The 138,114-nt window shown below is 32.5% G+C and overlaps 21 protein-coding genes and 1 pseudogene across 27 annotated transcripts in view; 8 read left to right on the top strand and 14 right to left on the bottom strand.

Annotated features, from left to right (window-relative positions):
* Positions 1–5,386, top strand: part of LOC124834951 (AT-rich interactive domain-containing protein 5) — an 8,330-nt gene extending 2,944 nt beyond the window's left edge. For 3 of the 4 annotated variants that reach the window (XM_088107450.1, XM_088107447.1, XM_088107448.1), the window contains 9 exons: positions 2,007–2,052; positions 2,246–2,338; positions 2,915–3,037; positions 3,155–3,206; positions 3,279–3,354; positions 3,942–4,008; positions 4,125–4,175; positions 4,701–4,793; positions 4,923–5,386. In XM_088107450.1, the coding sequence (XP_087963576.1) occupies positions 2,007–2,052; positions 2,246–2,338; positions 2,915–3,037; positions 3,155–3,206; positions 3,279–3,354; positions 3,942–4,008; positions 4,125–4,175; positions 4,701–4,793; positions 4,923–5,027 (706 nt within the window). In that variant the 3' untranslated portion in view covers positions 5,028–5,386. The remainder of the gene's footprint in view (positions 1–2,006; positions 2,053–2,245; positions 2,339–2,914; positions 3,038–3,154; positions 3,207–3,278; positions 3,355–3,941; positions 4,009–4,124; positions 4,176–4,700; positions 4,794–4,922) is intronic. The other variant, XM_088107449.1, reaches the window with a different exon arrangement.
* A 2,248-nt stretch (positions 5,387–7,634) lies between these two features.
* LOC148204284 (AT-hook motif nuclear-localized protein 29 pseudogene) lies at positions 7,635–8,961 on the bottom strand (annotated as a pseudogene).
* Positions 8,962–13,446: 4,485 nt separating this feature from the next.
* Positions 13,447–16,185, bottom strand: LOC124834957 (uncharacterized). 3 transcript variants are annotated; one of them, XM_088107446.1, is made up of 5 exons: positions 15,904–16,185; positions 15,745–15,822; positions 15,591–15,653; positions 15,255–15,291; positions 13,447–13,857 (listed from the first exon to the last, which is right to left on the bottom strand). In XM_088107446.1, exons 1-3 carry the CDS (start codon positions 16,066–16,068, stop codon positions 15,594–15,596), a joined length of 303 nt encoding a protein of 100 aa, XP_087963572.1. In that variant the 5' UTR covers positions 16,069–16,185; the 3' UTR covers positions 13,447–13,857; positions 15,255–15,291; positions 15,591–15,593. The 3 variants fall into 3 exon arrangements, with proteins under 3 accessions (XP_087963572.1, XP_047165751.1, XP_047165750.1); XM_047309795.2 differs by lacking the exon at positions 13,447–13,857 and having other exon boundaries at positions 15,096–15,291; XM_047309794.2 differs by lacking the exons at positions 13,447–13,857; positions 15,255–15,291 and having other exon boundaries at positions 15,328–15,653; positions 15,904–16,183.
* Positions 16,186–23,530: 7,345 nt separating this feature from the next.
* Positions 23,531–28,473, top strand: LOC148204283 (uncharacterized). The gene is made up of 8 exons (XM_088107445.1): positions 23,531–24,558; positions 24,773–24,896; positions 25,399–25,528; positions 25,970–26,006; positions 26,096–26,333; positions 26,901–27,011; positions 27,094–27,192; positions 27,935–28,473. The coding sequence occupies exons 1-6, from the start codon at positions 24,328–24,330 to the stop codon at positions 26,996–26,998; spliced, it is 858 nt and encodes a 285-aa protein (XP_087963571.1). The 5' UTR covers positions 23,531–24,327; the 3' UTR covers positions 26,999–27,011; positions 27,094–27,192; positions 27,935–28,473.
* Positions 28,474–29,880: 1,407 nt separating this feature from the next.
* On the top strand, positions 29,881–33,129 carry LOC124834949 (SWI/SNF complex subunit SWI3B-like). The gene is made up of 5 exons (XM_088107444.1): positions 29,881–30,599; positions 31,021–31,446; positions 32,130–32,265; positions 32,606–32,736; positions 32,826–33,129. The coding sequence occupies exons 1-5, from the start codon at positions 29,979–29,981 to the stop codon at positions 33,015–33,017; spliced, it is 1,506 nt and encodes a 501-aa protein (XP_087963570.1). The 5' UTR covers positions 29,881–29,978; the 3' UTR covers positions 33,018–33,129.
* Positions 33,130–34,168: 1,039 nt separating this feature from the next.
* On the bottom strand, positions 34,169–36,402 carry LOC124834958 (psbP domain-containing protein 3, chloroplastic). The gene is made up of 10 exons (XM_047309797.2): positions 36,248–36,402; positions 36,114–36,165; positions 35,919–36,022; positions 35,598–35,663; positions 35,408–35,488; positions 35,214–35,296; positions 35,028–35,103; positions 34,633–34,751; positions 34,516–34,560; positions 34,169–34,351 (listed from the first exon to the last, which is right to left on the bottom strand). The coding sequence occupies exons 1-10, from the start codon at positions 36,324–36,326 to the stop codon at positions 34,325–34,327; spliced, it is 732 nt and encodes a 243-aa protein (XP_047165753.1). The 5' UTR covers positions 36,327–36,402; the 3' UTR covers positions 34,169–34,324.
* A 6,629-nt stretch (positions 36,403–43,031) lies between these two features.
* LOC124834954 (AT-hook motif nuclear-localized protein 10) lies at positions 43,032–47,123 on the top strand. The gene is made up of 6 exons (XM_047309788.2): positions 43,032–43,167; positions 43,730–44,264; positions 44,788–44,837; positions 45,736–45,867; positions 46,160–46,321; positions 46,483–47,123. The coding sequence occupies exons 2-6, from the start codon at positions 43,766–43,768 to the stop codon at positions 46,738–46,740; spliced, it is 1,101 nt and encodes a 366-aa protein (XP_047165744.1). The 5' UTR covers positions 43,032–43,167; positions 43,730–43,765; the 3' UTR covers positions 46,741–47,123.
* A 559-nt stretch (positions 47,124–47,682) lies between these two features.
* Positions 47,683–49,309, bottom strand: LOC124834950 (cysteine protease XCP2-like). The gene is made up of 4 exons (XM_088108065.1): positions 48,821–49,309; positions 48,392–48,627; positions 48,169–48,309; positions 47,683–48,059 (listed from the first exon to the last, which is right to left on the bottom strand). Exons 1-4 carry the CDS (start codon positions 49,275–49,277, stop codon positions 47,844–47,846), a joined length of 1,050 nt encoding a protein of 349 aa, XP_087964191.1. The 5' UTR covers positions 49,278–49,309; the 3' UTR covers positions 47,683–47,843.
* Positions 49,310–50,783: 1,474 nt separating this feature from the next.
* Positions 50,784–52,432, bottom strand: LOC148204282 (cysteine protease XCP2-like). Its single transcript, XM_088107443.1, has 4 exons — positions 51,941–52,432; positions 51,468–51,703; positions 51,233–51,373; positions 50,784–51,131 (listed from the first exon to the last, which is right to left on the bottom strand). Exons 1-4 carry the CDS (start codon positions 52,389–52,391, stop codon positions 50,916–50,918), a joined length of 1,044 nt encoding a protein of 347 aa, XP_087963569.1. The 5' UTR covers positions 52,392–52,432; the 3' UTR covers positions 50,784–50,915.
* Positions 52,433–56,804: 4,372 nt separating this feature from the next.
* On the top strand, positions 56,805–59,129 carry LOC124834948 (protein CUP-SHAPED COTYLEDON 3). Its single transcript, XM_047309784.2, has 3 exons — positions 56,805–57,292; positions 57,793–58,082; positions 58,475–59,129. Exons 1-3 carry the CDS (start codon positions 57,088–57,090, stop codon positions 59,075–59,077), a joined length of 1,098 nt encoding a protein of 365 aa, XP_047165740.1. The 5' UTR covers positions 56,805–57,087; the 3' UTR covers positions 59,078–59,129.
* Positions 59,130–73,033: 13,904 nt separating this feature from the next.
* On the top strand, positions 73,034–77,930 carry LOC124822413 (monosaccharide-sensing protein 2-like). The gene is made up of 6 exons (XM_088107442.1): positions 73,034–73,393; positions 73,527–73,638; positions 73,927–74,487; positions 75,072–76,009; positions 76,587–76,774; positions 77,316–77,930. Exons 2-6 carry the CDS (start codon positions 73,560–73,562, stop codon positions 77,758–77,760), a joined length of 2,211 nt encoding a protein of 736 aa, XP_087963568.1. The 5' UTR covers positions 73,034–73,393; positions 73,527–73,559; the 3' UTR covers positions 77,761–77,930.
* A 1,615-nt stretch (positions 77,931–79,545) lies between these two features.
* Positions 79,546–82,394, bottom strand: LOC148204281 (protein MULTIPLE CHLOROPLAST DIVISION SITE 1-like). The gene is made up of 6 exons (XM_088107441.1): positions 82,245–82,394; positions 81,975–82,157; positions 81,720–81,877; positions 81,086–81,473; positions 80,086–80,199; positions 79,546–79,975 (listed from the first exon to the last, which is right to left on the bottom strand). Exons 1-6 carry the CDS (start codon positions 82,287–82,289, stop codon positions 79,778–79,780), a joined length of 1,086 nt encoding a protein of 361 aa, XP_087963567.1. The 5' UTR covers positions 82,290–82,394; the 3' UTR covers positions 79,546–79,777.
* A 7,184-nt stretch (positions 82,395–89,578) lies between these two features.
* Positions 89,579–90,521, bottom strand: LOC148204280 (RING-H2 finger protein ATL80-like). Its single transcript, XM_088108064.1, has one exon. The coding sequence runs from the start codon at positions 90,388–90,390 to the stop codon at positions 89,836–89,838; it is 555 nt and encodes a 184-aa protein (XP_087964190.1). The 5' UTR covers positions 90,391–90,521; the 3' UTR covers positions 89,579–89,835.
* Positions 90,522–91,405: 884 nt separating this feature from the next.
* LOC124832882 (outer envelope pore protein 21, chloroplastic-like) lies at positions 91,406–93,758 on the bottom strand. The gene is made up of 5 exons (XM_047307205.2): positions 93,597–93,758; positions 93,453–93,530; positions 93,176–93,376; positions 93,001–93,099; positions 91,406–91,679 (listed from the first exon to the last, which is right to left on the bottom strand). The coding sequence occupies exons 1-5, from the start codon at positions 93,687–93,689 to the stop codon at positions 91,596–91,598; spliced, it is 555 nt and encodes a 184-aa protein (XP_047163161.1). The 5' UTR covers positions 93,690–93,758; the 3' UTR covers positions 91,406–91,595.
* Positions 93,759–95,091: 1,333 nt separating this feature from the next.
* LOC124832872 (dolichyl-diphosphooligosaccharide--protein glycosyltransferase subunit 1A) lies at positions 95,092–99,337 on the bottom strand. The gene is given in 11 exon segments (XM_047307190.2): positions 95,092–95,533; positions 95,613–95,837; positions 95,922–96,080; positions 96,395–96,484; positions 96,575–96,643; positions 97,077–97,253; positions 97,342–97,489; positions 97,570–97,694; positions 97,696–98,208; positions 98,609–98,653; positions 99,115–99,337. Coding segments are annotated over 11 exon segments (1,857 nt in total). The 5' UTR covers positions 99,229–99,337; the 3' UTR covers positions 95,092–95,341.
* Positions 99,338–101,185: 1,848 nt separating this feature from the next.
* Positions 101,186–102,871, bottom strand: LOC124832878 (peptidyl-prolyl cis-trans isomerase FKBP18, chloroplastic). Its single transcript, XM_088107440.1, has 6 exons — positions 102,559–102,871; positions 102,341–102,411; positions 102,166–102,252; positions 101,902–102,051; positions 101,729–101,788; positions 101,186–101,430 (listed from the first exon to the last, which is right to left on the bottom strand). Exons 1-6 carry the CDS (start codon positions 102,815–102,817, stop codon positions 101,377–101,379), a joined length of 681 nt encoding a protein of 226 aa, XP_087963566.1. The 5' UTR covers positions 102,818–102,871; the 3' UTR covers positions 101,186–101,376.
* Positions 102,872–103,018: 147 nt separating this feature from the next.
* Positions 103,019–107,170, bottom strand: LOC124832870 (MLO-like protein 9). 2 transcript variants are annotated; one of them, XM_088107439.1, is made up of 15 exons: positions 106,472–107,170; positions 106,328–106,385; positions 105,827–106,227; positions 105,604–105,720; positions 105,426–105,483; positions 105,248–105,336; positions 104,944–105,018; positions 104,759–104,847; positions 104,604–104,653; positions 104,473–104,513; positions 104,214–104,387; positions 104,029–104,064; positions 103,865–103,932; positions 103,651–103,711; positions 103,019–103,467 (listed from the first exon to the last, which is right to left on the bottom strand). In XM_088107439.1, the coding sequence occupies exons 1-15, from the start codon at positions 106,598–106,600 to the stop codon at positions 103,198–103,200; spliced, it is 1,716 nt and encodes a 571-aa protein (XP_087963565.1). In that variant the 5' UTR covers positions 106,601–107,170; the 3' UTR covers positions 103,019–103,197. The 2 variants fall into 2 exon arrangements, with proteins under 2 accessions (XP_087963565.1, XP_087963564.1); XM_088107438.1 differs by having other exon boundaries at positions 106,328–107,170.
* Positions 107,171–107,303: 133 nt separating this feature from the next.
* On the bottom strand, positions 107,304–113,659 carry LOC124832873 (protein S-acyltransferase 21). The gene is made up of 10 exons (XM_047307191.2): positions 113,337–113,659; positions 112,328–112,441; positions 112,084–112,204; positions 111,182–111,369; positions 110,595–110,663; positions 110,058–110,129; positions 109,810–109,938; positions 109,168–109,248; positions 108,899–109,105; positions 107,304–108,499 (listed from the first exon to the last, which is right to left on the bottom strand). Exons 1-10 carry the CDS (start codon positions 113,379–113,381, stop codon positions 107,582–107,584), a joined length of 1,944 nt encoding a protein of 647 aa, XP_047163147.2. The 5' UTR covers positions 113,382–113,659; the 3' UTR covers positions 107,304–107,581.
* A 1,972-nt stretch (positions 113,660–115,631) lies between these two features.
* On the bottom strand, positions 115,632–118,611 carry LOC124832877 (MLO protein homolog 1-like). Its single transcript, XM_047307200.2, has 12 exons — positions 118,378–118,611; positions 118,171–118,287; positions 117,988–118,048; positions 117,687–117,772; positions 117,534–117,608; positions 117,357–117,445; positions 117,213–117,262; positions 117,065–117,105; positions 116,798–116,971; positions 116,569–116,604; positions 116,353–116,481; positions 115,632–116,236 (listed from the first exon to the last, which is right to left on the bottom strand). Exons 1-12 carry the CDS (start codon positions 118,606–118,608, stop codon positions 115,862–115,864), a joined length of 1,464 nt encoding a protein of 487 aa, XP_047163156.2. The 5' UTR covers positions 118,609–118,611; the 3' UTR covers positions 115,632–115,861.
* A 3,412-nt stretch (positions 118,612–122,023) lies between these two features.
* LOC124832879 (inner membrane localized protein) lies at positions 122,024–124,900 on the top strand. The gene is made up of 5 exons (XM_047307202.2): positions 122,024–122,229; positions 122,821–122,926; positions 123,812–123,908; positions 124,219–124,305; positions 124,622–124,900. The coding sequence occupies exons 1-5, from the start codon at positions 122,187–122,189 to the stop codon at positions 124,754–124,756; spliced, it is 468 nt and encodes a 155-aa protein (XP_047163158.1). The 5' UTR covers positions 122,024–122,186; the 3' UTR covers positions 124,757–124,900.
* Positions 124,901–126,677: 1,777 nt separating this feature from the next.
* GAPB (glyceraldehyde-3-phosphate dehydrogenase B subunit) lies at positions 126,678–129,337 on the top strand. The gene is made up of 9 exons (XM_047307192.2): positions 126,678–126,863; positions 126,940–127,053; positions 127,416–127,577; positions 127,664–127,831; positions 127,902–128,062; positions 128,161–128,222; positions 128,310–128,359; positions 128,485–128,891; positions 129,009–129,337. Exons 1-9 carry the CDS (start codon positions 126,765–126,767, stop codon positions 129,139–129,141), a joined length of 1,356 nt encoding a protein of 451 aa, XP_047163148.2. The 5' UTR covers positions 126,678–126,764; the 3' UTR covers positions 129,142–129,337.
* Positions 129,338–130,256: 919 nt separating this feature from the next.
* Positions 130,257–134,841, bottom strand: GLR3.3 (glutamate receptor 3.3). Its single transcript, XM_088107435.1, has 7 exons — positions 134,687–134,841; positions 133,863–134,387; positions 132,304–133,649; positions 131,934–132,211; positions 131,607–131,638; positions 131,113–131,522; positions 130,257–130,948 (listed from the first exon to the last, which is right to left on the bottom strand). The coding sequence occupies exons 2-7, from the start codon at positions 134,119–134,121 to the stop codon at positions 130,499–130,501; spliced, it is 2,775 nt and encodes a 924-aa protein (XP_087963561.1). The 5' UTR covers positions 134,122–134,387; positions 134,687–134,841; the 3' UTR covers positions 130,257–130,498.
* Between the last annotated feature and the right edge of the window lie 3,273 nt (positions 134,842–138,114).

The following is a 138,114-nucleotide window of genomic DNA, read 5'->3' as shown; positions in this document are numbered from 1 at the left end:
CTTGAGAGTTGAATGAGCGGAAAAAAATCAAGTGGGTGATTCTCAGATTCAATGACATATGTCAACTGGTGGTGACGAAAAATTATCTGAACCTTTCTCTCTAATTTACACTGCAAGGTTGTTGACAGAAGATGTGAAATATCTACCCTGTTCCCCTTTGGTTCTTGCACCTTGCCCATCATCTAGTAGTAGGTTTTCTATTATAGCAAAACTCATCACATAACGGGTTCATGTAGACAGCAAAACCCATTACCTAAGTCCATACAGTTTGCTGGTAATAAGACTGGAAATTTGAATGACTATACAGTATGGAGTTTATGCAGGTAGAATTTCCTTTAACATCATTATCAGATTCTGAAACTATATTATGCAAAATTTGCTTGGATGTAGAATTGGATATTTGTTATTTTATAGCTCCAAGGACAGATTTGTGGTGGTAGTTGACTATAAATGCTAACCATACAAGTGTGTATAATACAAAAATGAAAGTAAACACCAACCATACAGGGTCAACATGGTGCAGTTCAATCCCAGATTTGACTAAACCATGAATCTCTCTCTCTCTCTCTCTCTCTCTCTCTCTCTCTCTCTCTCTCTCTCTCTCTCTCATTCTACATATATACATCAGTACCACATGGCAGAGTTTGTGAGCATGTATTAGTACAAAATTAACCATATACCATTGATCATATAACGAATCAAATCAGAACCAAATTAGTGTGAATTAACCATTCTGAATCAAATATCAGTTAACCATATCAAATACCATGTTAACCAGGTTTTATTATGAACCGTATCATTGGGCCAATATAAAGTAACTTAAGCAAAACCAAATAGAAGATAGCCGTAGCAGATACCATAAATTAATCCATTACAGTTCAGAATACCCAAAGAAACCCTTGAAAATAAGATTGAAATTGATTTTTAATCGCTTAAGCGGTCAACTCTTTGTAGTAAATTTTAATTATCAATTTGCATTCAAAATGACTTGATTAAAGGAATTAAATCTAGTCATTACCATCTGAAATTTTTACTAATTACTGATTAAACAGACTATTATATAGATGCAAGGAAACAAATATTATTTACATAGGTAAAATATGGAAATAGAGAATATTTCTACAACCAATACATTCAAAAGTTGCTCTTAACAGACTACTTATCCTTAGTAAGCTAGTCACGAGCCACAATCTGAAAAACAAAATACCACGGTCAATCCAAAAAGCTATTTTAATTACAAAAACTGGTCCTCAGTCCATAAATAGTCCACCTGAAAAGACAAACCTCTTTTCAGATTGGCTCATGTTGCTATAAGATTCTTGATTGGGAACAACTTTGCTGGCTTTCTTCCTTGCTACAAATAGTTGATCGAGGTCATTGACTGCAGAAACTTGGTCTGTACTAAATATTCAGTACTGTTTTTGCTTCCTCTTAGAGGTGCAAACACTTGTCCACCAAGAATGGTCCCCTTTGTCGAGTGCCTTTTTTCACTATTTGGAGAAATATCCTATGCCTAATCTCATGGGAAAACCCTAGGAAATTGGGTCTTTGGTTTCTGTTCTCAATGTTAGCAGACACCAAGAAGGTTGGTATATGGATATCCTTTTTAGTTTCATGTCATGAGGTATTATTTGATCTTAAGTTCCTTTAATTTTTTCTAATCTTATAAATTATTTTATCTTTGTTCCTTTCATTTTATTTAATATAATTTTTTTAATCTTAAGTTCCTTTTTCACTATATGTAGTGTCTAATAATCAAATGGAATTCTAATATGGAATTCCATTGCCATGTCTGTTAAGTATTTTATCTTAACTTAACAGATGGCACATTTGCTTAATTTTAAAAGGGTACTTGATTGACTTGAAAAATATTAGGGGGACAAAAACCACATCTGTACCACAAACTAAGGTTTCCAGATTGCAAAGGCCAAAAAATTTTTTTTTCTCAACAATTCATTTTAAAAAAGTATTACTTTGCTCAGTTATATTGAATTTTTTTCTTGCAGGACATGCACTACAGTCTCATGGACATTTAGAATCTTTTATGAGAAGGTAATTGGTGGAGTGAACTTATCTCTAATTATTAGAAATACTTCATCTTTTTTATTGTAAAAATTGATAAATTAGAGTGGACTTAAGTTTTGGTGATTGGAATTGGAAAATGTTTTTTTTTTCTGAAATAACCAACGAGCATCAGTTGTATGATCTTCTAGTTTCCTTTTTCCTGAACTGAACATTTGGACAGGCACTTTTAGAGTATGAAAAGCATAAGAGAGAGACTGGGGAGCTACAGCTCCCTGTTGGAGCATTTCATCAATCTCCAAATGTGGAAAAAGAGGTTTGTATAATTTTCCCTTGTGTTCATTGATTTCATATGCTCACAAGAAGATTACTTTATTATATAAGATCATATGTTGTTTTCAGTTGTCATGTGAACTTGAATAAAGCTCCTTCTTTTGTTAGTTATGCTCCTATTTTGCCTGATACACAAAGGTTGAGGAGTGAACTGTGTACAAATTTGAAAAAATGGCTGCTGGAATGAAAACATTAGGCTTTTACGGTTGTGTATGAAACAAAAGACTTAGTCTAAAGTCCTGGGTTTTTTGTTGCTAACCAATCATGCTAATTAATGTAAGATAATGAAAAGGAGAAACCAAAATAGTTGCTAACAATGCCGAAAATTGCAACCATTGTTGGTGATGCTGACTTCAGAGCCTCTAAAAAGTCCTCAATCTGTGACGTCTAGTCTAGGGATCATCAGAGGTGGTCGGTTGCTGTGGATTCTCTACAGAAAATGATAGGGAAGGAGAAATTTTACAGAAAAGAGCATTTGAAACATGACTTGGAAGCATGTAACAACATTTCAACCTCTACCATCTGTTTGTATATATCAAATAATGAGTTTCTTTTTTAGACTACTGTTTACCAGGCTCCAGGATCAGGTAGAGCACGAAGGGATGCAGCAGCCCGTGCAATGCAAGGTTGGCATGCTCAGCGCCTTCTTGGATATGGTGAGGTTGCTGAGCCAGCTACTAAGGTCTGTTGAGACCTTTAAAATTTACATTCTTATCCTTTTTATCATTTTATTGTTCAGTGTAACTCTGTCTTATAGCAATGTATTTACTACTGGGGTGTTTTGTCTTTTCTTGCACAGGACAAGAACTTCAGTTCCACACCAAAGCGTGAAAAGAACCTAAAAAGCATTGGTATGCTCAGTACTAACATCACCGACTTTCTCTGAATTGATTATCTTATTTATTTATGCGTCAATGAATTAGGTATGATTAATAAACAGAGGACGCCAGCTGGTTTGGAGCATGCTGAGAAAGCTGCAAATATTGAAGGAGATAGACAGTAAGTTACTGGTCTTTTCTGTTAATTGACCTGTAGTCCTGTGCATAGATTCATGATCTCTGTTCACTGTTGGCTTCTCCATCCACCATCTTTTTAACTCACGGTATTGCCCACCCACCACTTGATCTTGAAGTAACAATTAGTACTATGGAGTAAATTCTTTTTGCTGTTACACAATCAATAAATGCTGTTTTTTCTGTTAGACTCGTCGGTTTTCAGCAAAATAAAATAAGGAATTAACCAGGACAAGTTGGGGGCATTTTAATGATACTTCACTATACATATCTTATTCGAGTCCTAGGAAACATCTGAATCCTTATTTTTCCTTAAGGAGGTTTCTGTATCTATGTCTTTCCTAGCGAAGGTTTTCTGAGCCAAAACACAGACAAACTGACACAGTGAATATACCCTGGGAGATCCTTTTTTCATTTTCTGTCAGTGAGGATTCCTTTCATATTTACTGATTCCCCAATCAAATCAACTACTTAAAATCCCTACTTTCAATCTGGAAAATATGCTCACTGATATTTGTTCCAAGTTCAAGCCTGCTTATTAAATCAAGGCTAATCGAGTTTTTCATTTGTTAGATTGGTCACAGCAGTGGTGGACATTGGACCCCCAGCCGACTGGGTGAAGATCAACGTACGAGAAACTGTAAGTCAGTTTGATTTTATTATTTATCTAACTTTTTCACGTATCACAATGCTAAATTTTCTATCCTGTTAATATAATTTAATAAAAATTTTACCGTTTTCTGTATTTGTGTCCAGAAAGATTGTTTTGAGGTGTATGCCCTAGTTCCCGGGCTCCTTCGTGAGGAGGTAAGAACCGTGGTTACTTGTCTTCATCCATAATTATTTTTATCTGGGAAAACTGGCATGATATTTGGGTACTTTATTCTGTTCGGTGAAACATATTAAAGTTTAACTGTCAAAGTCGTACTCCTTAGTTATCTAACAGTGACACTTGATAAAAATAATTATCAAATCCTTAAATTTATTAAATTGTAGCCTAGATTGTTTCATAAGCGTAACTGTATAAAATGGGATGTACAATTTGAAATTTCTACTGTTGTTTTTTGATGCTTTATTGTGACGAGGTAAATTCTGCCAGCATAGCTTTATGAATGTTTGGGATAATGCGACTTCATTTGTCCTGTAAGGAATCCTGTTTATGAAAAGCACCGATATTGTAGTCTATCAAGGAATCCTACTTCTAAAGACTGGATACAACCTTGTTTGCTCATTTTGGAAACAAACTCACTTTAAATGAGTGTTTTGCTGTGTCATCGATTATGGCTTCTTTGGGTTCAACTTTTATTATTGACCTTGTTATAACAAATCCAGGTGCGAGTCCAATCGGATCCAGTTGGACGTCTGGTTATAACTGGTCTGCCAGAACACATTGATAATCCATGGGGAATTACCCCCTTCAAAAAGGTAAAGTACCTTTTCTTAACAGAGATCTTGATATATTTCTGTTTTCAGGAGGATATTATGACATTGAGAGTAAGTTAGGACGTAGCATCTTAATTGAAAGGTATCGACTGAAATTTGCTGTTTTTTCAGGTTGTGAACTTACCTGCTAGAATTGATCCGCTTCAGACATCCGCTGTTGTTAGTTTGCATGGTCGACTATTTGTACGGGTTCCCTTTGAGCAGGGAGCTGTATGAATGTTCCTCCCTTGAATGCTTGATTTGTCAAATCTCCTCTTAAGGGGTTAAAATTAAACAATCAGGGCGAGTTTATGCTTGCAAATACTGAAGCCCTGTTGGGTTAGTCGAAACTACCAACTACATTACCATTTTTTCTGGTAAAAATACCCAATTTCTCTAATACAGTATGCTAGAGTTCTCCCATCAAATGCCTTATTATCCATATACGAAAAATTGGACATTCTACCTCTTTTTAGTTATGTGTTGCCGCATTTGTAACATTAACTAGAGCATTTGTTCAGAAGCTCGTCTCATAGGAAAAAACTAAACTATTGATATTTTAGTCTGAAAAAAGTACACAGCATACTTATGTCTTCCATTTGCGTGTGGATACGGACAGAATATGCATTTACGATTACGCACCCATATAAATCCAAATCTAATACACCTTAACTCAGGTCAAGCTTTTAATCGTCTCTTAAGATTTTGGTTCGTTTTCCAGCGTGTCTTTTTGTCTTAGACACTCAGTACAAAACTATTTTACTATAACCTTTACCTCTTCAGAAATAATTTAGATACGAGGACTTTTGATAATACATCACTCTCTGTTACTCATTCCCCTGCATTGTTATTTCTTGAAACTTATTGAAAGGTAAATAATTATAAGAGATTCATTAAAAAAACCACAAAAAAGTTGTCATTTTAATAAGTTTTAATTCGTAAAGAATGTGTTAGAAATTTTGTTAAGAATAATAATAAATAATTAATTTAGTGAAATATTTATCCTTTTCAACTTCTATAAATAATTTATGCAATTTTATGAATATTCACCAAATATTGATTGCAATTTTTTTACATATATATAAATAATGATGTAAATTAATTTTCATAAATAGGAACTAAGAACATCTAAACTAATTTCACTGTCTAATATAATTTTTAAATTACAGTTCTGTTCCATTTTTATTTTTGATTTCAAATTTGCCAATCTTTAAGTCCCTGGACCTCATTTATAATGAACCTGTTTTTTAATATAGACATAATTATAAACAATGTAAAAGCTCGCTGTCTAATCAATTGTAAGTATTAGTCAATTTAATCTATAACATTAAAAAGGCTTAACTACACATTTAATTTAACTTTTCATAATATTACGTCTAAGATGACTCATGTTAACAAGTAATTAACTTTAAGTCATAGTGTACATGTGATTTGTTAGGTGGATATTGCTCAACTCATTGTACATTTATCTATACACTATCTCTTGTCAGCTCATTAACATGTAGATGTAGATGTTTGTCTGGCAGTAGCTAAAACTATATATCCAACAAATCTTGTTAGATTTAATATCAGTGAATTTAAGTCCAATTCTTTTTTCGATAATCCACTTATAATAAGGTGAAGTTTATCTAATGTACCGTAACCATAAATTAGTTTTACGACTAATCAAAATACTGAAATTTCTAATGCTTTAGAAAGTAGTAAAGACATTGTAAGTGAGTTGTTCCCTTCCTTTCTCTTTAAATTCATTGTTTTATGTAATTAACACATAAAACATATATTATTTTGCATTATTAATTGTATTTTTAATTTCTTAAGTGTATGATTAAATTTACATAAAAGTATTTAAAGTTAACATTATCATTTTTAAATAAAATTACAAATAGTTAATAATTCAAAAAGAGATTTTTAGTTCAATGCACGATGCTAAAGCTGTACAATCCCATTTAGTTACATAAGATTTGGAATGAAATGTTTCAGACAATATGTAATAGATACAACATTACAAATAAGTTACAAATAAATTTAAAATGTTAATATTAAATATAAAAAATAAAAAGCTGAACTTAATTAGCCCAAGCCAAATTCACAATATAAAATAAAAGCAAGACATATTGGATAATTTGTGAAAGAAGAGATTGTGATGCTTTTAAAAACCAATAGTAGCATTATGAGAAAAACTCCTCAATATGTATAGGTTACATATCACTTTTAGTTTTATTTTCTTCTTCTTCTTCCTTCTGTAGTAGTTGAATACAGTATATAATAAGTCTCTCGTAACTTTATGTCTTCATTAAGAAGTGATCGGAATAACCGAATAAGTTCATAGGGATAACTGTGACACTAAAATATGCAGACATGAACGTTGGGATCTGCAAATTGGCTCAAACTTTATAAGAAAGCTGGTCAAGTCATTCGGACATAAAAAAAACCATTTAAAAGAATATTATACATGTTATGGTTGATGTTGAATCCTACCCATGTAACATTACCCTAACTTTTATAATATCAAGTTTGTATCTTCTGGTAATAGCTTGACACTTGTTTCCAAGTTCTGTGTATCTCAGAAGTACACATCAAAATCGGAAATTATGATGTTAAACTATCATTCACGATGATTTGGACCTTGCAAAAGAGCGTTATTCTTAAAGTATGGTGAGAAAACTTTGGGTTGGGAGAAGAAAAAGGGCTGAAGTTCAACCTTCCCAATGTTGAGATAGAAATAGCAGGAACTAGGGTTACGTTATGGGACAACAAAGGCTTTTTGTCTGTGTTTCTCCCACGTGTTTTAATTAAAAAGCATAAAAAACCACGAAAACAAAAAAGAATGATAGAAATCAGTTCTAATATTTATTGATATGCAGCCTGAATCTTTCTTTCGTTACATGCATTAATAAAATTATATGGTAAAAGCAGATAGGACATAAGATTTATTGATTAACATTAGAAAGAGAAAAGATGATAAGATTGTTGACATGATGAGTGTTGATAGTTGCAGCACATAAAATATTATAGATGAATACTAGAAAGGAGAAGTTTTTGGTGCTGCATGAGATGATACACTTCCACTTCCACCCGGTTCAAATAGCTCACTCTGCAACCACCAGCAGAAGGGGTTGTTCGTTCCATCTCCCACCAGTCCATTTCCGGTGACGGCTGCTGGATCTTCATCGTGATCATGGTGGTGATTCAAGGACAAGGGCAACCTTTCCAACATGGCGTTAGCGAAGGAAGCAGCCACCAACACCAAGTCACTCGAAGCTATCAGAGGGGCCACCACGATGCCCCCAACCACCTGTCCCTGCGGCCCAGACAAATAAACCGACAACCCGTCCGAACCAGGGAGTGCCGGTGGAGGAAGGACCGTCCCAGTTATGGAAACTATTTGGAACAGTCCGGGGAACATGAGCACGCTTCCCGCCGGTTGACGGAGTGCAACATTGGCCACCGTGCCAGTGCCACTGAGCACACAAACTCCTCTCCCTCGGCGGCACGCATATGTGGAGAGACTCTCCATCACCTCGGCACCGAGTGAGACCTCCAGCACGTGCGAGTGTAGGGCATTCGTACTGTCGCACGTGACTATGATGGGTGGTGGCTTGGGCTTGTTCTTGGATCCTGGAGGCCGTCCACGTGGGCGCCGGGCGGTGTTGGAGGCCCCATCTCCGTCGTTCTCGGTGTGTTGGGTCGGGTTCTGAGCCTGGAGGTGTAGGGCTGGTCCGATCAAAGCCCGCGGAGCAACAAAACCAGCTAACTGTAGTTCTTCACTTCCCTCAATGTTGTTGTAATCAGCCATGTTCTGATGCTAATGAACATAAAAGAAACATGTTTGATATAGTTTGGAAACACCTTGGAATTGATGATGGGTTCACTAAGATTACAGGGCCACCGACAAGAAGGGGAAGAACATGTGAAATAGTGATTTGTGTGAGTTGTCTGGTCCAGTTGGTGGAATCCGAGGAGAAAGGCGCGTGAATGGATGGTTAGGGTTTGTTAAAGTGTGAAGCGTAAAGGCCAAAGAGACTAAGGTCTTGAAGGATGAAATGGTGGGAAAGCTGCTTTCTCCACGCTCATGCCACACGCGTTTATTCACTGTCACCGAATTTTGCTTTTCGCTTGCGTATGAGAATTATTTTCTTTTGCCTTAACATTATTTCTCATAAAATTTTAAATTAAATCTTACATTATTTAATTTAAATTTATATATATAATTAAATTTCGTTTCTTTTCTTGAAATAAATTAAAATAAATTTCTGTTATTAATTTTTATTATTAATATTTTGTGTGAATACTATGCTAAAGAACATGTATTGTTTTCTATTCTTTATTATTACATGACATATTAACAGTTAACAAGAATTACTTAGTTCTGGAAATTAAATACGCAATTAATTTTTTATGAGAATAAGAAAAAATTTAAGTCTTTTGTATAAACATGTATGATTAGGTGGTCTATTCCAGTTTACAAGTACTAAAAGGTATGTCTGCACCCTCTTAATGATCCTCTTAATGATCTCTTATAGACTTACACATATAAGAAGTGTTATGTTTAATTCATTTAAATATGACAAAAATTCATTTACCTTAATATTAGTTAATGTTTACTCTCGTTTCAGTTGTTTCCATCAAAACAATAGATTTATTAAAAGGTTGACGAAAGAAACAGATAATTTTTTAAAGTTTGAGTTGAGAAGAGTATATCCATAAATATTAGGTTGTTGACGAAGAAAAAGGAGTAAATCTTAGGGATTTTGCATTGATGAGCACAAGTAATTAGGCTACTTTTAGCTGAAAAGAAAGACATTATATGGATAAAATATGAACAAAGGTCTCCAAAAGTTATTTTTTTAAAAAAAGAGGAAAGGGAAATCCAACCTCCATCATTCAACTTCCTCTAATTAATCTGCAAAATTCTCTCCCTATTTTATAGACACTTGGGTGAGACCTTGAATCATTGATGGGATTACCGTAATAAAATCAACCACTCTTTATTCCACAAATTCATGATGATGCCATAAAAGGAAGGTAGAACCAATTATTTATTATTCTCTTTCATTTGTATATTGCGGAATAATTCTATATGTTTGTTTTTTCTATTTATTGGTAAAAAGAAATTTCACCACAATATAATTGTCTCAATCTGAAATGAGACGCAGTGAACACACCTAAGAAACGAAACAAAACAATGTAAGATCTTTGTGTTTTGTTTGACATCAATAATGCAAAAGCCTATCATTTAACCAATTTAAAGACTTGACTTCAACTAATTTATTTATTAAAAGAGGTTAGATATAGGCTTTTTAAAAAGTCGTTTTGTTTGAGTGGACTAGACTGTGGACTTTTAAAAAAGCCTACTAGACCTAACAATCCACCTCACTGATAAATAATACTATTTAATAAATATATTAACATTGAATATGTAATATTCTATGGTTAACAACTGAAATTTATGTTGAATTAAAACTATGTAATACCTATTGATTTATTTGAGGATAGATAACTGGTTTGTAAAGATAGATTAATATAGCTGTATTTAAAAATTCAATGCATAACAAGTATTTCAAAAGGTTTAGAAACTTATTTACGATCCACTTACTGAACACAATATGATATAAAAAAAATTCATTCTATTGTAATTTAGTATCAACATGATATAAGAATTTTATCTTTACACTTATTTTATTGTCACTCTAATATGTCTTATTCTTAGGAACATTAAGTTAGACTCAATAGCATAGGGTAAATTTTCTTTGTATGTATAATCTTAACATATAATTAAATTGTAACGGTGAACTAAATATTAATTTTTTTTTATTCAAACACTTTTGAAGAAAATATTTTAATCATATATAAATTTCACAAAAACATTTGCAATTTTATGACAAACCTTGCTGATATTAATTTATATCATAACATATATCACTACTTTTTTTATTCAACAATATTATATATAATTATAGTTGTAATTATTGTGACACAAATTGAAATTATATTATTTATTAAAATATTCAAGATAGTATTTCAATATTTTAAAAATATTAATTATAATTTTAAAATCTTGTATAAAAGTTTTGTAATATAAAAGCTTACATAAAAAATATAATATTGGATAATTTAGTTAAAATTGTATTTTTATAATTTTCATAATTTAAAAATAAAATAAAATTCAACCTTTAGAATACTATATATAGTTTTAATGAAAAGTCATCTAAACATCATTAATATTATAACCTACCTTTATTTAGTTTGAAATTTTATATGCATAAAACAATGGATAGGATTATTTTTATCTTGTTTTTATTATTATACCATATCTTATTATATTCTATTTTCTTATCCTACCTAATCATATTCACCAAATGAGTAATAAAAGTCAAATAAAATCTAAAAAAGGTAATAATAAAATTAACTTAACTCAAGATTATACAACAGGTCAATAAATAAACAAAACAGATGACAACACTATAAACAAGTGCGATTTTGTGAATGCCGGCTGAGAATGCACACTTTGGTGCAATGCATGCACACTTATTTTAAAGGACAAAAAGTAAAAATCCAACATTCATTTTCTGTTTCATCAGTTATATGTAACCAAGCATCTTAACTATATTTTGATAGTGAATGATCTTTAAACTATATTTTTTAATTATATTTTGGTAGTGAATATATGACATACAGTAATCTATCTCAGTTCAATCTCATGCGTCAGAAAATCACAATCCTGCTACTACACTCAGAAAGAGCAAGTAGAAAGTCAAATTTATTTCAAATTTATTCCGACATAATTTCTATAGCTTTAGTGTCTATTCAGTCATACAGAAGTAGTGTCAACTACTAAGTGCAAACAGTGTACACCAGTGACCAGAGTACAATAAATAAAGATTAGAGCAGAGCCAATAAACTGAAGCAACAAAACAAGATAGTCTCTAAGCCGGCAAACATCACGAAGTAAGGAGAAAAAGTTTAAACATGGAAAACCCCAACAGTACTAAATAGCTTCATGGATGACAAAATTGTTAGTGTTCACAAGACCCTGCTCAGATTACCCCCAGTTGACATTTTCAAATAAATACATCCTTTCTTACTGACGTAACTAAGTTTTTGTGATGCATATCCGGCTCTAAATAGCAAATACTTTTTTACTCATTGCTAATCATCCAAAAGGGGCAACATAGAGGAGAGCAACATAGAGGAACTGTTGCAGGATTTCACCTCCAATTAATTTTTACCAAGGGGATCAAATGTTGGTAGATTTCCAATTTATAGTTGAACTGTTGAAGAACAGGGTGAAAACATAGAAAAACAAATATTGGCACCCAAACAGCTTATTTTGCAATTTGTAGATTGATATCACAATATTATATCAAAAGGTTTTCTAAAAGTGATAGGTGACAAGTTTCAACGCTGCAAGCTGAGAAGCATATGACACCAAACACAATGGATCAAGAAACTACATTGGCATGTATAATCTACATAACAAAAATCTAAATGAGATTCAAGACACGTGTATTCAACTTCTAAAACAATAAACATACGCTTTGGTAACCACCACGATGGTGGAGAGTTACCCTCAACTACAGAAGACAAAGGCACATCTGGCAACAGTTGACACTAACACAAACACACATGTTGAAAACTACAACAATGGAACAAAGCACTGATTAACATCCAAGACAAAAACAAAGTTTTGTGCACAAAGATGTTTGTTCTCAATGGAAGAAGGGTAATATGCTTCACCGTTCATAATATTTTAAATAATTTCAAATTTGTAATAAGTTTAATATTAATAATGTAAGTTTATTTTAGAAAAATTATGATTGAGGTATCTGGAAAGTGTATAGCCAAAAGTAGATATCAGCTCACTTACATTGCCAATGTCTAAGAGATTTTGAAAAAAGTGTTTTTTAATTGAGGTGGTGTGATGAGATCCCAGCAAGTGAATGAAGGATTAGATCTAGACACTTGTAGCTTCACAAGTCTAAGACACAAAGATGAGAAAGAACGAAAAACAATCCCCTAGTTTGTGTGTTTTCTTGGGTAGTTCTTGGATTGAGTAGGTTGTAGTTTGTATGTCTGTGGAAGGGTAAGGATAAGGGTAAGGATGACTGAAAAGTTATGTAAGGTTTAGGTCAGAACATGGAAGAGTCATTGATGATTCTTAGAGCCAAGAATTGGTGAGAAAAATTTGTGCAAGCTACGATCAATGTAGGTTGGAAATTGGATTCTTTGATGACTCTTTGGTAGGGTTCATGGTAGGGTTTTTCTGAACGTGCGAGGAAAAGAATGGTGTAGGTTCTTCAATTACAGTGGTGATTTGGTGGGGAAATGCCAAATGGTCTTCTTGCTTGGCCTCTTTGAGGATTTAGTTTGGTTTCTTGGTTCTTGGTCAAATCTTGGTCTGCACTTGAACCAGGCTACTCTAAATTGTTCTCCAAGAAAAAAAATAAAAAGGAAAGAACAAGAATGGAAACAAAAAAAGAAATTAAATCTCACCATAACATGTGGCTTCCTCTTGAAGTTAAAGAAAGGAGATGAACTTGATCTCCTCAAGGCCTTCCACCTTGGATAAGCTAAAGAACACAGCTAAAAGAATTGTCACTTGACACTAACAAAGGATTAGAAACTCTCTAGAGAGAGAGAAAAACTCACTCACGTATTTTCTTCAAATCAAGTTGTGTTATAAAGCTTACTTGAGTTCCTTTATATAGGCCTTTTGACCGTGAGCTAACCAAGGCAAAGTGGGATGTGGGACTTCTTCTGTAAAGAAACCTAGGAGTGTTCGAATGTCACGCCTTCCTTATTCTACCCAAGAATTAGCAAAACCTTTATCCAAACAAGTTGGATATACAATTAGCTATCCTATGCCAATATTTACAAGATATTTATTACATTATTTTCTCCAATATTTTCGCAGCATTATTCTTCATCTTCTCTTCTAGTTACATCTCTTCCAAGTTTTCCGTGATGTGAAGACTCCATTTTCAGGACCATATAATGGTAGGTAAGTTGTGTGAAGAGCATGTCCAAGAACTGTTGTTGGCTGAACATTTCCGAGAACTGCTGGTGCCTGAGCATGTCTGAACTTGTCAACATGTTATTATGTAGCGATGGTCACGAGCACGAAATTCAGAAAGCAAAGTATAGGAATGGTTGTGATTAAGTCCGTTGTGTGGATTTCAAAGAGTATAATTACTTCTTACACTTAGTTTTTGGGAGCAATTATCCACTATTTCTCATGGTTTAGATCACAGAATCTATCAAATTACACATAAAATGATAAAAAGAATTGTGTATTAATGGTTGATGAATGTTTAAATTTTTGTATTAAAGAAGAGTTGAGGAACTAAGTTACATAAGTGAAAAGCTAGCAAAATCAGATGAAGAGAGCAAAAAAATGGTGCGTAAGTCAGAATTCACCACACCTTAAGATAGAAATCCATAAGCAAGAAATTATCTTGCTGAAGCAAAACAAATTGACGTGACAAAAAGTGTAGTTATAAAGCCAACCACATGGACGAGTTGGTTAGTTGATTCATTTTTCCATCAAAGAAAAATTTGAATCTGACTATTATCTCCTCACATTTAGTCCAAATTCTTCATCAATTTTGTAGCAGGAGTTGAATCATGTAATCCTTGTATATAGGTGACCTAATTTCTATAGAGTGCAATTATTTCTACTTCTATGCTTTCAATTCTATTTGGCTTGATCAACCAAACATCTATGAAGATAAAAGTGTTGCAAATCATGTTTACAGTTTAGATATGAAGTACAACTTGTTGAATACTAATTTTCAGGACTTAAATCCTCTATTCTAGGGCTGATTTCTATAATTGGGTTTTCCAAGGGATTAGACATCTGAAATTAGGAATCAAACTCATTAATTAAGTTTTGAGAAAACTGAGATGATTGAATTTGCAAAATGATAGAAATAAGGACGAGAGATTCTTCTTTACATGAGTCAGGTTCCTACAAATGTTTAACTCCAACAACGTTCTTCCATAAAATATTTTTTTATTCCAACTGTTTGATAAAATTCCCCAAAGAGTTCTATTTGCACTAATCTGTTTATAGATACATGTTTCTATTAATGCACTTAGTTTGATTAGTGAATTTGTCGCAGTTATTGTTTGATACATAAATCTCTAGGGATACGATACTCTACTTATCAAAGTACCAAAACGTGATTGGTGCGCTTCCAGATATTGAACACACAAACTCACAAGATTCATTGCGCAACATAACGACTACAGCAACTTTCTAATTTGTTTCACAAAACTGATGTAATGCAATTGATAGAATAACAGTAAGCATGAAACTATCCTCAACATTGCTTCATGGGTAATGTCAGGACTTATTCATTACAATTTTATAGCATCCCTCCAGTCTCGTGAAGCATGGAAGGTTATTAGAAACGTTGATTCTCGACACTAAAAAAATAATAACACACCAAAGAAAAAGCTTACCGAAAGAGCACTGCTGCTAAATGTATAACCTAATTTACTGCATCACCATGTAGTATGTTGTCAGAAACAGCAATACAAAAAAAAGTACCAGTATATATAATTTATCTGAGATGAAATTGAGCATGCATCAAAACACAAGATATGCCTTATTGATATTGATTTCATTTTTGACCCCTGCGCAGAGCATTACAAGTGCAGCAATAAATCAAGACGAAGCCATGCCCCCTGACACACTTACATGTAGAGGAAAGACAGGGATCTATCTATGTATCTAGCTTCATTGACTATGCGGAATGTAGTGACTGTATAGCAGTATATGATAGGCAACAAACTCACATGCTAATCCTCTGATTTGCTTTCTCTGTCCTCGTTTCTTTTTCCGTATATCAAACCCGTTACCTGGAATTGTTGAAATTGAAACCCAATTCATTACAAAAGCGGAAGAAGAGTACATGAAATTGGAAAAGAGAGACTGGTGCAAAACTGAAACCTGAGGATCGGGGACGGGTTTTCGAGTCTCAACGTATCGATAAGGATCGGCTTCGGAGGCGGCAAGTGCGGCTTTTTCCTGTGGGGTCCACTGCTACAGTGAGTGCGCTGTTTGCAAATTGAAGTTTGGAGAGACAATAGAGTAAAGAGAGAAAAGAACCTGCTGTTGGCGTTTGAGGTCTTGTGAGGGTTTGATCCAGAGGTAGTAGGCTAGGGTTCCGGCGACCACCCACGAAGCAAGGTTGCTTCCGCCCCTCAGACCACCCATCGAATTGCTCACGAAGGACCTCGCGTTGCCCAACGTTCTTCTCCAGCTGCTCGCCATTCAAACCCACCAACAGATTACAGATTATAGGGATTTTTTCTATGGTTTCAGCGAAATTGGTACCGTCTTAAGAATCAAGAGCGGACTCGTATTAGCTAATTACACAACAACCCATTTTTTTTTTCTACGATTAATTTTTTTTATACAGTAAAGTGAAATTTATAGAATAAATTTAAAAACTAAAATAAAAATGAATAATTAAATTAGAACCCGAATCTGTTATTAATTTCAAAAATAAAAATAACTGTAAATATTTAGGTTGATAAACTAAAATAATAGTAATCTATACATGAAAAGTGCACACAAATATTAATTTTAGCAACAACAAAATTCAAACTAACAAAATTAAAATGACAAACATAAAATTACATTTTCATTTTTTTTTTAATTTAGGGAGGATCTTGAAACAGCAAGGTGCAACTGCACGTGTTCAAACACAATCATCAACCAAAATTGCTAACAGTGACACTACATGACCAACAAAGACCCGCAAATACCATTATTCCAACATTTGGATAAACTGCCATTTCTTTTATATTACTATCTAATACAAATTATCTTAAGTATAAATTTAGAATAATTACTAAGAAAGTATTTCTTTGGTATACCAAAATTAATAGTTAAATAGTTTTGTGGAACACTTTTATTAATATTTTTTTTCATTTACCATTTGTGATTAGGCCATGAAAAATTTCCTATTCATTCAAACTTTGAAATATCTCATTGGATAAGAGACATTTAAATTAACAAATTAATTTTTGACAAAATTATGTCTTTTTTTTTTAAAAAAAAAAGTTAACTTAAAATGTGATATTTCAATTCACTTCTATCTTCTATATTACTAGTATTAAATATTATAATAGAATAAGAGTGAAGAAAAAGTGTTAAATTATTAGTATTTTTATAAATTTTTTAAAATACCTTAAAATTTACAAGTTTACGGGTATATAGGGTTGATAAGTTCCTGATACAAGTTCTTTTGTCTCATTTTCTTTATGTTTTTCAATGTTCATATTTGTGTTTGTTTCAACATGGATAGAAAGATACTTTAATACTAAAATAAGTTTGAAATCAAATATAAAAATAATTAATGTGTATTAAATACCTTATAATTTTTTAATAGAATTTCTATACGAATTAACCTAATTATAATTCAAATTTATTTAATCCTGATTATTAGCTCAATCAGAGTTATTTACTTACCTTGTGTCAAAAGTTTAACCGTCTGATTTTCTTTTCTACGGTGTAACTGACCATTCGACTGATCATTAATAAGGTCTTTGACTCCAAAAAGTAAAATAAGTATTTTAAAAAATTTAAACGAAAATCAATTAAAAAACAAGAAACAAATACATAATTTATATAATTAAATATTACCATATATCAAATCAGCACAGCAATTCCCATCAAAATCGGTTTTACATTGTTAAATATTTTTCTATTAGATCACAGCTTTTTCCAAACCTATTGTTACAATGACATTTCATTTCATACTTTATTTCACATAAATTATATATGTAAAATATAATATAGATTTCAAACTATCAAATGTAAGGGCCTAGAAAATTATAAGGCCATTGGGCCCAGTTGGAGGCAGCCAGGCCCAAACTAAGGGAACATGACCTTAGCAAGGGTCTTTTTCCAAACTGTCAGATTCTTCTTTCTGTTTTCCTTTCTCACTCTAAAAAGAAACTCTTGCCCTAAAAGTTTTCTCTGCCTATTCTCTGATACCCAGAACCTTGAACCATAGAAAGTTGATTCTGGTGCTACCTAAGCGTCTGCGGAGTAGAGGGTTTCATTTCTACCGAACGTTCTCTTCATTCTGAACGGTAAGTTTTATTTTTCCTTTCTCTTTCCCTGTTCTAGAACCTAGAGCATGCAACTTTACTAGGTTCACGTGCCTTGTACGTTATTCCTTCCATTCTCTGTCTATTCGAGCTCTAAGAGCTATGTTCTATCACCGATTTGGTGATCTGTAGGTTCTGTCAAGTTTCGCTCTGTGTGGAGAGTAATGTTAGGGCACTCCAGTAGGATATACTGCTCAACTTCAAGGTAAGGGGAGCTAGTTATATTTTAAGAACTGTATGATGTGCCTGTTTGATTTATTTTGATTGTTTTAATGTTATACTATATTTTGGTGGTGAGCATGTTTAAATTGTAATTGTTAAAAATGTGACATTGTGTGATCCTGCTATGCTGATTATCATTGGACTCGTATGAATTTATTTTATACAAAAATAGGTAGGCTGAATGTTGAAATTAATATGTTTTGGTTGAAATTGTTCTGGTTGGAGGGTTTGGAGTAAGTGCTCTGTGATAGCATGTATATGGGGAGGTACTGTTTAAGGTTACTGTGAGGGGTGAGTGATATATATAATTGGGTATTTGATGTCTAGAACATTGTAGGACAGTTTTAATAACTTAGATAGTTAAATCATAACTTGTTAAAAGCCTTTCTTTGTTGGTAGGATAGAGGGGACTTAAAAACCTGAGTTGGCACATCCCTGATCATAGAGCAGCCCTGGCCTGGTCCAGTACGTTGTGACTAGTCATATGTGCTAGCGCCGAAGGTGAGTCTGATGCTCCGGTGACCAATTTGGGGGAAAGTAAGATCTCTACTATGATAAAAATTAGACAAGTAGTTTACCAAATAAGAACTCTGGGAAATAGATAGAATGGATAATGAGTGGATACACGTATTGTTTCAGGTTACGGTGAGGTAAGGGGAGCTGGATATGTTCCTATAGATTGTAGAAATATTAATCTGTGGTTGGGATATGTGATATTCTGTTCTCTGATGAAAATTTGGGAAAAAGGGGAATGAAACAGGGGCTCTGGTTGTGATTCTGCAAAATTCTGCAGAATTCGAAAGTGACGTTCGTCCAAATAGAAATTTAAATATGCAAACGTTCGTCCCAAATGGTAATTTAAATAGGTCAACGTTCGCCCAAACAGTTTTCCACCTGATAGGTTCAGTCTGTAAACGTTCGTCCAAACAGTATGTGATCCATTATGATTGTCGGTTTTAGCGTTCGGCCAATTGGGTTCAAACTAATATGGTGTTCGGTTATGAGCGTTCAGTCTGGTGTTCTGCGAGCTTTAGCCTTCGTCCTTGGGCATGTGTTAGGGATCAATTAGCGTTCGGCCTTATTATGTGCTAATGATCGTTAGCGTTCGACCTGTATCATGTATTCTAAGGTTTAGCTTGTAAGCGTTCGGTCTTGTGTATTAGTGATCGTCCATAGTGAACGTTCGGTCTTGATGAGGCTTATTCCCAGTTAGCGATCGTTCTCAATGATGTTCGTCCTCATGTAGTACTTGTCATAGGTAGCGTTTGGTCATGATGAGGCTTGATATTTGAGCGTTCGTCCAAACAGTGTGCGATCCATTATTATGTTCGGTTTTAACGTTCGGCCAATTGTGTTCAATCTAATATGGTGCTCGGTTTATAGCGTTCGTCCTAATATTGTTTGATCTCACAGCGTTCGCTCAAATATTGTTCGACCTCACAGTGCACGGTTGATAGCGTTCGGTCTCTTTGTGTTCGTCCAAAATAGCATTCGACCTAATAGTGCAGTAAATGGTTTTCGGCCAATTGATGTTCCTCTAATAGCGTTCGGCCAAATAGTGTCCGGCCAAATTGTGCTCGGCAAATAGTGTTCGATTCTAAGTTTCATTTGCTCTTGTACTGGGTTGGATTAAGTGTGCAAAATGTTTGGAATGCGTACTGTAATGTGATTTATGGGAAAGTATGTAAATGTATGTGATATGTTAAATGACTGTGATGATATGACTGCAAATTTAAAGGATGAATTTGAGTATGAATTGGACATCTCAGGGTGAGATGGATGAAAGTGATGCGTGGGTGATGATGTTGTTCTGTATAACTGTATGGAGCTTTGAACTGGTATGTCTATCCCTATACTCGAAGCACTGTTCATACTCAGATAGAGGAGAGCAGTGTAAGTGGTGAGAGTAGAGGGAGGTCCTCGTCTATAGTCTTAGAGTTTAGACATAGACAGATTTGGGGGATTTACCTTGCTTAGTGTTGGGGAGTGCCAGCTGAACTACGCAAGTGCAAAGACGACCAATAGTTCGACAGTTATACTAATCCGGATGAGTCGCGTGAGTGTTGAGTCATGGTTTAAAGTGTTATGTACTAACTGTTTTATATGTACTAAGCATGATGATTATTAATTGATTGAACAATATGATTATTGCCTGTTTATCTAGCTCACCCTTGCTTCTTTGTTGTGTGTTGCTTTTGTATGTTTTTTCTTTGCAATGATCATCCACTTGGATGAGAGCAGATGTTGGTGAGGAAATACCTCTAGAGCAAGAGCTGGAGGAGAATGATGCTGCTGCACAATCTACTTAGAATTTAGATATTTTAAACATTTGGATATTAAATACTCTAAACTGTCTAAGTTTGAAAACTCTGTATTTTGCTTTGGATGACTGTAATTTCGTATTTAATTGTAAGTCATACTCTAACTGATCTCTTTATTGGGAATGTCGACTCCTAACTTATATGATGTGATTAATATATTTTGGGATGTCACATCAAATATATATATATATAAATTAATCAAATATATATATATATATATATATATATATATATATATATATATAAATTAACCTGACATATAAATTTTAAAATATAATAAGATATGGTAATTTGAACATGTTTTTTAATTTTAATATTTTGTTTATAAAAAAAATATCAGGACATAAAATTTAATTTAATAATTTCATCAAAAGATTTATTTATTTTTTAAATTACTAATGATATACCATTTAATAGAAAATATACTATACAATGTAATTTATTTGTATACTAAAATAGAAAATAAAAATTAATTTACATATTTTATATACTTGAGATCAGAATTAAAAAAAGAAAAAAAAAGAGTAATTTCTTCCTCGCCCAAATAATGAAACGAGCTCTGTTGCTCTGAGAAAGCGTCGCTGACAAGTCACCAACAGTTGCACCGGAGATGCACAGTATCCATCAATCCGTGTCACAGCCGCGTGGGCTCTTTACATGCAAATTCCAAAACAAATACTAACACCTCATCCATCCCAATTTTAACAAAATTTAATATCATGTATATTTCATTAAAGCCAACCTATATTTGTTTTTCTTTTAATTTTGATATTCAATCGATCCCGATAAATTGGAATCCAACTCAATATTAAAAAATATTGAAGTTAATCAATCATAAAGATTTCCTAAATAATTTTGCCTTTTGATTTTTCAAAATGTAAAAATTAAATGTCTTCTTACAAAACTGTTTCTTTGAAATATTTTATGAAGTATATGTTGTGTTATTTAATATAAAAATATTTATAGTATGAATATTTTGTTTGTTTAACTAATTTTAAATTTTAATAAGAAACATTTTATATTTTGCTTCATATATTTAAAAAAATTAATTTACAAAAAATTAATTTATCGTAAGATGTGAGAACCTAAAATTTGGGTTTGAAAAGAGTTGATTAGTGCATTAAACTATAGATTTAGTATTTTAATATAAATATGAATTTTTGAACAGGTTCATTAGTCTATTTTCATTCTTTCTCTAAGAACTCAGTTCTTTAAGTTCTTTGTTTTCTCTCTATCACATCTCTGCCTTCTTTCTTCCAGTCCTTTTCACTGAGTCACTGGATTTCTGTTTAAGTAGCGCTCAAACGTCCGCGACGTAGAGGGCTTCACAATCGTCCGATTCGTTTTGGGTTATAAGCTGGTAAGTCCCTGCATGCAACCTCTTCTCTGTTCTTAAACCTAACACATGCAATCTTTGTTGGTTGCATGCGTCTCGTGTTTTCCCTTTTTCTGTTCTATGCTAAATTTTGAGCTCTAAGAGTTGTTTCCATCACCATTTCGGTGGTTGTAGGGTATTGTTAGGTTCTTCACCGAGTAGGGTACTGTGGAAGCAGTGTTGTGAGCTGGACTGTTCAACTCTAAGGTAAAGGGAGCTATAATACTTTCTTATAAGTTGTTATATGTTAGGTGTATGGACCGATTTATGCATCATTGTGCTGTTTGGGTTGCGTTTTTAAGTTTTGAGTGTATGGAATTATATGTGCTGAAATGCTCATATGTGAATTTGTGAACTAATGCTTGTGCACTGCTTTAAACGTGTTGTGTGACTGCAAATGAGGATGTTTGATGAGTAAAATCTAAGGTAACAGCTGTATGTTGAAAGTTAAGAGGATTGGTAGTGTTTTGGGTCACTTGAAAAGAAGTGAGGTAGTGATTTTGGGAACTGGAGGTCTTGTGTGTTCTTGTGCTGTTTGGGTAGCTTATATAGGTCAATTTTGACTTGTTAGGAACCTTAAACTGGTCTAAAACAAGTTACAAGTAGTAGAATTGGATTTGGGTCCCTAAGTTGTTGATTTTGGTGTTCTAGAGTAGAATTTGAGTTTAAATCACTTTAGAATTGTAGTAGGAATTTGGTGTACTTCATCGAGAAGGTCACCCATCCATAAATTACTCCAGGCTAAGCACGCCTAACCATGGAGTTCTTATGGGTTAGACTACCGAAAAGCAAATGCATTTTGGTGATATGAGTAGCCAAATCAATTCCTTTAAGCTATCATTTAGCTGTATACTCACATACCTATACAGTCTCTAGATCACTCTCATTCCGGTGTATGTTCGATTCTTCCATGTGTCTCTCCCACTGGAAATTTGCCAGGAATCGCTTTTTGATTGTGCCTCTTTACCGACGATCATTCCCCACCCTAATCAGTGTCCGGGTGCCCAGTGTCACATTCTTACTTATATAAATATTTTTATAGTGATATTTTTTTAGCAAACTTAAATATTTTACTATATCTTATTATAATAAATTTAAATATTTTTCAAATGATATCTAAATTAAAACATGTGAAATAAAGTAAATAACTTAAATATTAATTATTTGATATAATAATATAAACCACTCAAATATTAGGTATTAGTTTTTAAAGGAAAATTTACAACTAAAATATATCAAAGATATAAACCGAACTATAACTTTACGCTAGAATTATATTAAACTTTTTTTATTTAACATTTAAACTTAAAGGTTTATTTTTTTATTCTTTTAATAAATTTCCAAATAAAAAAGCAACAAAATCGTGTCCTATAATTACTTCGTATAAATTAGTAAAAAGAAATTGAAAACAGATAATATAAAAGAAGTTTAAGAACTATTTAAAAACATGTAAACTTGGGTCTAAAAATAATATTTATAATGATAAAAACATTGAATTGCAGAAAACATTGTGATAGAATTGTTTTGCAAAAAGAAAGTGAAAAGAAAGGAAGGAAGTGTGTGGGTCCCGGGTGACCACAATCGCAGGCTGTCCAGTTGGGTTTGGAAAACTGAAGTGTCGAAAACTGAAACCCTGGTTCTACTTTTCCTTTTTATTTATTAATTTAATTTTGTTTTCCTATTGATATTGATTCACTCATTCATTCCTTTGATCCAAGTCTCTCTCTTTGTGGCCGTTGCTTCTTCCTCTTGCCTTTCAATTTCCTTCATTCTTTGAGCCACAATGAATGACTTTCACTTTTCTCCCACTCTTCCTCCTATTCCTCCATCTCTCCACCCTGTCAACAAACATCATCGTCACCAACAACAACTGCAACAACCATAATTCATAATTCACAATTCATTACCCTAAAAACCAAAACCCTTTTCTCTTGTCGATTCTCTTCTCTTCTCTTCTACCAAAAACCCAGATTCTTTTTCACTCTCACCATCACCTTTTTCACCTTCTTACTCCAATCACTCTTCTATCCCACCACCCTTCTTTTTTCAATTTTCTTTCCCCTTCTTCCCCACCACAATTCTAGGGTTTTTCCATTCTTCCTTTTTTTTTAATTTTAAATATATAAAGAATATAATTTCCAAATCCCCTTTTTCTCTCCACTTTTAATTCCCTAGGTTACCCTCTCAAAACTGTGCCTTTCGATCTCCCCTTCCTCTCTCTCTCTCTCTCTCTGTATATATACTTCCTTTGATTCTCAGTATATCTCTTCTAAATCTTCACTCTCTTCTCCTTTCCTTTTGGTTTTCTCCGCACACCACACCCACACGCAATTCTTCTTCCTTCTCTTTTCCTTACCATGTCTTAGCAGCCCAACCCAAATCTCAATTTATCTCTATTCATTGCGTGATTCATTGATTTTGCCTCTCCTCTCCGTTGCTGCTGCCGCTGCTGTTGTTGTTGTGTGCCTGTGGCGGAGCATAGTGATCGTTGTTAATGGCGTACCAAGCGATCCAGGGTCCGAGTTCGGGATCGAGTTCGAGTTCGGGGTTTCAGCTACTCAATTCTCCTTTCGGAGACACCACTTACACCAAAGTCTTCGTCGGAGGGTTGGCCTGGGAGACTCAGAGCGAAACCATGCGCCGCTACTTCGAGCAGTTCGGCGAGATTCTCGAGGCCGTCGTCATCACCGATAAGAACACAGGGCGATCCAAGGGCTATGGTTTCGTGAGTATCTCTTTTATTCCATTTTTGGATTTTATTCGTTATTACTGCTGTTGTGCTGTCACTACCAACACTACACAACACGCCGTTTGAGAAGTTTGTTGCTTTGTGTGATTCGGACTGTGTCTTATCCGAAGATTCATATTCCATTATATGATTTACATTTACTGTAGAATGACTTGGTTTTATCTCGTGTGCATGGAATTGGAGGGTATAGGTGACTTTCCGGGATCCCGAGGCTGCAAGGAGAGCCTGTGCTGATCCAACTCCTGTTATTGATGGTAGAAGGGCGAACTGTAATCTAGCTTCACTTGGTCGACCACGACCCCCTTTGCCTTATGGTATCGTGTCTGATTCATCTTCCTCGCTCTCAATGAATTTAGCTATGTAACGTGCTGAACTTACATTGCAAATCTGCGTTATAAAATTTAATTGTCATGTTGGCTTCGTCAGTGACGTCATCATCATTGTCGTTTACTGTTGTTGATATTATTATCATTATCGGACTTCCACATTGGCGTGCCTCTGATTTCGTGATAAAGTTATAAGTAGTGATGGAAAGAGATCGAATGCTTCCACCCCTTAGTGTTTAGTACTGTCATTTCCCTAAACTTATCTTCTGACTCGTATGGACCACCGTTTTTAAAAAATTTACTTACACGTGATGCTGTCTGTCTGATCTAGTAACATATTGCTTGCAATTTCTGATTAATCAACGTGTTTATTTTGCTTCAACAACTTTCTTCAGATGTGTAATGGTCTGCATCAACATAATCGTTCTAGTTTATTCTTCCTACTCAGATCGCTTTTATTTTTGTGGTTGCTTCTTCTTAACTTTTACAGGACGGGTAAGACCTGCCTCCCCTTATGTTGGAAGTGTGCAAACACCTCGCGGTGGCTATGTTGGAGGCTTTGGGTACCAGCAACCGCTTTCTTACAGCTATCAACAAGGATTAGTTTACCCTCCATATGGGTGAGTGTGGTTTGCAAAACAAATTTGAAAGATTTCTTTTCACTGCTAAAAATCATTATTTTGTTCGTTCCTTGTACTTGGTTATATATCTACACACAATTTTTCTGTACGTTTATTACTTTACTCGTTATCAACTCACATTTCACTTTTGTTGGGTGTTAAGTGACGGTGATGGCCTCTAAGGTCAATTTTCTTCGCGATGCAGTAGTGGTTAATCAGGAGAGCATAATCCTGAGAGATTTGGTTTTTAGTTTTTTTTGTTTTGTTGTGTTTGCAAAGCCTATTTGAATTGGATATAACGAACTAGTAACTGTTTGTTTATCTCAGTGTGTGCAAGGCGTTCCTAACTACATTTAAATTGTTCATCAGGATGTATTACACCAGAATCATGCTATAAAGGTGATCTTTTCAACATTATATGTGGTTGTTTTATCTTTGCAGGTATACGGCATATGGACCAGAGTACATCTACCCACAGGTTGAATTACCTTTCTTAATTGTCTTAGGAGAATTGATCTTGTTGTCTGTTCACTGCTGACCTTTTTCAACTTCCATCTTGTCTAATAGAGTCTGTATAACCCATATATGGGGCAACAGTACCTTCAGTTATATGGAGTGCCTGGAACAGTGAATACAACTATTTACCCCTATGGACAATTGGGTCAGGCTGTACCTAGTGGTCATGGTTATTCGGCAATGCAGGGTTATACAGTACCAGGTCATCAGATTGTGCCCTATGGGGGATCTAATGTTAATGCCATAACAACTTCACCTATGCCTGCCATTCAAGCCTCATTTCCCAGTGGTATTGTTGTCAACCCTAAAGAATTTTCATCTATGACTCAGGATGTGCCCTTTTGTTGCTATGTTAATTTGTACTTTTCACATGCCCAAATTTCGTGTGATTGCAAGAGTGCTGCAATACATATATTTTTCTTCATTTTTCTTTTCAGCAGCCATAGGAATTAACATTAACTTGAAAATACGTAAGCATGGAACCATTTACTTTTCAGCAAGTACTGATAAGCCAATAATGCAATGAAATTTAAGTTACTGGCATATTGTCCTGCAAATATTTATTAAATAGGTGATTTTAGTTATTGTGCTCATATTTATGTTGGAATTTGGAGCATGGTATTGTCTGAGACGAAGCAGTTTTGATTAAATATAGCTAAAAATGGTGTTTTGATTGGTGGTGCATAACAAATATGTGAAGAGTGTTTGATATTTTTTATATGTAGTTTGGAGAGGTACTGTCTATGTGTTTGTACTTGTAGAATGAGGCATTGAAGCATCCATGCGGGATCTCTTGACTTCTTTAGTCTCTGTGTAAAAGGATGAGAAATGATTTGCTAGTGTGTTGATTTTTCAGGAATTGCTGCACCGGTTCCTGGCCAACCGCAATTTATTGTTCCTGCTCCTTCTCCTCAGTTCATGCAAGGTGGTGGTCCTGACCAAACAGCTGGGTGAGGGGGCGAATAAGGTGGGCTATTTTTTTTTTGTATCTTACAGTGAGGCTCTTTATTTCCAATGTCAACTTATCTTTTGAAAGTATCATCTTACAGGTATCCTTAGTTTGCAGCAGGACTAAGAGCAGTGGAACTGCTACTTGAGTGGCGGGATTCCAATCTAGCCTTGGAAGTTAATTATTTTGCATTCTAGAGGTATGTTGCTTTGTTTTACATTGCCTTGATGAGGATGGTGAAAATGGGTTAAACTTGCAATTGATAACTTACTTTCTATCTTAATAAGCTGAGAATAGTAAATAGACATCTTACATTTCTTAAAATTATTATGGAATTGGGATCCTTCTTGAGATTATTTTGTCTAATTCTAAGCTGTAACTTGCAATCCTATTTAGTTTAACACAATTGAGTTCATAAGGCTGGGTCAATTAGCTCCAGGTAACATCTGCTTGTTAATTTGCCTCACATTGAATATTAGTGAGCCATGTCTGAATTAAAAACTCAGTTCTCTTGGCTCATTTCCTGCTGTAATAATTGGTAAGAATAGCTCCTATTATAATCTTAAGTAAAAAAGGGGAGAGAAAATTAGTGACTGCAAGATTTGTTAAAGTTCATATTTCATTATGTTTATTTCGTGAGGGTATTAATTCGCCATGTTATTGATGTACAATTCTTAATTTGTCCGTCTCTCTAAGTAAATAGAGGTTTGCAATATAATAGTATTAACTTTTTTTTTATACAAGTATGTCATTATGTCTGCTATATTTTATTTTGGCATCTTATTGATATTTGGGTCTCATTTACTCATGGCATGAAGGTTTTATTGCTCTAGGGGATCTGATTCCTATATTCGTTGTTTTCTATTGATCTGAAATTGAAAAGTTGGCACTGCAAATTATATTCTTTAGCTGGGCTATCTAACAAATGTTATGATATGCAGGTCATATAGTCATGCTCACCAAGTTGTGTCTGAGTCGCTCCAGATGGCGAAGGAAACTGGAATGTGCGGGCTGCTTTTCCATTTGGACATTTACACTAGTGTATTTATACCTAATACTACCTGTACTCGAGAAGAGTGGCAGTAGTATTGAATCAATGGGTGCTGGAATAGGTTTCCAGCTGCCACGTAGGGAATAAACTTCTGTAAAAAGGAAAATCACGTCTGAATCAAAATATGATTCTTTGTAGTCTTGTCCAGCATTGAGTTTGTAGATAGTTGTCAATGTTGGTGCATTGTGTGACGATGGATGGTCCATCACATTGAATGTGATTTTTGTGCATAGTAGTTGTCAGGGATTCTACTAGAAGACACGGGTGTAATTTTATGATTTTAAGATCCTGCAATTATGCAGGGTAGAACCATCAGTATATTCCATTAGAGAGGATTGCAGTGGTCCTTTAGTGTTATTATTTCACCGTCATTCAGCACGGAGTCAAATGTTCCACATTTTCTTGAATTAATTTTCAACCTTTTCGTCATGGTTCACTCTAATTGCTACTGTTCACACTTTCTTTTCTGATTTTTGTACATGTCAACTTCTTTGTAATCAATGGTGGAATCGCAATAATTGCAAATCGTGGTCTTTTCGGTTTGACATTGGGTTGGATTGTAATCACAATGATGCATTAGGTTTATGTAATACGTAGTAGTTTACGTAATACGTACGCATAGATTGGTGACGACTAATAATGCAGGTATGTGTATCAATGCAGGCTTGATCCAGAAGAAAACTTAAAGAAGAAACTTTGTATCGTGCAGCACCAAAATTCCTTCACGAGAACTGAAGGGAGTTGATTGATTGAGAAATTCCCTGATATGGATTTATTTCTTATATATAAAAAAATGAAGTTTTAAATTATGTCACATTAGGTTAGTTCTCTATATTAAAAAAAGTGTGAAGAGCTAAAATTTATTTGTATTAATACTAATTTTAATGTTAATTTAAACATAAATAAGTCATTTATAAATACTTTTATAAAATGATTCATGGTCAGATTTTCTTAATAATTTTTTAATCATTTTATCCCCTGAATTTTAATGATAACTTATAATGATTAAATGAAGAGTTCTGGATTTAAGAAATAAAACGTGAAATTAAGATTTCTTAATGAAAAGTTCGTGAAAATTAAAGATTTTGAATGATAATGAAGTATTTTACTAATAAAAGACTGGCAAATAATAATTATAATAATAATACTAATAATAATTCAAATATTGAATAAAAATGAAAATTTAAACAGAGAGAACAAATGTATCAAGACAAGATTGACTTAAGTTTTTTTTTTTCACTTTTGAGGGGCAATATATTTTTTTAAAATGAATGTTTGTTTTCTAAAATAAATAAATAAGGGCAAGTAGTGCTTTAAATATGACTTATGTGTTTTAAATATATATTTAGTTATTTTAATAGTACTAAAATCACATATTTTGAAATCATATTTTATAAATAAACTTCTAAATTATTAAAAGTTAAGCAGTGTTTTAAAATAGGGCTTTTTTGTATTAGAAATTGTATTTTAGAACAAGACATTTTAGGTAGAAGTATTTAAAACAAATCCTTCCCACGTTTGTATTTCTTTCTTTAAAAGATGATCGATTTTAATAATTTTTTTATTGATTTCTATAATTTATTTATTTTATTATTTTTTGTGACATCTAACATACGAGACATTCTAAATATTTTTAAGTTTTAAAGATTGAAATTTATTCAAAGAAGCTATAAAAATACAAATCTTACAAGAATATTATAAACAAAGATTACAAAAAAAAAAGGCATAAAAAGACATTTTGATTGAAGAAGAACTTACAACATCCATGAAGTATAAAAAGATATTTGGATTTCAATTTCATAACACATTATTTGAGCTGACGTGTTTATTTATTTCTAAAGATCCGTTGCAATTTCTGAATGAACTCTTAATTAGTTACTTCAAAATCACATAGATACGTAATTCGAATCTTGTAATAAGGGCGGCCCAGTGACATGGCCACCACCGCCACCTCTGCCCCCTCCGCCCCCTCCTCTGCTGCCGAACCTTCACCTTCTTCTGCGGAAACCCCCCCGGCCCCAATTCCCCCGAAGCAACCACCGCCTCCCCCGCAGCCTGCGTTGGCAGCGGTGAAGCCGGAGGCGCCATTGTCCGACCCGAAATCTTCCGCGGACGCGAACGTAATCGTGGTCCCGAGCTACTCTCGATGGTTCTCGTGGGACTCGATTCACGAAAGCGAGGTGCGTCACCTACCCGAGTTCTTCGAATCGGCTTCCAAAAGCCCTAGGGTTTACAAGTACTACAGGAATTCTATCGTCAAGTTCTTCAGGTACAATCCCACCCGAAAAATCACCTTCACGGATGTCCGCAAAACTCTCGTCGGAGACGTCGGTTCGATCCGCAGAGTCTTCGATTTTCTTGAAGCTTGGGGCCTTATCAATTACCACCCGTCTTCGTCGCTGGCCAAACCCTTGAAGTGGGACGACAAAGAGACCAAAACCGATTCTGCGTCCAACCACACCGAATCTTCTTCCGCTCCCGCTAAACAAAACACGAAGAGACTCTGCAGTGGCTGCAAAGCCGTTTGTACCATTGCTTGTTTTGCTTGTGACAAGGTTACTTTTTATCTATTATTTTTTGTCTTGACACAACTTAGAAACAATTTAGTATATCTGGTGTTATTAGCCTATGATACTTGTAGTTCTATCTCGATAATTTAGAGTATAGATGTTTACATTGAAGGACACTATAAGTTACCTAGTGAAATTTTAACACTAATTGGAAAATAATACACGAGGAATTGTTGTATGATCAGAGACCATCATGTCTCCATATATGTGATTAATTTACATATATGCATTATTTTTTTAATTTATGACAAATAATTAGTGGAACTTGATTATGAGTCACGTGATGGTTATGATTTATGGCCATGATGGTGGTCTGGACCATACCACAGTTTCCCCAGATCTACCTAAACTACAACATCTAAGTTTTCTTTAGCATTTGATAGAGAAAAAGCTGAAGTGTGTGCAGTATGATTTGACTCTTTGTGCGAGGTGTTATGTTCGTGGCAATTATCGAGTTGGTGTGAGCTCTGCGGAGTTTAGGCGAGTGGAGATAAGCGAGGAGACAAAGACGGATTGGAGCGAAAAGGAGACAACAAATCTTCTGGAAGCTATTACGCATTATGGTGATGATTGGAAGAGGGTATCTCAGCATGTTGCTGGCAGAACTGAGAAGGAGTGTGTTGCTCATTTTTTGAAGCTTCCTTTTTCTGATCGATTCCAGAGTTATGAACAACAACCTGCTGTCAATGGCACTGATGACAGTTCTAATCAGTTAAAGAGGGTAACTAATGCTGATACTGAATCTGATTTGGATAATGTTGCCTCAGCTGAATCTAGTAAGAGAATGCGTCTCACGCCTATTGCAGATGCAAGCAATCCTATTATGGCTCAGGTTCTTTCTTGCTCTCTTTATAAATGGCTCAGGTTCTTTCTTGCTCTCTTTATATAGAAAGACGAAAAAACGAACTGCACTAACCGCGCTATATCTTAATAATTAGATGGTTACCAGTGTTGTCAATAGCAGATCATGGAAAATTAGAATCCATTATATCATATACCAGATGTCATTGTGGGAAGATGGAGGAAGTTGCATGGTGGTTGAAATAGATGATATACATCAATTAAGTTCTATGCAAATTAAACTAAAATGCATAAAAACTAGCATAATATTAACTCAAAAGTTCAATTGGTTGGAGAATTGTGGACATGATAGGAGGTTGAAGTAGGAGGTGACAGAGGCTGATAGAGGAATCCTCCCTAGATCCTTACGTGAAGGTGAACCGAGGTTTCTGTATTCTGTATGGGGGAAGTTTAACAGATTTTGTGTGGTTGGTAGGAGTGCAATAGCCGTTTGTGCGAGGCAATGTCTTCGAGATTGCAGATCCGAGGGACTCCGCCACACAATAGCTCCATAGTGGCTAATTAACTTAAATGACAGCTAATTACTATGGTCTTGGATAGATTTTTTAACACAGTTATTGATAGCTGAACTGACTAATGGAGAAAGATCTCTTTGGAAGTCTTTGTGTGTCATAAATATAATATATTAACTCTTTCTTATACAATGTTTTGCAGGCTGCTTTCCTGTCTGCTTTGGCCGGGTCAGAGGTTGCACAGGCTGCTGCTCAAGCTGCATTGACAACTCTGTCTGAGGTTTACAAAGCAACTAGAATAAATTATCGGTCATTTTCAAGGAGTACATTGCTGCAAGGTGATTACAGACTTATATGAATGAGTTGATATGTCATCGGTATTAAAGTAATTTATCTGGGAATGGATGGACCGATCTGCATTGTGTTCTTGAATTGTTTGATTGGAATAATTTCTGAATGTAGGTTTGCACTGATATTTGCATCTACATTAGTGCACTAAATTTATCATTTCCTCTTTTCAGTGGTTAACTTTTGTACACTTCCGTAGAAAACTCATTTTTTTTCTCTTTTTTTTATGTAGTTTTTACATGATCTATGTGATTCTGTGAATTGAAAATGGAGACATTAATTTTTAAACTCAATTTCCTTAGCAGAATGGTGGCTTTATGTTTTATGCAGATGCCAGTGTCCCATTTAATGGTAGCAATACTTCAGATTCATTCCAAGGATCTCGATTGCATGCACATATACAGCTTGAGAAGGAAGAGTTAGATGTGGAAAAAGGAATTTCTGCAATTATAGAAGTTCAGGTTAATTTGGTCAAAGTTTATCTTGATGGTGTTTGTATTTACTAAGTTCTATTTTATTTTTGCTAAATACTGGATATTCTGTTCTGCAGATGAAAAGTATCCAAGACAAGCTTGTCCATTTTGAAGATTTAGACCTGCTGATGGAAAAAGAAAGGCAGCAGCTGGAGCAAATGAAAAATATGTTTTTCCTTGATCAACTCACTCTTTTATTTAATAAACCATCTGCTCCAAAAGCCGGAGAATGCCAAGAAGGAAATAGTGTAAAGACGAACCATGTTTAAGAAGTCTCAATTAGGCATTGATAACTCTCAATTTAGCTATTGATCTTAGGTTTAGCGAATGTATTCAATTTTTCTCTGATGGGGTCTTACGAGACTGTTCAATTTCCTGCAACTCTTTCTTCATGTAGAGGGTCGTTTAAATTTTTCAACCAATTGTACATGTAATATGGTAATGCATTGCTTGGATATGCAGCGGATGCATACGAGCCTTTTTCTTGAATCAACAAAGTAATTTAAATAAATGAATTTAAAGTATGAAACAAATACAGAAACATTCATTCTCCCAATAATGTTGTATTATAACTGGACCAATATTATAATTTTAAGCAACTCTTCAATAATCAACCTTCTTATAGTAAACATGACAACCCATTTTATTTTTTGTGATAACAAAAAGTAATAAAATTATAATTATAAAAATAAATATAAATAATTTTTATAATTTTATCAAGACAGTCTTTGTATATTTATTTTGTAGACAATTTTATTTATTTAGTAGATGATTTTTTATTTATTTAATTTAGAAAAATAGTTAACCAAAAAGAGAATCTCTTATATGTATAGGTATAGATTTTCTGTTTGCAGTCATGATATGTTTCTTTAAACATTGTACTGTGTAGTAAAATTATTTGAATGTTACTTCCTCTCTTATTCTTTTATAAAAATTAAAAAATATTATAAATGACAATAAGAAATTAATATCATCTAAAACTTTAAATATAACAGTTAAATAAAAATAAAACATATTTCAAAACTCTTTTTGAATTTTTTGTTTTTATTTAATTATAACTTTTAAGTATTAAGAAAACATTAATTACATAATTTATATTTTCATGTGATAAATACTTTATTGAAATTAAGAAAACTTATTGATTTTCATAATTTTTTGTCAAGAAAAAATCTTAAACCAGACTTAAAAAACATGGAAGTAGTAACACTGAATGGAGGCAGGAAGTAATAAGTTATTGGTGGATATTATTCATGTAACAAGTTTAACCTCTTATTCAAAGGTTTTTTCTCCAGAAATTTGTGAATCGGACAGATATGACACAGAATCCTTTGTTCATAACCATATTCTATCAAGGCTATGACCACTAATTTCTTTTCTGGCTGCTTCAGTTAAGGCAAAGTTTTATCAGAGGCACTCACAATCACTGTAAAATATCTTATCAATCATCTCAAATTGTATCTTACTGACACTAACCTTATATTACTTTCATTCAACAATTTTGAAGAAAATCCAAATTGGAATAGAAAAACAAAATGAAGGGTTGTGAAAAGGTTTCTTCCTCGGCATAACCATTTCTTCATATGAACCTAAAAGATGCCACTACCTGCAGAAACCAAGTGGAAGCTGAATTTCAATAAACAACTTAGAAGCCACTTCAATGACCAACGCTACTTCATCTTATCCACTACATGTCTTGGATCATCGTAACTTCGTAACCTTTGTTCTATTATTAAATAAAGGATTACTTAAAAAAGAAAACAAGTTCACCTTCTGAACTTCTGAAGCATATTTGTCTGTTTCTTCTTCCACAAACTGCATGCATAAACAGAATTAGACTGAACAGATATTGCAGTGTATGTTGTGAGTTGTGATGAGGCCACAAACCTGTCCTGTCACCGTATACAGTCTGTTATACCAACCATTTGATGCCATCCCAATAGCTGAATATAAATATCTGCGACTCTCACCAGGATTTTGCAGCCAATACTCGATGTAATAAATGCCTGATCCATTATTGGAATTGAATTAAAAACTGAAACTTTGGGTTTTCCCCACGTTTTCAGAACTTGGGAAAGTTTTTCTATGGTTCATTAAGCTCATGTCAGCATATGAATAGGGATCTAAAAACTAAAACATGTATTCCTTAAGAATGGTTTTCGCAAATTTGTCACATTTTACTTAAAAAGAGAAGGACAAAATTTACAACATCCTTAATTTTTTTCCTTATAATCTCATAACACATACCATAACGAACCAATTTCAAAAGTAAAAGTACACACCATTAGATGATCTGCAATCTATTAGTTTAGCAGCTACACCCGGGGGTCTTTGCCAGCTTCTGTCTAGTCCACTAACCTGTTGAATTCATTTTAACGAAAAAGGGAGAAATTTTAGCATTGGGTGGAATAATGAGAAAGAAAACTCTAAACCAAGTAATAATTTTAAATCTGATCATGAAATCACACCAGAGTCTGTGCAAACTCATCAACTTTGCCAAAGGATTCCATCCTAGTGAAATCCGGTCCCAGCCCAGTGATGGCAACGCTCACTGAAGCCACAACAGTAAGCAGATGATTTTACACAAGAAGAAATTATGATGGCTGAAGAGACAAAAAATCAGAAACTCAAATTGCGAAGAAATAAACGCTGAGAATAACACCATTGGAATTGGCTGTTTCTGTTGGGTAAAAGGCAGTTATTGATTTAAATCCATTAGACTCTCCATTTCCCACTTGCCACCCTGATTCAGCCATAAGAACACAAGGAGTATATAATTCAAGAAACTGAAGTTGAGTTGAGTCTATGGTTTTAACTTTCTCTTCAAAGCTTGCAATTCAATTCAAATTCACCTTGGGGAATCTCAATCTTGAACTTGTTCTCATCATCAGTGTACACACGAACATCCTCAGACACGTCTGAGACTCGCAAAAATTAACATTATACGATGCATATAGCTAATTAATCAACAAAACATACACACAGTTCCATAAATGTTTTTGAAAGTGTTTTCAATCAGAATTGAAGATTGGTTTTTATAATTAATAAGACATAGATTATGCAGATGAAACTTCAATTCAGAATTGAAAAATAGCACTAAAAATATCTATGAAACCGGATCCAAGACACATAATTTATTTTTAAACTAATTAAAAAGAAAATGAGAAAATCACCAGTGAGTGCCAATGCATTGGGGACTGCAAATGCAGGTACTGCTACTGCGGTGTGAAGAAGAAGTTGCCTTCTATTAACCCCACGTCCTTCTTCGATGGAAGAACTGAAAGAACAAACACAGATATGAAGACCATGTTGTGTGTGCATAAAACATTGGGAATTGAGAAGCAAAAAGGTAATACTTGAATTCTTACAGTGAGCATGACTTAGTCTTATGATGTTCCAAGGATGCGAGAAGCGATGGACCTGAACAAAAAAAACCTGAGCGAAATGATGACTGATATTGAAGAACATGAAAATGGAGTTAATGGGTAGGGAAATGTTGGACCTTTATCTGCCTGAGAGGGTGTGAAGTTGCAGAGTGTGGGTCGCACGTGCACACAACAGAACCAGGAAATGGAAGCCATTCCTTTCGGATGAGCTTCTTCTCTTCTCTGCCTTCATTTCTGATTTTGATATTTTTTCGATTTTTAAACCAATAGTATTTCTAGTTCTCCTAAATATCTAAGATTCTGATGGTTTTGTTATAAATGGTTAGCATTTATCCCCTAACCATTATTCGCAAAGGAATGATGAAAACTTATCATGATACACTTTTTAAATTTATGAAAACTTGAGTTTCAAATACAAAATTCACAAAATTAAGAAAAACAAGTTTAATTAAAACATTTAAACGATGTTTAAATGTTCTTAAACCATCCAAGATGAGTTACAATCATCAAGGAGAAATTAATTATGATCATATTCCTAATATTTTTAGAAATTAACCAAATGATACCATATGATGAACATTTAATAAAAAATTAGGGAAAGATCTTTTTTCGACAATTTTTACCGTATTTGCAATTAAAAAAAATAAGAATACAAAGTTTTACCAAAGATTCTAACACAAACTTCAATTTATAAAATGATTTTTAATCTTTTGATAAAAGTAACATAATAGAGTATTTATATTATGAACCAAGATTAATTGGCTCATCACTAATTAGGTAATCCAATAAACCATATAACTCAGAAAAATAGTGTCCATGAAAAAACTAATTACAATGTATAATTACAAAGGTCCAATGCAAAAAATTATGCAATTTTAATATTAATTGTCCTTCTTAATCTTCAATTCATTCACTCGTTGGAAGGTTTCTTACTTCATCTTTATCAATGAAGGTAATGTAGCGTAAAAGAATAGTTATACAAGGTTGAGGTTAATCTCACAATTACAAAAATACAAACACATAAGGTTTTGTTAATCTTACAACTAAATATTTAGAAGAAGAAATGGTTAAAATTAAATATTTACAAAAAAAAAAATTACTAAAATTATCGCAAACTCTACTCATAAATATTTTGGACTAAATAAATAAATATTATCTCATATCTACAAAATGAAATTTATATTAGAGTGTTGATTAAAATCTCATTGTGAAAATATAATTAACTCGACTTATTTTATTTTAATTCATCTTAAATGTAAAAAAGAAAATATTAAAAATTTTGACACTAGAAGTGGTGAAAAAAATTACACTATCATATCGTGAAATTACGTTATATTTAGAAAATAATTAATTTATTTGAAGAATTTGAAATTTATTAAAGTAAAATGACTGGTTTAGAGAAAAATTTAAAAAAATTATTTCAAATAACTGAAACTATAGACACTGAAAAAAAGTTGAAATTCCACGAGTTTTCAAATTCTTCCTTAATCATGATTAAAAAAGTACATAGATATAAAAAAGTCAACTCATATTCAATTTAATCCCAACATTTAGCTTAGGTCAACTCATCTTGATTATGAGTCTACTTGACTTAAACTTCGGCGAGTCAACTCATTTCTATCTATAGCAATGCTTCAAGATTCCAGTCGATTTAGTTCAATCTTTTGTTTGAGTCGACTCAGCTTAACTCTTTGATTCAGTCAGGCTAAACTAGACCTCCATTTTTGGTGATCTGACTCTACTTTCAGCCTATACCTACTCAGCTCAACCTTCGCTTTAGGTCTACTTGAATAGACATCCTTCACCTTAGGCCTACTCGAATTAACCTTCAGCCTAATGCCAAATTGTCTTAGACTTCAACCAATGTTGACTTATATCGACTTAGTTTGACTTTCAATTAACGTTGACTTGTCTCAATCTCTGATACAGGCCAACTGGTCTCGACCTTCAATTAGACTAACTCAGCTTAGTCTTTTGCCCGAGTTGGCTTAGTTCAACCCTTTGGCTCCAACCGATTGGGCTCAGTCTTAAGGTGGGGCCTACTTAGCTTGACCTTTAGTATGGGCTTACTCAACTTAGTGCTGTCAAAATGGATCACTTAGCCTAGCCTACAATGATTTTTTTTGTCTCGCTCACTAATATGGCTCACCATGGGTTAGTAGGTTAAATGGGTTGACTTATTGACTTAATTATAATTCTTTTTTCATTTAAAAAAAGTTACAAATTTTTTTAATTCAAATCTAAGTAAATTTAAATCCGAAATGTTGTTAAATTCCAAAACCAATTCAAAATAAAAAAAATACAATACAAATCCAAAATCTTCTTAAACTCCAAAATATAATCCAAAAGCAAGCTCAAAAAGTAAAATTAGACAGGTTCTACCCGAGTGAGCAGAGTTTTTAGTAAGTCGAGCTTGCTTAAAATTGGTCCTTTATCGAAATTTTAATATTTTTTCTATCCAACCCGGCTCAAGGCCAAATTACTATAGGTTCTAACCATTTTGAAAACATTAACTTAACTCGAGCTTCGACACGCCTCGAACTTCGATGAAGGTCGACTTGTCTTGAATTTTGACCAAAATTAATTATCTCAACCTTCGACTAGGGTTGATCCATCTTGATATTCTATTCAGGTTAACTAAAATTGCCCCTTCGACTTGGACCAATTGTACTCGATCTTTGATACAGACCAACATGGCTTAATCGAGTGACTCGGATCCGCTCACCTCGACTCTTAAGCCTAATCAACTCACCCTTTGACTTTTGCCTAATCAATTTGGTAGTTCTAAACTTCAATTAGTATAAATATTAATTATTTATACTAATAATTATTTCAAAAGTATAAAATATTAGTTATTTAAATTTCATCGGTAAAATATTAAATAATTAATCTTATTTATACAGTAAAATATTTAATGACATCTTTAATACAAAGTTCTCTAAAAAAATGTTATTAGCATTAATATAGTATATTATTACCTATAATTAACTACAATTCTTTATGTTAACATTACTATACTATATATTTCAATTAAAATTATATTACTATAATTCATTTATATTACATTTAACTTAGTAAAAATATTATTTTGTAATGTATTATAACATGTAGATTAATTACTCTATATATAACATTTAAAAAAGATTAATCACATTCATTTTATTTTCAATATTAAAATATAAAATGCAGGCAGACTCCACATATACATTAATAGATATAAATTTTATTATTTATTATTGGAATTATAGACATTTTGTTACAGAAGTTATATACTATTTTATTGAATACATTATAATTTAATATTTATATTAATTTTAATTATATATTTAAAAGTAATATGTGTGTGTGTAAAACATAATGTGTAAATATTTCTTTATTATTATTTAATGATTTTTTATTTAATATTTTTTACATTAGTAATTACTCTTCAATGAGTTTTATAAACTAGTAAGAGTATTAAAGTTAATTGTAGAAAATATTTCGTTCTTTTACATTTTACTATATTTCATATGTCAATAAAATATATATAATTGAATATCTTTTTAATTCTTCAATTTTTATTAAAAATTATAATTAGTTTATTTTCAAAATTTTGTTAAATTTATTTGATGTTCAGTTAACATTAAAATAAAAATATGTCAAATTGAATATCTAAATGGTATTATAAAATATGTTTGAAAAGTGAAATAAATCTTATAAAATTTAACTAAAATAACTAAATTTACACATTTTTTAAGTTGTCGAGTAAATTAAACTAAATTTTAAAAAATAATATTTACAATTTTTAATAAAAGTTAAAGAATAAAAACATATTTAATATTTCTTCAAATTATGAATTTATGATTTTAAAATATAATAAGACAAAATATAAAATTAATTTTTCTAAGAAAACAGTTGGAAAAATAATTATGTATTAATATAAATTGTTTTTACCTATCCCCTTTAAATTGATTTTCATAATTATTCATAAAGAACTTTAAATGTGGGCAGTTTTAATATTTAACTTATGCATATGTAATAATTATGTAATTTGTATCTTTCAAATAAATTTTAAATATTTATAAGTTACCACATTTTAAAATATGTCAGCATTAAAAATTTATAAATAACATTAAAATACAAGATTTATTAATATAACTGTTGAAGTAAATAGTTTTAGCATTTATTAATATCATAATATGCCATTATTATTTTATACTAAGATTTATTTCATAAGAATGTTATAATTTAAAAAAAAATGTGATTATTTTTATAATTTTTGTGCATCTGAATTTAAAATAATAATCTTTTTCAATATCTCTAAGATGCTTTGGTTACAACCATTTGTTTTGATAGTTAAAAAGTTATCCTAAGAATATTGGTTTTACTAGTATTTCACATTCTGTGATTCTATGTAAAATTTTATATATGAATTGAAATATATATTAACATTAAAATTGTATTCTTCCCTTAATAAAACTTTAAGTTCACTTACATATGACTATAGAGATATATTATTTGAAAATTACTTAAATGATTTCAGTAATATAATTTATTAACTATTAAATCGGCATTATATTTCTTATGCAAATAAATATTAATATCATTGTTATTTTAAAATTATTTTATAATATAATATATCAATACTTATGGACCATTAAATACTAAATTTATTTTATAAAAAAAATTCTAATAAGTTATATCTAGTATTATTTATACAATAATTTTTTAAATATATAAATGGATCTTTTTTCATTTTAATTTTTTAATTTTATATTTAAATATTTTTTAAAATAAAATAATTATTTTATCAATTTTATCATTTATCGATTCTTTAAATTTTATCTGTTTTATTATGATTTGATCATATTTTAATTAAAAATTATTTATAAAATAAATAAAAAAATGTATAATAATATTATAAAATTATTTATATTTAATTTTATAGTTGTAATAATAATTTTTTATCATAAAATTGAAGTAAATACATGTGAGTATATATATATATATATGGGTTTGCTAACGTGCGTATGCTTGTTTTTCAGTTGGTACATTTTAGCAATAGATACCGGATTTTAGTAGACAAAAATATCTTTATATATCGTGGATTCTAAGTTTTAAGGTTAAGGGTATTTTCAAACCCCCTAAACCCTTACTCACCTTTGTCATTCCTCTCAATTCTTTCTCTTTCATCTCTCTCACTCCAATTCTCTGTCATACCTACTGTAGCTCCAATTCAAAAAATCAGAAACACTTGCCTTTAAACAATTTGCCTTTGTAAATAGTTGAGTCATTGACATATTCACCTTCAGGCAAAGGTTCATTCAAGATCTCTTCAATTTCACCATCTTCACTAACCTCTCTAATTTCATCATTTGCATACGTTGAATCAACATCTCTAAAAAAAACTCTCCCGGCCAATTACCAATTCTTTTGGATGTCATTATGCTTGTGAAAATTAGATAAAATTATATACAACAAAAATTATAAAATGAAAACTCATTATAAAGTCATTTTTTTGTAAGAAATTGTTTAAAAACGAGTGTTTCTGATTTTTTCCAAGCCAATTAGCAATTCCTTTGATGTCATTATGCTTGTGAAAATTAGATAAAGACAAAAATTATAAAATAAAAACTCATTATAAAATTATTTTTTGTAAGAAATTGTTTAACAGCGAGTATTTCTGATTTTTTCCAGGTCAATTACCAATTCCTTTATGCTTGTGAAAATTGGATAAAATTAGATAAGACAAATTATAAGATGAAAACTCATTATAAAATCATTTTTTTTAAGATTGTTTAACGGCAAGTGTTTTTATTTTTTCAATTGGGGCTACACTAGGATGACAGAGAAAAGAAAGATTGGAGTGAGAAAGATGAAAGAGAAAGGGTTGAGAGGAACCAGAGAGGTGAGTAAGGGTTTGAGTTTTTTATGATATATAAGGATATTTTTGTCTATTAAAATCCGATACACATTGGTAAAATATACCAACTGAAAAACAGACGTACGCGTGTTAGCAAACCCCATATATATATATATATATATATATATATATATATATATAGTATAATAAATATTATATTTACTACTTTTTTTGGACTATAGTGTATTTACTACTTTCAAAACATTAATGATATGACACATAATTATTAATCACCCATCAATATTAATTTATTGCACATTAAATAAAATAGTAATAATATCATTTATAAATGATATTATTAACACAGTTAAATTTTTAAAATTTTCTATGTACTATTGGCTTTTGCTATTAAAAAAATATTATGTGTAAAAAATTTATATTAGGTATTATAATAATTTAATTATTTTCATTTTTAAATATATTTTTAATTTATTTATAACATACTATATTTTTCAGAAGTATTAACTTCCAGTCTTTCTGAACAGACTTTGCAAATTCCACTTATAGTCTTGATTTTGAAAGAAATACATAGAATTCATTATAGGTATTTAATATTTATTTAAGTATAGTTATTAAAGAAGAATTATAAAACTATAATAAATATATACCAATAACTTTGTGAATTTTATTAACATGTTTAGACAAACTCTTTTCCTAAGTGCTTCTAAGAAAAAAAGTTCTATCAAAATTAATTTATAATTTTTTTTATGTATTTCTAATTTAATTTATGTCAAAACTTAGTTTTTTTTTAAGAGCTTAAATATAAAGTTGAGAGTGAAAATAATAATAATAAAAAAAGAACGGACAGATGTCAGGAAGGGCAGTGCATGAACGGGATAAGCTTATCAAAACTGAATCCCATTCTTTTTTGAAACCAAACCAAACCCAATTTTAGCATATTTGTTTTACCTCCTTTTTCAAAATACTAATTAATTAATGTTATAGCACTAGGGGCATACCAGGAAAAACATGTTTTCAGACCTATATTTAAGAATAAACTAAAAAAATATATAATAGAAAAGAAATCAAATCTATTGCGAGAAGGGAGCGCCATCGCGTTTCTATCCTAAATCTCACCATTTTCCCTGCCATAATTCTCACTCTCAGCAATTTTATTTTCCATCAAACTCATTGGTAAGTTGCACATATTTTTTTATTTTTTCCTATGTCAGCAATATTCCTCTCCAATATTTTTCTGCTTTTATTTTTTAACCCGATTGTCTCTGCAAATTAAAAAACAATTCTTTCCATCCAAAATTCAATATTTAATATAAACCACAATCTTAACCAAAATTCTCCTCCTGTAAACTCTGCAATTTCATCCAATTTCTGAAGATTTTTTTACTGTTTTGCTGGATTGTAAAATTAGGGTTTGGATTTTGTGCCTTGTTTTCCCTCTTTCCTTTGGGGTTTTGGGAGGAAGGTAAAAAATTTGCAATCCACTGCAAAATTTAAAGAGGAAAGTAAAACAATGTGTGGGTTTCATTTATGAGCAATACTTAGTTGATTTTGAAATTTGAATTTGAATTGTGTAGTTGTACTATGTAAGTAGAAAAAGGAAAGATGCCGATTGTATTGTATTGAGGGTGTAGAGAGAGGGAGGATTTATGAAGTTACCACTTATGATAAGACATACCATAATAGGATCACCCTAGGGGTTATATTAACCTGAGTTCTCACAATGTTCAAATTGCAGTTGTTGTTGTTCTTGAATCTGCACTGAGACCTAAACATGAGCATGTCGGGATCTGACATGGTGGTAACCAGGGACCAATTCTCGGTTGGGATGCACAACCCTCAATCCCAACCTCAACAACAACAACCTCAACTTCATCAAAACATGCGTATGGACTATGCTGCTGCTGATGGGGCCGCGGTTTTCGGCGCCCCTACCATCAACATCAACAACATCAACGGCGGTGAATCCTCTCCAGTGAGTGTGCCTCCGGGCTTGGGCCTGGGCCATACCCATCCCCAGGGCATGGTGGATAACTCTACTGAGACACTCAAGAGAAAGAGGGGAAGGCCCAGGAAATACGGGCCTGATGGTGGCATGGCTTTGAGCTTGAACACTACCTCTCCTCCTGGTGGGGCCTCGGTACCTGTTGGCCATTCCGGTGGGGCATTTCCGGCGGCTCCTCTCTCTGATTCTGCCTCTGCCGGAACCGGGAAGCGTAGGGGCAGACCTCGTGGTTCTGTTAACAAGAATAAGAAAACCTCAAAGTTTTCTGGTAACTGCTTTTTCCTTTGTCTTCAATTTTCCTTTCACTTTTCTTCTTGTCTGTTGTTTTATAGGATAAGCTTTACTGTTTTTTTTTCTTTAAAAACTGTATATACCTTCCGACAGCAGCATGTTTTTTTTTTGTGCTTAGTTTTATTTTTCTTCCCCCACCTTCGGAGTGTGTGTCTATGGAAGGGTATTTGCTATTATATATTTTTTATTATTTATTTATCTATATATAATCTGGGATCTATTATTCTATGATTTCCAAAATTACTCTTTTGCCCGTGTGTCATGTGCTGTTGCTGTTGTTCCCATTTGTTCGGTGCATTTTATTTTTGTTTTCCCTGAATGTGCGATTTCTCATTTTCTGGTGTACAATGCTATATTGGATATATAATTTCTATTTTAGATTGCTACTTTCTAATTTATATTTACTATTATTTTGAAGAAATTTGCTTTGTTTTGTCCAAGAAATTATGGATTAAATTTCAGTACTTGGGATGGTATTCTCTGATTGAATCTTTGTGCAGGGCCAGGAGGTTTCTTTACTCCGCATGTCATTACCGTGAAAGCTGGAGAGGTATTATCTGCTTAATCTTGGTTGAGAATTACTGCTGTGGTCTTTTATTTTTCCAGATAATTTTATTTTTTTTGTTTGTGCATTCCTGTTCAATAATTTCTGTTCCATGCCTCTTATCAGTACATTTATATTTTAATTAAAGCTTTAATCTGATGTTTGATGAATGTGGATGGCGATAGGGGTATTGATCATACGTTCCTTCTCTTGCGAACTTTATTGCCAAGTAGGAACTAACTTAGATTAGCTATTTTTGTAACTTTGTATGGATCACATAAATGGAAGATTTATATAGAAAGTGTTATTAATTGTAGTGGCAATTTGATCTTTCAAAGGAAGAAATGAATTATGTATATGATGCAAGTTGGTGAAGCACTGAAGTTAAATAAATTTTTAAGAATTTATCTTCTACGCAGTTAACTTACTATGAAATTCTTCTTTTCGAATGAACTCGGATAAACTCTAAATTTAGAGTAAACTTATATAAACTCTTGGGTCAAGTTTGAAATCAAATATAATTTTGGTCCCACTATATTTTCATATTAAGAACTTGTGTTGATGTGAATTTATATATGATTTAGACATCTATGTAGTTTTATTTTATTTAGCACTGGTGTACTATTGTATTTTATTATTGTGATTTGCTCCTTTTATTTTTTATTTTGATGCCGACATATTGAATTATTTTTGTGTTAAGAGGGTTATGTTATGTGTATATGTCATTAATAATAAAATTTAGTATTATCTTTTACATTGGGTACAAAATTCCACAAATTTAAAATAAATTCTCGAATTCGAAAACCTTGATCTGATGTATAAATGTAATTCTGTTATGACTTTTCTGGTTGTATTCTGCTGGAACTTAATATTGTGTTTTTTTAATGTATATTTTGATATTCAGGATTTGTCAGCAAGAATTATGTCAATTTCCCAGAGTGGTTCAAGAAACGTTTGCATCTTAAGTGCAAATGGATCCATATCTAATGTGACACTTCGACAGCCTGCATCGTCTGGTGGAACTGTGACTTATGAGGTTCGTCTTCAAGTCAAAATTATATATTTATAAATTATTTTGTTGCTCTAAATGCGGAGATTCTTTTGATAAATTTAGTGTGTTTCCAGTTTCGACATCCTTATTAATTGTATATGTTTTTGTGTATATCTATCAATTATTTTGATGCTCTAAATGCAGAGATTCTTTTGACAAATTTAGTGTGTTTCCAGTTTCGACATTCTTATTAGTTGTATTTGAGCTAGTTGCATGCTCATAGTGGACAAGTAGATCTGTTCTTAGTCTTTTGTATATATTTGTTATTTGTTTTCAGGGGCGATTTGAGATCTTATCACTTGGTGGTTCTTTGTTTCTTACTGAAAATGGTTCTCATGGCGGAAGGACTGGAGGCCTGAGTGTGTCCTTGTCAGGGCCAGACGGCCGCGTTTTGGGGGGTGGAGTCGCAGGCCTTTTGGTGGCTGCCTCCCCTGTTCAGGTGCGTTTTCTTTATTCATCTGTTTATGTTTTATTCATACATTGTTTAAAGAAGAAAAAATGTTCACAAGTTTATAAAAAGCTCATAATCCTTCATCTTTAAGTGCATGTTATGTGTTTGTCAGTTTGTTTGGCCTCTAAACGTGGTGTCTGCTTTTGTAGATTGTTTTGGCTAGTTTTGTTTCCGATGGCAAGCAATCCAAGTCTGCAAAGCGGATGAGGAATGTATCTGCAGCAGAAAAGGTTGCCACAGCTGGTGGCCAAAGCAGCTCACCATCAAGGGGCACTCTGAGTGAATCTTCAGGTGGGGTCGGGAGTGGGAGCCCACTAAACCAAAGCACAGGAGACTGCATCAACAATATCAACAATATCAACAGCACCACCCCAACGCCAGGCTTTTCAGGCATGCCCTGGAAGTAAACTTGACTCTTCACTCATCACTGTTTTCTGTAGTGTCACATCAGGTTCTACTCACTTGTCATGGTATTACTCATTGAAGACACCTGTTACATTAGCTTTGTGTAATGTTAGTTGGAGGATGAACATTTGAGGGATAATACATATGATCTTGTAGCTTAATTTGGTTAGATATTGCGACACATATTAGTGTATGTGCTCTTGGGTGATTCTCGAGATTCTGGCAGAATGTAGTTGTGTTCTAGGACCATCGTGTAGGATCATGATTAGATAGCGGAGACTTTCTCATCTGTTTTATTGGAATTTGTTGTCGGTCCATGTGTCCAAACTTTCTCCTGTTGCCCAGTTGTTTGGTGGTAATAATACTTAATCTAGTTAGTCTCTCACCCTATCTATCTATCTATCTCCGTAATTTTATGATCATTATTATTAGGCTGTTATATTGTTTTTATACTATTTCCTATTCTGTTTACATCAGTCATGATCGACAAACATTTTCCTGCATAACATCATTAAAACTAAGGCCGTTTGTTTAACCTTTTAAAATGGGCAATTTCAAGTTGTGTAAAAGTATTTTTTTAGAGATTTTATAGAAAATATAAAAGAATTTTCGTTTGGAAAATTAAAAAATATATATATTTTATTTTGAAAGCATTGATTTTTTTTCACTATTCACAAAATTTGTTCGAAATAATCTGAAATATGATTTTTTTTTTCAAGTATAAGATTTTGTAATGTAATAAATGTCAGAACAAAGGGGTCTTCATTGTTTAGATCGATATTGCATTTGTAGTAGTATGATCTATTATGACATGACAAAGGTGTAAACTTCATTTACACCTTTATAAAACTTCAGACATTTGTAGCAACTTTTCATCCAAAAAAGGAATAACGAAAAGCTATATTAATGGATGACATGGAAAAGGCTACATTCGCTCAAGGAAATAATGTAAAGATTAAATCATTTTATTATCACATAGAAATCGTTACACTGTTTGATTGTTTCTATGGACAAGCTGAAATAAGCAGACACTGAGAATGGATTAGTAGATGGAAACAAATTGAGACACGAGTGGAGTAAGCTATTAAGGAAATGTTCTTTTATGTTATTTCTTCTTGGTAGGATAAGAAGCCATCTTATAGATTCCGCAGATTCCTTCAGGTTTTCCGATGTTTCTCTTCATTCTTATGTACCCTTTTTCTCCCCACTTAGATCCCCATGAATTTTTCACGATGATATAATCCACTCCTTTTGAAGTTCCGTATCCAACAGCTGCCACTCCGTGATCTAAGTCACTTCCGCAATGTCCATCAAAAACACCCTGAATACAGCAATCAATTAAACTCAGTTTATTAAAACTAGTTTCTTCTATAAGAAAAAAGTAGTCATATTTGCCATCATAGTAACACTTGGTTTATAATTTAACGTACCCCACTGTAAAACTGGAAATCTCTGCTTGAAGCCTCTATGGCCACACTGAGGGGTTGGTTCGCAAGAGCCTTCAATAGGCTCTGTTCATTGTTTTGTGGGACGTCATGGTACCCGCTAATTGTGACAACTTCAGTTTCTTCCTGGTGATGGAACAGGTGAAAGACTTTTAGCTTATCTATCTGATAGCGATGTTACTTTAAACTTGAATTTTGTTTAGGTTACCTTTGTCATCTCGCAAGTACCCTCCTCCATAATGTAAGGATAGTCTTCCTCTTTATGGAGTCCACCGTTTTCTACTATAAAAGAGAATGCATAATCCATGAGCCCCCCATTGCAACCACTGTTGTAAGTTCTGTCACAGTCAATCAATTCTTGCTCAGACAAAGATGTCAAATTTCCCGTCACAAGTTGGTTTATTCCTTCAACCGCTGCAACAGTGGAAAATGCCCAGCAGCTACCTGCAACAATCAACATGGTAATTAACCATGTCATTAATGGCTAGATGATATCATATAGAGCTGTTAATCTCTATTTGACACGGAATCATGTTTCTTATATTATTGTGTCACAGATAAAAGCTAGAATCACAAACAATATAATAATTTCTTGAGTAGGACCATGAATCATAATTACGATTATGTATATACTTACCACATGAACCTTGGTTCTTGACTTGCGTTACAGCACCCTTCTTTCTCCAATCAACTGATTTTGGCAATTCAACATCCTTGTAAGTGAATTCTTGTTGGGATTCTCTCCTTCTAGAGTAGTCAACCTTAAGCCCTAGATATTTGTTCTTGAACTCTTGGTGGCTCAAATCAGCAAACTCGTTCAACCCAAGCCAGTAGTTGCTGATCACGTTGTTTCTCTCATCTATGTGCTTTAAGTTGTCTTTGAAAATGTCGAACCTCAGCAGCTTCTCCTCAATGCTCTCGTAAATCTTGCCGTACCTAGACATCCACGATTCAAAGAGTTCAATGAGCTTATCCATGGAGTTTAAGTCCTCCGATGAGTACCCCACAATGGAGAAATCGCGTCCAAAAGCCAAAGATGAGAACAGGTAGAAGGAACAGGCAAGGAGAAGTAACTTAGAGGAGGAGAAAGCCATGGCTATGGCTGTTGAAGAATGTGAATAGGTAAGGGATGAAGAAGAATAGGAAAGAGAGCCTTATATATATAGGTTTTGTGCTTTAGATTTTGGAATTGTTATGAGTAGTATGCTTCAAGCATGCACGTTCTTTTGACGTGGCTTTACATCAAAGCATAATAATACTATATCACATGCCGTAATTTCGGTGCAGTAGGAGAACTTATTCGGATACTATATATTTTACTTATGTTTCGGACCAACTAGATTAATGCAAGACAAAGGCTTCAAACATTGATTGAACACATATGTCAATAATATATATATGTATATATTTCTGGTGAAAGGTTAAAAAACGTGTTAGAAGGATTACTTGGTTGAGATTTCTCTTTGAAAGAACAACAACTGTATTTATTAATTTTCCATAAAGAAAAGTTGAAAGAAAACAATATCTGCACTCGGGTGATTCAAGAGATTTTGAGGCATGAGATGGTGGAAACGTTTTCATCGGGTTCATGAAATTTGTAATCGATTCTTAAGTTGAAAGTTTTTCCTTAATATCCTAGTTGTTTCGGTGGTAATAATACCTAATCTATTTAGTCTTCACTCTACCTTCACAATCTTATGAAGATTAATATTAATTACATTAAATTAGTCGAGGTTTGTTGGTCGAAGTAGAGTAGCAGGAATTCTTCATTCTATTTCTTATTCTATTAAATTAATTAGATTGTGAATCACATTCTGCAAATTATGAAAACTAAAACTGATCTTTAAGCATTTCGACAACGTAATTTTAAAGTTGTGTAAAAAATTTATTTACTTATTTATAAATATAATACACAGTTTTCTATAACAATTACTTTTTTTAAAAAAAAAAAAATTAATCGTTATCTTCTAGAAGTTATTCGAAGTAATTGTTTAAAATAATTAGAAATATAGTTCTTTTTAATGTTTTGGTGTTTTCCAAATTTTAAACAAATAGTAAAAATATTAAAATTAATCCATGTATAACAAATGCTAAAACTATGGATTTTTTTTTCACTCATACTTCTGTTATTGTAATTATTTATATTTTGAATATCAATTATCAGTGTCTTCTTAAACAAATATAATAAAAAGGCTATGCTTTTTTTAATTAAATAATTTGATAAATGTTAAAACAACGGCTTTTGTTTCTCATAATCATGTTATCGATACCATATTATCAGGGTAGATAGAGTAATAGAGAAGTCTTTTAGGATTTGGTCTGATATCGTGTTAAAATTTTGGGTGCATAGAAAATTTCACAATACAGAATAATGTTATATTTTTTTCTTTTAATTATAGCGTATGAAACTATTTTTCTAAGACAACCCTAGACGAAAGGTGTGCTGTGTTCTTGTCATGGTGATCATATATATGTGTGTGTGCTCTCATTACACTACTTTAAATTAGAGTGGTAACTGTGGTCTGAGTTCTGCATCTTTCGGTTTTGGAAAGGAAACATAGAAGAATGAAGAAGGAAAAATCCCTGAAGATTTAAGGGAATAACGAGAAGAGTTAACGAAATTTTTATTATCAGTATGTGGGAAAAGTTACATTGTTTTCAAGGAAAAGCTGAAACAGGTAGAATGAAGGAAAGAAATTGAGACACAACAATGGGGTAAGCATAGATGAATCTTATTTCTTCTTAGTGGGATAAGAAGCCATCTTGTAGATTCCACAGATTCCCTCAGGTTTTCCAATGTTTCTCTTCATTCTAATGTATCCTTTTTCTCCCCACTTAGAACCCCATGAATTCTTCACAATGATATAGTCCACACCTTTCGCAGTTCCGTATCCAACAGCTGCTACACCATGATCTAGGTCACTTCCGCAGTGTCCATCGAAAACACCCTACGTTAATTTTAAACAAAAAAAAAAAACATGTTTTAGTTGAAACCAGTTTCTCTGATAAAAATAACCACGTTTTTGTAGTAGTTTATAGTAAAACATACCCCGCTGTAAAATTGGAAATCTCTTCCTGAAGCGTCTATGGCCACACTGAGGGGTTGGTTTGCAAGAGCCTTCAATAGGCTCTGTTCATTGTTCTGTGGCACGTCATGGTACCCGCTAATAGTAACAACTTCAGTTTCTTCCTGTGGAACAACCGATCGAAAATATGTTAATGGGCAAGTTTAACATCCTATGACGGTGCTAGGTTAGGTTAGAGTTGATGTTTGCTTAGACTACCTTTGTCATCTCGCAGGTACCTTCCTCCATGATGTATGGGTAGTCTTCCTCTTTGTGGAGTCCACCGTTTTCTACTATAAAGGAGAATGCGTAGTCCATGAGACCCCCATTGCAACCATTGTTGTAAGTTCTGTCACAGTCAATCAACTCTTGCTCAGACAATGATGTCAAATTTCCGGTCACAATCTGGTTTATTCCCTCAACTGCTACAACAGTGGAAAATGCCCAGCAGCTACCTGAAACAATAATCAACAATTAATTATGAACAAAGGACCATGATGTTCGTAATACTGAAAATACCTGGGTGGTGGTTCCATATTTGTCAAGACAAGTTCTGACGTACTATTTTAGGGTTTGAATTTGAATTTAACTCAATCAAGTTCTTATAACGTTTATACACAGTATTTTATCTAAGAAACGAAGTCTTTCTACAAAGATCATTGAACAATGTTTGGCATAACAGATATACTTACCACATGAACCTTGGTTCTTGACTTGTGTTACAGCACCCTTCTTTCTCCAATCCACTGACTTTGGCAATTCGACATCTTTGTAAGTGAACTCTTCTGGAGATTCACTCTTTCTAGAGTAGTCAACCTTAAGACCAAGATACTTGTTCTTAAACTCTTGGTGGCTCAAATCAGCAAACTCGGTCAACCCAAGCCAGTAGCTGCTGGTCACCTTGTTCCTCTCATCTATGTGCTTTAGGTTATCCTTGAAAATCTCAAACCTAAGCAGCTTCTCCTCAATGCTCTCGTAGATTTTGCCGTGTCTTGACATCCACGATTCAAAGAGTTCAATGAGCTTGTCCATGGACTTTAAGTCCTCAGATGAATAGCCCACAATGGAGAAATCCCGGCCAAAAGATAAGGAAGCAAGTAGGCAGAAGGAAGCAAGAAGAAGTAGCTTGGAGGAGAAAGCCATGGCTAGAGTTGTTGAAGTGTGAGTATGAGAGAAAAGGGATGAAGAAGAATGGGAAAACAGAGGATATATATATATATATATATATAGGTTGTGTGATGATACTTTGAAGTAAAGTCTGTTGGGAGTGTTATTGCAGGGCACACTGAGTAGTAGTAGTAGTCTTCAAGTATATTTTTCTTGCTGCCTTTACATCAAAGCATAATACTAAGTCATATGCCTTTGATTATTCATATATAAATGTGGCATAAGATTGTGTATGGAAGAGTTCCTTTTACAGGAGCAGGAGAACCTTCACATGTAGAATGATTTTTTATACGCCAAGAATACTTTTATTTTCATGAAGATAGCTAAAGTAATTGCATATTATTTAGTTATAACTAATATTTATTATATGAAAAGTCGGTTTCAAGTATGGTAGTCTTGGATTTTGCTTTGAGCATAAACTAGGTTATGATAAGCTTCTATATTATGTAAAAATATACTTTTACCCACATAATTCTTTTTTATTTATTTGATTTTTTTTATATTTTACTTTTTTTAAAAAAAATAATTACAAAAATTCACTCTTTATAATTTTTTAACTCTTATTAAATATAAATGTGTGATAATCTATTATTATTTTTATTTTTTAAGACTCATAACGGTTATGATGTTAAACTTGTTCGATACAATTTGATCATTCTACATAAAACGAAATTACAAAATTGATTTGAAGAGATCCTTAAGATGCTGGTTATTGTAATAAATTAAATCCCTCGAGTGCTCCATACTAAAAAAAATCGAACATGTGATTTGTGTAATTGAGAGTATAAATAGTCAAGTTAGATAACACTTTAAGTTTGACCTAAATTGCAAGTCTTTTTAAAGGTTTGATGGGTACAAATATTTGACTTAAATATAAGTCTATTACAAGTCTATTTTAACTTTAAAATTATAAAAATACTAATTAACACATTACCATATATATATATATATATATATATATATATATATATATATATTATATTGTTATTTATATGAACAGATTGACATATTATTCTAAAAAGATTTTCTAAAAAACACAACTTTTAATTTTCTTTTATTAAAATTTGGTTTATAAACCACCTTCCTTTTTTGTAGAAAACCCATGTGATAGTTTTTCTTTTTAAAAGGAAATTTTTTTAATTATATATAAATTTTAATCCAAAATTTTAAAATAATAAGTTTATATATATATATATATATATATATATATATATATTATAGAATATTTATTTTTATCTAATATAAAAATTTAAATAATTTATTATTCACGTTACACCAAACTTAACTAAATCATAGAAGTAACTTTTAGGAAATTCTTTCTTTGAAAAAAAAATGGCATATATTCTAAGAGTAAATAGTATACACTGACATTTAATGACATATTACATTATATCACCGAATTTATCTTTATTATGTATGCCATTTTATTGATTTCTTATAACTGGATCCTGTGTGGGTGCCGCTACAGTTTCTATATTGGAATTTAATTCGAATATAAAGAAAAGAAAAAAGAAATAAGACGTTAAAACGAGTGTTATGTGAGGAAATTTTTGCTTGTTGTGGAATATTATGTGAAATGTATATAAAGGAAAGAGAGAAAAATTAAATTAAAATTATGAGAAAAGAGAATTTTTTATTTTTTAAATGTGGTCAATACCTAAGCTTGTGTTTTTGTCCGTCTGCAGTATTTGTCCTTGTTATTATTGCTCTTTTATTATGTATGGTTCCTGTCAATACGGCCCAAGCTATGATAACAGAGAGTACGTACAGCGTACGTACATGTAGTTCATACGCTAACTTGTTGCATATCCTAAGTCCTAACGGTTACCCATTATTGTATATAGCCGTACCAAATTATTTCCTTTTTTTTCTATATAAATTTCTCACGTTCAAATTTTTCTATCCATTTAAAACGTTCCAAAATAAATTCTCAACATTCCTTACTAATTCTTATTTTTCCTCAAGAAGTCTAAAAAAAATCTTGTAATCATAATGCAATTCTTAAATTAAATGTTATTTAAATATCACTTTTTGAAATGTTTTTGTCTTTTAGTATAAATTTGAGACGGATACGTTTATGCATGCATAGAAACAAACCATGCTAAGAAATCAAATGATTCAATTGGCATTTCATTCTTATATTTGTTTGTTTTTTCTTTTTATCTTTATATATATTTATTTAATTTAATCTTTATTTTTTTAAATTGTAAAAAAGACTTAAGCTAACTTATTTTCTTAAATTAACAATTCGAAAGTGTAACATATTTAAAAATTAAGTATGATACATGTCCAAATTTTAAATATTTTTTACTTTGAAAATATAATGTGTTAGATGACATATAGATTTTAATATATATATTTATATTTTGACACTTGACACACCAATTTAACAGAAAAGATAACGTTGAGCTTTTTTTATATAAAATACAGACTCAATTATAATATAATAAAAGACAAATATAAGAACAAAAAGAATAAAAAACTAAATTATTAATTAAATATAAAAAAAATTATATATCTCGGTATCCTTCTACACTTCTTTAGACAGTTCTTTAAGGGTGAAATGAAGAGAGAGAGAAAAGTGTTGTGGTAATAGAAATATATTAAGAATAAAGGATCCTCTAAAATGGATGCGATGAAACCCTAGTAATAGATGATGGTAAGAAAAGTGGAAAAGGGTAAGGTTGAAAAGTTATGAATGAAAAATAATGAAGGGGAATTGCAGTGTTTGGAAAGCACCATAAATATTAGTGTATGGCAGGTGAAGATAGTGAGCAGTGTGGAGTGAGGAAGAAGGCATTGCAATCTGGTATGCCATACCCACATCACAGAGAGGGTGGGGATGTGTGCATATGGCATTGCAAGATAGAAAATAATACAATATGATGAGAAAGAAAGAGAAGAAGCAAAAGAAGGTGAGATATTATGAAAATTCAGCACAGAGAAGGTCCAGGAGCTAAGAACATAGGCTTATGTAACCTACACATACTGTAGCCTATGGCGTATTGGATTCTCGTTCTGCTGTTATCTTTTACTTGGCCAACTCACTAAGATCTAACCTCTACGCACATGCACATGCATCTGCACCTGCTCTCAGCTCCTCCCTGCACCATTCAAAATGTTCATGCCATGCTTCTGTTTCTTATTATTATTACTTAATTTCTATTATCTTTCACTTACACGTGCGTTCTATGTTTTGTTTCAATTAATGACAATTCAGTATTGCACCTCTCTCTGCTCAGCTACACCACACTGCTGCATTCTATTTTTACTGTTACAGTTTACTACTCACTAGCTACCTATAACTCTACCTACGTCATCAGGGAGTACCTATTTCCTATTTCCTATTTGGTGCCAACCACAATCATTTACTCTCTCACTAATCATATTTAATTCTTTCAGCTTCTGTCTTCATACTTTAATTTAACCAACTGCTCCTTCAATGTAATTTTATGCAAACCAGTTCGACCTTTTTCGCTTCAAAACCTGCTTCTTCAAGAACCACAACACACAATTTCATTCTCTTCATCAACCACGATCGTTTAAATGATTCGTAAAAAACGTTACAGTTTCCAAAGTTGCCAGTTTCTTGGTGACAAGAGGAAAAAAAGATCACAAGTCGTGAAGACAATAATAGGTGATGTGATGTGATGTGATGAGATAATCGCTGTTGTGAGGCCATGTGGTTTTATCTTATCTTTTCTTTCTCGGTTCAAACTCTGACGCTGCAATTCAATCCCTTTTCTTTTCCACAAACCGAAGAAATTAATTAAACTGTGCACTGGCCTTGAACTTAATGCAGTCACCCTTAAACAATCAGCTTCGAAACCATGCACTTTATTTATGGTTTTGTTAACGTTAGCCGATGGTTTTTACTAGAAAAAATTGTCTGTATTACAGTTCTTTACGTGATGAAAACTTTCCCATGGAAAAAGTTGTTTAGAAACTTCAAAATCAACTTTCAAAGAATGCTGTTATCAGAACCATTTTATGGAATTCGTGTTTAACTTACCTCCAACAAAAATTTCAAAAAACTTACCTCCAATAAATGTAGTTAAACAACCTTATCTTAATTGGACCACTGCAATCAAGAACGAGCATCCAACTTTAGCTCTATTTTATAACATTAACTATATATTTGATTTCATTTTCGATCGAGAAACTGTTTTTTTTTTATTATTTCAATACTGAACGACAAATTTGACTATACAGTAATAATGACAATGAGTTTTAAAAACAAACCGTATACATTTATGTATTTTATTTTTTTACAATAATTCTTGATCATAATATCCAACTATTTTATGTTCTCCTTACCTATTCCCGTTATTATAAAAGCAATTTCTCTTTGTAACAATCATCGTAACGATTACCTTAGTTTTGGTTCACTAAATACTATAGTTTGTAGCTATCCTCTCCGGTTTTTAACTGATTTACTCTATGGAAAATTTTGATTCTGTACTGTATGTCCACGTTTAGGTTCATACGTATACCTGTTCACCTGTTGGTTTCGATCTACTCCTCCCCTCGTTTTCAGTAACATTCATTATATATCTCACTCCAATCCCTTTTCCTCATCACTATTTCCTGTTCTTAAAGCCAGTTATCGCTTGAGTCTTTCACTTTTCTTTGCATAAAAAAGAAAAAGCCTGAGTGGATTTTTGAGGAGGACATGCTGGCAATGGAAGAGGTACTGTGTGAACTCAGTGATCACGAAAAGAGAAACGAGCAAGGTCTGCCACCGGGTTTCAGGTTTCACCCCACTGATGAAGAACTTATAACCTTTTACCTCGCTTCAAAAGTCTTCAATGGCTGCTTCACCACCGTCAAGTTTGCCGAGGTTGATCTCAATAGATGCGAGCCTTGGGAACTTCCAGGTATATATTCTTCTGCCCAAACCCTCACAACAAGGGTGTGCATGCTCAGTTTCATGATGACAGTAGATACTATTTTTAAGCCTGCTCAGAGACAGATTAAAAGAGTTTTAGTCATTAGGTATATATGTATGTTATATTATATATCCTATTATATCAGTTACAGTCAGTTCCTGCTGGATTCGGCCTCATATTTAGGTTAATTCGTGAAAACTAAGATTATATTGTGGGCTATCCACTAGCATGTCACCTCAAATTTCTAATGGCGTCATCAACTTCCCATCTTTGGATCTTCTTCTTGTTTTTCCTGTTCCTAATGATTTGTTTGTGCCGAACGATCGAGAGTGGACAGCTATATAACTCCAACAAAGTTTGAACAAAATTTAAGCAATTTCATATAATAGGTATATATTATTGTTGGATGATGTTATAGATGGATGTTTTCCATGGTGTGTGTGGTGTACATGTATTGAATATTGATGTGAGAAAAGTTATGGAAGCAGATGTGGCGAAGATGGGAGAGAGAGAGTGGTATCTGTTCAGCTTGAGGGACAGAAAATACCCTACTGGACTGAGAACAAACAGGGCCACAGGAGCTGGGTACTGGAAAGCCACCGGGAAGGACAAGGAAGTGTTCAGTGCATCAAGTGGAACCCTACTTGGGATGAAGAAGACCCTTGTTTTTTACAAAGGAAGGGCCCCTCGTGGAGAAAAGACCAAATGGGTCATGCATGAGTACCGTTTGGACGGTGACTTTTCCCTTCCTCACCCTCACCCTCATCACGTCTCAAAGGTACCACTCCTCAATTATTATTCTATTTTTCTTCATTTCATATTTAATGTTTCATCTTCTCTAATAACATCTCATTAATACATATTTAAAATTTCAATCTTGTTTCAACAATGGTGGTGAATGCCGAATCGATAGCACGTGCGCCGTGCGAATCAAGTTACCTCCCATTCCTACTCCCTCCTAAACTTTTTGTCTGCTTCTGGGTTGACCCACCTACGTCTACAGCATGCCATCATGTCTTTTCCTTTTCACCAACCAAACATCACCCTTTTCACCTCCCTCCATGATTTTTTTATTATTAACCTTTTCGGTGGTTCTTTTGATACGATCGATCCATTAGCTGTTTAATCAATGCATGTTGATCCTAGTTCCAATGTTTCTTATTTTCACAGGAGGAGTGGGTGATATGCAGGATATTTCATAAATCCGGGGAAAAGAGAACTCCATTGCTCCAAAACCAAGGACAAGGACATTCGGATGCTTCTTCTTCTCCAACAAAAAGTTCTTTACCTCCTTTACTTCCCAGCCCAGCTTCCTTTCCGTTGGAACTACAAGACCAAAATCACCTCTCTCATTCTCACCCTTATCTTTTCCCATTGCATGCATCACCGCAACTCGCTAACACCAGAAACCATCCATCATTTTCTGACCTATTCTTCAAGCCCTCGCCCCTCTCACAGCAACAAAACTGCATCCTCAAGGAAAAAACAGCTCCAAAAGTAATCAAAACGGAGGAGGCTACAGCATTGTATCAGTACCATTTACTGGGTGACAGTGACAACCTGCGGTTAAACCAAAACCTAAGTGATTTCCCAAACCCTTTCGCTGATGTTGAGGTGGATGGTGCTGGGCTGATGGCATTCGCAGGAGGTCCAAACGGTGAAGTTAGGGACATGTCCCCTTCGACAGCCTTCAAAAGGGTGGTAGGGTTGCAGCAGCTCATAGATGCTGCTCATATCGGAATAGATTCTTGGCCCCTGGCCCAGCATGTTTAAAATGTGTCTGTAATATATATTTATTCACAAATATTTACTGCTCTATTATATATACAGACGCCTGAGATCCGCTGCTACCTTATGTATTTGCGTAACATATATTAATTAAATGACTGCTTGTATTGGATACATGCCTATGTCAAGCTAGATCTTCTACTAGATTTGTTGCATTCCGTGACTACAACCTCAGACACGGACAAGATGGATCTGTAACACATTCTCGGACCTCTGATCCACCATTCCTTGTACGTCATCCGTTTTTACATGGATTTACCGTTACATTAACTTTTATTATTATAGGTATGTTATTCAAATCATTCTGAGTATGCCCTTATAAATTCATTTTTATCAACACAAAAAGACCAACAAGTAAAACAATTTCAAAGCTTAGATTTTTTTTTAATTATTAGTGCATAAATCTTGCCATTTTACAAATTAAATTAAGAAATTTCCAAGTTTTATCAGCTCATGCAAACTAATGCTATTTCTGAACATATCCTTGTTTTCAGACATATGAAGAGTTAACTTTAACCTTCCATGCAAGTTTGCTAAACTAGTGAAACCTCGTTCTCCACACCGGGTGCCATTTTGAAGGAATCTTGCTTCGTGATGTTCAGGCTAACCATAAATCTACCGTGCGCATTAAAGGATATACTCAATCAACCTATGTGTTCGTTTATAGACATATCGTCACTAAATTCAATGAAGTAATAAAACTATAAAACTATGATTAATTAATCCGAGACATGAAGAAAGTAACGTAAGAACTATATCAACAGAACGGAAAAACCACAGTTCTGACATTCCAGCATCACCCACTACGAATAATACAACCCCAACACTTTATATAACACAATGAGATAAGGAAAGAAAGAAATATATATGATGAAATGAGTTATGTGAGACAAAACAAAAGAGAGAACGATGTTACTATTGTAAAATTTTATGAATAATATAACTCGAAATTTTTAATGATTATGATGTTTTTGTTAAGGGCAATAGAAGCAGGAACAGCAATGATGGCAGTAGCCCAGTGGCAGTGAGAGGGTGTCTACTCAGCAGTCATGATCAATTTCACTGTTTCTTCTTTTCAGTACTGCCAATATTTATATACATTTCCTTTTCTTTCCTTGTAGCAGTTCTAGTTTCCACATCGTAAATGGCATAGCAGATCTGAGTTCTACCTACCGGTGGAGACTCCGGACAAGAACCTTTGTGTATGTAAAAATGTACATTTTCTACATGAATTTATTTCTCCTTTTTTCTTTTACAATTGATAGTTCTGCAAAAAAGAAATCACAAAATGCTGAGATGTATGGCCCATTGACAGGGTTTTTTTAGGACAAAAAGTGTTACATACATGACATACACTCCTTCCTGCCTTGCAATGCAATAATGCATCTTTAATTTTTTCCGGAAAAAGATACCATAATTCTTTAGAGCATAAACTTTCATCCATATTCATTAAAAAAAATTAATAATTTTTTCTTTTAGGTTTACTTCATTTGTCTTAAAGGGATGGACTTTAAATTTATCTTCATTTTATAGCTAATAATTATATATTATAAATTAAATTTATTTATAGTCGGAGATCTTCTTTATTTTCCTTGTATTTAAATATTTTTTTTTAATGTGAAAGTAGACATTATTAAATAGACAGGTAATAATTCCATAATAAGTGAAATCATATATGTTCATCAAATAACAAATTATTTTAAGATAAATTTCAAATAATTTTGATATTATATTAAAGGAATACATTTTAATCTTAATACAATTTTACAAAATTAGTTGTAAAGTGACTTTTACAAAGAGACTTATATCATATTAAGAATGAGACTTTAAGTTTAATTCATCCTCACAAAACCGGTTTACCCAAAAAAAAAAGAAATATCACTAGGATAGGCTCTAACCTAGCTCTGATATCATATTAAGGAGACTTTAAGCCTAACTCATCCTCATAAAACCGGTTTGTAAGCTGAGGTTTGCACCCCATTTATATATTATAATTTTGCCTTATCTCTAGTCAATGTGTGACTTTCGACACATTTCATTTATATATAATTTAAATTACCTTTAGTAGATATAAGATCTTCAAATAATTTGAAAGTTTTTATTTAAGACACAAGTTAAAAAACAATATTTTCTCGCAATAATATCTTTTCTTTTATTTCAATGAACTTCATATTAATACATGCGATAAAATTCTCATTAAATTGGAATATATCACTAAAATAAAATTCATTAGTTTATATTGAATCGATTCTTTATCTAATGTCACTAGTTATCAATATAGATATAATAAGGTTTCACAAAATATATTAGCGAACCACTGATTCATTTTAAAAGTTTGCAAATTTGTGTTTTATTTTGTAAAAGTACAATCATATTAGAGACAAAGAGACTCAATTTTCATAATTAAATATCTAAAACTCTTAAAACACCTATAAGCACACAGATGAATGGCACTTAATGAAAACTAAATTACTTATTAACACTGTTAATTAATAAGCTATTGCTCTTGCTTGTATGAAACATATTTTTTAATTTAATATATATATAACGTATGGAACCATGAATCTAAACCGATGAAGTGGTTTATTAGGTCCATTTTTAAATGGGTCGGGTTAAAGAGACTTAAGTGCAGACTTAAAACAAGTTCATCCATTAAACCCATATACCCAATTACAGCATATTCATTGACAGAAGAACAAAATGTTATCATATTAGATTTACAAAAGTTAATTCAGTTTAATTGCAAATAACTTTTACTCAAATAATCATTTGTAATCATTTCATTTTTACTAACATCAAGATAATTGAATCTGCTAATTTCCCGTTCAATGTATATTACTAAAAATAGCAGAAGAAAAGGATTGTGTTACAAATCCAAAGTTGAAAATTTGTAACTTTTTTTATTCACCCACTTCCTCTGTGTAAATTATGAATTACAAGTCGTATAAAAAGTATATAAATAAATTGTTTTTTGTGTTTTATTGTTACAAATTTAAACCGTTGATCTTCTGAGCCATTTGTTTTCTTTTAAAATTATTATTTAATTTTATCAAACTTAATTTATATTATAATAATTAGTTGATTTTTAGAAAATATATTCCATTGTTCCAATACTTAAATATAGAATAAGAGGGGGAAAAAAAAGAGAGTTGAAAAATAGTGCATGTGAATTGGGCGAGACATGAAGCATATGGATAATGCATGGCACATGGAGAAAGGACCTACCATTGTTGTGAAGAAGAGTTTTGTCATTATAAGATTCTCCATTCCACCTTTCAACTTTGAATCACCAATTCATTTCAAATTATTACAATTTTCAAAAATTGCTTCCTTTTCCCTATTTCTTCTCTATCTTCCCATTTTAAACATTTTAATTTATCTGCAATATATTTGTCATGATAAGAATTAGATTGTAGTAAGTGATATTTATTGTTCAATGGGGTAGTGTATTTTTAAAAAAACTTAATTTTAAAACATGAATTATTTTATTTGAAAATTATATAAAATTTTAACGACTCATGTTTAAATTTTTTTAAACTTACTTACAACTAATAAAATAAAATATTATAAAATTGATAAACACAATAAATGGTTTCAATATATAAATATATAATACTAATATAATTATTAAAAAAACCATAATAATAAAATATATCTAAAATAATTAAGAAAAACTATTAAGAAATAATATATATATAAGGATTTAATAATAATAATAATAGTAATAGTAATTTTTATAATAATAGTAATAATAATAATAAAATATTAATAATAATATTATTGAGAGATGGATATTAAAGTAATATGTTGAAAGTATTAAAATAAATTGGTAAATGGGTTGTAAAGTAATTTCAGTAGTATTCTATGAAAAGACAAAAAACCCTAATTTTTCTGTACGTGTCAAATAAAGAGGATGGGTAGAATTGTATGTTCGACTGTAATTAGTGTTTATATCCCTGTTGTCAATTCTAATTCTAATAATAATAATAATAATAACAATAGCAATTGTACCACTAATATTAATTGAAATAATAACCCTAAAAATTAATAATGATAATAATTTTAATAATACTAATACTAATAATAAGAATAAAAGTAATCATAATAATAATTTTATTAATAGTACTAATACTAATTATAATGTTAATTAAAAGAACTATAGTAATTCTAATAATAATAATACTAACAATACTAATAATAATAGTAATAATAATAATAATAATAATAATAGAAATAATAATAATAATGCTAATACCAATAATAATAACAGTAATCCCACTAATACCAATAATACAATCAATAATAATAGTAGTAATAATTCTAATACTAATAATAATAGAAAAAATAACACTAATAACAACAATGCTAATAATAATAAAAATAACAACAACAATACTAATATTAATACTACTACTACTAATAATTATTATTATAATAATACTACTATTTCTAATACTAATCCTAATTAAAATAATAATAATAATAATAGAAATATTAATAATACTAATAATAATAATAGTTTTACCAATACTACTAATACTAACATTAATGTTAATTAAAATAATGATAATTATACTAATACTAACCATACTAATAATATTTATAATAATAATTGTAGTAGTAATAAGAATAATAATAATAGTAATAATATTATTTAATAATAATAATAATATATAATATTAATAATACTATTATTATTAATGATAATATATAATAATTTTTATAATAATATTTATTATAATAGTAATAGTAGTAATATTTATAATAATATTATTGAGATATGGGTATTAAAGTAATCTGTTGAGGGTATTAAAGTAAATTGGGACAAGGGTTAAAGTAGATAAGATAGTAGATTTGGAGAAGACTTACAAGTGTTTTTGGATTCAAAATCTTAAAAGATGTTGTCACGTGCGCATTGCTACCAAAATGTTTTAGTTGGAATGATTTTATTTTATGTCTTTTCTAATTAATGATTGAAGTTTTCAAAATAGATAAACAAAATATATATATATAGATATATATATATATATATATATATATATATATATATAACGTTTTTTTTAGTAATTTATTTTTCTTTTCAACTTTTAAAATTATTTATTTATCTCCCACGATCCATTTTAAATCTTACTACTTATTTTTAATCTTATTCATGAATGAGTCCACGTGCTATAAATTGTGCTATAGAATAAAATAGTTTTCTTCAACATGTCAAAAAGAGTGAATATAAAAAAATTAAGTATTTAGTCAATATATTATTAAATAATAATATGATTACAATTTCCAGATAATCAAAATATTTTTATTACAAAAATAAATATTTTGAAATAAATTAAAAAAACTTATGCTTTATTTCAATTCAGAAGAGAGTGAAAAAAAATTGAACAGACTGAAAAGTTGAATGCTTTAAATTAAAAAAGAGAGTAGGAAAACAAAGAAAAATAACGAAAGGTGAATATGTAATTAGATAGTGATATGGTTATTGGATTTAATTTATTTTTCGTTCGTATATTTGTATTTATGTTCGTATATTTATATTCTCTTTTTATATTTATATTTTATTTTTATATTATTTTTAAACAATTATATATATCAATTGTACTCTCTCCCATGAAATAATATACACAATTTTCATCCTTTCTTTTCTCGTAACATGGTATCAGAAGAAAATTAATTCTTGTTCACGTTCTTCCACAACCAATTCTATTACTGTCAAGATCTTCATCTTCTACCTTTTGTTCTTGGTCTTCCTACAATTTCTTCTCCTTCTATGGCTACTCCCTCTGTTACTCTCGCATCGTTATGTTTTATGTTTTGACTTTGCTTTCTAGGGTTTTCAATGAGAAATGCTTTAATTACTCGTAACCCTGGATTGATTTTTTAGGAATCTGGAGAAGTTTCTGGAGATTCGGGTTGTGAAATTTTTTGTCCAATTTGAGGTTGTAAAATTTAATGGCTTCTACAGTTGTTCCTTCTTCTACTAATTCTCAGGCGCAACCACATTCCTCAACTCTAGGACTTTCTCAAGAGCAAATTCATGGTCTATTGACACTTCTTTCTCAATCTAATCTCACAGTCACACATTCTACCGATCTAGTAGTTCTCATAATGTTTCCACTTCTTCTCAGGATCAAGGTAATATCTATTCCCAATGGATTTTAGACACAGGTGCTACTGATCATATATCCATTTCTTTATCTCATTTTATTTCTTATCATAAAATCTCACCAATTACAGTATCACTACCCAACAATAACTCTTCATTTGCTCATTATTCTGGCACAGTTTCTCTTAGCCCACACCTTACTTTACATAATGTCTTGTTTGTTCCTAATTTTTCAGTCAATATTATTTCAGTCACAAAGTTAACTAAGTCTCTATCTTGTAAAATTATCATTTCTGAATTTTCATGTGAAATACAGGACAAGTCAACCCTACAGATGATTGGGAAAGCTGAAGAAAGAGATGGCTTGTATATCATGATAGTTCCTGCATCCACACCCCTTGGTTCACCAGCTTCTATTACTCCTGAGAATTCCATTGCTTGTTCTACAATAAGACCTAACTCTATAGATATTTGACACTCTAGACTAGGGCATCCTTCTTCTTCTTGTTATATCAAATTACGCACCATGTATGCCACTTTAACTGATACAAAATACACTCATTGTGATACTTGTCACTATTCTAAGCAAAGGAAATTGCTTTTTCAATTAAGTACTACTGTTTCAAAAGCTCCTTTTGATTTAATTCATGTTGATATTTGGGGGCCCTATTCTACTTCTTCTGTTGATGGTTTCAAATATTTCTTAACTATAGTGGATGATATGTCTAGACACACATGGATTAAATTGATGGCAAGTAAGTCAGATACAAGATCACAACTTATTAGCTTTGTTTCTTATATCAAAACACAATTTGGCATTGATGTAAAAGCTGTTAGATCAGATAATGGTAATGAGTTTGCAATGACAGATTTTTATAGACAAAAAGGGATACAACATCAATTATCTTGTGTTGAAACACCTCAAAAAAATGGAGTTGTTGAGCGAAAACATCAACACATTGTAAATGTTACTAGATCTTTAATGTTTCAATCTCATTTGCCCATAACTTAACTTTCTGGTCTTTTGTTGTTCGTTATGATGTGCAACTCATTAATATTTTACCTTCCAAAATTTTAGCATATTTTTCTCCATCTCAGCTGTTACACAATGTTAAACTTGACATTACTTACGAGTTTTTGGCTCACTTTGCTATGCTTCAACTCTTCAATCTCACAGAACAAAATTTCAACCTCGTGCAAGAAAATGTGTTTTACTTGGTTTTAAAAAAGGAGTGAAAGGCTATCTTTTGTTAGATTTAAACTCTAGGAAAATTTTTCTATCAACAAATATAGTATTTTATGAAAACATATTTCCTTTTGTTACTAGTGACAAACACTCACCTATTGATAGACAAAATTCCTTGGATTTTGTCACCAAAATCATTTCCTCTCCATCACCTATTTTCTCAGAAGTTACTAATCAACCCTCTTTACCACCCACATCTCCTCCTTCTATTGTTCCAGATCCTGTTATTTTTTCTTCTCAACCTATTTTTGTTGAACCTGCCACTGCTACTCCACAAAGGAAATCAACCAGGCCAAAACATAAACCATCTTATCTGCAGGACTATCATTGCAACATGTTATCTACTTCTTCCGCCACTCAGTCATCCACAGGTACCTTATTTCCTATCTCTTCATATCTCTCTTATGATGCATTATCATCTCTTCATAAGTCATATGTCCTTAATCTTTCCCAAGTTAGTGAACCTAAAACCTATAACCAAGCCATCAAACATGATTGTTGGAGAAATGTCATGGATCAAGAAATTGCAGCTTTAGAAAATTTCAAAACTTGGGCTTTGACTGATCTACCTTATGGAAAGCAACCTATCGAATGTAAGTGGGTATACAAAATAAAGAGACATGCTGATGGGAGTATTGAACGATACAAGGCAAGGTTAGTAGCCAAAGGCTACACACAATAAGAAGGCTTAGATTACTTTGAGACTTTTTCACCTGTTGTCAAACTCACAATAGTAAGATTGGTTCTGGCTTTAGCAGCCTCCAAACATTGGTATTTACATCAACTAGATGTAAATAATGCTTTTTTACATGGGGATCTAGATGAAGAAGTATACATGTCTCTTCCTCTTGGCTACAAAACAAAAAAACCATGGCAAGTTTGCAAGTTGTTGAAGTCTTTATATGGACTCAAGCAAGCATCTAGACAATGGAATTACAAGTTAACAACTACTTTACTTTCTTTGGGCTACATACAATCAAAATCAGATTATTCACTTTTTGTCAAAAGTGATTATGCTCATATAATCATCTTACTTGTTTATGTAGATGATATAATCTTGACAGGTATGACATTCAGGAAATCCAAAATGTGAAGGCTCTATTGAATGCAAAGTTTAAGATTAAAGACCTAGGTCAACTCAAGTATTTTTTGGGCTTAGAAATTGCAAGATCTCAACAAGGCATTAATTTGTCACAAAGGAAATATGCTCTAGAGTTACTAGAAGATGCAGGATTGTTGGGATGTCAACCTGTTTCTACTACCATACAACCAGACACAAAATTTTCCAAGACAGAAGGGAAACCCTATTCAGATGTGCATGCCTATAGAAGACTTCTTGGCAGGTTATTATATCTAACCAACACAAGACCAGATTTATGTTTTGTTGTTAGTACTCTCAGTCAATTTCTTTCCAATCCTTTGGAATATCACTATGCAGCAACAATAAGGATCCTGAGATATATCAAGAACAATCCAGGACAAGGATTATTCTTTCCCTCCAACACAGAACATGCTCTCAAGGCTTTTAGTGATTCTGATTAGGCTGCTTGCCCTGACACTAGAAGGTCTGTGACTGGTTTTAATGTGTTCTATGGTGCATCCTTAATCAGCTGGAAATCCAAGAAGCAAGGTACTATATCTAGATCATCAATTGAAGAAGAATATAGAGCCTTAACTTCCACAACATGTGAAATTCAATGGCTTTTGTATTTGCTCCATGATTTGAAACAACCTCTACCACAACCAGTTCCTCTGTTTTGTGACAATCAATATGCTATACAAATTGCATAGAATCCAGCTATGCATGAGAGAACAAAACATATTAAAATTGATTGTCATCTCTTAAGGGATAAAGTTTAAGCTGGTGTAATTAAGCTCCTGCCCATTTCTACTTCAGTCCAACTTGCAGACATTCATACTAAAGCTTTGCATCCAGCACAATTTCAATCTTTGTTGTCCAAGCTGAGCATTAAGGATATATATGTTACAGCTTGAGGGGGATATTGGATTTAATTTATTTTCCGTTCATATCTGTGCATTTATGTTCATATATTTATATTCTGTTTTATATTTATATTTCATTATTATATTGTTTTAAACAGTTATATATATCAATTGTACTCTCTCCTTATATGATGAAATAATATTAATTTTCATCCTTTCTTTTCTCGTAACAATGGTAATAATAGGATGATACATATTATATTTATTTTATGTACATTGCAAAATAATTACAAAAAAGTGAAATTTTATACTTTTAGAAAAAAATAAAATATAAAAGAAAAAACACCAAATAAATATAAAAAAAATTATATGTGTCGAAATATTATTGTAATTATATATATTTTGTGGTTTACACTCTTCTTTTTTTTTTACTAAAGTGATAAATGGGGTATGAAATGGATGGAGTACTAAAATAAAAAGGGAATATGCATGGTGAATTTGGTAAAATTGCACCACTCATAACCTAATTAATGTTGCATGTGCCTATGTATGCCAAAAAAATCAAACTACCTAGGATTCTGTCCCCCCACTTCAAAACATATTACATTTTTCTATTCTTCATTTTTGTTGAAGCTTAATAGTATTCAAGTTTATAATTCTTCCAATTCTTATATTCATTTTTATTTTATTTTTAATTTTTCACTCAGTTTTCTCATATTTTATCCATTTATTGTATTTCTAACAAAATGATAATGTACATAGGAAATAAAAAAAAATTGTAAAAATTAGTAACAGACCGGTGTCGTTTTATTTGCTTACACATAATCACTCCATTAGAATTTTAATACATAGCAATTAAAAAATTGATTATAGGATGTCAGAAACTTTAAATAATAAAACACGTCAAATAAAATAATGACAGTGAAGGGATAATATATTGTATACTGATTCGTTTATCAGTTAAAAACATTCCACAGATCTACTTAAAATTTGAAGTTATTCAATTTTTAGTTTTACTTGTTTTGTTTTATTATTTATAAAATTTTCACTACTTTCGTAGTTCAAATTAATCACATTAATTGTTTATAGCTTACACTTATTTTCGCCATTAATTTAGAAATAAATAAGTTTAATTTAATGTGATAAGGATATGCATTAACATTCTTAAAGATCATAATATATCCTTAAACATGGTTGTGTTAAGCTTATAAAATTGGCAAAGTACAGGTTATTGATTTATCGTAAAATGAATATATTAGTAATTTTATAGCATAAAAAAAAGAACCAAAAAAAAATTAATTCTATACTTTTATAATACATGGTTTATATGGTTGCTGTAACAATTTAAAGTGGGTCAGAAAATTATGCTGCATAACTAGTTAATTAACTTTAATTATTTTAATTTATTTTTGTCATTAGAGCTTATGGCTTTCAATTCATCTTCAAGATCTGCGTGATTAGTTGAGACTCCTAAAAGCACGTGTTTCTAAAAATATGCAGAATTAATAGGATGGTCGTATTTTATATTCATTAGACAAATCCAGCTTAACAAGTAAAGGTTCTAGAGCAAGTCTTTCCTTTTTTTTTTCTTTTAATGCAAAATTCACTTAATATCACATATCACATGGAGCAAATGAATATTTTATAATGCTTTATTTTTATTTAAAAAAATTAGCATGCTTTTTAGTGTAAGAAGTAAGTGTATTATTTAAAGAGATGAGAATAGAAAAAAAAATAAAAAGTGAGTTTCACGTGATGAACATGGTAATTTGTCTCTGCCAACCCGATGACAATTAGATAGTGTGAGGTAGATGCATGTACATTTTTTTTTCATAAAAATATAACCTTATTTATAAGAATTTTGACTTCAAATTTAAAAGAAAGAAAGTGATATAAATTTAGAGAGAAAATGGGAATGGGAAAGAATGGGATGAACCCCCTTTCCATCAAGGTGGGTCCTAAAGAGAGAGGGAAGTAGTTTTTGAACGTAAGGTTTGAGATAGAAATAAATAGGGTTATATATAATATATATATATATATATATATATATATATATATATATATATATAATTATGTGAATATATATTTTACAAATATTATCGTTAAAAGTTTTATAGAAAGGACTAATTTAGAGTATATAAGTAAATGTAAACGTCATTTTTTAAGTTGGTTTTATAACATTTAAAGTTTACTTTTTAATATAATTTCAAAATATCATTAGAGTCTATTCTAACAAAATTTGTTATTTATTGGACAAATTATTTCACATATTATCAGACTATTCATTAATGTATATTTTAACACACAGATATGTTGAAAATTTGTCATTGACTAAAAATTGAATTAGGTTTAAAGTTTATTTTTTAACAATTTATTTATAAATTTCATTTTTCATTTGTATATCACTTTTACATATATTTACACGTGATTCTTATAAAACACGTTTATAATAAAAATTAAATGAAGGTATATATATATATATATATATATATATATATATATATATATATATATATATATATATATAATTTGCTTTAACTAAGTTAAATAATTTAGTCATTTTAATAACTTTCAACACTTTTAATATTTTATAAATGCTTAGATGCCCTTTAACAACATAATTTACGAAACTAATATAAGTTAGTTCAAGATATTCAATAGAGTGGCGTTTAGGAGAGTGTAATTTTTTTTAGAAATATATCATCCTTAAAATTGGAGAGTGAATGAAAAAGAAAATAAACCTGCGAAGAAGAGACTAATTAGAATATATGAACATATAGAATAGAAGAATAATATAATTTGAAGGATAATAATTTATTAAAGTGTCTTATTAAAAAAGGCTCAACAATTGTGTATTTTTTTTCGTGGAAGAGCAGGAAGAATAGTAATTATAGTTATACATGATTTCTTAAACACGTAGTCAAAGGGATGATAATTAAAAACACGTGGTCCATTAGAGAATAATTATTAATGTATGGTCCATTAGATATATCACTGTTACTAAAGTATTACACAAATCTCTGTTAACTCAACTACTTTAATCAAATGGTAATTTATATAACTTAAATTACTTTTCTGAAACGATAATTGTATTTTTAGATAATTCGTAATGTGGAAATTTGGTCAAATTTTACTTTAAATTTATATATATATTTAAACAAATGCGAGGTTATTTTGTTTCTTATATTCAATACGAGGGTTGAGTAATTAGAATATCATAATTTTTTTTCATTTTTTTAATTAGATAATTATGATAAAACAATTATTGAAAATCTAAAAGAAACAATAGTTATATTACAACATGATTTTTTTTCTTCGATTTTTGTTATGAGACACGATATTGCATATTTAATTGTTATTGTCCAAATCTCCCACAGTCACATACCATCTTTCTTTTATGTTTTGTTGGAACTTAATTATTTTTTATGTTGCATTTGTAGCATATATCATAAGTTGCTTATTTACTTTTTCTTCAATCAAACATTTTTGTATTTATCTTTTTCTTTTTTTAGTAGGAGTACTTCTCTTTTATTTTTAACATACTCTTGAACTTCTTAATGCTATTTTCTCATTTGGATATTTTGAGTCTTCAAATATTTATGGAATCTCATATTCCTGCACTTTCAAACCTTTATATAAACTTTTACTCTTTTTTATAAAGTTTATAACATTTACGGAATCTCATATTTTGAGTCTTGATGCATTTATACTGAGAGTTACGTATTTTTTTTATCACTGCTTGAAGTAAATATTATATTATAACTTTTTCTTTTTTCTTTATTTATAACTTTAGTGCACAAAAAATACTAATAAGAATAGCCCACATGCATGACGTAAAAAAAATCCCAACTAGAAGACAAAAGAACCTATTATATATGTTTATCCATGCACATAATGAATTGTGTAAAACACATAATTGATTTCCTTGGATGTTAGGAAAGTAGCTTTAGATTAAAAAACTACATGAATACGACACAATCAATCATATGTCTTTGTTCTTCACCACACTTAACATGGGAAGACTAAGTCTCTCTTAAGTACGTGTTTGATGAGAAATCAAGCAAAAAGAAAATGATAACGCAAAACTTGATATTTTTTTATTTACTTATGAGGACTCAAATTACGATGGTTAGAAATTAGAAAAAAAAATCTAAAAGAAAGGGTAAATTTGTCCTTTGGATTATCACATGCCCACAGCGGTGAGAGTTCGACATTCTGGGAAAAATAGGTTTGAGAATTAAGAATGAGTAAGGAAAAAAAAAAGAATTTAATTGGGCCAACATTGCCAGATGAGTTGAATCAGAAGGAACGTTTATTATAATTATGAGAGTATGTGGTATTGTGTAAAATAATAAAATAATAATTGGAGAGATGTTTGTGTGTGTTGCGTTGGAGGGTCAGGATGGGCATCACCGTCGTTTGATGATTGGTGATACTGATCTGGCAGATGCTGGACCCCTTTTTGTCCTCACGCACAATCTCTCACCACGCACCACACCACACCAGATTCCATCCATCAATCACCCCTTCCAACACCTACCATCCACTTCACGCTCTATCATTAGATTCATATTCACACTTTCTTTCTTTCTTTCTTTCTTAATTATTATTTATTATTATTGCAACATGCAAGAGAAGAAGCTGTTACTACCACCATCATCATTTCAAAATATTTTAAAATACACAGAACAGAACAGCCAAATCCTTCGTTCGTTATCATTATTAATATTAATAATATTATTATTATTATAATCAGTATTACTGTTACTGAAAGAAAGTGATTTTGTTTATCTGTGTGTGTGGTAGGCAAAAGAAAGAAAGAAAGAAAGAAAGAAAAGCTGTTTGTTTGTTTTACTCTGTAGTGGTGTGAGGATTGTGGCGACTGGTTAGTGAGGAAGGGGAAAGAAGAGCGATCTGAAATTTCGGATACTTTAATTGCTTCTCGCTTTCACCCAACCAACTCAATTATAGATACTCCGTCAACCTCAATCTCAACTAACTCTCAGTACTCACTCGCAACCTTTTCTTTTCTTTTCTCTTCTTCCATGCTTGCTTGCTTGCTTGATTCAATAAAGAGAGAAAGCCGTTTTTTTTTTTTTTTGCTTTTTGGTGCGTGATTCTTGCTTCTTATTTAATAGGTACTTTGCTCGCTGCTTCCTCATCTCGCGCAAATGAAGGGTGCTGTTCTCGTCGCTATTGCCGCTTCCATCGGTAATTTTCTCCAGGGATGGGATAATGCAACCATCGCCGGTATGGTTCCGATTCTTCTTTCTGTAACTACTGATTATGTTCGCTTTCGATATAACTGCTTGTTTTGCGGATTGAAGTGGTGAAACTTCAATCTGGATCAGAGAGCTTTTCTAAAGAACTGCATCTGACCTCACTCCACTAGATTGGTTGCATGCAAGTTTTTTATTATTCGAATCTGATGTGTTTCTGCTCTGTTTGTGCGAAATTTATCAGTCAGTCTGATGAGTGATAATTGTTCTCGGTCGATTTTTGAGATTGCCTGACAGATCACTGATTCTTGTTCTGCAGGGGCTATTGTTTATATTAAGAAAGACCTTGCGCTGCAAACAACTATGGAAGGGCTTGTGGTGGCCATGTCTTTGATTGGAGCCACGGTAATCACCACGTGCTCTGGTCCTGTATCGGATTGGCTTGGTCGGCGACCCATGTTGATAATCTCGTCCGTGCTCTATTTCTTGGGTGGTTTGGTGATGCTTTGGTCCCCGAATGTGTATGTGTTGTGCTTGGCCAGGTTACTTGATGGATTTGGGATTGGCCTTGCTGTGACTCTTGTTCCGGTCTATATATCTGAAACGGCACCCTCTGAAATAAGGGGATCTTTGAATACGCTTCCTCAGTTCAGTGGTTCTGGAGGCATGTTTTTGTCGTACTGTATGGTCTTTGGCATGTCGTTGACTCCCTCGCCTAGCTGGAGGCTCATGCTTGGGGTTCTGTCTATTCCTTCGCTCCTCTATTTTGCACTGACAATTTTTTTCTTGCCTGAGTCTCCTCGGTGGCTGGTCAGCAAAGGAAGGATGATGGAGGCCAAAAAGGTGCTCCAAAGATTGCGCGGAAGGGAGGACGTGTCAGGTAACGGCATTATTTTTCAAAGCATTCTTCTCAACTTTTTGAATTAGGTTGCTATGTACTGTGGGAATCCTGTTTGGTAATTTCAGGTAAATGCTAAATTCTAACACGAAATCACTAGTTACGATTTATCGCAACCTTAATCTGTTGTAATGTCATGATCATGTTTATCAAATAACGGTCTACAGTCACAATTGGACTCCATTTGACTCCAATTGCGGCCATCTTTCTTTTTAATTTTCTACAATTAAAAAAAAATCGCAACTGTAGCTGCAACTCAAAACCTTGAACATTTTTTTATTAAACTACACTACAATACCATCTTCAGATTTACGGGGTACTTAACTAATTCCTACATAGTTGCATATCTCCTTCCTGCCATCCTCCTTTTACAAACTGCATCTTATCTCGTATATGTACAGAACTCAAAATGATACTGTACACATAGACCATCAATGTAAAATACTAGGTTGTACATGATTATGATTTTGAACTTTTCATTGCATGGATTAGTTTGTGATTCTCAACCGGTATTGAAATTTGTCAAGGCAATGATGAATCAATTTATGAATTTATAATTCACGCAGGCGAGATGGCATTGCTGGTTGAAGGTCTCGGGATTGGGGGTGATACATCTATAGAAGAGTACATAATTGGCCCTGCTGAAGAGGTGGCTGATGGTCGGGAGCTAGGAACAGATAAAGATAAAATTCGATTATATGGATCCCAAGCAGGTCTCTCTTGGTTAGCAAAACCTGTCACTGGACAGAGTTCTATTGGCCTTGCATCACGCCATGGAAGCATCATCAACCAAAGCATGCCCCTCATGGATCCTATGGTGACACTGTTCGGTAGCATTCATGAGAAGCTCCCTGAGGCGGGAACTGGAAGCATGCGAAGCACTTTGTTTCCAAATTTTGGAAGCATGTTCAGCACTGCTGAGCCGCATGTTAAAAATGAACAGTGGGATGAAGAGAGCTTACAAAGGGAAGGTGAGGACTACATGTCAGATGCAGCTGGTGGGGACTCTGACGATAATTTGCAAAGTCCTTTAATCTCACGTCAAACAACAAGCCTTGAAAAAGACATGCCTCCTCCTCCTTCCCATGGCAGTATCCTGAGCAGCATGAGGCGTCACAGCAGTCTTATGCAAGGATCAGCTGAGCAAGTTGGTAGTACAGGCATTGGTGGCGGCTGGCAACTGGCATGGAAATGGACTGAAAAAGTTGAGGAGGGAAAAAAGCAAGGAGAGTTTAAAAGGATTTATTTACATGAGGAGGGAGTTTCTGCCTCTCGTCGTGGATCCGTTGTTTCAATTCCTGGTGAAGGTGAATTTGTCCAGGCTGCTGCCTTGGTTAGCCAACCTGCTCTTTACTCCAAGGAGCTTATCGATGGACATCCAGTTGGTCCTGCTATGGTTCACCCATCTGACACTGCTTCAAAGGGGCCAAGTTGGAAAGCTCTTCTTGAACCTGGGGTTAAGCATGCATTGATTGTTGGAGTTGGAATACAAATACTTCAGCAGGTAATGTGTGGTTACTATTCATTATTCTCTTCTCCACCCGCCTTGCTTATTATAATGATAAAAGGGTGGTATTTAGTAATTTTTCCTATTCATAATCTCCATGCTCGTTTACACTTCCGTTGCTTTCCTTCTTTTTATTTAATTTTTTGTGGGTAATGTTGGGGAGCAGAGGACTTCGATTGCATTACTTCAACCCAAGTCCAAAACCTTACACAAGCCTTCTGCTTTGAAGACTGCTTACGTTGTTATCTAGTGTCTATTGTTGTAGCCCTTAAATGTTATGTTACTGATCTTGTAGTACTGTTTGTCATTCCCTAGTAAGTTACAAAGAACATTTGAAGTGAGGTTAGATAATGGTGTTCAAGTTAAAAAGTTCATCTGTAGTTAAGTATTAACTGAAATCATGAGATTAGCTAGACTGGAGTGTGACTGGCTTAGAATTCTTTGCTCTTTTCTTCAAGTATCCAAAGCTACTAGAGCGTCTTGCTGAATTTGTACTTTATCCAGTTTACTGCATCAATTTATTAGTCTATGTCCTGTTATCAATGGCTGACTCCTAATTCTTCATGTTCTGCAGTTTTCAGGGATAAACGGGGTTCTATATTACACACCTCAAATCCTCGAAGAGGCCGGTGTTGAAGTTCTTCTTTCAGATGTAGGCATTGGCTCAGAGTCTGCATCATTTCTTATCAGTGCTTTCACAACCTTCTTGATGCTTCCTTGTATAGGCTTAGCCATGAAGCTCATGGATGTTTCAGGCAGAAGGTACGCTTCCTGTTTTTTTTCCTGGCATATAGTTTTCCCTATGTATCCCTGCTTATGTTTTTGGTTGCCGGTATTCGATGACTCTTCTTTTTGCATGCATTTTGTAAGGTGATTACCAGTACTGAACTAGATAACTAGATTTGTTCCTCATTAATTTAATGACGTCCATCTGGTCGATGGAGAACAAAAATAGAGTTTGTCGTCGTTATCCTTGAGGCGCATAGATCCTAGTGACTTTCATTGTACAACACAAGTTAAAGCATAGTTACCAAGGAAAGTGGAATCCTGTAGAATTTAGTGTGTTCAGACTATGTAACTAACTTTCCTGAGCTTGGAGAAATTTAACCCTAACAATTGTTTCACTCGATTACTTGAAAGATTAGCCAAGAAGTAAGACCACTAGTAGATTCCAGACAGGTTTATTCTAAAGGTTACTTGAAACGATTTGCAGAATTTTGTGTCCTTTTTCAAACCAACATATTTTAGTATTTTCTTAAGTTCATCTTGATTCGTTGTCATTAAGATAGTCCGTTGTTTGCAGGCAATTGCTACTTACTACAATTCCCGTGCTGATTGTATCACTGATTATTTTGGTCATTGGAAGCCTAGTAAATTTTGGCAACGTGGCCCATGCGGCAATCTCAACTATATGCGTTGTGGTTTATTTCTGCTGCTTTGTGATGGGTTACGGACCAATTCCAAACATTCTTTGCTCAGAGATTTTCCCCACTAGAGTGCGTGGCCTCTGCATTGCTATATGTGCTCTAGTGTTCTGGATTGGAGACATCATTATCACATACTCGCTGCCTGTGATGCTCAGCTCTTTAGGGCTTGCTGGTGTCTTCGCTATTTATGCCGTCGTTTGTTTCATCTCCTGGATATTTGTGTTTTTGAAGGTTCCGGAAACAAAGGGCATGCCCCTTGAAGTCATCTCTGAATTCTTTTCTGTTGGCGCAAGGCAGGCTGCTGCGGCCAAGAATGAGTAGCACCACCTGTTATATACAGTGTATAACTTTAGTTGCTGAAACCCACCCTATCTCGTCTTTATAGATTTTGCTTGCCGTAAGTATATTTGGAGGAGGAGGATATATGTTCAAGCATGTGATATGGATGTATTATTCTTTCATAAATATAAATTTTTTGCATTTTAGAATTATCCACATTAGGCTTTGATGCAAAGTTTGCGTTGTTCGTGATAAAAGTTTAAGCGTTTGCTACATTATAAAACATGAAAAATGGGAGAGGTACCCTGGTGCAGATCCGAGAAATACAGTAGTTAGACCAGATTTTGATAAGGTATCATTATTCTGCCCATGGCCATCAATGAATTGAACAATTTATCTTTGGCCATGTGACCAAAATCCGTTAATGCTTCAACTTTTACTCATTACTGTGCTAAGGAGATTTTTTGTGGGGGCCTTCGATATTAATGCGCATTCTTGTCCCAGTGGCCACTCAAGACTGCCCAATTACACTTGCTGCATATTTAGTTCTTTATACTTCGACTTTAGAGGGGACAACTCCCTTTAACGACAACCTCAATTCCCTGTTTTACTCTGCTTTTTCTTTTGGTATTTTGGTCGTTTCTAGCTCTTTTCGATACAAGTTGTGCTCACTCGATCTCTATTTAAATTTGTATAAGAGAAACAAGCACTCTTCGCTGTCATGAAGAAAAGAAAGCGAAGGATCGTGAAGAAAGAGAATAAAAAAAATTCAAATATAATAATTTAAAGATACTGAAAATGTGAAACACTCAGCCGATTGTATTTTCGGATAATTTTGAGTTTAAAAAACTACTTAAAAATATTGTCTAGGAGGAATCCTAATCGGCTGAAAGTGTACAGTTTTTTTAGACAACATTAAAAGTTGTTTTCACATGCTAACCTGAAGTTTGGTTAAAGAATTCAAAATAATTTTCATTGAAACGTGTAAAAATGTTTTCTCGTATGACTTGTAAACACATTCATATTATCTATAGTAAAAGTTTTTTTAAATCGGAATATTTAAAATACTAGTTAACATTTAAAAAAAATATATATACATATTTGTTTCTTATTCTTACAAAACTCATTTTCCAACAAATCCTTTATGCTGTTTCCACTTATGCAGATCGGGTGTGGTGAACAAGAGCAAGTGCTGCAATGCAACTTTATTTCCACTAGTACTAATTTATCGGACCTTCCCAATCTTTTGGAAATTCTCATTCTCAATTTAATATTCTTATTGTTACGGACTTCAACAGTGCGGACTTTTAGAAAGGTAAGTTATGTGGCTACAACGAACTTTAAAGCTATGATTATTGAATGATGAAATACGATGAAAGGTAATAGAAACAAGTAACTGCATCTAGGAAATACTTCTAGTATAATTTGTATTTACAATAGCAAATTCTACATATATCAGTTTGGGGGCATGAATTTACAGATGTAAATTAGAATTATATTTAAAATTGGAATTAGTGTAATATTTATATTTGAAGTGTAAACAGAATAAAAAAGAACAATAATGATGACAATAATAATGTTCGCAATAACCTGTGGGAATTATTAATACAAGATTGCAACCGTGCATCTTAAGAGTGAAATTAAGATTTGCAATTAAACAGTTTTCGTTCTTCGTCGTCTTCCTTGCTAATTTGTTATAGGAAATTCTAAACGGTTTTTATGTACAACCAAATAGCATTACGACTAAATTAGGACATGTAAAATTCCCCACAAAAACAAAGACATGTTTTGTTAGGGAAATCTGATTAACTGCGTAGCTTGACAATATGCAGCAATTGCATCCAAATTATATTTTTATACCCGAAATAAGCTCATGCAGAACAAATTATATTTACAGTCCTCGTCTATACAATTAGACAGCTCTAAAGACTCCAAAATGAATAGTACAAAAAATTTGGGTAAATTCAAATCCATACATTAAGCGCTATTGGAGATCTATAGCCCGCCTCATAGTACTTTTAACTTGGATCAAGACGGGTAAAAGCTGTGTGCAAAGAACCTAAAGAGTTGGATCTTCGGATGATGTACTTTCAAAGTGATTTGGGTCACTATCTATATTAGGGGAGTCAGAATCACTCACTTGATTGTTTACAGAGCTCTTCTCTGCTTGATCATTTAATCTGGCGTGGGAGTTGAGCGGTCTCTCAAATTCTTTAGCACTGATAGGATCTATCACTAGTTTATTGATTTTCTGCTCCTGTAGCATAAATAATACAAAAGGATTCAGTGGTGCACTAAATCATGCAAAAACACTTTAGCGATGTCTGCATGCGTGTGTTATTGTTTAGCATTGGTAGGACCACTCGCCTGATTGTTTACAGTGCTCTCTGCTTGTTCATTTAATCTGGCTTGGGAGTTGAATGGCCTCTCAAATTCTTTAGCATTGATAGGATCTATCACTAATTTATTGAGTTTCTGGTCCTGTAGCATAAATAATACAAAAGGTTTCAGCAGTGCTGCATATTAGGTTAAAGCACTTCAGCAATATATCTCCGTGTTTAGTGTGAGAATTACTTTTATGTGAGAATGGGTGACCAAGTTTCGACTATATAAATGGTGAAAATTAAAAGCTACTTAAAAAGGTCACACGTAGTGTGGTGTCCATGCATGCCAATTTCTGATATCAAGGATTTGAATCAGCCAAAATACCAAGAATGAAAATGTTAATTCGTTATGGGATAGAAACAAAGCCTGGTTTGACCGTTTACAGCACATGAAGAAATCTTGAACCCAAATGTCATTCCAATACACTCCCTCCAATCTTTAATATAAGCAAAAAATGATATCTTAGATGCTAATCTCAAATATAAACAAATCTCAACAAATGTATTTTATTTAATGAGACTATCTCCAAAATGCTCTTCATCTAATTGGAGTTTTACTTCGAATAACTCTCTTTTATTCTTGCAATCATGTTTTAAGAAAGAGTAGTCTAAGAAAAGTGTTTTTTTTTTTTTAAATGAAAACAGTAAATGAAATGCTACTAACTTTCTTAAATGGTGAATTTGTTGTCTACTCATATTCAAGACTGGAGGGCGGTACTAAATATACCAAGATCAGTCAGGGTGTATCTTCTTTGCTTAGTTTTATATTGGATTTGTGCTATAATAAATGGTCACTGGTTGAATCACAGGTTGATTTCCAAACACTACTATCTTGGATAGGATAAGCCAGAATGCCAAATTTAAAGACCGCCTACTCCTCATGCTTAAGAATTAGGAGAAAGTGATGATAGCATTTACAAAAGAATTTTTAAAACTAAATAAAAGACGTGGAGCCATTGAATTTACTTGTAACCAGAGCTTACATTCTGTAGGGCTTCGAGCTTTTTCTGCAGGGCTTCATGTTCGGCTTGAATCCGGAAAGGAACTCCGTGCTTTTGATACACATTGTTCTGAGCCAAGTCTTCATCCAGATCAGTAGCAGTGGTAGCAAAAGGATGATTAGCCGGAATCCACCTGACAGTATCAGGATCAACATCCGGAGGCACCGAGTCCCCTTCTCTAAGGAAAATAGTGGGTCGCTTCCACTGATAGGCACGCGATCTCCTTCTCTGGTGAGTGGCCTGCTGCTCTTCGGTAAGTGTAACAGGGGCTAAGCGGTAAACCTTACCACACATCTCAACGGTTGAGTTGCTTTTGCCAATCTTAACAAAAGGATTATTGAACGGGTCTTCGTACTTGAGAGGCCTTGATCTGAAAACATGCATACAACAACGCAGATAGACAAATGGGGGGATCACCATTGTTACTTGTTAGGCAGGAAAGTGGAAACTCGATCTCACTGGGCAAACCTTACCAAGTAGTACTAATATATGTGGCCGTTTATGTTAATTATAGTTTGCCACTTATTTTATGAGCATATTAGATAGATAAATACATAATATGAATGAACGAAAGCAAAAAATAGTAAAAATAAGTGGGTATGGATAAAAATCATACATGCCTCTTCTATCAGATTTGAGTTGTCCACGTCTCACAAGATCAGCCACGGAACCTGGACGCTCTTTTTTTCTGGACACGACCCTCAATGCTCCAACCAAAACCACAAGCGCAACACATACCCAGATCGGAAAATTGTTTCCACCGCTTCGATTAAGCTACAAATAACAATAACAACAACAACAACACAACATCAGCAACAAGAAGAAGAAATGGTAAATGAAGAATGAGTGTGAAATGAAAAGGGTACCACACCAGGAAGGAGGGGATGGTGACGGAATTAACGAGTTGATGGTAAAATTTGGAAATGGAATTGATGGAATCGTGTTTGAGTTGTTGGGTGCGAGAGCGCCATTTGGAAATCCCGTTTCTGATAACAATGCGATTTCTAGTTGTGATGATACTGTTATTACTAGTGCCACTGCTGAAGGAACAAGGCTGCAAATTTTTATTTTTTTTTAAAGTTTGATCGTTAATCAGCATTGTGAGAAACAATGTATAGTGTTTGTGGAATTGAAAACTTACGCGAAGAGAAAGCGAGCGAAATTGCAGTGTCCAAACAGAAGCCATACGAAGTTGTGTTGGTGGCAACTCAATTGCAGCTTTCACTTTCCATTCCCTTTCTCTATCTTCTCCTCCGATCTTCAACCTAAGATGTTAGGGTTACAGATATTTTCAAACATAAAATAGTAAGGAAAATATAAATTATAGTGAAAATTATGTTATAATCTAATGTAAATCATAGTGAAAATTATGGATTTTATGTCATTTGTTATCCATCTACAAAATGATTTTGTTATCATTTTTTTCTAATTTTATATGAAAGAAATGAAAACAATTTCTTATTTTTCATTAACCACAATGTTTTTATATATTGTAACACGTGAATATTATGATAGGATAAAATAATAATAATGTCATGCACTTAATAGAAAATTTAATAATAATTCAATTGGAAAATATAAAAATACTACGTATTCATTGTAGCAAAATTGTTTTTTAAAAAATTAATTAAAAATACTTGAGTTTATAATTAAAATTAAGTCCAATAATAATAATAATAAAGTTATGAGGTTTTCTGTTTTTCAGTTGTACATTTTAACAATGTGTACCAGGTTTTAGGTTTTAGTAGACAAAAATACCCTTATATTCTAAGTTTTAAGGTTAAGGATATTTTAATAATTTTCATTCTCAAAACTAAAAAAAACCCAAAACCCTTAGTCACTTCTCTCATTCCTTTCAACCCTTTCTTTTTCATCTTTCTTCTTTCAACCTTTTTCCTCTGTCATCCCTAGTGTAATTCCAATTGAAAAAATCAGAAACACTTGTCGTTAAACAATTTGTCTTTGTAAAGAGTTGAGTTATTGATATATTCACCTTCAGGCAAATGTTCATTCAATATCTCTTCAATTTCACTATCTTCACTAAGCTTTCTAGCATATGTTGAATCATCATCTCTAGACCAATTAGCAATTCCTTTGGATATTATTATGTTTGTGAAAATTAGATAAAATTATATACGACAAAAATTATAAAATAAAAACTCATTATAAAATTATTTTAACAACTAGTGTTTCTGATTTTTTCCATACCAATTACCAATTCTTTTGATGTCATTATGTTAGATAAAATTAGATAAGACAAAAATTATAAAATGAAAACTCATTATAAAATCATTTTTGTAAGAAATTGTTTAACAACGAGTATTTCTGATTTTCGAGGTCAATTACCAATTCTTTATGTTTGTGAAAAATGGATAAAATTAGATAAGACAAAAATTATAAAATGAAAACGGATTATAAAATCAGAGGTGAGTAAGGGTTTGAGTTTTTTTTTTTTTTTAGTTTTGAGAATGAAAATTATTAAAATACCCTTAACCTTAAAACTTAGAATCCATGATATATATATATAAGGATATTTTTGTCTACTAAAACCCGGTACACATTGCTAAAATCTGAAAAACAGGAATACGCGCGTTAGCAAACTCCTAAAATTATTATTTAAATATTTGTGTTCATGACGTTATATTTTCAATTACTTAAAAATATAAATATTTAAGCTATATGTGAAAGAAATTGTTTTTTAATATCAAATTTTAAACACAAAATTAGTACCTTCAAATACACGGACATTTCCAACACAGAAAGAGTATAAGATAAATACCAATTCTTTTATACTTGTTTTATTTAATTTAAATCTAGGACTATTTCAATTTAGTTCATTCTTGAATGGATTATTTCAATATTTCAAAAAACAAATGTTACAAGCATTAATGATAAGAACATACATCGCTTAAGAATTTACTTTTCTATTGAAAACCTATACAGAAAATCTAGGACATTGGAACTATTACAACTAAAATGAAATGAGAATTAGAGTAAATAATATAATAAAATTTGTAACATTTTTACAGAAATAAGAAAACTTTTTTATAACTTCAATGTAATATTAGCACAGTAACAAACTTCTTGAAAAAAAAAACTCCTAAACTTTAGAGAACATTGAAAATAAACTCTTTATTTGTAATTATACAATTTAAATCAATATAAAAATTTCAAAATTTCATAATTTTTCAGAAACACATTTTATATAAACTTAATCCATTACGTTATTTAGGTATCCTGATCTTAAGTCAGCCGAGTATTATTATTAAAGTCAATAACTACATTGTTAAGATATTGTTCATTCTATGAAAGATTCGTAATAGATTTATCCTTAAAGGTATCTCAAGGTGAAATGAATATTTAAATAGTTATAAGTCTCAATTCTTACACAATATATGACTATTAAGTGTTGTAGGAAATTAAACCCCCTAGTTAAGATGCAACTAAGAAAATTGATATTCATCTTCAATTAAGGATTTAAGAGAATTAATAATTCGCATTAAAATTTCATTATCGACCTCACAGTGAATATCAAATAATTTTGTTAAAATCTTAAATATAAATCTAGGAACAAGTGAGAAGATCCTAGTATTAACTTGAACGTTGTTATGATTAGAATAAAATTCTTTAATACTCAAATAAGAAAAATGTATCTGTAAAATATTTATAAGTAAAAATGTTTGAATATTATAAAACAGAAACAAGTAATTTATTGTATTATGCTTAGGTGTTTATTCGTTAAAAGTTTTTTTTTATTACATTATTTTCAACTATTTTTTTGTTTTCGTCTGCATAATTCCTAAAATCATTTGATGTGATACTTAAACTTGAACTTTTATTGTCTAAAAGGACTAGTATTTATAGTTGGCTTGTAAACTTTTAACAATTTTGTTTGGGGTGAAAAAATATACTATATGCCAAAAAAGTTAATAGTTTATTTAGGATATGCCAGCTAAAAATAGAAATGAATATTTTGATTTATATAATAAAATAAAAAGTAAGGAAATGTATGGTTATGAATAAAGGAAATAGAACATGATGTTTTGTTAGGTAGTGACGGAAAAGAGGGGTGGCGATGGAATCAGCTTTAACAAAAGTCAAGCAATTATTTAATGATGCATTGAGTCTTTAGAAACTCTCTTTTTTGTCCCAATTCCCCAATTATTGATTCCAACTGGGATATCAACTTCTCATTACCCTAATTGCTTTATAATACTAATCTCATAACTTATAATTATTCTTTATTTTTATAGTGCATGCGAACACTTTCAATGCTCCATCCAAACAGCATCAAATTTCAAATCGTGTAATTAGGGCAAAATGAAAGGACACATTCTTCAAACACACTTTTATTAAGAAAATAATAATAATAATAGAATGATATACATTAATTTAACACACATTAAAATTAAAATGATCATAAAAAATAAACTTATATTAAAAAAATAAATAATAAAAGAAAATAGTGTTAAATAAATGTAAATATTGATATGTATCAAAGTATCATTTCTTTTTTAATCAAACTTTAAACTCAATCAACTTTGAAGGAATGGTTATCAGAGTAAGATTATAATTATTTGTTTTCTTACGATCAAGTACAAAAATCACGTATAACGTCGAATATTTTGGATATTTACCAACGACGTTATATCAGGAGGCGTTAAATTAACGTCGAATTTTGTTAATATACGACGTTAATCAATTTTTTTTTGTTTTTTTAATTAATTGTGATAACTCTACGACACTTAAACGTTTAATTAATTGTGATCATTTTTAACGTTGAATATTCAGTGGTTAAACGTTGAACACCGGATGTTATACATTGTTTTTCTACTAGTAAGCAAAGACAAGTATATAAGTGTAATTAAATTACATATTTTTCTTTGTATAGAAGCAAGAGTAATTTGTTACCTTACTAAATAAGATTGCTGGTTTCCATTAATAACAATTAAAAAAAACACAATAACAAAATTGAAAGAAAACATTTTTAGTAATATAAAAAAAAAAGAAAAATCTCACACAACAATTTCTGTATATAAAATTTAAGGGTTGAAATAACAAAGATTATGTTAAAAGAAAAGCGTTTAGATAATTACATTAAGAGGTGTTAAAGAGTCTAACTAATCTTAACTTACTAGAATATTTTTAATAAATTTACTTCTATTATAATATCGTTTGAGTGAATTTTTCAATAAATTTATTATTGAACATAATTTAGATAATCATCATGAAGATAATTGTTGTATTTTATAGTTAGAAAAAAAAGAAATATATTTTGTGTTTTCCTACTGTGATTCATATTTTTAATTTTCAAATTTCTTGGAAATTTTTGGTTTATAAGACTCAAATTCCGATTAATATTTGAAAATTGATAAAAATTAAAACTCACAATGTAAAATATTATGTATTTTAATTGAAAAATATGATAATATTGAAATATGTGTATGATTTCTATACCATGAAAATGCTTAAATTTATTTTACCAATTTAGTGTATATATAATGAGGAGTGCAAATCTTATCTTATAAGTCGATTTTCTAATGTTGAGTTAGATTTAAAGTTTATTTTTAACATAATATCAAAGTTATAAAATCGTTATGGGATCACCTGTACTCGTTATATACCTGAGTTGCATTGACATGAGCGGGTTAACATAAATCGTGAGCAAACTATTGGACACATTGATTTTGCTGTTATAACTATTTGAGAAACACTAAAGAAATTTGGTGGTGTAATTTGAATGCCATAGAAAAAGTCAACCGAAAAGTGTGTCTGCACTAAAATGGCACTGAAGAATTTTCTTTTGCATGGAATTGACTTTGTCTCAATCTTCACTCCCTCGACTTCTGCCTATCAGACAACAAAATTCTGACCTTTGGTTGTGGAAGTGTGGTGAGTGCAAAAGCACAATCTCCATAATATAAAACACACTCACTTTAAAGATATATATGTATGCATTCATGTAATAAAAAATGTTATCTATACAACTGCTGCCATTGCCATTGCATTTCCTGTTACAGAATAATTTGTCTTCTTAAAAGATGTAACTGGCAACGTTGTTTAGAACGACAGACATGTTCGAGTCTCGTATGTTTATTTACTTTTGACAGATGTTGAAGAATGGACTAAATAGCCACTGACACACTCTCAGTGTAGTTCATATTATCGACACTATAATGAACTTTTATGTCAAACTGTAATAAATGACGATTTTTTATTTCTTATTTTTATAAATGCTTCTAAGTTCTCTGATTTGTTTATTTTGTTTACTTTTGTATTTTGAAAGAAAGTTACATATGAGAGGATTTACGGCAATGTAGAATGTATATAGTCTGAGTGAATAAAATTCAGAAATTTATTAGAAATAAAAACCGTTGGTGGGCCCAATAAAAACTTGAATAGTTTTGGTCCAATGTGTACTTGAATCTTTATTATTTATTGAATTAAATGATGTATCAGATTATTTAATGCAACCCACAAAAGGAAGATTATTCGGATACCTAATGGCGTGTGATTTCAAATATGAGACATTCATTGATATTAGGTCCCGCTGTAACATCCTAGTTAATAGTATATCATTATTATATATTATACTTAAGAATATATAACTCACGAATATGTATTGTTATTGTGGTTATTTAAAATATAATTATAATATTAAAATATTTAAAAAGGTTTTATACAATTAAAAAAATATTATATTGATTGAAAGTATGATATTACTTAATGATATATATATATATATATATATATATATATATATATATATATATATATATATATATATATAATATCTCTATACTAAGCACTTGTCCAAAATCATCTTAAATAAATACCGAGTTGATGTGAAAGTATTTTTTCTGATATGCTTCTGGATTCAAATATTGATAAGTTTACTAGGCACGGACTAAACAAAAAAACGAAATTGATATGCTCAAAGGATCTTGATCCGTTGAGAAGATGTAATGCTTTTTTTAAGGAAAATGTTTTTTTAATATTTTTTTTTGATAATTTTTTAAAATGATTTATATAATAACTTGTGATTGGTCTGTTTGAAATATACACACCAATAAAACAGTGAGATATAATTTATTATCAAATTTTTTTTAAAAAAGGTTATTAATCTATTATGATATGTTTGTAATTGGGCATTGATATGAAAATGAGTTGTTGCGAATAATAAAGAAATTAAGAATAGAGTATGGTGAAGGTAACCGTCATAATGAGAGGAGTTCTTAATAAAATGTTTGGATAATAATAAAAGAGAAAAGAAAATGAAAATAAGAATGGAGTGAGGGCATTATTAAACTTTAGTGCTTTATGCTCCACTCTCCTTTCTTTCCTTTCTTTTCTTTCTTTCCTTTCCACTAATTCACATTTCAGCGGAAGAATCTCAGATACTTCTCTTCTCTTCTTCTGTAGCTTTCTCAGGCACTCTTCCAATTTCATTTCTTTTCTCATTCCACCCAACCCTCATTTCGGGTCAATAATTAAACACGTCAAACCTAATTTCTTTACACAATTTGCGTCCTCCATCATCAATAACTTTAACCTAATTTAGTATGTACAAAAATCAAATATATATTTCAAACAACCTATTTCCCTATTTCTATATTTTTAAATATTTTATCATCATTATTCTACTTCAGGCTAAGACTAACCATTTATTTATTATAAATTTCAGGTATATGAATCAAACTTTTACATAATGCAAAGTAATAATTTTAAATTTAAATACTTCCTTAAGAATAAAACTCTCTCTATCTTCATTTTCTGATTTTATATGCACACACATTTTTCAATATTTTCCTTCTCTCTCTTTTAAATGACTATTTTTTATGCCTGATAAAAATTAACGTCTTTCTCGATCATTTCAAATTATCATTATGTATATACTTGATTTTTTAGCAGAATATAAATTTCATTCTACAATATTTAATTTATATTTCTACGAATTTCGTTTTGTTTTCTTAAAAAGATAATGTTTATAATTAAAGAAAACTTTATATTACAATTTAAAATGATTCAATATAAGTTGAGCATATATATACTCAATAGTATAATTTATATATTCAAATATATTCATTGTAATTTTAATTATATTAAAAACGAACACTTTACCTTTTGAAATTTCAAGAAAATAATTAAACTAAAGATCATTATTTCTCTTCCAGCCAACTTTTTTTTATACTGTTTTTGAAAAAAAAAAATATACAACGCGACTTCACACATTGATAAAACAAGGTATAAAAAGAATTCAACACAACGCCAGAAGTGTAGTTGAAAAGATAAAATGGCGTCAGGAAGGAATGGACGCCATCTGGAACCAGTTTTCTCTACGAAAAATGAGACATAGAATCTGCCATAACATATGTAGGTGATACGCGAACGAAATCCGATCAAACCAGAGAAAAATTATAAAAAGAAAAAGAAAAAAAAAGGTGAAAACGTAGTACGAACGGAGTAAGAACCAGATTCAACTAAACTGATGCAGGTTGCAGAGAATAAGATATCACACCATTGCCCTGAGAGCGCACAAATGGAATAATACAACTGATAATTACAGCACTAACCATATCAATCTGAAACTAATTAACTAATTCCTAACTGACACTATACTACACACGAGCAACTAGTTCATATTATACATTATACATACTATATAGGCCATATATATTACATATATATTTTAAAAGAAAAGGATTCATGAATTTAGAGTTAATATGATTAGCCTAAGGCAAGAACCTATTGCCGTTATCCTCCCTTACCTTGAATCTGGCCTCGGATTCCGACTGCGGCGGGGGCGCGGAGCTGGAGCTCGACGGAGCCGGGATCCCGCCGCACTTGTCGCACCGAGTAACCACCAGAATCTGACGGCACGATGGACACGAGGAGTGCGATCTGAGCCAGGCGTCGATACAGCTAACATGGAATCCATGTCCGCACTGAGGCAGCACTCGGATTTCGTCTCCGGCGGCGAACTCCGAGAGGCAGATCGCGCAATCGGCGAACTTACCTGCGGATTCGGCTGTGGCGGTGAGCTTGGGGAGGGAGCGGAGGACCTTTTTCTTGACGCCTTTGTTGGCGGCAGCGGGAGGAGGCTGGGGAGTGGGGGCAGAGGAGAGGCGGAGGCGGCGGAGACAGCCGCAGCGCGCGACGGCGACGAGGCCGAGGACGCAGATGAGTGCGCAGAGGAGGGCGGCGAGGACGACGACGAAGTCGGAGTCGACAACGGCGGAGTCGTTGGACGAGTTGCGCTCGCCTAAATATCTGAAGGGACGAGTCATGTGTCCGGAGAAATGCAAAGAGTGTGTTTGAAGTTTGGGTTTCTTTTCTTTGGTTGGACCTTACACTATAAGTAACTACTACTGCTCTACTCCTCTCTTCGTATTTATAACAATATTCCCTTCCAAATCCAACTATTCTTATTCATTTCAATTTCATCACCACTTCAAATCAAATTACTTATAATTTAAACATCCCAACATTCACACTCTTTTATTCATCAAGACCAAAATTAATCATTACATTCATCATCTTTTATAAATTCTTAATTGGACAGTCAAAACTTTTACATGCAATATGCTATCTTCCTTTACTTCTTATAAGTAAGACATTTTTTATTTGATATCTCAGAAGTAAAAAATAAATTAAGAATACTACGTACATAAGACTCTATTAAGAATACTATATATATACATAGCATTACCAATCATCAAATTGATAAAATTTTAGAATGAAAATTTATTGTACGAGAAAATAAATTATATAACAACAGACATAATATAACATAATTTTACATTATGATATAATTACAGTCATATAATCATAAAAATCACATATAATCATTTTATCAATCTTCATAAAATCATCTTAAAAATCTCATCCACAATAAAAAAACGCACTGTGTTACACGCCCTCCTTTTCAATTCTTTAAAAGCAATCTCACATCAAAGATGTATAAATGACTTTGACTTTAAACACAATCATCTTAGGTCAGCCAGAAAATCACTATTGGATAATATAATTTAATATTTTTGTCAAAAAAAAGTTATAAAAAAAAATAAAGAAGCAAAGTTAATCATTACAAGGTAAATCTATTTTGCACTTCAACTTTTATATATTAGAAGTATATAAATTAATCTTAGAAAGGGTATTTGATTTATTTCCTATAACTTTTTTCCCTAAAAGTTTTTATCAATTCATACATCTTTTTCTTTAGCGCTTTATTAATAAGGCGAATTCATCCAATTCCAGATGATGACATCTTACAGACGCAGTGAAGAATTTTATCTCAACACATTGTAAAATCAATATGCAACTTCATTTTCAACAAATCACTTTAGTTCCTGCAAAGCAATTCGCATGACTAAACATAAATTTATGCATGGTCCCTTTTATAAGGCAGGCTTAAGGTTAGGGTGAGAAACAGAACACGTCTACAAGAAATGACAAGCAGAACATCAATGCTGAAAAAAGCTCTCTGCACTTCTCATAAGTCATATCTCACGTTCCATCTACCTTTGTAATCGGCATTTATTGTCCAATTATTCTCTCTGATCTGCAGGTAAAGAACCTGAAACAAGAGTTTCAACATGGAATGTAACATTAAGAAAAAACGTCATGAATAATACAATAGGGTGTCAGAATTGGGAATGGTACACAGATCTACATTAAATATCAAAACATCTTCTACAAAATGACACCAACTACAACTTCACGGATTATGCTAACTTCATAATTTCAGAAAACCATTTGGTTGCTACCAGATGAAACATCAACGTCGGACTATAGTAATTTTACTATTTTTGTACCCTAAGAATTCCTTAAGTGCACTAATCCACGTGTCACACAATTCAATCGGTGTCAAAAACATATAAATTGTCCATGACTTCGACTTTAATAAGGTTCTTAGTTTTAGGTAAAATTCTTAAACACTACGTAACAGACAACTGCAGTCACATTTGATACTGAGGCTTGTATCGTGGTTACTTACAAAACAATTGACTAATGAAACAAATTCTAATAAAATGATTCTTCTATGCCCTTTTCATTCGATCATGACGGAATACAAGGGTTCAATACAAAGCCCTGTTTGCTTGTAGGTAACTAAAGAAAGAGATAGACAAAAGGAATAATCGTAAACGGACGACAGTTCTAACAAACTAGCGCTAATTCAATGCAGTGAGAATATTCTACACATGGGCCTCAACCTCATTGCTATCAGTTACAGACCATGGTTTTAAAACCTTGCAGCTAATTAGTTTTACTGAAGACAGTTCAATCTAGTTCCAACTCACCAGTTTCATACAGAATCAAGAAACTCAAAACCAACGATAAATGCCCAGAGATTGAGAGCATGACAGGAAAAAAAAAAGTAGTGGCAGAAAAGGGATTTCTCTTAATCTAGGTGCTGAAAGGAAAATGATAAATGAATTCATTGGGCTCACAAAATAAATTCCCCGAAGACGGACAGAAAACATAATTAATCAATTCAGCAGCCACTACATCACAAAATTACCCAAGGCTCCAACAACCACGTAAATCACTGATGACAAAACTCCATCCAACTCAAAATCATAGTCAACATAGATAGATAACTGTCTGGCCTTACTGCATGACAAGACACACAAGACAATATTCCCATTTTTTTGGTTTTCTTTCTCCATATATTCAATCCTTCCCGACATCTCATGCCATCCACACAAATACTAATTTCAGTCACAAGGAACATGACAAAGTCTCCTATCACAACATAAAACTATGCTATCACCAAAACATTCTTGACACCACCAAATTAGGATAAAGAATTCGAAGCGATTTATAATCAAGATATCCATAATGAAATCGCGGTTACAATATTGGAAAGTTATGATTGAGAGGAGAACAACAAAAACCTTTTCAAGACATTCGCATCCAAGTCTGAGTCTAATGTCTTGATCCTTCTGGAAATTGAAGAGGTTCAACGATAACTCCACAGCAACTCTGGACTTTTTCTACAAAAAGAAAACAATTCAGCATTTGAAGGAAAAACGAAATGTGCAATTTAAAGTTAAAATCAGAGAAAAATACCTCTTTGAACTCCCTGTCAACGTCACATGCTCCTTTGATTTTAAAATTGAGAACATTCGGTAGCTCTTTGAACTCCCTGTCAACCTCAGATGATCCCTTGAGAACGCTGACAGGGACAGGAATCGTTGTCTTTGCGTTGACAGTATAGCGGAATTTTTCACGTTTATCGTGTCGCAATCCGACGCCAAGAATGGACGATAACTAATCGAGCGAAACAGATATTAATAGATAATAAAAAATAGGTTTAAATTGGGAAGAAGAGGAAAGAAACACTTACATTTGAATAGAAATGTTTAATAAGGATACTGGAGGAAGAAGTTAGTTGTCCAACTTTCGTGTCAAGTTCTCCGTTCATCTAAAAGAAGAATAGATATGAAATTAGAGATGATGAAGAAAATGTTTGATGATTAATAGAAAATACCTGCACGTGGGTGTTGGAATTGATTCGAAGTTTTTCTTTAGCATGAATTCGCAGAGCTTTGAAATCTTCTCCGTATCGCAGAGAGGTCTCCATTTTTGTTTTTCCGGATAAAACTCAGTATCTTCACTTCAGTAGTAACTCCAACTTCAGTTATTAGATACAGCACAACCCTAGTATTATTTATTCTCTTTTCCTTTTTTTTTCTTTTTTTTATTCTCTTTTCTTCTGCATGGGCCTTTCGCTCCAATTTAATGCCACATAAGCCCAATACTTACTGTTTTTCTTTTATTGTGCATGGTGGAAAAAAAACTCGAAAACATTAAACAACACAATAAAAAGACAAATTCATTAACATCGATATTCCGTCAGAAGAACAGAAAAAAAAACTTTTTTTAAAAGAGGAGGTATCATTTACTATAATTTAATTAACATCCTCTTGGACAATTTTTTATTTTTATTTTTGAAACCGACGACTTCAATCCTAACCATTTGGGGTGGGAAAAGTTGGGCATGGCTCAGTGACTATTTGGTATTTTTCTTTTTAATTTGATGGTGTAGGATTTTTTTATTTAACTTTTCTTTTTCATTTTCCGTGTGTGGATTTAGGAGTAATAAAGTGGACCAACACAGCTTACTCAGAGTGGTTCACTGTAGTTAATTCAATTGACAAACAAATAAATTAATTATTTAAATATTATTAAATAATATTTTAATTTTTAAAATTTTAAATTATCAGCTTACATAATTAGAAATAATAAATAATTATAATAAAATATTTATAAAAATAGTAAGAAAAACAATAAATGGTTTATATTTATGGATTAGAGGTGTAGATGACAAAAATATGATATATGCAGATAAAGTATATTTAAGTAAATGATCTTTTTTAATAAAAAAATGTTGCAATAAATGATTTGGAGGAAGAAATGTTACTTTTACTTCTATGCTTATAGGTAAAAATACTAGTAACAAAATATGTATAATGCAATGTATAATTAATTCAATTATAATTTAAGTTGATTTTTTAAATAAAACATAATTAAAATAATAATTAAAGTAATTTAATTATAGAAAGTGCTTATTTATCTATAAAAATCACAACCACTAGTACAAATGATACTCCTTATCATATATATATATATATATATATATATATATGATTTTATTTTATTACTAAATTTATTTTTATGTATTTAAATAAAATATTTTATTATAAAAATATATAAGAGTATTAACTATTGTTTAATTTAGATTAGATTTTTTTTAATTCACTCAAAATGATAAAGATAATAAAGTGTTTACTTAATTTGTCAAATTACTAAATAAAAAATTACGTTAACTAATTAAAATTAAAAAAAAATATTTAAAACTTTTTAAAAATAAAATTGCATTACTCCTCATTTTAAAATTTCAGTTGAAAGTCATCATTTTATGACCATTCTCGTATCTTTTACATAAAATTGTACCAGAAGTGTAAAAAAACCACATTTAGGAGTGTATGTAATCAATGTTTTCCATAGATAAATACGGATATAAAATTAGAGATAATTAAGATCGAGATCCATAGTCTAACTGTTCCATAAATTACGGGTAGACAATAGTCTGCAAAAAAAATCCCGACCCACAGAAGTATATCACTAATCTCTTTGCAATTATCAAACCGTAACAAACTTGTGACCTAAAATAAAGTAAAACAAGGTCAAAATGGGGGCATATTATCATATCTCGAGCAGCATAGTCACCTGTCATATCTCATCAATCAAGTCCATAAGATCATCAACCTCCCGTCTCAAAGCAGTAATTTTCTGCTGATACGAAGCAATCCGATTCTCAATTTCCCTTCCACCTAACTTCTTCTCATAGCCGTCTACAACGGTAGTGTGTTTCAATACAAGTTTCTCCTGCAATTCTCTCTCCTTGGTGACAAGTTCCTCCACCTGAAAACAAAAATATAGGTTCTGTAACTATAAATCGAGAGAGAAAATAATCCATAGAAGAAAACATTTATAAGATAACCTTTGGTAATATTTGAGCAGCTTGTGGACAAGATTGCAAAAATGACAATGGTTGCTTCAACTCTTTAGAGAGATCTTTCAATGAGCTATCTACTGATTTCCGTGTTGCTTTACAGGCTTGAACGTCTCCCGTCCTAGAAAGATCATGCAATGACGTTTCTAGCTTGTCATGTGCTGTTAAGCAACGGCTAATGATACCGTGGATCAGCTGAGTAGTTGCTTGCACCTGCATAGCGAAACACAAGGGTACAAATTCACTACATTCTATTATTGCACACACTGGATTTTATACATGATACAAGTTTATTACCTCGTCCCACTGGAGCTTTGCCAAATAAGATGCAGAAGATTTGGAGATTGATATATCTGCGCGTGAGTAGACAATGCAAGCAACAAACAGAAAGAAAAACCCAGAGATCAACATGAAAGGCTCCGTGAGCATAGAAAGACTGTTGAACTTATAGTAGACCTGCAATACAAAAATGACAATAATAGTATACCTAATCAAATTCAGAAGGGAAACAAATATTGTACACTAAGTAAACGAGTCATAATTTTCCGTGTCCCTAGTTTTTGTCTCTATCCGATGGTGTTATACTTGATAATACAATGAAAGCAAATCATACGTAAATTGACAAAACAGAAAATCCCATCATAAATATATTGGCAGTGAGAACCAATTCAATAAGGCGACCAGCAGTCGATGAAATTTATGGATATTAATTTCTCTCGTAATAAAAAATGTCAGCACTTTTAGCTTCATTAAAGATGTAACAGCAATACCTGGAAATGCTCATTATGCTCAGGGACAACATTGTTCTTCTCCACAACAACAACAGGTCTACCAACAATATCCAAGTGAGAAATCTTCGTCTGCAACAATTACATGGAAGGAATATAAAGCCTGATCATGGAATGGAAAAGCTATGATTTGATGGAAGATACCAATATAGCAAGCAATACCTCCTGCCGTTCTTTCACAGGAAATGGAACAGATACTGAAATGTCCTTAGAACCCTCTGGCAAAACAACCTGGACTTTACAAGCATTAGGTAGATGTAATTGTAATTCAATTTGGCAATACTACAACACAAAGATAACAACTGAGAGAGAGTAGGCAATATTGCAAAAATAATTATTTTTTTTTGTAAAAACATTTCCACTTTAGGATCAATTAACTATTCACAGTCACATGTCAATAAGTGGTTACTTGTTAACAACTCAGACACCGATTGATTAAAATTCACAATTATATTATCATACTACTGTGATACAGTCATATTCGGATAAAGAAATTTATTTTTCCCTGGTATATATGTCATCCTCCCTTGAAAAGGTAAAAGTGAAATGTGATGTTGCACAAGTCACTAACAAATTCTCCATCCAAAGAGCACCTTCCAAGTTTCCAACCGAAAAAAAAGAAAAAAGAAATATATATTGGGAAAGATAAAATAAACTCAGTCACCTTCACAAAAATAGTGTCAATCACCAACTCGTAGATAGGGGCACCAAAAGAGATATTAAGGAAGCGTTTTCCATCCAATCCAAATAAGAAGTCCTGAAGTGGCAAGCCATATCCAATAGTAAAGGTAGTTTTCCAGCCACCAAACATAGGGTACCTAGGTTCAATCTCCAGTTCTGTCTGTGATTTTTAAAGAATCGTTAGTTTAGGTAAATGCCTTTCAAAAAGTATTTCACAATACAATTTTGTCAAATGCAAAAGTATTCACCTTTCTTGAATCACCCCACAAACTAGAAGTGGAAATGTTGCCAATTTCATCCCTGTAATACACAGAATGAGCTCTAGGTGGCAGTTTGGCAACAAGACGCCTGAAAGCTGATGCACCCCTTAAATATGGCCTGGTCTGATAGTCAAGCCTGTAGGAGAAAACAAACTATTATCACACGCCAACCTAATGAAACAATCAAATAACTCAGAATCAATGAAAGAAGGATACCTAGAAAATTCTCCTTTGCTCTGAGCACCAGCATGAATAATTTCGTAATGTTCTGTGATCTGTACATTGCCCCAATGGGAAATTTCGATCTCTCGCACTAACTCTTTAGCAACAGCAAAAGGGTAGGTTATTCTCGTAGTGAATAACTATTGGTAAATATGAGAAAGGTGGAATATTCTCATATGGACCATATTTTAATTCAGATCCCTGAAGTTTAGCATTTTCTAGTTTTGAATAGGACTCTATTCTTGCATCAGGCAACTTAAGAGTGAGTGATTGTGCCTTGACAGCATAAGGAGAGAGATATTGTGCACTCTCTTGAAACAGTAGAAGTTGGATGTCACCCTGGTTGATTTTCTCTGGAAATGGTTGCAATATGTGGGTAAAAACAGCCAAGACATCTAACGTCAAACTATGTCCCTTCCCAAGCCCGTTTGGTAAAGATACGGAGTAAATTGTCAAGGCAGGAGGTACATCATTAGGTTGGACAGCTTTAACGGGTAAAGCAACACCAGAAGAGGTTTTTGCTTTTCCCTTCCCTTCGCCAAGTGTTGCTTTCAAGTATGCCAAGTGTTTTGCCTGGTTTTCAGGAAAGGACAGCAAAATCTCAGACACAACATCAGATCCCGTGTTCTCCACCTGCAAAAAGATGGACAGGAAGGGTGTCATGAAGAGAAGATGATAGGAAAGAGAAGTATATTAGAATATGAAAGGAGATAAGATTTGGTAATTATCAAGCTAAGAGAAATTATATTTGTTTAGTGACTTCAACAATACTATTTTCTTTCAATTTTAGAAGGAAAAAGATTCACATCCAAAATCCATTTATTATTTTATTTAGACTAAATAGTTCATGTTATGTTTCTTCCAGAAGTTAAGTTGTCATTTACCCACCTACCGTACAGTTCAGCTGAAATGAAAAACATTAATAAGGTAAATTACAGTGTTTCGGATACAACTAGAATGAAAATTCTCACAGAAAACTCAAGAAATTACAATAAATAGATAAAGAAAAGAAAATGAATGATATTTTAAGCACCTTTAGCGAAGTAGTGATGCGCACAATTTGTGATGTCAGATCAATCTGCAAACACAAAAAAATGACAGAAGAAGCATACAGCCCAATTATCAGATACAGAGAAGTGAACATTTACAGGCACGGGAGAAAACAAGCAGTTCCGAATCCTAAATTCATATAATTCTACAAAGGAAATTAAGGACCAAGCAAGTAGATGAAGTCAGTCATGTCTCGCGATGTATTCTTCTGACTCTGCGTCAGCGAGTGTAAACCTTGTTTTCTATTACATAATCGACATAAAACATATGCATACACTGAACAGAATATAGGCAACAGATATATAAATAATGTAGATCGGAGGAAATTTGATCGGTTACGTGAAACAGAAACCCTTGGGAGTGCAATAGAATGGGAAATGTTAAGGTGCTGCGTGTATTGTGATGTGCTGCGAAGAAACGAGAATGCGTAATCGATGCAATATCGAAACCCTAAAAGGAGAAGTGAAAAGAGAATGAGAGGAGACTTACACGACGGTCAACCTTGGCGAGGATCAGATCCGAAGCAGAGAACACAGGCGAAAACAGAAAGGCAAATGCAAAGAGAAGCGGAAACAGATTCGACCTCATTGTGCCTCTTTTCATGGTTTTCTTCGTCTTCTTCTTCTGCCACTGCTGCTTCAACTCATTCGCTGCGTTTGGGACCAAACAGACCACAAGACTTTGATGTGTTGTTCTTGTTCAATTCAACTGTAAGCGAGTAATTTACCACTCCGCACTGTCTCTACTGTTAATAAAATATAGTTAAAACAAATATAGTTAACAAAATTATATTGGCAATGCAAATTGATTAAGCTCTTAAAAAGAGTAATAAATAAATATAGTTAAAACTAAACTTGTATTATAATTAATTTTTTTATCAATTTTAATTTTAATTTTAATTTACAATAAGTTTGTATTTACCAAGCGCAAGGTTTAAGATAAATATTTAATTATATAACCAATTTATACTTAATAATATAATGGATAAACCCTTTGAAATATAAATATTATATTATATTACTTATATTAAAATGTGTTTCTTTACATCCAACATTTAGTAACCATGTTACTTAATCATTATACTCTGTTAATTTTGAATTAATGGTATTGAGAATTCTCAATACGTCCATCTACAAATACATTTAGTTTTACATATCAATCTTATCCATTAGAGATTAATATTTAAAATCAAAATAAAATATTTACTAGATGATGAGTGCCAAAGACACTTTAATTTTTTTTCTTAAACACTATCTTTTTCCATATTGCCTATACAAGAAATTTAAAAATTTAGTTTAAACTCTTGAAAAAAATATTTATTTATATCCGTTTAGTGCTAAAGAAACAAATTGTATATTGAAAATAAAAAATGTATTTAAGTCTATTTTTTTTATTACATCAATTTTACCGACGAACAACTTTTGAAAGAAGCAAAACCTTTTTTAACTCTAAAAGTTACAATAAATAAATATTGTCAATATATAACATTTATTTTAAACTTTTGATAGATAGTTTACGGTACACATTGCTGTTTTTAATTATTGATAATGTCACTAAAACTGATGAAATTTAATTAAGATTTAATTATTTGTTATTTACATTTTACTTATTTTTACTTCTGCATTTCAATGCATTCTAGTTTTTATTCGATGTATTTTTTTATTTTTTATTTTTTATTTTCTTTCAAACTTAATCCAATCTTCAATCTTCATTAAATGAAAAATAAAAATAAAAATTTAACTAATAAATTTACATGGCATTGTTTATTGACCTAAATTGACCTCTATATTATATTAATACAAAAAAACTTAGTTTTATTCGATAAGACTTAACAACACAAAGATTATGTAATAAATTAAAAAAATCTTACAACACATATTAGACAAATTTGTCAGTATACTAATTAGATAAGTGTGACAATATACATTAGATGAATCTATTCATACATATATTAGATAAATCTATTTATACACATTATACTACTTTATTCATTATTTGATTAGACAAGTCTCACAATATATATTAGATATCTGAAAATTCTGATGAACATCTATCATTTTCTTATAAATGGCAGAATTGGGATTATTGACTTCTTCCCACATTGTTCGCAGATGTTTCGACGAGTATTCAGTTGCTCACATATTGATTAAACGAATCTAGCAATATACATTAAACATATATATATATTTGTATATTAATTAAACGAATCTAACAACACATATTAAACTGGTTTGTCAATATACTAATAAATTTATTCATACAAGTAGTTGTACTTTTTTTAACGAGGCTACTCTATATATCTTTTGCATATCTTTTATATTTTTAAACTTTTACTCTATTTATGCACATGCTTTATCCTATAATTTTTAAAAAATATATTTATATTTTTATATTTTTACAAACATATTGATTTTAAAAGATATATTATTTATACACGGATTTAAAACTAATTTCAAAAGAAAAAATATACTGCATCTCGGCCTATTAAAAAATATTAAAGAGAAAAGAAGATGAGTCAACATGGAATTTTGAAATTAGAATGAGTGACAAAACTTAGAAATTTGTGTATGTAAAAATCCTTTTTTCTTCATTTTCTCTTTCATATTGCAAAAACTTTATATTGTAACAATGGCTAGAAGACAATCATAAAAAAAGTTAATGAGAATAAAATAGCCGCAAGCCCCATAGAATACAAATTCTGAAGTTAAATATCAACAGCTTCAAAGAATGGAGTAAAGCTCACTCTGGTCTTCACGTAGCTAAAACTTGCAGAAGCTCAACATTTAGTTCAAATGTAGCTCCAGGCTGCAACATCATAAACAACTTGTAGGCTAATCATTTCCATTAAACATTGGACCTGTTTGGATATAAGCTAGAAACTAGAAGTGTTTTTGAAGGTTTCTTTTGGTGGATTTTGGGATGGAGCAACTCAAACACACGTCAACATAATATTTCTAAATGTATAAATTAACTTTAATTCATAAAAACAACCTTTTTTTTTCTATTTTTCTCTTACGGAAATTTTAAAGTTGTCCAGAAAGATACTTGATGATTCATAAGAGAAGTTTAATTAACAAGTAAGAAAACCATGAGAGGGAATTACCGGAATCTCGTTCATTCCCTTTTGTCCATACCCATTTTCAGGAGGAACAATAACAGTTCGCTGCAACCATTAAAAGTGACAACATAAAAATGAAGGACACAACATAAACTAATATAGCAGTTTTAGATGAATGGCTAGAACAAAACAGGAGCACAGAATGATGTCAGAGTTACCTTTCCACCAACTCGCATTCCCTCCACTATTGTATACATAGCAGGTGGAGGTTTGGGTGCTGCTTGAGCAGAGAATAAACCATTGGGATTATCAACAAATTCACGTTTTCTTTCCTTTCCCGGAGGAGCTCCCACCCTGAATGCGTACGGCTTTAAGAGAACGAAGCACGCACGCATCAACACCACCAAGTAAAGTAAAGCAACGCCGGTACATTTTAGAGCACTTTGCAGACAAAATTCAGAAAGAGAAAAAGGTTAGAAAACCTGAGCAATGATACGATTTCCCGCTAGGAGTTTAGATTCGCGACTGGATACAGCTGTGATCCCGCGATATAAGCAATCAAAGTGCACCTGTCAGCGAGAACTAGAAACGAAAAGTAAACAAGAAATAGAAGAGCAAAACGAGAGGTTGGGACATGCAAAAGCTCACAAAGTGTACCTGAACGGTTGTTCCTTTTTCAGCTACTGGACCTTTGCCCTCAACCAAATCATAGTATTTCAATCCATCAGCTGAATTAAACATCACAATTAAACATCACATTTAGGATAAACTGAACTTCTTGTTGTCTAATTAAGTATAACTACAATTAAACTTCGTTTGGCGAAACAGATAGAGATTTAGATGAAAAGGAAATAGAAAAAGAGGAACGAACTAACGAGCTGTGAGGTATTCCTCTTGGGGAATTGTCTTCTTGTTGCGCCTGGCCTCCGCCGGCGGAGAGAGCAAAAGGAAGGTGAACGGCAACGATGAAATGAGAAGCGCCGTGGATCTTCTGGAACCAGAAACTGAGTGTGGCATGGCGATTTTCGTTGACCTGATTCGCTTTGAATTTGAAAGCATTGCATCTCCATAATCAATGCTCCAATTTGTTGAATTAGAAGCGCAAGCGCAAGCGCAAGCGCAAGACGAAGTCATTGCCAAAACTCTCTCTCTTTCTCTCTCTCTCTCGCGCGCGCCACATGCTTTGCTTTTTCTTTAGCCTATTATCCACTCTTCATTTTCTCCCAGGAGCTAAAATTACCCATTTGCCCTTTTCTCTATTTCTGGCTATTAATTTACTGAGTTAATTTTGATCTTAAGCAATAGATTTGGTTGTTAAACAGAGAATAATTGCGCTAACACACATAAATACATATTTTGATATACATACTTTTATACATGGTGTGTGAGAATTTTATAAACCTACAGTATAATTAATACAATAACTAATTCTATTTAAGCTATGTAAAACAAAGCCGTGAAATGACGATGCATTGTAGTGTTTTTAATTACATTGCAGCAGATTTAGACACGTGTCACGGTCCACTCAGAAGGTCCCGATTATCATAGGTTTCGTTATCAACGCTGGTGACGATGGTGGCGGTCTGAGAAGCCATTTCCGTGTCTTTGGGCGGTGGTGGGTGCGGTGAAGAATGTCCCGGTGTATGTTCTCCCGGGCTCCCACCCAACGTTCGAGTTTCGTGGCGTCCTTTTGACGTTTTCTTCTTCAGAGCATTCTTATGCCACTGTTTCAGCGCCTTCGATGTTTGGTCATCGAATATTGACTTCTTCATCGTCGACCCCATCTGGAACAAATTCAATCACCAAACACAGTTACTTCTCCCTCCTCACCTTTTCAAATTAATTAATGAGCCGATATTGCGATAAGTACAAATTGGAAAAACAAAGAAAAGGAGAAATTTTGTGAAATTGCAAAAATTTAATCAAGCCAAAATAACAATATCATATGAAGCATGTAGCGAATGCACCTGAGTAACCAGTGCGTAGAGTGGAAGTGTGACATAACTGCAAACGACTTGAGCTCCCAGCCTGCAAATTTCAGGTTAAACTATTCAATGTGTGATGGGATCATGTGTTGAAAAATACTGCAATGGTATCTGGCTGTATGTATCGGTTTGATATTGGCAATTGAAAATGTTACTTACATAAAGGAATATGTTCGTTAAATGGAACAGGACTTACCCAAGAGCTACTCTGACGATCATGAGTTTATCATCCTCGTAAAAGCAAGATGCCCAACCGAATTCATACTGCGCCAGAAGGAAGTGGTTTAAGGTTTGTAGAATCAATCAAAAGACAATGGTGAGAAGAAGACAATTGGAATTATGGAGTGTTTATTTTATTACCCATGTCCACCAGAAGTATGTCAGCTCAAAAGCATTCTGGAAATGATAAACCAAGCATCAAGTAGTGAGAAATTGTTTGAATATTCAGGATCTCAGATATGTATGCATTTGTTATAAGATACTGAACTGTTAAAAAAGGAAGATATAATGACAGAAATCTGTAAAAAAAAGTAAAGGGTGAGTACCTGAAAGAGGACGTAATGGATGAGATAAAGAACTAACTGAGGCCATGCAAACCAAAAATATTTGTCAGACACTTGCACTAGAGGGATCCCCTGCACTACAGCATGCCTTTCTTTTATGTCAAGTGCCATCCGAGTAATAATTGCTTGAAGTTTTGTTCCAACAGCCAGAATCACCTTCAAGTTAATCAATCATTAGTCTTATTGTTTTTTCATCTAAACTGAAAAGAACCAAATTGACAGTGAAGATATGTCTGCTAACCAATAGAGGGAGAAAAGACACCCAAAAGGCAGCATGCCATCCTGGAAAGTAGTTACCAATTTCTTTCAGTAATAACTTGAGTGCAAAACAGGGAAGCCAATTGATAATTAGGTGAGAAATAAGAAACAAACCGTGGACATTCACAAGCAAGAATAACACTACTGATCCCCAAAGTATCGGACTGCCAAAACCACATGTGTAACCATTAGAAGAAACCATATGACTCTACGAGGCTAAATTACTATAACACAAAAAACCAAAGTCATGGTGAACTTGTCAAAATTACCTGATTCCTACAACTACCTTAAAGTCATCTTCTAATGACCTCTTGATATATTTTTGAAAATCGAACTTACTTCCTGGTGCTAAATGGACCTGCAAAGGGAAACGGGACATACATTATCAGTTAATGAAAAAGACAACAGTGCGGGCATATAATACTGATGTTGTTGCACAGAGAAAATTACTAACAGAAACAAATCCATGTCTCATGGTCAAGTAGTCAGCCCTACGAACAGATCTGAAAAATTGTCGAAAGAAGCATACCTGAAAATTGATCAACAACATATTTTTGAAAGTGAATTAAAGCAAGACATGAAACGACTAAAATTGTGATGTTAATATCACATTTTCGTTCCCCATCTATCATGGTATTCTGTATTGTCAATACTCTAAAGTGAACACAAAAAACCTAGGTTTGAGGTATTTTGGCTGATTCCCTCTATAAAGTAACAATCCAGTACACGAAAAAGAGTTGCCAGTGATCATTGCTTACAAAATAGAAGGAAACTGGTGTTTTAGTCCAGAAACTGCTGTGGTCCCTCACAAATGATGTCTCGTGAGTAAGTCTGAATCTTCTAGGATCTGAACAGATATTACACATCCAATTCAGAATGTTCAAATTATGGAGAATTAGTACTAATGAAACTTATTAACGATTCATTGCTTTGTACCATTCAGGGCATCTTCATCCACGACATGGTCCTCCTCCCATACCTTCCACCCACGAATCTGTCAGAAGAAAAAAAAACGCTTTACCATACATGAAATTAAAAACTGATTCCTCCATTAGTTTACCTATTGTTGATTCCTTGAATGAATCAACATTTTTAGGCCTGAATCAATACCAACCTTTGCTCTTCCAAGGGTCATTGTTATGGCACTGTAGATCACATGGAAGACAGCCAAGAAGAATATAAAAATGTGTAACTGATGCAACCCGCTCACTGATATAAGAGGCAGGTACCCCTACACAACCAACATTCAGTAGCATGAGCTTTTCACAAACTTGAGAGATCTATGGAAAGAAAGATTTTCTTATTCTTTATTAAAAAAAAATTGAAGAGTTGAGTACCGGTTTACAACTGGGGCCTCCACCACCACCAGATAGAACTCTACGCTCGTATGCAAAAAGTCTGCGACGATGGCCACCCCCTTCAGCCTCACCGCCACCCTCACCACCAGCCTCACCGCCACCCTCACCGCCATCATCATCTGTCTTAGGTTCAATTCCATGTTCCGTTGCACCACCCCCACCAAGTTCAGCTGCAGCGCCAGCTCCGTGATCGGTTGCGGCACCCGCTCCGTGATCGGTTGCGGCACCCGCTCCGTGTTCAGCTGCTGCACCCCCTCCACGTTGTTCAGGGGGAAGACACGGTAGCATTGTGTGTGCATACTTTTGGGGAATACACACTTTAGAAATGTAGTTTTGACCAAACGTTAAAAGTAACGAAATGAATCCCAAAACCATAAGCTCTGCATGCCAACAAACAAACAAACAAACACAAGAATTCATTACTGATGGGGACGAACAAAAAAAAACATTAGAAACATTCCTATTAATGAGGTTGCTCACCGGCCTTAATCTTTTCAAGAGCTTCTAGCAACGCATGTTTCTTTTTTTCTTCAAACACCTGAAACCAATAAAAAGGAGATTTGTTATCATCCATGACGAAGGAATCCGTGAACAAAAATGTATGCATTGTTGTTATGGTAGTACCGCTGCAAATTTGTGTATGAGTTTTTCCAAGAGTATAGAAATGATGACGATAATTGCACAAACCGCAGCCACAGCCCATGTTGGCGTGAGATCTAGCTGCCTGTTGTCACCGCCTCCTCCTCCCGACATACGTATTCAATTACTGAATTCGCGACGGTGATGATTGATAATTCGTTTGTGATTTGCAGAGTTAAAATTCAATTATGAGAGGGGTTGTTGAAGATGAAATTTTGGAAGAAGGTCATCGTGCTCATGGAAGTGCTTTGGTACGTTGTTGCGCATGCATGCAACATTCTAACAACTATCCCAAATGTGTAAGGAGAGGAACAACTCAGGATTTGCCATCCAATTTTATTCTTCTAACTTTCTCCCCCGCCTCTAGTTTTTTAATAATATACCTACAAATTGCGATCAATCAAAACTTTCAATGTAAACCATAATAATTTTTTTCACACAAAACAGAATAAAAAAAATAAAAATTGGTGGATAATGTTAGTGTTCTACGTGAAATTACATACTCCCCCACCAAAAATAATAATATTTCTACTCATTATTATTATTGGTAAACTTTTTAATTTAGCATGACCCAAAAACTTAAACACGTCTATAGATTTTTTGGAAACATTTTAATATTAATGAAGTAATGTGGAACAATATTAATTATATAATATATACTAACAAAGAGGGGAGACGATTACAGTACTTAGAAAACCATTGCTCATGCAAAATGTTCTTGTTTCCATGTGAAAACAAATTCAGAGTACACCTGTTACCTTTTATCTAAAATAAAATAGAAAATCCAAAACAATTCAATTTAAGAAACAAACAGTAATAAGCCAAAAGGTGCTGATTTGAGAAATAAAATGTTGTTCATATCCACGTTCGAATTGATACTTGAAATGCAATGAAGTGAACAAATATATTTGTACAGAAAAGGGTGGTGATCCATTAGTCTGTACAGATGGAAAGACGAATGCTCAGTCATAGCTGGGAAAGAAGTCAAATGACGGACAACCAAAAGCGCAAGATAACATGTTTGGAGAATTTCTTTAAAATTAAAAAAGGATAAGAAATAGTTGCCGTAACAAATTAATGGTCAAGTGAGGCAATCTAGGGGAACTTATTTTGCTGGGAATAACCAGGAACAAACACAGGAAGCTGGCCACCTCTATGTGATCTACCCTGCTGAAAATCCCTTAAAGTAGAATCTCTATCAGGAATACCAGCTACTGAGCTGCTAACTCTTGTTCCTGTATTTGGCTGTTCATTCACAACGGGACTGCCAAAAAATATAGATCGACCAGTGTATAATAACTCTGTTCCAGATATCTGGGAACTGCCAGGACCTCTTGATGAAGACGAAGATGACACAAAGCGTCCGGCAGCTTGGTCCCAGAACACGGACGATCTTCTATTATCTGAAACAGCTAAGCCGTTGCTTCTCATTGGAACGCGTGCCACATTTTCTTGAACTGGATTCGTGTTCCCCTCACTTTCTTTGGCTGATGAAGGAGACTGGTTTCCCGATGGTTGTTGATACATGGGGTTGAAATGGTCTCTGTTCAAACTAGGCTTCTGCATTGGTGAAGGAGTAAGGTTTGAGACCAGTGGACTGCTGAAGTTGCTCATACTGTGATGACATGATGCATCTATATCATCCTTGCTCGCTTGGCTAGGAGCGTATGAGCTCTTGGAAGGAGATAACCTTGATGTCCCCGCAGTGTCATATTTGTTCTGAAATCCTTGATTGCTAATTGGGCTGCTTCTTCCACTCACATTGCTGCTGGATAAATGATCGACGTCATATGCATGAGGTCGAGAACTAATTGGACGTAGCACAGACGATGATGCTCTAGCTTTAGCAGCCGCCTTTGTTGCCTCATTAGAATCCAATTTCGCAAGTTTCCATGCACTTATCCGGACAGGGCGCTGGTTCAACTTTTTCCCTTTGTCAGGTAGTTGTTGTACTGCATCTGGATCAACAGTGGATGGTAGTCGTCCAGGCTCCAAATGTGGTATAATTTCATCCTGCTTATCCAAGACCAGATAGTTAATCGACGTAAAACAGAACTTAATTTATTTCAGAAACTAAGAATAAGCATAGTAGCTGTTATGACAGTTTTTATTTGGCATGCTTTAAACAATGCACCACTCGTGTCTTCAACTGTTCAACTCTAGCAGTTTTTTATTTCTAACCACGGAAATGCATACTTACTAAAAAATATAAAACATACTGTTAGAAAGTACAAGGGCTTCTTCTATTAAAGTGTTATGTCATACAGTGTCTTGCAAATGTCTGTTCCACTCAACTTTCCTCTCCTATCTATCACCATTATTGTCTGTATGTAATGTTCATAAATGGGTTATATATCTTTCAATGAAATTGCTGGTCATATGGTTCAGGCAATTAGACAGAGATGGCAGTACCGGATGATCCATAAAGATCCTTGGAGGTGTACACCAGGCCCCTTTGTACTGCAAACTCATTCCAACGGAGCTTCTTCCACTCATTGCAGTGACAGCTGAACTAGTAGGAGATGATGGTAGACTCTGTTGTTCACCTCCATCAACTGAAGGACCAGGTGGTTCACTTAGAGTTCTCATGGCAACAACATACTCGTAAGTTGTTATACCCTGTAAAAGAAAATGTCAACTTCGAATGTACATGTCAATAGGAGGAAAGCTCGCGAATATACCTTCCGTATCAGGATCATATGGAAAAAGAATAATTCTCCCAAAGGCACAGTTGCAAGGAATGAAACTGCCGTGCATATGGCCTGTAAAGGTTTGAAAATTATGTAAAACATAGCAATTCAAAGTTTATTGAAGTTAAAATAAAGACGAAGAAAATATTGGAAAAAAATCATCATTTGGGAATAATTAACCGCTCAACTAGTTAATGTTGCTCAAAGACTGGATAACGATGAGTACTTTCAGTTTACGTTGAATAATTTTCAGCAAACACAAATGACAATTTCAAATCAGGAATACTAAACAACAGAAGAACTGATTATTTAAAATAAAGATTTTCAGAGATTCAGTTGAATGTTTCATATCAAAAAACACATTATCTACAATAGAGAAGTCAAAATCCATAATTTGACATTTATGCCAAATAAGGGCACACATCAGTTGACAGAATCCAGGGTTTCAAGTTATACATGAGACATGCGTCAATAGAAGATGCACATGAAAAACTATATTGAATGCCCGTACAAGGCTCATCATCATTACTGCAAATAGAACTCATGAGAAATACAAAGGTAGCAGGTCTGGTAAAGTTTATTTCAGTCTATCCTATATAAAAACAGAGAATTAAAAAAAGAGAGCAAATGTACCACTACAGTAGCAAATGGGACCCTGGAGAATCCAGCTCCGAGTTTTTCAGCTATCTGGTGCTCTGTACCTTTCTTATCAACAAAGCATCTGACAAGCACTGCAATCCCAACTCCACATTCAACAATAAGCTGTGACATGCGTGAGCATTAAGTAAGAAAAACAAGTTCTAATCTGAAAGGTTTTTCTATATAAAAGGGACAAAAGGGGGTAAAACAAGATTCAAGATGAGCATCTTTATGCAACTTACCCAAACAAGGCTCACTGCCATAAGACACACAAACGTGATGTAATTCTTCTTTCCAACACAATTGTTCAACCACTGAATAAAACAAAGGAAGTAGATGATAATGAATATTTGAAGAATCTAATGGTTAAAGAAGAAAATTGAGCAAGTTAAGACAAGTTTATGGCTGCTCACATCTCAAGTCCCAAACATAACAAAGCTATAGTAAACTTCTAGATAATTCTATTGTAAAAATCCACAGTCTGCATTGCAGCTTCCAAGTATTACAGGAAAAATAACTTTTAAGAAAATAACTGTCATTGGAGACGATCAAACAAGCAATCACTCTCAATGGAGTGAAGAGGGGAAAAATCATTTCTGAAAGGAACACTAATAAGTGTGTGTACAAGTGAGAATTTAAAAGATTGACCTGACTATTACTTTTATGAACATTATTTTTTTGTTATGAAAGCCGACCTATACCTCAGACAAGACACTACAAAATTGAGTATTTAAAATACCCATTAACCGACTTAGGGTGGGATTAAAAGCACAGCTTACCCGACAATGATGATCAAATCCATCAACACATTTGTCACAACTTCGACAATGCTTACTGAACTTCCGCACCTTCAAAATTTAAATAAAAGGACGTAAATATATGGTGGTATGTCAATATTATGGCGAGACATTTAAAGGAGAGAACTCTAAACCTAGACATTTTAAAATATAAAAAACGAGAAACAAAGTGAAGTCAAGATGCTATTTTATAACTATTCACGAAAACAAAAACATTAAAACAGAAAATGTTTTCTCAAATCAAAGAGACACTGATTTACTGTTCATTGAAATGGGCTTAATAAACCTGAAGCATCAGGAAAGTGACACACACACACACACACACACACACACACACATATATATATATATATATATTATAACAGAAGATTTTCCTGTTTTGTCTATAGCCATGGCAGTTTTGGGAAATAAAATTTGGATTCATCTGCATAGATTTCCATTGCATTCGAGGAAACCATGTAACAATTTTCTTTCTCTATGTTCCCTTCAATACTCGCTTTTCTCCATTTGATATTATTTGAAGCAGTATGGAAAAACATAATAATATTTTTCAAAAAGCTTGGGTCAACCTCAGCATTGCACAAAGTGCAGAACAAAGCATCCTCTTCTCCAGATTGCTGCTGTGGAACGCTATCTTCATTACTGCGGCAGTCTTCTCTAACAAGAAAACCACAAAAGAAACACCCAACTTTTGAGCACCAATTTGAATTATGCCGATCAGACATTCCTTCACCCTTTAGTCCTAACTTGCTGGGTTCTGCAAATAGGAGATGCAAATCCAAAATAAACAATCAAATTACAGTGAAATTGCTATTAAAGGCATAATAAATCATCAATGGCAGACAACATATCCCAATATACTCCCAACAAGTATTGTTGTCAAATCAATTAAGATAAGAAATTCATGACAATCTGTCCGCATATGCCATATAGGAGCTAACAAACAAAGTGTTTACATATTCATATTTTCAAAGAACAAGTAAAAATCTAAATGAGCGGTTCTACCAAACCTACAGAAATGTTTAAATAAATCTTTCAACTGATATAGGATCTGTATGTAGACATTAACAAGTAAGAACATAGTCCAAAAAATGTCACTGCTACATAATTAAATTCAGAGCAGTTCTTTCATTTTGGTGGTCTACCTCTGTTTGATAAAACCAGAAATATGCTAAATTTGTGAGAAACGACTTATGATGAATCATGATTTGAATCTTGTTGAAAAAGAGATACAACAACACAGATAGGATGAATTGCATGAGTTGAACTACACAAAAGAAAATATATTCATAAAGAGTCATAAATACAAGGAAAATTACAAAATAATTACAAGAATATACAGTTACTCTATTAACGTACTTGAACCATGTATAATCTACCCTATTCCTATACATTATACATTATTTCTAACAAATCCGATCACAAGAATAAACCAAAAATCAATAGATGCCAGTAGCATTGAAAGTCCAACCTGCCAACTCTTCATCATGTTTTGATCTATTCTTCGACGACTTGTCACAGTCAACCGTTACACCCTGATCAGCAGGGTCAATGGCAGTGCATCGAACATAAAGAAAGAACACAGAGAGAGCCTGCATTCAAAATTTAAATTCAAGTTAATGAAGGAATATCGAACACCCTATTTTAGAATGAATCTCCCATATGGTACACACAAGAGTGAGGGGAGAGCGGAGAAGATTCAGAGTATTGCTTACCAGTAAAGAGTAAACACCAATAGCCACATATTCATAGATGTCCTTTCCAAGAAAAGGGGCAAAGAAGGCATAATACGCAATAGATAGTAAGAAAAATACTGTTATAGCCACGACCTGTTCATAAATCAAAAAGCAGTAAGAAAAGGCTTAATGATAATACACAAACCTTCAACTCTAGAAAACACGAAACTAGAAAAACACATGGCATTCTCAGCATTGTAAAAGCATTTAGGCACAAAATATGTTTCTAGTCCTTCAAAAATAATATGTTTAGTCCCTGAAGTGTTAGTCCCTCATCAGGGATGTGTTGCTCTTAAATAATAAATACTAAAAATTTATTCAATTTTTGGAAGACAAAAAACCAACATTTTTTGGGATGTGTTACGATTAAAAAATAGAGACAAAGAAACTATTTTAACAAAAAATTATCACACACTAAAGAAATATGCCGAAAGATCGTGGTCTAATATTAGTAGTAGTGTCATTTCATCTACAAATTGACTCGTAAATTTATCTTTGTGCAGATGACGATAACATGATAACACTAGATTCATAACCAGAAATGAAGAAGCAAAAAAACGCTAAAGTAACTGACGTGGCTTCCATACTGAGAAAAAAAAAATCTTGGGTAAACGGATATTCGAGTGCGAAAACAGAATCCCCCAGAAAGTGAGAGGGAAAAAGGGTGGACACTACATATACGACAAAACGCATGAGATTCCGCATAAAACTAGAACATGAATTAACGGCGGAAAACAAAACAAACCATAGAGAAAAAGATGCGGCAGAGTGGGATAAAATGGGAAAGAGTCAAAAGAAGAAAGAGGTAAACGAGAAAGTAAAAAAGGTAGAAGAAGATGGAAAATTGGATGAAAGTTTGAAGAAAAGGCCCATCAGAAACTCAGGAAAAAAAACAAACAAACGCAAACAAAGTAGCACACGAATGAGAAGAAAATTGCGTTGCGGCATTGAAAATACAGTGTGGTGTGGAGTGAGAGTGATAATGCACCTGGAAAGTGTGAAAAGGAAGCTCCCATCCATGACGCCTAGCCATGACAGAGTGACAAGTCTCTCTAACGAACTACGAAATCAGAAGCATTTGCACAGAAAAGAAGCATCTCCCACACCCTTCAAACTTGTTCTGTAATCACGCAAAGTGGAAACCGATTTGAAATGACAGAAGAAAGAGTTCTATGAAAATTCTTAGGCTAGGGTTTGCCAAGTCAAATTCAAGAAGAGGAGAAGAAGAGAGAGAAAGAGAGTTAGAGAGAGAAAGAGAAAAAGGTAAGAGGTTGTTGGATGATGTGAGAGTGCCAAGAGACAAGGCAGAATAAAGTCACTCACTCTCCCACTATTGTATTGCATTATTATAAATAAATAAATTATTATCATTTATCTTCTTTTTTTTTGTTTATATATGTTAATATATATTTATATATATTTATTTATAAATTATACAGTCACTCTTGCCACTTCTGAAAAGTGGTCCCGATTCTATTAATTTCATTGCTTCACTCCTACACCTTTTTAAATATTTAAATTTGTATGTTTCATCAAAAAGAGAAAAAATACCAATTCAAATAACTAAAGAAATTTTGATAAATGAGTAAATGTAAAATATCTGATAGAAAATGAAAATTTAAAATTTAAAAATACTGTACAATTAAAACATGAATAATATTATTTTTGTTATTAGTATTAACATTCTTAATAAAGCCTCTCAGTTATATTTTTTAATCTTCAAAACTCAAACTCTGGTAGTAACTGAATTAGTATAGCAGATTTTTCAGTCCATTTGTTGAAGTGAAAAAATATTAAAATAATAGTAATTGCATATTAAAAAGTTAGTAGGTACTGCATAATCACCTGTATGCATTAATTGTCAATAAAAAAATTAGGTTTCTTCTCTTTTAATGTGATAGTTATAATTATAATAATTAAATGTATAACATGTATGTGTATTTTTTTTATGTTATGAACTAATATTGTATTGCCTTGTAATTAAATTAGCCTCACGTATTTAGATTTTAAAATATTTCAAAAATTATCATAGACATAGCATGATATTCATGTCAACACATATTTCAATAACATTAATTTTAAAATAAAAAATTCAAATTAAAACAAAAACAAAAAATCCACTTATAGATTTAAAGACAAAAATACATACTTAAATTTAGAGGGCTAACAAAAATATCTTATTAATTTTAGAGATTAAAAGGCCAATTTTAAATTTAACAGAAAAAAAAATTATATTATTGATGTTGGGTATTACATATTTACATGTGAAATGATAGTTCATCAATCAATTCTCCATTAAAAAAAAGTTTGACTTCCACAAAATCACTATTCAGAGGCCACTGCTACGTTTTCACCTAATACTGTGTTTTGTCTGATGCATTTGTTGTCTATGGAAACCATGATGTTTTTTTTAGTTAATAATTTTTTTATTTTATATATAACTCTATAAAATACTCACAAAATATATTTTTTACTTTATTAAGTGAAATACTTTGTTGACTGTGTTTCTATAATCACTTTATTAATTTATTTTTGTTGTTGTTGAATAATTAATTATTAATGTGCCGTCTTCACATAAAACATGGCAATGATTTGGAATCTTCCAACTAATGATTTTTTGGTGTGGAAGCGATTCCTTGGAAAGTTAATGTGATATGAAAGTGACAAAAGCAATAGCGTGAGAGAGTTAGCAAAGTCTAATAACATACCCAAAATATTTGGTATGTGCAAAACCCAAAAAGAAAAAGAACCAAAAGCACTGATTTGACTTACCAACCGCACTTCCATTATTTAATGTTTTTTTTATGAGAAATAGCTCACAGTACAAAAAAATAAACCAAAATAGTTATAATTTTTTTTGTTATTTTCTTTTTACTTTTAGGTTTAAGCACATATTTTCTAAAGTATTAAAACTTTTACGAGTATTTCTTATGTTTACAAAAATTATACTAATATTCGTTAAATTTTTTGAAATTATACTAAAAATTACTGAATTAGTAAAAAAATGACGTATGTACTGTAACAAAATATTATCAAAAAAATCTATGATAAAATATTTTTTTTCTTTTTTTTTTCTCAAAAGCTTTTCTCTTTTTCATTAAAAGGTACATAAAGATTTTAACAGAACTTTTGGTTACAGTCAATTCTAACCAAACAGTGATATGTTTTTTATTTTCAGTCTGTTTAGATTCTTACATCAGTGTTACAAAACATAAACTTTTGTTAACTGTAAACTGTACTATGTTTGGTAAGTTATTACATGAGTTGTATTTTGTAGCTTGAGTTATAATGATTATCATTTGAATAAGAATGTCTTAAAAGAATAAGACCTAACTGAAAGCTACAACAGTATCTGAATATTAGCTTGGGAGAAAGGTTGCATATATGATATGACTCTTGTGCGAGGCTATTCTGCTGTATTAATCATGTTCATTATCTTAACACAGCTTCTTTAGCTGCTATTACCGGTTAATTCTGCAGACACAATCACACAAGTCCTTTCAAAATTGTTGATTAATTCTTAAAGCTTACAAAGGAAAATTCGGTAATGTGAGGTTCTCCATTTCTTGGAGCTTGAGATGTCTGTGTCTGTATTATTTCATTCAATTGGTACGATGATCCTTCTGTGTCAGACAAGTCGGTATCAGATTGGTATGATCGTGGAGAATAAAGAACCGTATCAGTGTCTGTTTGGTTAGGCTTGTACTTGTGAAGTAAATGTATTGGTGATGATCCTTGGCTTGGTGTTGCTTCCCCACTCATTGTTCCCGAAGGAACATCTACCCCTGCTTTTCTCAACTTTCTCTTGTCTTTTGCAACCCTCTGCCATTTCTTTAGTGCCTTTGCAGTTTGCTCTTCAAAAATTGCTTTTTTCATGTGAGATCCCATCTACAAGTTAACACAGACTTCATTTTATGATGCTGAATGAAAAGTTGACACAAATATTATAGGACTCTGTTTTGTATTATGAAATGTAATTTTGTAGTTAGTTTGAAACTGTTCACCTGTGTTACTAGGGAGTAGAGAGGAAATGTAATGTAACTACACACGACTTGCAAGACTATTCCAAGGAAAACCCTTGTCAGTATCAGCGGCAAGTTTTCATGGAAGCAAGACGTGATCTTGAATTCATACTGCAATTTGAAAACATCATTAAAACAAGGAAGTACTCTAAGTTTGAAAACATCATTAAAAACATCTGGGTTATGCATGCTACTTACCCACGACCACAAGAAAAAGGCTATTTGGAATGCATTCTGCAGAACAACAGATAAATAACACACGTCACAAGAGAAATTGCTTGTTTCACAGTCATGGACTGTCATAACTTCTACTAACACCTCTTTTTCATAAATTGAAAATCTCAGTTATATGTCATAATGTGTTAATCCAAATCAGTATAATTTTTCTGCCTAAATTTATGTTATATAGGGACACACAAGTTATGACCTCGAATAAGGTAAAGTGGATTAAGAAGGTAATCCACTGGGGCCGATTAAACCAAAAATACTTGTTGTTAGGCTCTACAATAGGGACTCCTCTGACAATTGTGGTTCGATCTTGAATTTCTTGGGCCATTTCCATGATTATAAGTTCAAGCTTGGTGCCCACTAATAGAAGTATCTGCCAAGCAATGAAGTTCAAGGGATGTTAGGTTGATAATAATAATGATGATAGTTATTACAAACTTTTCAGTAACAAGTTTTCCTTAATTACCACCAGCGGCGCTAACGATAGCCAGGTGAGAGTGTACCATTCTGTAGCAATAAACAAAACAAAGTCAAGAACTTCAATAACAACACGGTTTTGAGCATTGCGTGTGTGAGTTGGAGACTTAAAAGAGGACCAAGTAGAGAAAACTTACTGTAAACGTTCACCAGCATAAAGACGATAGCGAAAGCCCATAAGGGAATACTGCAAAACAAAAACTGATATGGTAAAAAAAGACCAAAATTGTGTCGTTAGATTATTAAAGCGTTACAGATTTTTGAGGTCTGATGATCGATACCTTATACCCACGACCACTTTAAAGTCGTCCTCCATGGATCTTTTAATGTACTTTTGGAAGTCAAATTTGCTATTGGGAGCAAAATGTGCCTGCGTTTGTCAAAGTTTGTCATCAACTCAATTAATTTAAAACGGTAACAACATTTATTTAAGGTACACGTAAAACTTTGGCACCCACGTTAATAAATCCATGCCGCATGGTCATGTAATCCACTTTAGTGACAGACGCAAAGAATTGCCTGAAGAATGCTACCTGCAACAAACAATTACAGATATCATTTTGGTATTGTTTTCTTCTTCGTGTGGAACCAGAACAATGAATGAAACTCACAATCCACCGAATTCCCGGCATCCTAGACCAACCAGAGTGACGCCTAACAAACGATGTTTGATGCGCAAACCTGAACCTCGAAGGATCTGCATAATTACATAAGACACAGCTCCATTACTTCTTATGTAACATATTATATATGTTGAATAACACGCTTTTTTACATATATGGGCAAACTTGCACAGATATTACGAAAATAAACAAGTCAAAAAGATATTAACTTCACGATAAAATATTAACATTGAAGTCATCATGACTCCTAACATCTTCACTTTTTCAGAAGCTCATGAAGATGTCTTACCGTTTGTAAATTGATACTCAAGAGAGGATGTTTCAGCTTCCCAAGCTTTCCATTTCTTCATCTGTAGAGCAATGCCATTTTCGTTATTCCTCTTTTTGTAAAACAAATTAGGTAGAATAATGGAGTTGTTAGACCCAGAGACTTTCTATTTTATCGATGTTGTATTTGGAAAAGCAAACTTACTTTTGCTCGGGCTAGTACCATGGTCATTACGCTGTAGAATATGTGAAAAACAGCGAGGACGAAGATAAATATGTGCAACTGGTGCACCCCTGACTGAGAAATCAATGACACTTTACCCTGATTTCTCATAACACGTATAAAGAGAGTTAATTACTGTTTAACATGAAAAAAACAAAAAGGAGTATCAGAAGAGATAATGTTCCTCACGTTCTGTGAGCAATAGTCACCACCAGAAGACGCGGTTGCTAAAACTCGACGCCATTCCATGTTGTCCTCAAAGTAAAGTAACTTCCTTCCGCCATTTGAATCATCTGGGTTCGTTAAAGCTTCCACCTTTTTGCATGGAAGCATGATATCACCAGCTGATGCAGGGATGCATATCTTTGCAATGTATTGTGTACCAAAAGTAAGTAACAGGGATATAAATCCTAATAACATTAATTCTGCAAACAAACAAAAATCAACACATGTATCTGTATCTGTATCTGTATCATCAAAATTTGAATTCACATCGGTCTAATTTTGTTCACCTGCTTTGATTTTCTCCAAGGCTTCACTCATGGCTTTCTTATGTCGTTTTTTAAACCACTGTGAGTGTGAATTAACGAATAACTTGGTCACGATCCAATCCAATTTCGTATAGCAGTTTATAGTTTATAACAAGTTAAAAAAAACAGAACAAAACTGAACCTTTTCAAGTAAATGGATTCCTTGTTCAATTAACACAGAGAGAATGACAAAGACTGCGCAAACAGCAGCCACTGCCCATGTGGGTGTTTCCTGCAACGTTCTTTCTCCGCCAGATGCTCCACCAGCCATTTCGCCAGGCTTAGTTTACAACATAAGAATATTACTAATAGTCATTATTATTACAGGAGTTAATTAAGTTAAGCATATTGTATTTATTGGTATAATTGAAGGTGTGGAGAAGGATGTTTTGTCATGTGCTTCCGTGTTTTGTCCGCCCAGAACGTAACGGTAGTACAGTTACAGAAACCACACGCAGTTTCCTTAGAAGACACAACATGATTAATTAACTAATAAACATACTATAATAATAAAGTTAAAGCCGGCTCTGGAAGATTATGCGTGGAGTTTTATTCGCGATCGATTCTGAGTGATGAACTATTTGTTACAGTAAAGTTCTAAAAAAAAAATAATGTGTTCATAGTTTTCATAAATAAAAATTAAATCGGTTAAACAAGTTAATTTGTTGATTAAATTTAACTGATGTTAACAGTCTAAATTTGGTTAAAGTCATATATTACAAAATCTTTTTTCAAGGATTGTGCACTATTACAATAGCAAAAAGAAAGGAAACTGTCAACACAGTCTGGTTTTTTAAATAAGTGTAAAATCAATGTCAGAGTTATGCAAATTTGTACGCCTTCTTGGTTGGGAAAATTTATTATAAGGATGAATTTCAGTTCGTGTGTGTGTATATATATCAGAATTGTACGTGTTTATTAAAGAAGATTTGTATGAGAGTGAGAAAATCATGTGTAAAAGGAGAGGAATGTGAGAAATGTTGTGAAGAATGTTGGTGAATTACACTTTTACCCTCAATATATATAATATATAGGATATAATATTATAATGTATCTATCTGAATGATAATAGTTAAAAAAAAGTAAGTTTTGTGAAGAAGACAATTTTCTAGGAGTATAATAGATAATTATTCATCCACTAGATTCACCAATTATATTAGAGTTGCTAATTTAATTCATGATTCATACTAATTCCGATTGACTTAAAAAATAAAATCTCTTTTGGATTATGAAATGAGTGGAAAAGAAATCCAACCTCATAAATATTCTTTTAAAGTAGATCAAGGTCAAGATTATAGTGAGTCTAATCTTATTAAAAGATTTTAAATAACTCTTAAAACAATATATTAAAAGTATAGTAAAGATAAAAATGAGTTTATCACGATTAAGGATCGAGATGGATAAGCTTGACTCTACCGAATGGTTAGTCCAAACAAAATATTAAGACTTTTTATTCTAGATTTTAAACATAAATCAAAAATTAACGCAATGAACTTAGAATTAAGTTTGAGATTAATCAAACAAAACTATTAGTAATAATATGTATAAACATAATCATATGATAATATATATATATATATAAGGACAAGAATTTAAGAGATTTAAAACAAATTTAAAAATAAAATATTTTCATTTACTAACAAAACAATTTATCTTAAAATGTATTTTTATATTTTTTAGGCTTTTGAGATTTTTTTTAGGTCTAAAATAATCAATAAAAAAATATTTAAATAAGACTTAAAGGAGGTTCGACATACATATAGATTTTTATACTTGTAAGATATTGTCTTCTTTGGATGTTCTCACATATTTGTTTTCTATATCACTCTAAAAAACATCATAAAGTATATTATGTGTATATAAATTCATATTCAAATTGATTTTATGTGTGAATTTGTTTGTACCGGTCTCTCGATATATACTTAATCATAATTGATTGTGTCCTATCCTTAATTAATTAATTATGTTTTAATCAGAATTAACTATAACGAACTTTGTTTATAATAACGAAATTACATAATTTGTTTTGCATCGTGTTCACGGGATATTCATATAAACTTTTAGTTGTTAGATGAGTTAAACATTAATTTACTTATTTATTTACAATCTACCGTTTGAATGTTTAGACAGATGTGTGTATTTGAGTATTACTTATTTACTTACTATTTTACCTGTGGTATAAAAGCAGGCATAAATATTTATTTCAATACAGTAAATATTGATATATTTTATATTTAGTTCAATAAAAAAAAATTATATTTCTAATATAATATTTTTGTTTTCGTTAATTTTATTTACATTTTACTAATAGCTAATATAATTAAATATACGTTTGATTTTTAGTAATGGAAAAATGTGTTTATTAAAAACAGAAGTAACATTAATATGCAAAGATTTAAAATTTACAAAAAATGAAGAACCTTTTTTAAAATTAATTATATATTGATGTTCATTTATTATTTTTAATAAATTATTACTAAAAATTAAATATGTATTTAATTACCTCAGTTATTAATAAAATTTTAATAAAATTAAATTTTTTATATTAAGACAGTGACTATTTTTTTTACTGTATTTAAAATAAAACATGTCTATCTTATATATTAAATGAAAAAAAGACGCTAAAAATATTATGCATGTGACATTATTTTAATTATTATGATTTTTTTTTCTTTTCCAGGTTAAACGGTTGATTTTTAAAATAGTTCTGTTTATTATTCTATTGCAATTATTTTGTCAAGTAATAAAATATATTTAAAAAATAGTTTGTTTTGTTCACTTTTGAACTAAAAAAATATTTATATTTTAAAAGTATACCTAAATATAATTTAGATAATGCAATTATAAACCTTCGTTAATTTAATCAAATCCGAAACATTTTCTATGCAAATCGGAATACTTTACTTTTTATTTAATTCCTCTTCCATTTCTTTCAAACTAATCATTCACTTTCTACATCAAATTAAACAAAACGTTAATCTAAATGTCAAACCAAACATGGAAAAGTATTAAAATAAATTTTTTAAAAAATATTAAGACTGGCATTCTTTTGGATGCCAACAGACAACATTTATTGTAAATTTCATCAAGTGTATATAAATTTCATTTAAAACACGTTTCAATTTCAGTTAAGAAAACGTGTTTTATTAAAAAAAAAATAGAAAAAAAAATAGAAAAAAAAAAACACCGGTATATTTAAAAACAGTAAAATATTTTTATTATGAGCGGATATTTAAAGGAAAAGAAAAAGAAAAGAAAAAAAATAGAGAGTGGTGGTTATATCCGGAAGCAGTTGTCTGAACAGAACACGAGGCAGTGATTTTAGATATATATACAGAAGAAGAAAGGAGAAGAGAAGAGAAAAAGAAAAGAACGAAACAAGTGTTACTTACTTTCTTACTTACTTTCCTTACATCCAAGCTTTGATATTATCGAACTTCTTCGTGATCACACTCTCGCACCAATTCCATGGCTGCTGCTGTTCCCACCTCTTTCGTTCTAACCAAATCTGGTATCTTTCTCTCCGATTCTTCTTTTTTCCTTTTCAATATTATTCATTCTTTGCTTTATCTCTCTTTAGTTACTTCCAAGATTTTTAATTTTTACCTGTTCATGACAAAATTCCGCCATAGATAACCCAAGAACCGTTTCCCCTTATTTCGATCTCACCACAATCACAAATCTTTTATGTTTTTTTTTCACGGTTCATTAGGGTATTACAGTCTCACTGATTTATCATGAGCTTTTCTTGGGGTCTGTGTTCGAAGACAAATTGGATTTCACCGGCTGTTACTTGTCAAGATAATCTATTCAATTCTTGTTTTTCTTGCTTCTTGTTTGTCGGGGAAGGGGGAGATGCGTGATATTTAAGATTTCCTTTGGACTTGTTTCATGCAATGTTGGCATATTTCTGTACAACATTAGTGGTGCTTTCTATACTATTGCTTCCTCCATTTATTATTCTTTTAACCCGAAAGAACATGTCTCGCTTTCTAGCTTCTATACTGTGGAACTAGACTCGTCTTGTGTTTGAGTGTGTGTTTGTTTTCCTAATCGAGCATCTTGTTTTAAAACTCTTTACTGTTGCAAAAACTTTTACCAGCATCGTCCATAAACAAGGTGGACCACTCTCTGGTCAAGATTAAACCATACAACTCCCGTCTGAATCTAAATCGTCAAAGGGCTCTAACAATCCAAGCTACATATAGGTATTTCTTTTTGTTCTTGTGACTTTGTTATGACTGCTTTCTGTAGTCTGTCTTCATGAGTGCTCTCAATTAGATGGGAAGTATTGCTTTATAAATGTTATTCCTTTCGTTTCTTTGCAAGTGTTCTTCTAGAGAAACCAAGAGATGTAATAAGTTTTCTTGATTTTAATACAATATTTATAAGATTTCTGTTTAATCATTTTCATTTATAAATAACAATATGTAAACTAATTAAATATTAGGGGAAATATAATGGTATAAATGAAAAAGAAAAAGATTAATTAACGCCGTGTTGAACTTTGAAAGTGATAGTTTAGTAAAAACCAAAATCTTCAAGAAATGCGATACTTAAAAAGGAACAGAGGGAGTAGTTGTTATGCAAACAATACATGATAGTGATGATTAGATAGAAGTTGTGAACAGAAACATGGTTAAGCACCTTTTTTGGGAACTTTTGTTTGGTCACATTTGGACTCAAACAAATGCATGTTTGATCAAGAGTATTAATTTAACTTAAATGAGCTAACAATTTAAAAGGAGTTTAATACTTCATCCAATTATAAATGACCGTGTAAAGTAAATTTATAGACTTGATAACTATTTTAGAAGCTGTACCTAGAATGATTTCTGATTGGTCTACAGTGTAAAATTATTGACAAAGCGTGAAAATCAAACCCTTTAAATATTTGTAATCAAACCCTTTAAACATTTGTAATCAAACCCTTTAAATAATAATCACAAGTTCACGACTCTAAGGAAAACATAGCTTAAAGAGGAAGAAACAGAACATCAGAAATATTCTTGAATGATAAAAAGAATTGACTGTGGAAGTTGTTTGATGAATATTTGCGATTAACCTGACCTCTGCTTCCTTTGGCACTACAGTGATGGTGGAAGGCCCAGCAGTGCTGGTATATTTGTTGGTGGGTTTGTCTTGGGAGGGTTAATAGTTGGCACTCTCGGTTGCGTGTATGCACCTCAGGTAGTATTTGCTACTGAAATATACTTTTTCAAGTGCTAGATATTGGTGTCTAACGGGATACGTTCAGATGTTTTTCTTGCTCAAAAACTCATCAATTATGTGACTGCATACTGGAATTAAATTGGTTAACTGCTTGTATTTATCCGGTCAACAACGTATGTAGCATAAATAGAAGTAGTTGGCTTTGCGCATATTTAAAAATTTAAAGATATCAGGAAGTGCATTGTAATTTTTTCTTCAAAATTTATATGATGAAGATCGGTATTTTTTTTTTATTGCTTGAGTATTATTTTATTTTATTATTCCACAGATCAGTAAGGCCATAGCTGGCGCTGACAGGAAGGAGTTGATGAGAAAATTACCAAAGTTTATATATGATGAGGAAAAGGCTTTAGAGGTGAGCAGTTGCTTGCTCTTGATACCATCCATCATGTTTATCTTATAAGGGATTCTTGCCAAAGTTGATATTGCTGCAGGCTTTTGCTGGGAGGCCATAACTGTTGTGTGATTAATTTCATTGTTCTCCTTATCAATTTTACTTTAGACTCTTATATGCCAGATTTATATAATTATTGTTCTACTGTTGGAAAAGGTTACGTCCAATTATGTCCTAATACTATGTGGGGAATTGCACCTGTACTTGCTGCAACATGTTGGTTTTAAGAGAGGGTATTACTTCAATGACTAGCAAAATTTGCTTGCTTGATTTGCAGAAAACCAGGAAAGTTCTGGCTGAGAAGATTGAACAACTGAATGCTGCCATAGATGATGTTTCTTCACAGCTACGTTCAGAGGAGGCCTCAAATGGAGTAGCTGTTAATTCTGATGAAATTGAAGCTGCCACATGAGACTGCTGCCGAGTGCTGTGATGTCATAGTACAGAATGTGCCATTGCTCTTTTCAGTAAACAATCTTTTATTGGTGCAAAGTGTATTTTGATTTTATTGTAATATCTTTCTATTTCTTAATAATAAACTCTGATTTTCTGATAATGGCTGCCGCTACTGTGGGTAAAATAGTCGTTACGCTTTTATGGCTGATTTCTTGTGTTCTATCAGCCATTTCCATTTCTTGTGTACCATGATGGGCATGGTACTGGAGCAACGCTGGTCGTTTTCTGGTTCGGATCATTTAATAATCCTGGTTTGATGATTGTTAATACTAGGATCTTGTTACTTTTGCTGTCACCATGAATTCGATGAATGTTGATCTATATGTTTATGTTGTTAATCGTACTTAGACAATAACACTTGAACAAGCATTGTGAAAACAATTTAATTAGATTGCATCCCATTATCCTGAAGTAAAAATTGTTATAATTTTATACTGCATCAAAATCAAACATGTCTTTAGAAAGAAAAAACGAATCGTGCTTGAAGTTGTTTTTATCACAAATTAATTGACTAATTAACACGAGTAAGCCTCATAAAGCTTCTTTCCATATTCATCACATGTTTTAGCTTTTATATATGTTACCATGAGGATTACACGACTAATATTTGGATAATTGTTTTCAGGATTTTTATAAATAAAAATAATAAATTTCTAAAAGAATTAAATCCTACTTATAAATGAGTTATTTTTAATTTATAAAAAAAGTAAACTTACTTTCACTGTTAAGAGTCTTAGGATAAATTTATCCAATTAGACTCTTGTTTGTTTATTTATGTTTCACAGAGGCACTTTCGGAAATGAAAATATAAAAAATTAGATTAATTGAAAATATATAAACATAAATTAAAATTCTAAACAAGAAGTGGCATATTATTTAATTGTTGTTTATTTACAATTTAGTATTTTTTTTTCCATTTTTTTTTGGTTTCTCGTTGTAATTGATTTTTTTTATACAAACTTTTTTTCATGCTAATGAAACGGTACCTGTTATCTTTTACTGCCCAAATTCTTATTACTCATGAATCAAGGTAACAGTGCTGAAAATTATGGGTAATTTACTGAAAATAGTAAGGCTTTATTTTGTGTTTGTTTCAGTCTTTTACCAAAGAGTAAAATACTTACAGTGTAAATTGGAGATAAGCCTACAAGGCAGCATTGAAGTGATGAACAGTTTGTTGATATTTTCAATTATAATTTTTATTAGAAACAAATGCCTTGACGCATTTTAATTTAGTCTGAAGGGAATAAAATAACAACTTTATTTTTTTAAAATAAGTTATTTATTAATATTTCCAAATTACTTTAATTTTAAATAAAAATGAAAAATAGTTATTTACTATTTCACCTTGTTCTTATGTTACACTGATTTACTTCACGCCTATACAATGAAATTATCCACTCTTAAAGGTGGGAGTGCTATCTGTTGTGCAGTATTTCTCCCACGTGATCCTTTAGATTTTTATATTACCAAAAAAGTTTCACACTACCAGTTCAGTTTTTTTTTAATATATTTTATTTTTCAATAATTTCACTACGTTAAAAATAATTATTCGTAATTTTTAGTATCCTAATTTGAATCAATGTTATCTGTGTAGATACTTAACAGGAGCTAGTTTGTAGATGGAAACGTGTGGATGCAAAGTAAGCTTTGTGATGGCCAAAAATGGAAAAAAGAAAAAATAATTTCCTGTTGAGAAAGTAATGAACGGCCATAATAAGGATACGTGGCTAAAAATATGAAGTGGCAATATTGAAAAACATTGAGCTCCAAACATTATCTTATCCCATAGATTTTCTCACATCTTATTCACCACTCATTCCCGTTACTCCCCAGCAACCATAATTTTCCTTCTTTTTTTCTTTTATGACAATCTGCAAAGAATAAAACAAGAGGAGGAAATGCAACTTTGTTGCTGATATATACATTCTGACACAGAGTTCTAGCACACCCTTGTTGCAGCCATGGCCTCTCATGCGGCTCTAGCTTCCACAAGGATCCCCACAAACACCAGGTTCCCATCCAAGGCTTCTCACTCTTTCCCAACCCATTGCACCTCAAAGGTCCATTTTTTGCATTATCTTCTTTCACTTTAATATGTCTGCACACTGTCTCATACATTTCACTTAGCTTCTGCAGAAACTTGAGCTGACAGAATTCTCTGGGCTAAGATCCTCTTCATGTGTCACCTACGCTAACAATGCTAGGGAATCTTCCTTTTTTGATACCGTGGTTGCCCAACTCACTCCCAAGGTTATTATCTTATGACAGTTATTTCCTGCTTGTATAGATTATATATATATCTATAGATAACAAGCTCTTACTTTCTGTGTTTTTTACAAAATGTTACATTCACTACATCTATGATATAGAAACCATGAGAAATGAACGAGAAATGAACGAGAAATGTTATCTGTATAACACCTAGAGAGAAATAGGAGACTTTGTCGTACATGTTTTATGGTATTACTGGTATCTGTAGTAATGAAAACTCTTGTTTGCCAATAAAAAAAGTATTTTTGTATAGAACAATGTAACAGTTGTATGAATAATGCATGGCTTCTTAGTTATTTCTTTATGTCTGTTTCTACTTCTAATTTGCAAACTAAAAGCAGACCAATGGATCCACTCCTGTGAGAGGAGAAACAGTGGCCAAGTTGAAGGTGGCAATCAATGGTTTTGGACGAATTGGCAGAAACTTTCTTCGTTGCTGGCACGGCCGAAAAGACTCACCCCTTGATGTTGTTGTTGTCAACGACAGTGGTGGTGTCAAGAATGTAAGTCATTTAACTGTCTTGGCTTAGCTGGTTTTATTGGCACAGATATTTTTGTTTCACTAATTCTGCTTCACATAATGATCCAGGCTTCACACCTGTTGAAATATGATTCTATGCTGGGAACATTTAAAGCAGATGTGAAGATACTAGACAATGAAACCATCACCGTTGATGGTAAGCCCATCAAGGTTGTTTCAAGCAGAGATCCTCTCAAGCTTCCTTGGGCTGAACTAGGAATTGACATTGTTATTGAGGTAACCTCCATTACTTGATTTATCTTAAACATCCTGTAATGAATTAAAGAATGAATGAACTTTTGTTCAGGGAACTGGAGTGTTTGTGGATGGCCCTGGGGCTGGCAAACACATCCAAGCAGGTGCCAAGAAAGTTATTATCACTGCTCCTGCAAAGGGTGCTGACATTCCAACCTATGTTGTTGGAGTAAATGAAGGGGACTACACTCATGAGATCGCTAACATTATAAGGTCTGTGACACTGAACATTGTTTTTGTGCCACTGAACTGATTATTCATATTGTATCCTGCTGCTTCTTGTTTTTTCTTATTGTTTCTTCAATGTGCAGCAATGCTTCTTGCACCACAAACTGTCTTGCTCCCTTTGTGAAGATCTTGGATGAAGAGTTTGGTAAGAAAACACTGATCACACTGGCAGTTATTATTTAAGAGAGATGTTACAGGCTCAAAATCACTTCCCTTTGGTCTATGTTTCCAGGAATTGTGAAGGGAACAATGACAACCACTCACTCCTACACAGGAGACCAGGTACAAGATCGATCAACCACTGGTTTGACCATGCATTTGTAATTATATGACTATGATTTACACGTCTCGGTTAAATATAGAGAAATGATATCATCAATATGATCAAGTATCATGTGGTTGTGCAGAGGCTTTTGGATGCTTCACACCGTGACTTGAGACGAGCCAGGGCTGCAGCACTGAACATTGTCCCAACCAGCACTGGAGCTGCGAAGGCTGTGTCTCTGGTGCTGCCACAGCTGAAGGGGAAGCTGAATGGCATTGCACTCCGTGTGCCTACACCCAATGTTTCAGTTGTTGACCTTGTGGTGAATGTTGAGAAGAAGGGTCTCACTGCTGAAGATGTGAATGGAGCATTCAGAAAGGCTGCAGAGGGGCCATTGAAAGGTGTTCTGGATGTGTGTGATGTTCCACTGGTCTCCATTGACTTCCGCTGCTCTGATGTTTCTTCCACCATCGATTCCTCCTTGACCATGGTCATGGGAGATGACATGGTTAAGGTGGTTGCTTGGTATGACAATGAATGGGGTTACAGGTTAGTTAGTTCACTCTACTTATATGTCAGATTTCTTACAACATCAAGAAAATGAGTATCAACATTGTGTTTTTGATGATAATTATGAATTGATATTTAGAACATTGGTGATTGCAGCCAAAGAGTTGTGGATTTGGCACATCTAGTAGCAAGCAAGTGGCCAGGAACACCAAAAGCAGGGAGTGGAGACCCATTGGAGGAATTCTGCGAGACAAACCCTGCTGATGAGGAATGCAAAGTTTATGAATAGAGGATCGCCATTAGCAGCAGCAACCCATTTTTACTCTTTCTTTACCTTTACCTTGTGTTAAGCGTATCATGTGAAAAAGAAGGATCTTTTTCAGACAGACAGTGTCTGAGGGCAGATTTTCAAAGTTTAAATTTATCTGTAGCCAATAAGTTTTGGCGTGATTCATGTTCATGAATACCACCCATATATTGATTCATATTGCATTTCTTAATTCTTGTGACAGAGTTACATAACTCAAAAACAAGGGCTCCCTGTAACTTTGATGGGAATAATTCAGTGTTGACCACAAGACTCCCTGTCTCCCTGACATGGCTCACGGTTCCATCACCATAACTGGTTTGAGTTTGCTTTTACAGCCACCATCTCTTCTTTTTGCTTCATTTGCACTCTCACCATAACAAAGACACAAACACCAAAAAAAGAGAATATTTATCCGTAAATTTTCTACTGTTGTATAGTTATAATTTGTAAAGAAATAGATAAATCATAAGATAGTTACAGTAGATTATATGAAAAGACTAGTTAGAAATATTTTATTATTATTGAAGGTTAGATAGGACAAATTTTATTATAATTATATTGTTAATATATTATAAGATTATATATCAAATATAAAAATATTAAATTTTTAATATAAAAGTAAAATAAAACATCTAGTTAAAAATATTCAAATAATAAATAAAATAGAAGGTTATAAAATAATCTATGTAAACATATTATTATTTTAAAATATAATACTTTGTTTAATACAATTCGATATTACTTTTTATTTTAATTTAAATTTTATCTTACCTCTAATTTATATTTTAAAAATACGTTATATATCAAATTATTTAAAAAATATATTTTATAAACTTTTTAAATATATATTAACAAAATTGTTCTATTTCATCAATCAAAATACAAAATTTTTGTTCGTTTCTTTTTCTCTTTTCTTTTCTACTTCAAATCCAAACAAAACATAAGTTAACAAAATTGTTTTATTCCATTAATAAAATCAATTATAAATTGCAAATCTTTTATTCTTCTTTACTCACTTCTTACTTTCGTCACTTTTAATTTTTTTTATTTAAAAAATTATAGAAAAATTAAAAGGTGTACATACATATATCATGTTCCTATAAAAAAGACAGAAAAATCTTTTTTCTCTATCTGTATTTAGAACATCTTAAAATGTGTAAATACAATAGCATGTAACAGAACTACCTATGTGATGTGTTAACACTTCATAACATGTTCTCCGGCCGAGGAAAACTTATAACTATGAACATTAGCAATGCTGAGTGTTGGGATTTTTGCTGTAACAGCACTGCTAAATATCAATAAAAAATCAATGACATCAAAGTGTTAAGTTGAATTAGGTGCCATTTCTGTTTGTAGTTTGTAGTTGTAGTTGTACCCTCTTTGGCTGTCTTACCAGTTGATCTTCAAGTGATCTTTCTCTCTTTCTTCCATTACTCGTTGGTGGATCTTCTTTCTCGTCAATGAGCGAGAGAAATCTCTGAAAACGACCAGAAATTGACCAGGCAGTAGTAGAAGGTGGAGGTTCAGAAGGAGGAGATTTCCATAACTGGAACATGATCTGCAAAAAATGCAAAAGAAGAGCAACAAAGCAAGCTATCCCACAAATGAGAAATAGACCCCAGAAGCTTTTAAGCTGAAGACGATCTGAATCGATTTCAGCATTGTCTAAACAAGAGCTTCGTGTCATCCACTTGTCATGAATCCGCTGTAGATCACCCGTTTCAGAAAGTTGTAGAATGGCTGTTGACATATCCTCAGCCAAAGGGGAGTCCCGAGGGAATGCCTGACAGGCCAACAAAACCAGAATCATGATTCTCATAACCAAAAAGTAACATTTGACAACCTTTTATAGGAGTAAAATGATCGTAACAAATGAGTTCATCTAATGCATATATATTAGGATTTCAGAAATTATGGATCTAAAAGTAGAGAACTAGAGGTACTCACAAAGCCCCAGCCACTTCTGGTGAACTCCTGACCAACAATTCTGAAGGTGCACTGGCTTGATAAGAATATTTCAACATAAGGTCGTTCATCAACAATAGCAGCAACACCTCCTCTTTTTTTAGGACCAAGCTTTAGGGCCATAGCATATTCTTCAGGAGTTCCAAGGGCAATAAGCCTGGATTTGGATATTCCAATATCTTGAGTCAAGTAATGTTCTGCAAATGAACCAACTTGGTATCCTATAGGTTCATCACCAGCCTTTAAGCTATCTATTCCACTGATAGGAGAAGATAACTGCTGCACTGTGAGTATGGATGTTAAACTTGCAGTGTAGCTGGAAGTGAGGATCAATACCACAAATAGCCATAGAAGCATCACAAACCGACCAAGACCACTCATGGTATTCTCTCCTGCAGAAACAATGAATAAAAAAAACAAATAAAAAACTTCATTGTGTCCATCCACCAAACAAAAGAAACCGAGGTTTCACTTACTGTGGGAAAAAAACAGAGTTGACAGGCTAAACCTGCAGGCATTGTTAAAATATGGATCAGACACAAACGAGATCACCCAGTTCAATCATGAAGATGATTCGTATCATGCAATGCAACTACTCCACACAATAGCAAACTGCAACAGTATAAATTCTAAAAACGTGTTCTTTTGCATCCTATTAATAAGCATAATGCCATGAAAATCCAGTAAACATGATGCTACCGAACAGGCAGGTGTTGCAATGTTTCTCTTGGATCACTCACAAGTAAAAGGTATGCAACCATTAAGCCAGGTATAGAAGTAAGATGATCAAGCAAATAACTTACCATAACAAGGTTATAATTTGCTGTCTAGGTGGACCTCTGAACTCATCATTGATCCTGTGTTCCAGAATCCATATAACTATCCCTATGAAAAGGAAGAAACATGCAGTCACAATCCACATAAGAGGAGTAAATGGCTGCAGGAAAGCCCAACCACCAGAATTAATTTTTGTAAATGGGGCCACCACAACAAGTCCCGATGCTGCATATGGTTGTGTAAAATCTACAACCCTTGTCCGATTTGTGACAATAGCAATGTCACCAATGGCACCATCAAAGTACTGTACCAAGAAAATGTACTAATTAGCCAGTTGATTAAAATAACACGCCGCAATATGTTATAGATGATCAGAATTAGGAGACATAAACATACACCAGTTGTGATCAAGCGGACAAGTTCTGTGTAGCTTGGATTTTTGTGTCCGTCTCCAAATGGAACAAATTGGTAAGGAACGGCATAAGGCAACAAGTTCAGAGCTGCTGTGAATACATCAACACAAAAACCTTTGAACATCTCAGTTCCCTTCACTGGTGAGACAAATTCACGATAACTGACTCGGATAGGCACACCAATCCTCAACTGTCTACCATTATTTGGGAAGACCCATCCACGCGGTTTAGAGAATGTTTCTCCGGGCCATATCACACTGTAAAGATTCTGATTCGCACTAGATCTATTAGGTGGCTTTGCATACAGTATCTCAGGAGATACAATTGACAAACCAGAATAGTTGGACCAGTAACCAACCCTCCTAAGGCCACTTCCAACCACATTAAGCACATCATAGGCAGGATGAACGAGAGATCGATCTGCTTCAAATTTCATTCGACCTGATAGTCCAACAAAATCACTCTGCAATATGTTGTTCAGCAGAAGCGTTCCGTTGTCAAAAATGCTCATTGCATCAAGGTTCAAATCACTTCCCTTATCATCACCACCACCCAAACTTGTGTAATTCGTAGACGAAAGAACCCCACCCTGACTGAAAAAATCATCAAGGGCCCGTGCAACAAGCCACACAGAATCATAAGCGTAGAGGCCATAAGAATGTAACCCCAAAGAGCCACCGGTCAACTTGTTCCACCGAGAGACAAATCCCCTTTTTCTATCTGAGTCAGGTGTATGCTGGCGCAGAACAAGTACTCCCTGGAGAACATCCATTGTTTCTGAAGGGAGAGAAGCAGAATCCAAAAGTGAAGAGAGCCAGTCTGTGACTATCCACACGTAGCCATTGTTTGTCATCCCAAGATAACGCGCCACATTGAAAACCATAAAACCATAATCAGTTTGTGCATGGAGAACAATGACTCGAGACTGCATCAGTGCCACTTTCACCAGCAAACTAGTAATTTCTCCCCGGTTGACTTCAGTTCCGGAATTAATCCCTTCCTTGAAGGAGATTCTACAGCGCCTGGCAGCTAGTTCATCGTCCAAAGCAGCCACACCATTCCGTCCATAATCATCATCCACGTATATTGCAATCACCTCCTTCCAACCATAGTAATCAATGATTTCTGCAACAGCCTTCATTTGGTACAGATCACTCTGTGTTGTCCTCACAAAGAAAGGAAACTGCAGCGATGTCAGGGTAGGGTCTGTTGCGGCAAATGACAACAAAGGAACTCGTAGTTCATTTGCAACATGGGATATTATATGCGCAACCACAGAAGATTGTGGTCCTATTATAGCAACCACATCAGTCTCCATGAACCGCAAAGCTGCAATTATCAGTCAAAAAACATACTTATCACCTCTTCTCAGTAACATAAACAATTAACTACATAATTAAAACAAAAAACTCAGATTCAGTTCCAACTGCGTTTTTAGTACTGTCTCTCTAATTAAACAGAATTAGAGTAACAGGGTACCACCCAAGAACAAAGGTTTGCATTAAATGGAAAAATATAATAGCACAGAATCGAATAAATCACCTTGAACCATGCCTAAGAAACCGCTGTAATTGGAATTTTGCATGGTGAGAACAATTTTAGTTCCATGTAGAATGCTAGAGTCGGCGTTAACATCTTTCACGGCTTCCTCCAATGTAATTTTAGCCACTTTCCCTAGAATAGAATCGAGGTTGAAGATTGCTCCAATGTTGACGATGGCGGGTCTCGAGGACGACACGTTTGCAGCCCCCACAAATCCCAGACACCACACCACCCAACAAACCACCCGAAACGAATTCATCTCAATCAACAACGATTTTTCCCTTCAATTTTTTCCTTCAATTTTTCAAGCAGTCACTCCCTGCACTCGATTCCCAAGACAAAAACACCATCTTTACCCGACCCAAAAGAATGGCAGAGAGAAAACAGTAACAGCAACCTCGTACAAACCACCAATCCCATGAAAGTATTTCAAAACTTTAAATGCTTTGCTCCCCACTTAGTGAAACAGAAAAGCGTTTCAGATTTGGGTTCCAGAACAATAACCAGGTTTGATTCAATGGAAACCTGGAAGTCGTGAGTGGTAAGGTTTCACATTTATTAAAAAGGAAGCAAAAGAAAATATGGTTGTTTGGAATTAGTATGTAAACAAAAACGCAAGAAATAGAACAGTACTACTAGATTTAGAAATTGGATAAAAGGGTGAAGAAATTAATTAATGTCGGTTTGTCTTTGTTGAAGTAAAAAAATAATAATGGACTGAAGAACAGAAACAGGTAGTGGATGTGGCGTGGGAGTGGGAGTGGGACTCCCACGGCATCATCTGCAAATTGTAAATAATAAATGATAAAGCTTTTTGTAAGAACCTTATTGCCACCAAGAAAAACCACACACCCTCATCCATCCACGCTTTCACATGTAAGATATGGAAACAACGTTAACTCTTTGAGTTTGAAACTTCCTAGATCCTCCCAAAACTCCATTTTCAATCCTGCTACTGGACCGCCAAACAAGCAAGCAAGAAAAAGAAAAATAAAATTTTTCCCACATATATATAATATTACTATATACTTTTAGTTTTAATTTAAGTGAACAATCTTTATTTAATTCATGTGCTAGATGGTGGGATGTTTAGATAATAAATTTTATTGTGGGTTGATCGTATGAACAGTAGAACGTTTTAGGTTTAAGACGCGTACTTAACATAATTTTCATGCAAAACGAACATATAAAGTAGATTTGATTGATTTAACTACACTTTTAGAAACTTTAGGCCCTAATATGGCACACATTACAAGAATGAGTTGATGTTTACATTGAATATACGAAAATGAATTTTTCTGGGGTTTTAATTATTTTTGCAGTTATTTTTTCAATATTCTTTCCGTGAGTGCAGTTAAGAAGCTGTCTTCTTTTTCCTGAAACACACCAGGAATAAACTAAACTGACTTTGAACGAATGAACACACCAACCGAGTGTTTCATTTTGCTTTGAAAATATCAAATCATGAAGTAAAAACCCTTCCTTTAATTTTATAACTTAAAAATTTGAAATGTAGAGGATGAAAAATATCATAACAAGATGCAAAATTAAGTATAAATCTGAAAAGGTTTGGGTGAGTTAAAAGAAGGAGTTGGTGTGTCCGAGAATAAAGATAAAGGTTTGTATGGGGACAAAGCAAAGACAGAGTCCTTTTCTTCTTTTTATTTGTTTTTTTATTCTTCTTTTTTTCTTTCCTTTCATATCATATGGAGATGAAAACCAAACAATGGTATGAGGTTATTGCCGTTTTTTCTTCGTACACACAAATGCTATGTTGGAGTGATAATTAGTGACATGGAACATAACAAAATTGCAGTCTTTTCAGTCATCTTCTTCTTTTTCCTGCTCTCACGTTCATAAACAGTATTCTTTATTTTGTTTACATAATTTCTAATCTCCTTTCTTCTTCTCTACCTTTCATTTTTTTTCAGAAAGTTAAGATCGAATGTGACCCACTTGCTTCTTTCTACCCTTAAACTATTTTATTATCCTTTAATCTCCTTTTTCATGTATTTTAAACCTTGGTTTAAAATTATATTTTCTTTCACCCTCCTTTTTCTTTTCTTTTTTTATTTTCAATTATTATTTCAAGACTAGTTGCAATTAGTCCATACAAGACATGATGTGTGCCTTGAAGAGAATCTGCAAAATTGAGAAGTAATTATTACAAAGTAGGATAGAAGGTGGTATGGATTTTCTTAATTTCTTCCTTTTTGAATGTGTCATTTATTTTTTTAACTCACCTGGTATTTATAGTATTTGATTTTATATTCTTAAGAAACTTTAATATAACTCTCATAAATTTCTTAGCTTTCATATTTATTGAATGTAATATAATTTATGTTATTTTAATCAATTTTGACTTTACCTGTGCAGTAGCCACACGAGAAATGTGTGTATATGTATATATGTATTATATAAATACATTGTTGACTATAAGATAATCTTTACATATATTCAAAGCTTGTGTACCTTTACTATATATATACATGAATTCATCCATGTGCTAAATGGGATCCTTTAATTCAATGCCCACTCAGATGGGATGTATGTGAAAACACAAAATAAACAAACATTACTCAAATAACTACAATAAGAAAAAAAGTGAACACATCTTCTCCTTGAATCAATGAAACAAACCAAAACAAAGTTGGTGATATAAGATGATTTTATATCTTCCTTAATTACAAATCATAATGCACAATAAGTATAATTTTTATTATAATTATTTGGAAGTTATGTTGTCAATATATAGTCATTAAATTCAATTAATAAAGTGTGAAAGACAGAGAGATGAGTAAATTTTATTAAAAAAATCTTATGGATTAAAAAGGTGAACTTTATAGTATATATTTTTTTCTTTTCCAACAATCAATTATTAGTGTTTTATGTCATTGTACAGGTTTTAAAACCCAAATCAAACAAAAGATTGAACTTTATTATTTACAATATATTTATTTAATTAATTTTATAAAAATATTATTTTAAATAATTTTAAAAGAAAAAAAGCTCTTTGTTTCTTTCCATTACATACCAAATCGAAAGGTTTAATTTCTACAAATAACTGTTTATGATAAAAAAAATTATCTAAAAAATACAAAAACTATCCATAATAAAATTATTAAACTTAATTATATATTATTATAAAAAAAAGTAAACATATATACGTGTAACCGCTAATGTTTTCACTAATAAAAAAGAAAGTTTAATAATATAATTTTTTTTTCATTATTTTAGGTTTTTTACTTGTATTTTGTTTAGCTTATCTTTATTCACAAACATAATATATCTATAATTCCAAATACATTATAGAAATTAAAGAAAAAAGAGAAAAAAAAGAGAGAAACAAGATTATTTAAAGTGATAAAAAAATGAAATAGAAAATTTATAAGGAAAATGTTAGAAAAAATTAAATTTAATTGTATAATATAACTAATTACAAAAGTTTATTAATTATATTTTGAAAAAGGATAAAATATAAATTAGACTTGGAAACAATTAATTATAAAGTAATTAATTTATATAATGAAAATTAATATATTTTTTAAAATATTCTATTTATTTAAATTAAATAGATATGATATTTAATTACAAATGAATTTTTTGCATACAATTTTAAAAAGATAAAAATGTGTTAAAAATTTAATATTTAAAATTAATTTTAAAAACATATTTAATAAAACAATAATATGCAAAAGGAAATTAACATAAGAGAACTACTCTAATAAAGAACAGTACATTTTAATTATTAAACATCCATATGAATTAATATGAAAACAGTCAAAAGAAATATAAATACGTTCATCCAACATAAATACAAACATTACAACAACATAGTACTATGTTTATTAAAATGAAGATACCAAAATATTTACTCATCATTTACACAAATGTTAATTAGATTATATATTAAAATAATATATTTTAATATACATTTTAATAAGAGAGGTAATAGTGTATCATGTTCAACAAGTTTTATATGCATTGTCTATGTACAAATATGAATGAAATCACTAATCATGGTTCTGAGAATCCAATGTATGAACAATAGTTTGATTTAAAAAATAAACATATTTGGGATTATTCCAAGTAGGCAAATTTTTGTTTGATTGAAATGATGCTGTGCATAGTAATAAGTGAGGGCCCTTTTTATGAGTAAGTGTAACATTACTTATAAAAGAGATGTTTTTTTACAGTTGTCTAATGCACGGGAAAATAGAATATATCCATATATAACAGCTTAGACAATCAT

Source organism: Vigna umbellata, chromosome 2 (genome assembly GCF_029865625.1).
Source record: "Vigna umbellata cultivar VRB3 chromosome 2, Vumbellata_1.0, whole genome shotgun sequence".
In the NCBI taxonomy this organism is placed as follows: domain Eukaryota; kingdom Viridiplantae; phylum Streptophyta; class Magnoliopsida; order Fabales; family Fabaceae; genus Vigna; species Vigna umbellata.
This window is presented reverse-complemented; position numbering and strand designations above follow the sequence as displayed.

Excerpts from the sequence above, each read along its gene's own strand:
- LOC124834957 (XM_088107446.1), bottom strand. The coding sequence starts at position 16,068 with ATGGCGAGCAGCTGGAGAAGAACGTTGGGCAACGCGAGGTCCTTCGTG. Across the intron at positions 15,823-15,903 it reads ACCTCAAACGCCAACAGCAG|GAAAAAGCCGCACTTGCCGC; the intron begins GTTCTTTTCTCT and ends TGGACCCCACAG. Across the intron at positions 15,654-15,744 it reads AACCCGTCCCCGATCCTCAG|GTAACGGGTTTGATATACGG; the intron begins GTTTCAGTTTTG and ends CAACAATTCCAG.
- LOC148204283 (XM_088107445.1), top strand. The coding sequence starts at position 24,328 with ATGGCGTACCAAGCGATCCAGGGTCCGAGTTCGGGATCGAGTTCGAGT. Across the intron at positions 24,559-24,772 it reads GATCCAAGGGCTATGGTTTC|GTGACTTTCCGGGATCCCGA; the intron begins GTGAGTATCTCT and ends TGGAGGGTATAG. Across the intron at positions 26,334-26,900 it reads TCAAGCCTCATTTCCCAGTG|GAATTGCTGCACCGGTTCCT; the intron begins GTATTGTTGTCA and ends TTGATTTTTCAG.
- LOC124834949 (XM_088107444.1), top strand. The coding sequence starts at position 29,979 with ATGGCCACCACCGCCACCTCTGCCCCCTCCGCCCCCTCCTCTGCTGCC. Across the intron at positions 31,447-32,129 it reads GCAATCCTATTATGGCTCAG|GCTGCTTTCCTGTCTGCTTT; the intron begins GTTCTTTCTTGC and ends AATGTTTTGCAG. Across the intron at positions 32,266-32,605 it reads AAGGAGTACATTGCTGCAAG|ATGCCAGTGTCCCATTTAAT; the intron begins GTGATTACAGAC and ends TGTTTTATGCAG.
- LOC124834958 (XM_047309797.2), bottom strand. The coding sequence starts at position 36,326 with ATGGCTTCCATTTCCTGGTTCTGTTGTGTGCACGTGCGACCCACACTC. Across the intron at positions 35,489-35,597 it reads CAAGATTGAGATTCCCCAAG|GGTGGCAAGTGGGAAATGGA; the intron begins GTGAATTTGAAT and ends TGGCTGAATCAG. Across the intron at positions 34,561-34,632 it reads TGTATACGGTGACAGGACAG|TTTGTGGAAGAAGAAACAGA; the intron begins GTTTGTGGCCTC and ends TTATGCATGCAG.
- LOC124834954 (XM_047309788.2), top strand. The coding sequence starts at position 43,766 with ATGAGCATGTCGGGATCTGACATGGTGGTAACCAGGGACCAATTCTCG. Across the intron at positions 44,265-44,787 it reads GAAAACCTCAAAGTTTTCTG|GGCCAGGAGGTTTCTTTACT; the intron begins GTAACTGCTTTT and ends ATCTTTGTGCAG. Across the intron at positions 44,838-45,735 it reads TTACCGTGAAAGCTGGAGAG|GATTTGTCAGCAAGAATTAT; the intron begins GTATTATCTGCT and ends TTTGATATTCAG.
- LOC124834950 (XM_088108065.1), bottom strand. The coding sequence starts at position 49,277 with ATGGCTTTCTCCTCCTCTAAGTTACTTCTCCTTGCCTGTTCCTTCTAC. Across the intron at positions 48,310-48,391 it reads GTACTTGCGAGATGACAAAG|GAAGAAACTGAAGTTGTCAC; the intron begins GTAACCTAAACA and ends TTCCATCACCAG. Across the intron at positions 48,060-48,168 it reads ATTTCCAGTTTTACAGTGGG|GGTGTTTTTGATGGACATTG; the intron begins GTACGTTAAATT and ends TGCTGTATTCAG.
- LOC148204282 (XM_088107443.1), bottom strand. The coding sequence starts at position 52,391 with ATGGCTTTCTCCTCCAAGCTACTTCTTCTTGCTTCCTTCTGCCTACTT. Across the intron at positions 51,374-51,467 it reads GTACCTGCGAGATGACAAAG|GAAGAAACTGAAGTTGTTAC; the intron begins GTAGTCTAAGCA and ends GTTGTTCCACAG. Across the intron at positions 51,132-51,232 it reads ATTTCCAATTTTACAGCGGG|GGTGTTTTCGATGGACACTG; the intron begins GTATGTTTTACT and ends AAATTAACGTAG.
- LOC124834948 (XM_047309784.2), top strand. The coding sequence starts at position 57,088 with ATGCTGGCAATGGAAGAGGTACTGTGTGAACTCAGTGATCACGAAAAG. Across the intron at positions 57,293-57,792 it reads CGAGCCTTGGGAACTTCCAG|ATGTGGCGAAGATGGGAGAG; the intron begins GTATATATTCTT and ends TTATGGAAGCAG. Across the intron at positions 58,083-58,474 it reads ACCCTCATCACGTCTCAAAG|GAGGAGTGGGTGATATGCAG; the intron begins GTACCACTCCTC and ends TTATTTTCACAG.
- LOC124822413 (XM_088107442.1), top strand. The coding sequence starts at position 73,560 with ATGAAGGGTGCTGTTCTCGTCGCTATTGCCGCTTCCATCGGTAATTTT. Across the intron at positions 73,639-73,926 it reads GGATAATGCAACCATCGCCG|GGGCTATTGTTTATATTAAG; the intron begins GTATGGTTCCGA and ends CTTGTTCTGCAG. Across the intron at positions 76,010-76,586 it reads GAATACAAATACTTCAGCAG|TTTTCAGGGATAAACGGGGT; the intron begins GTAATGTGTGGT and ends CATGTTCTGCAG.
- LOC148204281 (XM_088107441.1), bottom strand. The coding sequence starts at position 82,289 with ATGGCTTCTGTTTGGACACTGCAATTTCGCTCGCTTTCTCTTCGC. Across the intron at positions 81,878-81,974 it reads TCACCATCCCCTCCTTCCTG|CTTAATCGAAGCGGTGGAAA; the intron begins GTGTGGTACCCT and ends TGTTATTTGTAG. Across the intron at positions 79,976-80,085 it reads AGAGCACTGTAAACAATCAG|GAGCAGAAAATCAATAAACT; the intron begins GCGAGTGGTCCT and ends TTTATGCTACAG.
- LOC148204280 (XM_088108064.1), bottom strand. The coding sequence starts at position 90,390 with ATGACTCGTCCCTTCAGATATTTAGGCGAGCGCAACTCGTCCAACGAC.
- LOC124832882 (XM_047307205.2), bottom strand. The coding sequence starts at position 93,689 with ATGGAGACCTCTCTGCGATACGGAGAAGATTTCAAAGCTCTGCGAATT. Across the intron at positions 93,377-93,452 it reads TTAAACATTTCTATTCAAAT|TTATCGTCCATTCTTGGCGT; the intron begins GTAAGTGTTTCT and ends TCGCTCGATTAG. Across the intron at positions 91,680-93,000 it reads GATGCGAATGTCTTGAAAAG|GTTCTTTACCTGCAGATCAG; the intron begins GTTTTTGTTGTT and ends CTCTTGTTTCAG.
- LOC124832878 (XM_088107440.1), bottom strand. The coding sequence starts at position 102,817 with ATGACTTCGTCTTGCGCTTGCGCTTGCGCTTGCGCTTCTAATTCAACA. Across the intron at positions 102,412-102,558 it reads AGAGGAATACCTCACAGCTC|CTGATGGATTGAAATACTAT; the intron begins GTTAGTTCGTTC and ends TGTTTAATTCAG. Across the intron at positions 101,789-101,901 it reads GAATGCGAGTTGGTGGAAAG|CGAACTGTTATTGTTCCTCC; the intron begins GTAACTCTGACA and ends TAATGGTTGCAG.
- LOC124832870 (XM_088107438.1), bottom strand. The coding sequence starts at position 106,550 with ATGGGCTGTGGCTGCGGTTTGTGCAATTATCGTCATCATTTCTATACT. Across the intron at positions 105,019-105,247 it reads CACCAGTTTCCTTCTATTTT|GTATGCTTCTTTCGACAATT; the intron begins GTAAGCAATGAT and ends ATCAATTTTCAG. Across the intron at positions 103,933-104,028 it reads CATACTTCTGGTGGACATGG|TATGAATTCGGTTGGGCATC; the intron begins GTAATAAAATAA and ends CTTCTGGCGCAG.
- LOC124832873 (XM_047307191.2), bottom strand. The coding sequence starts at position 113,381 with ATGGCTAGGCGTCATGGATGGGAGCTTCCTTTTCACACTTTCCAG. Across the intron at positions 110,664-111,181 it reads GCACTTTGTGCAATGCTGAG|GTGCGGAAGTTCAGTAAGCA; the intron begins GTTGACCCAAGC and ends TAAATTTTGAAG. Across the intron at positions 108,500-108,898 it reads GGATCTTTATGGATCATCCG|GATGAAATTATACCACATTT; the intron begins GTACTGCCATCT and ends TTGGATAAGCAG.
- LOC124832877 (XM_047307200.2), bottom strand. The coding sequence starts at position 118,608 with ATGTTATTAGGATTTATATCCCTGTTACTTACTTTTGGTACACAATAC. Across the intron at positions 117,446-117,533 it reads TGCGGCATGGATTTATTAAC|GCACATTTTGCTCCCAATAG; the intron begins GTGGGTGCCAAA and ends TGACAAACGCAG. Across the intron at positions 117,263-117,356 it reads AAAGTGGTCGTGGGTATAAG|TATTCCCTTATGGGCTTTCG; the intron begins GTATCGATCATC and ends TTTGTTTTGCAG.
- LOC124832879 (XM_047307202.2), top strand. The coding sequence starts at position 122,187 with ATGGCTGCTGCTGTTCCCACCTCTTTCGTTCTAACCAAATCTG. Across the intron at positions 122,230-122,820 it reads TTTCGTTCTAACCAAATCTG|CATCGTCCATAAACAAGGTG; the intron begins GTATCTTTCTCT and ends AACTTTTACCAG. Across the intron at positions 124,306-124,621 it reads ATGAGGAAAAGGCTTTAGAG|AAAACCAGGAAAGTTCTGGC; the intron begins GTGAGCAGTTGC and ends CTTGATTTGCAG.
- GAPB (XM_047307192.2), top strand. The coding sequence starts at position 126,765 with ATGGCCTCTCATGCGGCTCTAGCTTCCACAAGGATCCCCACAAACACC. Across the intron at positions 127,054-127,415 it reads TTGCCCAACTCACTCCCAAG|ACCAATGGATCCACTCCTGT; the intron begins GTTATTATCTTA and ends AACTAAAAGCAG. Across the intron at positions 128,892-129,008 it reads GACAATGAATGGGGTTACAG|CCAAAGAGTTGTGGATTTGG; the intron begins GTTAGTTAGTTC and ends TGGTGATTGCAG.
- GLR3.3 (XM_088107435.1), bottom strand. The coding sequence starts at position 134,121 with ATGAATTCGTTTCGGGTGGTTTGTTGGGTGGTGTGGTGTCTGGGATTT. Across the intron at positions 131,523-131,606 it reads AACTCTGTTTTTTTCCCACA|GAGAGAATACCATGAGTGGT; the intron begins GTAAGTGAAACC and ends TTGTTTCTGCAG. Across the intron at positions 130,949-131,112 it reads CCAGAAGTGGCTGGGGCTTT|GCATTCCCTCGGGACTCCCC; the intron begins GTGAGTACCTCT and ends TTGGCCTGTCAG.